General features: G+C 44.5%; 4 protein-coding genes across 8 annotated transcripts in view; 3 read left to right on the top strand and 1 right to left on the bottom strand.

Annotated features, from left to right (window-relative positions):
* Positions 1–22,127: 22,127 nt before the first annotated feature.
* On the top strand, positions 22,128–36,379 carry GNG13 (G protein subunit gamma 13). The gene is made up of 3 exons (XM_021006839.2): positions 22,128–22,591; positions 33,352–33,482; positions 36,081–36,379. The coding sequence occupies exons 2-3, from the start codon at positions 33,385–33,387 to the stop codon at positions 36,184–36,186; spliced, it is 204 nt and encodes a 67-aa protein (XP_020862498.1). The 5' UTR covers positions 22,128–22,591; positions 33,352–33,384; the 3' UTR covers positions 36,187–36,379.
* Positions 36,380–36,686: 307 nt separating this feature from the next.
* Positions 36,687–92,192, bottom strand: CHTF18 (chromosome transmission fidelity factor 18). Its single transcript, XM_021006837.2, has 22 exons — positions 91,942–92,192; positions 89,572–89,826; positions 87,137–87,281; positions 85,617–85,818; positions 81,200–81,292; positions 80,331–80,383; positions 78,992–79,163; positions 77,656–77,874; positions 76,379–76,476; positions 75,410–75,533; positions 73,791–73,936; positions 71,866–71,959; positions 70,430–70,528; positions 67,764–67,894; positions 64,721–64,877; positions 60,880–61,104; positions 59,939–60,088; positions 54,985–55,115; positions 46,753–46,897; positions 41,749–41,886; positions 38,229–38,286; positions 36,687–37,183 (listed from the first exon to the last, which is right to left on the bottom strand). The coding sequence occupies exons 1-22, from the start codon at positions 92,030–92,032 to the stop codon at positions 37,047–37,049; spliced, it is 3,063 nt and encodes a 1,020-aa protein (XP_020862496.1). The 5' UTR covers positions 92,033–92,192; the 3' UTR covers positions 36,687–37,046.
* A 123-nt stretch (positions 92,193–92,315) lies between these two features.
* On the top strand, positions 92,316–117,917 carry RPUSD1 (RNA pseudouridine synthase domain containing 1). Of its 4 annotated transcripts, none has more exons than XM_021006899.2 (7): positions 92,316–92,436; positions 96,477–96,643; positions 98,850–99,045; positions 99,830–99,953; positions 102,138–102,240; positions 103,018–103,119; positions 106,088–117,917. In XM_021006899.2, exons 3-7 carry the CDS (start codon positions 98,864–98,866, stop codon positions 106,486–106,488), a joined length of 912 nt encoding a protein of 303 aa, XP_020862558.1. In that variant the 5' UTR covers positions 92,316–92,436; positions 96,477–96,643; positions 98,850–98,863; the 3' UTR covers positions 106,489–117,917. The 4 variants fall into 4 exon arrangements, with proteins under 4 accessions (XP_020862558.1, XP_020862557.1, XP_020862560.1 ...); XM_021006898.2 differs by having other exon boundaries at positions 92,316–92,424; XM_021006901.2 differs by having other exon boundaries at positions 92,316–92,424; positions 98,906–99,045.
* An 11,739-nt stretch (positions 117,918–129,656) lies between these two features.
* Positions 129,657–143,154, top strand: part of LOC110222060 (uncharacterized) — a 14,805-nt gene continuing 1,307 nt past the window's right edge. Inside the window, exons 1-7 of one of the 2 annotated variants that reach the window (XM_021006894.2) lie at positions 129,657–129,793; positions 137,143–138,236; positions 139,338–139,359; positions 139,467–139,494; positions 141,193–141,244; positions 142,394–142,537; positions 142,834–143,154. The exon at positions 142,834–143,154 is cut by the window's right edge and continues 1,307 nt beyond it. In XM_021006894.2, coding sequence (XP_020862553.1) covers positions 137,175–138,236; positions 139,338–139,359; positions 139,467–139,494; positions 141,193–141,244; positions 142,394–142,537; positions 142,834–143,037 — 1,512 coding nt within the window. In that variant the 5' untranslated portion in view covers positions 129,657–129,793; positions 137,143–137,174 and the 3' untranslated portion in view covers positions 143,038–143,154. The remainder of the gene's footprint in view (positions 129,794–137,142; positions 138,237–139,337; positions 139,360–139,466; positions 139,495–141,192; positions 141,245–142,393; positions 142,538–142,833) is intronic. The other variant, XM_021006893.2, reaches the window with a different exon arrangement.

A 143,154-nucleotide genomic window follows, 5' to 3' on the forward strand; every position in this document is an offset into this window, starting at 1 on the left:
TTGTGTAAAGAGGTATAGAAATTATTATAACCCTGGAAGTTCTTCCTGGGGTCTAACCATTATCCCTTCTCTTACAGTTGAGACAGCTGCTATATAAAATCAGAAAAGGGGGAAGAGGTGGTATGGACAAGGATACTCCTGGCACCCCTACCTTTGTAGGACCCTCCTCTGGCCCTGCTGTGTTATCTTCTAGTCAGCTAACCTCTCAACAAGATCCATGAAAATATCTCTAATAAGTCTGTCCCCTCCTCACTACATAAGATCAGGGTTGGAAGGGACCATTTAGTTCTACAGATGTCTGAACAGGAATCCCCCATGGAATCCTGTTGGCTGCTTGCAGCCTGCAATACTCCTGAGTGTGACCTAAATCAGATTAAGTGTAATTGGAAATATTTAATAAAAATAAATAAAATGGATATTACATTTTATCTCATTTTGTGGTTGGTTGTTTTTTTTTTTGCCTTGGCAGTGGGGTTAAGTGACTTGCCCAGGGTCACACAGCTAGTAAGTGTTAGGTGTCTGAGGCTGAATTTGAACTCAGGTCCTCTGGAATCCAGGGCTGGTGCTCTATCCACTGCACCACCTAGCTGCCCCCAATATTACATTTTAAAACCAAGTCAATGTGTGGCCTGCAGGGATCCTTATGTATGGCTTAGTGGCCCCTATTTCTATTTGAGTTTGATACCACTGGTGCAGTTGATACAGTCCTGGACCTGGAGTCAGGGTAGACCTGGGTTCAAATCCTGCCTCTAGCATTTACTAGCCATTTGTTTATGGGCATGTCACCTTTTGCTTTTTCTCTCCTTCCAAGCTTTCTCTTCTATAAAATGGAGAAAATATCTGTTGCGCCAACCACATGGCGTCATCGTTGTTGTTTTTGTTGCAGTCCACTTCTGGCTGACTCTTCACGATCATATTTAGGGTTTATCTGGTAGAGATGCTAAAGTGGCTTGCCATTTCCTTCTCCAGCTCATTTTGCAGCTGAGGAAAATGAGGCAAATGGAAATAAAATGGCTTGCCCAAGGTCACACAGCTAGTTAAGTGTCTGAGGCTAAATTTGAACTCAAGTCTTCCTGACTCCATCTACTATATCACCCAGCTGCCTCATAGGGTCAATGTGAAGATTAAATGAGATGATGTCTGTAAAGCCCTTTGAAGACTTTTAAAGTGCTGTATGGATGTCAGCTGTTATTAACAGGACAGGGGAGAAGGACTCACCTTGTGATTTCATGTGTCTGGGTAGTGCCTTGTAACAATGGTGGTGGGCACCTTCTCTGCAAACATGTACCCTGGGAGAGTTGCCTAGAGTTTAGAGACATTAAGTGATTTCCCCAGGTTCACACAGCTGGTATGGGGCAGGTGCGGGACTTGAACTCAGGTTTTCCTAGCTTGAAGACCAGCTCTCTATTCATCTCCTATGTATAGCATGCTGCCTTTTTAACTTCTCAGCATCCTCCACAAAAGATCGTCCAGACTAAGTTACAAGTGCTATTGGGAAAGAATATACCAGGGATTCTCAAAATGTGGTCCAAGGTCCCCGAGTCCATTTGAGGGAGCCTACAAAGTCAAAACGATTTTCATAACAATAATACTAAAAACGTTTTAATGTGTAATATGGTAAATATTGGTAGACAACTCACTTAAATAAAAGCTTCTTTGGAAGGTCATCAATACTTTTTAAGTTTGAGAACCACTGAAACAGACTGTAGAGATCAGAGGGATGTCATTACCTCTCAAGACAGTCTATTCTGCTGTTAGAACGTTCTGGGGACAGGGACCCCATATGGGGTAGGCTATTGTTGAGGCACAGGGAGGAGTGGGGACAGCTGCTCAGATTTTACTTCATGATGGGATTTTTTTTTTGGTCTGTTTTTGATGCACAATCCAATAACCCTGATTCAGTGTGACTTTGCTGCCAACCCTCCTCTCGCCCCACCCCCTCCAATCCCTGCTGGTTGTTGTTAGGGAGAGATTATATTTGATGTCATCGGCTCTATAATCTTGCCTTTCTGAAGCCAGACTCTCTGACCTCCTCTGTGGATACGTGCTGCTATTTAGAAAGCATCACCAGCCTGGGTTTTGCCCACCTCTGGGGCGTGAACCCCTCACCTGCATTAGAGAAAGGAAGACCCAGCCTGTGATCCAGGCTAGTTCTCTACAGAGTGCAATTTCAGTGGCCAGGAAAAGCCAATCTTACAACAGAGAGGTGATGTAAGAGGGCATGAAGGGCACTGGGCTGACAAGCAGAAGACCTAGGTTCGAGGTACAATTCACCACTGTATGTTCACTTGTGTATGGTCGTGTCCAATTCTTCATGACCCCATTTGAGATTTTCTTGGCAGAGATACTGGAGCAGTTTGCCATTTTCTTCTCCAGGTCATTTTACAGATGAGGAAACTGAGGCAAACAGGGTTAAATGACTTGCCCAGGGTCATATGGTTAATAGGAAGAGGAGTCTTCCTGACTCCAGGCCCAGTGCTCTAACAACTGTGCAACCTAGCTGGCCACTCTCTGGGTTTGGGAGTAGGGAGTGAAGGAAGAACTCAAGTGTGATGCTTTTGCGTCCCCTCCCTTTCCTTTTCTATTTTAGACTCTGCTTCGTTTCACCAGAAAGGTGACAAGCGAATTCAGATAAAGCCTGGATTGTGTATTATGAAAGCAATCTGAGACTCTACCAGGGATGGGGAACCTGCAGCCTCGAGGCCACATGTGGCCCTCTAGATCCTCAAGTGCGGTCCTTGGACTGAATCCAAGCTTCATAGAACAAATCCCCTTAATACAAGGATTTGTTTTGTAAAACTTGGACTTGGTCAGAAGGCCTCACGTGGCCTACAGGCTGCGGGCTTCCCCTCCCCACCACCCCCCGGTTTATTCGCTGACTTTCTCCATCCCCTTAGCCTGATTTGAACACCAGGCAGATCACCTACAAAATAGAGAGCCGACTTGGGATCCAGGAAGACCTGGGTTCATATTCTCCCTCTGACATTCTGGGCAAATCACTTAACCTCTCACCCGGTAGGCAACTCTCCAAGAGTAGAAGTCTCAGAGAAGGTGGCTATCCTGCATTGGTAGAGAGGATTTCCTCATCTGAGAGTTCCCTATACAAATGAAGTCACAGGTCCAGTCCCCATCCCTTAAGATTTACAAATAAATTTTCTCACTGAAGAAAGAGGGCAACATGGTATAGCATAGAAGGTATAATAAACAGAGAGCCTACCTCAACGTAAAGAAGACCTGGATTATAGAGCATCGATGTCAGGAGGACCTGAGTTCAAATCCGACTTCAGACACTTACTAGGTGTGTGACCCTGGGCAAGTCGCTTAATCCCTATTGCCTCGAGAAAAAAAAAAAAAAGACCCTGTTTCTGACACATACTGCCTATGGGTCCTTCACATAATCTCTTAACATTTCAATGCTCTCTCTAGTTCAGTGGTGCTGAGATCAAATAGAAATAGGTCAATCACTATACCTACTTAAGGATCTCCAAGGGCCACATATTGACTTAGTTTTAAAATATAATATTATCTATGTTTTATGGTATTTTTATTTATTTTGTTAGATGGTTCCTAATTACATTTTAATCTGGTTGAGGCCATACTCTGGGGAATTGTGGGCTACAGGTGGCCTGGAGCTGGCTGTTTGATACCTCTGCTCTAGGGAACTCTCTAAGACTGTAAATTACAGAAAAGATGCCTACTGCATTGGTGGAGGGAGTATCCTCACCTGGGAGGTCTGATATCCTAAAACGCTGGAAAATTCTCCCTTTAATACGATGGAGAGGCTGGCATTTGGCTGTGAAAATGAATGCTGTTATTATTTCCATACCACTGAGACAGGTGATTTCATTGCTGTGGGTACACTGTCTGCCAAAGCAGATTACCAGTGCTGTGCAGGTCAGTAGCTACTTTACCAAGTTGCTGTGGCCAAAAAATTTCATGGCCTGGTGGCCAACCCTCTCTGGTGAGGAGCATTTCTGAGCTTAGCTGGACTGGTCCACAGAAGATATAAACATACTAATTCTCCATACACTAATTAAATTAGTCTAATCCCACTCCTCCCCTCACAACAAATCCAATGAGGCAGCACTCTCATCCCCATTTTTAGAGGTGGAAACTTAGAAGGAGTGGCATGGCTTGCCCAGAGTCACTCAGTATGATATAAGTGTTAGAGGCAGGAGACACACTCTGAGCTTTCTGATACCAGGCCCCAGGCTCCTTCCACTACCCTCTGCAGCCTTCCAGTTGTACCTGTACCCTTTCCCCCCTCACAGAAGGCTTACTTGAATCACACCTCTCTGTGCTGCTAAAATAATTCTCCCTGGGGCAGCTAGGTAGCGCAGTGGATACAGCACCGGCCCTGAAGTCGGGAGTACTTGAGTTCAAATTTGACCTCAAACCAAACACTTGACACTTACTAGCTGTGTGACCCTGGGCAAGTCACTTAACCCCAACTGCCCAATTAAAAAATAAAATAATTCTCCCTGATGGCCACAGCCTAAGGTTAGTCTTATGTCCACAGGCAATAGTTATCCTCTTACATGACTTTGAATAAGTTATTTTGACTATTAGAAATACACAAATTAATTATAAAGGACACATGAAGAAAAATGTTATATGCATCCAGAGAAAGAACTGATAAATGGAAGTAGGATAGAATAATTTTATACACACACACACACACACACACACACACCCCTATTTGTGTCTAATGGTGGCCATCTGGAGGGGGAGGAGGAGAGAAAAAAAGGAAAAAAAAATTTACATGATGTGATAACTTTATTATATAGTTAAAAGGAATAGCAAGGTGTACATAATAGATTTGCAGTTTCATGTGCAACCATCTTTTTTATGTTATGGAAATGCTTGTTTTATTTCATAAATTAAAAATAAAACAGAAAAAATGAAACAACCAAAGGCATCCTCTTAAGCCCCTAACTACTTGCTGTTCACTGATGTTAAAACAGTGGTCCAATCATTAGTAAAGCTGTTCACCTGGTGCAGTGTGTCAGCTGACTGCCCTTAGTTACATCACAAGTATTTGTTCATCATTGCACATGCATTGCCTGCGCTATTCTCTAAGCTGGGGCTTTTGCTGGCCTCGTGTTCCTGTGCTGCTCCAAGGCACAGGGACAGAACCCAGGACCTACTGCTGGAGGTGTCTGAGCAGAAGTTAGAAAACCAGCTCCAGAGGATGCTGGAGGCATTCTTGCAATAGGTGGAGGGTTAGATGGCATTGAGGGCTCTTAACTGAGGTCTGTAAACTTTGGGGGATTTTTCCCCCTTTATTGTTGTTGTTGTTGAGCTGTTTCAGTCATGTCTGACTCACCATGACCCCATCTGGGGTTTTCTTGGCAAAGATGCTGGTCCTTCTCCAGCTCATTTTACAAATGAGGAAACTGAGGCAAACAGGGTTAAATGACTTGCCCAGGGTCACACAGCTAGTAAGTGTCTGAGGCTGAATTTGAATTCAGGTCTTCCTGACTCCAAGCTCAGTGCTCTATCCACTGTCTCATCTACCTGCCCCTTTCCCCCACCCCCTCAAATTCCCTTTATTCCAACATAATTGGTTTCTTTGAAACCTTATGTATTTTATTTTACTCATTTCAAAACATTATTCTGAGAGGGGATCCATGGGTTTCACACGGCTGCCAAAGGGATCCTTGACTAGAAAAAGGGACTAGATCAGCTTTGAGGTACTTTACAAGACAAAGTCTATGAGACAGCTTTCTTTCTAAATGCAACAGCATCCTCCTTACCCAGTTCTCCAATTACTGCTGTTGTTATTCAGTCATTTTCAGTCATGTCTGACTCTTCATAACCCCATTTGGGTTATACTAGAGTGGTTTGCCATTTCCCTCTCCAGCTCATTTAACAGATAAGGAAACTGAGGCAAACTGGGTTTAAGTGACTTGCCCTGGGATACCCAGCTAGTGTCCGAGGCTGGATTTGAACTCACAAAGATGAGTCCCCCAATTATGTTTCATAACTTAATAATGCCCTCATTGTGGTGTGAAGAAGACCTTGGGTTCTCAAAGGCCTTGCCAGTGGTACACAGGCCCTAGAAGGTTCTTCTATCGAGCTGAATAAAGTGACTTCAAATATCAGCATATAGAGTATAGTTGATGCACTTTGTGTCTACTTTTTTTTTTTTGCAAGGCAATTGGGGTTAAGTGACCTGCCCAGGGTCACACAGCTAGTAAGTGTTAAATATCTGGTCTGAGACCACATTTGGACTGGGTCCTCCTGACTCCAGGGCCAGTACTCTATCCATTGCGCCACCTAGCTGCCCCTGTATTTATCTTCTGAGGACCAGTCCAGCTGAGTTCAGAAATGCTCGTCATCAGGGAGTTGGCCAACAGGCCATGGAATTTTTGGCCACAACAATTTGCTCAGCCAGCTACTGATCTACAGAGGACTGGTAATCTGGCCGATTACCTTGGCAGAAGGAGTACCCACGCCAGTGAATTCACCTGTCCGAGAAGTATGGAAATAACAACATCAGGAACAGCAGCAGTTATTTTCCCAGCCAAATGTTAGCTGTCTACCTTATTAAAGGGAGAATTTCCCAGCATTTTAAGGATTATCCAACCCACCAGGCCCATCCTCCTTCCATCTTGGCTGTCACTTGTCTTCTTTCTCCTTTTCATGCCCGGGGGTATAGGGGCCCTGCCTAGGCTTCTGGGAGTCCATGTGTGCCACTAACAAGTCCATGGGGCTCTGAGACTCAAAGCAATTTGCCCCATTGAGAAGCGGGAGGATTCATGTATATATACATACATAAATATCCAGGGAGACCAAGATCTTGGCCTCAGAACGGAATAGGAAGAGAGCGAAAAGAATACAATAATGTCCCCAGCTCCACCTGATCTTAAATTTAGACTTGAAAGGGACCTTAGAGGTCAAGTAGTCCAACACAAAAGAGGAAACTGAGACCTGAAGAGATGAAGTAAGTGACTTGCCCAAGGTCATTTGCACAAGTAGTAAGTGGCAAAGTCAGCATTTGAACCCATATCCAGCGCTCCTTACACCCTGCACCATGTTGTTACAATTCAGTGGTTCTCACCACGCCTTACTTCCATTTGCTCAGCAAGGACAATAATCCCTCACAATTGAACAACACTTTACAAAAATTTACATACAAAGTACTTTCCCATCCAGTGTCTCATCTGAGCCCCACAGAAGGCCTGAGAGAAAACAGGTCGGGGTGGTTATCCCCATTTTACAGATGAGGATGCTGAGGCCCAGAGCAAGTAACTTGCCCAAGGTTCATGTTGAATTTAAATGCTAGACCACCTGTCTCCTGAACCAGGGGTTCTCTTTCTACCATGTTGCACTGCCTTCCTGGGATAAGGCTCCCCCAGGGACAGGTTGGGCTGAGCTGCAGAGACAGGTAGAGCCAACATCAGTAACTAGGTAAGAACTATTCTTCTAGTGAGGAGGGAATTGCCATACTGGGAGTGGTAGAGAATAAACCACATGTGGCTTAGGTCACATGGCTTCTAGAATTGGGATTCCAAAGTAGGCAAAGGTGTGCTAGTAAATGTTTAACAACCATTTCTCCAAAAACAAAAAAATTATGCATAGCACACTTTTAAGTTTAATCTGCATTATTAAGATTTTTTTCCATCATTTTCTTTTTTCAGTCCTGTCCAATTTTTTTTTCTTTTTTTTTTTTTTAGGAAATCAGAGTTAAGTGACTTGCCCAGGATCACACAGCGAGGCCACATTTGAACTCAGGTCATCCTGATTCCAGGGTTGGTGCTCTAGCTACTGTGCCACTTAGCTACCCAATATCCAAATCTTCATGACGCCATTTAGGTTTCATTTTTTGATACAGACAGTGGAGTGGTTTGCCATTTCCTTCTCCAGCTCATTTTACAGATGAGGAAACTGAGGCAAACAGGGTTAAGTGACTCACCCAGGGTCACACAGCTAGTAAATGTCTGAGGCCAGCAGCGCTCTGTTTACCGAGCCCCCTAGTTGGTTTTTTCTCTTAAAGGCTAGCCTTAACCCCAAATCACTCTGGTCCCAGACCAAGCCCCGTTTGGTCATCGTTTGGGCCCTGATTGGCTCAGAATGAATGTAAGTAACAATTGTTTCTGTTTTGGCCAGAAAAGTGGAGGGTCCTCCCCTCCCAGATACATGTGTGTGTTAGAGAGGCCATTCCTTGCCTTGTATTTTTATGGAGCCTTAATCACTGAATGGGTGCTGCTTCAGTCATACTGAGACCTGTTAAAGACCTTAACTTGAAAAGGCCAAGGTCCCCCACTGCCTCCTGGCCATCTCTTGTTGTTCTGATCCAGATCTGGCTGCTGGACCCAGATGGCTCTGGAGAAGAAAGTGAGGCTGGTGACTTTGCATAGCTCTCCCTCACTTCAATCCAATTTACTTGTTTGTCATGGCATCACCTCCCTGATGTCATGGTCCTCTTTGAGAATGAAGGATAGACAGCTAGCAGCAGCTGCCAATCACTTTCTTAAGTCTAGACAATTAACAAAATAATAAATGAAGCCCTGATTTGTAGTGTTTGCCTATTTTGAGGGTGCAAATGCTGACTCTGAAAATTTAACAATTGCCTCTCTTGAGAACCAGAGCCGATATAACCTGGCTCCAGCACACCCCTGAATCCAGGTCTGCTGACACCAAGTTTGATAGTCTTCCCCATCTGTGGTTGGGTCCCTTGGGCGCAGATAGATTTCAGAAAGTGTTGCCAGGCCACTAGGTGGTGCAGTGGCTACAGCACCGGCCCTGGATTCAGAAGGACCTGAGTTCAAATCTGACCTCAGACACATAACACTTCCTAGCTGTGTGACCCTGGGCAAGTCACTTAACCCCATTGCCTAACCAAAAAAAAAAGAAAGAAAGAAAGAAAAAGAAAGAAAGAAAGTGTTGCCCCTTGTTGTGGTAGCAAAAACAAAGCAAAACAAACCTGGAAGCAAAGTTAAGTGTCCTTCAACCAGGGAATGGCTGAACATTTTCCCTTTTTTTTTTTTAAATTGAGGCCTTCTGTTTTTTACATCATTCATTTCTGAATACACCCTTCTCCCCCTCTCTTGTCCAGCAAGTCTTCTCAGGTTAAAAAACAGAAAAAAAGCAGTTCCACGAAACCTAATGATACCTCTACCCTTCTGGCAACATATACCTGAGTAATGTTCGTGGTGGAATACTATTGCATTACAAGAAGTCACAGGAGGAATTCAGAAAAACTTAGGAAGACTTGTAGGAACTGATACAGAGCAAAGTCAGGAGAATCAAGAGACAAGAAGATTTTCCACAGTGAACAGAGTGTAAAGGAAAACAACCTTGAAAGCCACTGGAATGCTGACAATCAACCTCGACTCCAGGGCTCTGACAATGACGCTTACTTCCCTTGCCTCTGAAGAGAGGCTTCAGACCACAGCTTCTGCCCCAGCCGTAACCGAATCTGCTTAGAACAGATCCTTGGAGGCATTCTAATATACACTGCACTGTGTAGCACGGGCCCGCCTGTCCTATTCCCAGGGTGCCCCCACGGGTGACTGTAACAGGAGGGAAAGGGAAGTGGGTGCCCAGAGACAGCCAGTGGGAGCTGCTCCGTGTGTTCAAATAGAGCTGCGGAGGTTTCTATTTAAACATGCAGCTGAGTGTCTAAACTCAGCCGCCACATGGTGTGTGTATGCAAAACGGGCCTTGTTACGAAACACCGTGTGGTATCGAACAGAAAAAAGCAACAGCAGGCCCAGGGCTTTTAAACACGAACACACCAAAGGCAAAAACCAAATGGACCGAAAAGGCAAGAAAATCACAGCTAAGGCTTGAGTGGTAACAAAGTGTTTTCTCACAACTACCCTGTGGGGAGATAGCGTTTTAGTGCTTCTGAGACCCATGATATGGCTGTGGGGACTCCCCATGCTGATCCAGACAACATTGTGCCCACGCCTCAGCAGAGGGCATTTAATTTTCTTTTCTTATTTAATATGGATGTAACAAGCATCAACAAACATGAACCTTTCAGTATATAAAGAGCAAAAAAGAGGATTACCTATGAAATCATGAACTTCTCTTACACATAATTTTAAGTGTATATTAAATTTTATATTTAAAATTTTCTATATACAAAATTGCCCTGTTTGCTTCTTTTTTGCTCTCCTGAAGTTTTTTTTTCCCCTTTCTCCTCTAAGTGGCCCCCTGGTCTGACAATTAGTGAGAGTTGTCACAGAGGAGACTTTCACCCAGAGGTTGCTGCTACAGTGACTTAAGAACTTGGCACTGAGAAGCCTGGGAGAAGGGGGACACCATAGAAAAAGAGAAGAGCCATTTTGCTGAGCTGGGCAGAATCACAGTGCTGAGTTGGGGTGTTGGAGGAGCAGCGTTGGCATGCCTTCCACCCCACCCCCACCAAGGGACCCTGTGCACCAGGACTCTTACAGGTTGGTGCTTTGATGTGAAAAACAATCCCACCCCGTTCCTGCTGCGAACCAATGGGAAAGCTGCCAATGAGAGCCGATGGGAGCTTTTGCTCCTCCTCCACACCCCCACCCTTTGCTTATTAAAGGGGACTTAGTTAAAGTTTCTATCCCCGATGGCCAATCTCTTCCCAAGCCCCTTTTCTGCCCAGCATGGGAAGGAAGAGTTAGGGGAGAGAAGCCTATTCTGTCTTTGCTGGATGCCAGCTCAAAGTGGCCAGGGCCCACACTCTATTATTTTGACTATCACCCTTTCAATTCTGATGCTCTGTTTGTTTGATCAAAAATAAGAAAAGTGGGTTTACTGGCATGATTTAATGACAACAGTCCGGAGTGAGATTTGAGAAGAGATTTACCCCCTTTAAAGATCTCCGAGACATTATGTCGGCACACATTGAGCTGAGCAGAGACCACGGGCTGAGGAAAGAGATCACTGTATTCCTAAGAAAGGGAGAGAGAAAAAGAGAGACAGAGGCAGAGATGGAGAGACAGAGGGAGAGAGGTAGACAGCATAAGCCATGGGGAGACAGAGGAACACAGAGAACATGCAAACCATGATCATCTTCTAGGCTGGCAGGAGCCTGATGTAGTCTAGTAAGAGAATAGTAAGCCTAGTAACTATTAGAGCCTAATATTACTATTGTAATCCTAAGATGGCACTGTGATAGCCAGGGGGCTTACTTCTTAAGGTGGAAAACCCTCTCAGACTCAACTGGTATTTAAGAGACAACACAGCGATTATGTCCCTGATAGCCCTAGAGAAGTGGAGCCTCAGTGGTCTGGGAGCTGCTGGTACTAGCACATGTACACACCGCTGTTCGTAAAACTCACGCTACTTTGGAAGAGAGAGGCAGAACATCTATCTTCTACAGGCATCGTTGACCAGGGGCTCCGGGGAGGATTAGGGAGGGCATCAATTAAAAGACCTCCTGGCCAAGGGCAAAAGTGTCTTAACTTATGGGATTTTGTCCTTCCTGCTGCTAGGGGAGCTGAAGCCCCAATAAGATGGTTACATATTGAATGTATAGATATCAGTCTTGATACAGTGGAAAGAGTATTGACTCTGCACGGTATACCAAGATAAGGTCAAAATGGGTACAAGATTTAGACCTAAAGGGTGATACTATAAGCAAATTAGGAGAGTAAGGAATCGTTTACCTGTCAGATCTATGCAAAAGGGATGAATTTATGGCTAAACAAGAGATAGAGAACATTATGAAATGCAAAATGGATAATTTTGATTACATTAAATTTTAAAAGTTTTTGTACAAACAAAGGCAATGTAACCAAGATTAGAAGGAAAGCAGAAAACTGGGAAACAATTTTTATAGCCGTTGTCTCTCATAAAGGCCTCATTTCTAAAGTACATAGAGAACTGAATCAAATTTATAAGAATACAAGTCATTCCCCAACTGATCAATGGTCAAAGGGTACAAACAGGCAGTTTTCTGACGAAAAAATTAAAGCTATCTATAGTCATACGAAAAAATCTTATAAAAATGAACGTTGAAAACTATAAATTAATTCATTCATTTTAAAAAATATTGACTCTGGAGGTAGAGGATCTTGGTATCAATGCCACCTCTGACGTTTATTACCTGTGTGACCTTGGGCAAGTTACTTAACCTCCCTGGGCCTCAGTTTCATTACCTATAAAATAAAAAGGTTGGGCTAGATTTTTATCTTTTTTGCGTCATGGATCCCCTGATTTGACATTCTTGGCTACCAAAAACAGGAAGAAGAGATTTTTGTTTTGTTTTGAGAATAACGAATGGTGAAGCTGATAAATCCTTTTTCAGAATAATGCTTTTAAATATATAAAATAAAATACGTAGGATTATAAAAGAAAATAATTATATTGAAATACAGTTTTATATATACATGTATATGTATATATAAAACCTATATTCATGGAGCTCTGGTTAAGAATACTCAAATAAGTGCTAAGATCTTTTCCAGCTCCTATCCATACTAACACCAACACCAATCTGCTTTGGCTTATTGCTACCCTTTTAATTAAGGCTTAGAGGTGACCTTGAATGAATTTCTGGAAGTTGGGGAATGAAGCAGAGTTTTCCTAAATAGAATGGGGGCCCAAAACATGAGATTTGATTGGATAGTTTAGACCCAATCCACAGACTAGGGGAGAATATTGATACTTCTTACAAATGGGCAAACCAAGGCTTGAATGGCAGGCAGCTGTTTTGGGAGCCTGAGAGAGGTACAAAGAGCTTGGAGGATGCCAGTATTCTCTGGTCCTGGATGGTGCTTATCATGGGTGGGCCTGGTTGGTTGATCTGAATTGCCAGACAGAACCAGACCTGGGTCACACTTCCCTCTAGCCCAATACATTCAAAATACTAAGAGAACTAGGAGATGGCCCCTAACATGTTGGTCTGACCCCTGTGGAAGATTTATGGGCATGGACATGGACATGCGCTGCCAGGATGGGCAGGCATGAATAGGTTGACATATGCCTCAGTGGTAGTACCTGCACTGATGAAATTAAAATTAATTGGAAAATATGAAGAAGCAAATGTAGAAACTGGAGCTCACAGTTGTTCATGACTTTCCCAAGATCACAAGCTAATAAGCGTCAGAGTGACTCAGATCTCCATACTCTGTGTCTGGTGATTTGCCGCTTTTTTATTTGTTTTTGTTTATTTTTTTACCCTGTAATACTCTTCTTCTCAAAGACAAGACTCTATAAGAATGATATGACTGAATCGTGAGGAGGTATAGATGAAGAAAGACTTATAAAGAATTGCTCTTTCCAAGTTGTTTTCCCCTATCAGAATATGTTTCCTGAGGGCAGACACTGTCCTGCTTTCTTGTATTTATATCCCCAGCACCTAGCACAGTGCCTGGAACATAGTATATACTTAATAGATGCCTTTTCACTTATTTATTCATACCCCCTAGAAATGCCAGAATGAGAACTCAGACAGACCTTAGCTTAAAAAGGCCAAGGTCTCCCACTGCCTCCAGGGCCATCTCCGGTCTTCCCAATCTGTATCTTGCCACTGGACCCAGATGGCTCCAGAGGAGAAAGTGAGGCTGGTGACTTTGCACAGCCCCTTCCCTCACTTAAATCGGATTCAAGTGAATCACCTTCCTGATGATTCAAGGTCCTCTTTGAGAACGAAGGACAAACAATAACATCATACCCCTAGAAGTAGTGGGGAGGGAGCTGTTACCCCAGGACCTGGCAAAGAATAGTGCAGGTCAGAGGATTATAAACTTTTAAAATCCTACTGTTGAAATTGAAGGTGACAGGGGAAGCTAGGTGGCACAGTGCATAGAGCTCCGGTCTTAGAGTCAGGAGGACCTGAGTTCAAATCCGACCTCAGACGCTTGACACTTACTAGCTGTGTGACCCTGGGCAGGTCACTTAACCCCAACTTCCTCACCAAAAAAAAAAAGAAAGAAAAAAAAGAAATTGAAGGTGACCAAATGAGTGAATACATGAAAGAAAAACCATTGATTAATCACTTACTATGTGCCAAGGATTGTGCAATACAAAAGCAAAACAGTCCCTGACTTCACAAAGCCTAGGAAGAGACAATAAATGTAAGGGAATAGTCACCAGTGTAGGTGTGTTTTGGTTTATAAAGTTGAAACCCAGAATAAGTGGGGATATATTACTAGGAGTAGCAAAGAGCACTTAGCAGTTGTTAGTGAATTCAGGTGACCAGGCCCAGGTGAACTATATCCCAGGGTATGTGCGACTGTGGAACCAAGGTCAGTAATCCAAGAAAGACTATGGAGAATGGGAAAGGTGCTATAAGCCTGGACAAAGGCAGATGTCCCAATTAAAAAAAAAAAAGGGAAGAGAGTGGAGTATGTGTGTTAGAAGGAAGTAAACGACTGCCACTCCTAGTAAAATTCTAGAATGTATTATCAGCATCTAGTGAAGGAAGTGTTACAAGATGATATATGTAAAATACTTTATAAATCTTAAAGTACTGCACTAGTAGCAATTTTAATTATTGTTTCATCAAGGGCAGATCATAAGACTAACCCAGTTTCCTTTTTTTGATGGGGTTACTAGGTTGCCACAGGGAGCTGCCATAGATATATTTACCTTGATTTCTTGGCAAAGGTTCTCACACTATTCTAGTACACAAGAGGAAGAGATGTGGGTTCTAGAAAAGTACAACCGAAGGGAGGCAGAACTGGCTGAATGGCCAGACCCAAGAAAGGTCACTAATGGTTCAATGGCAACTAGAAAGTAGGTTTCTAGTATTTATTTGTGAGTTGGATAAAAGCAAAGATGACATATTTATTAAATTTACAGGCTACCTAAAGTTAAAGCTAGGAAATATTGCTAAAATATTGTATAACAAAATCAGAATTCAAAAAGATCTTAAGAGACTAATAAGTTGAAATTTAACACATTTAGGTTAAAAAAAATTAACTTCACAAATACTAGATGGGAAAGATGAGCCCAGACAATTTGTTTGAAAAGAAGCTAGGAAGCAGCTAGGCAGTACAGTGAATAGAGCAATGGCCCTGGAGTCGGGAGGACCTGAGTTCAAATCTGGCCTCAGATACTTACTAGCTATGTGACCCTGGGCAAGTCACTTGACTCCAATTGCCTCCAAAAACAAAAGATGAGATTTTAATGTTCTACAAACACATTATAAATTAATAATTTGATATGGTAGTCAAAAAATTTAATATGATCTTAAGTTATATTGAAAGAAACATCATCCAGGACTAGGGAGGTTAGAGTTTTTCCATATTCTACTCAATTTGGACTGTTTCCAGGACATTACAATCAATTCTGGGTACTACATTTTAGGAACAGCAATAAAAAACTTCAGAGGGTCCAGAGGAAGGCTTTCAGGGTGGTAAAGATGTAGGTTATGCTATGAGGATTGATCAAAGGAACTGGAAACATTTATCCTGAAGGAGAGAAGACTTAGGGGGGGCCATGATAGCTTTCTTCGAGTCTTTGCATGCCTGCCATGTGAAAGATAGATTAGACTCATTCTGCTTGGCAACAGTGGGCAAAGCTGGTATATCAGGTGGAAGGATTGGGATAAAGATCTCAGCTCAATGTAAGGAAAAACTTCCCTAACCATTAGAGTTATCTAGAACTACAACAGGCCACCTCAGAAGGTAGATAGTAGGTTTCTTCTCTCTTGAAGTCTTTTAAGTAAAGAGTAGATTATCCTTTGTCAGGGATGCTGTTGAAGGGATTCTTGTTCAAATCAGGGTTGGACTAGACAACCATTGAGACCCCTTCTAACTTTCTGACTCTGCTTTTGAGCTTCTGTGATTCTGTAAGATCACCTAGTCTAACATTCTCATCTGACAGAGGAAGAAACCAAGGCCTAGAAACATGCCCAAATACACAGAAACAAAACTACAAACCAGATCACCTGACACCTAAGCTAATGGGCTTTTTATTACCACAATCAAATAGCCAGCTAGCCCTTTGTCCTGTCCTTTCGGGCCTGGGAAACCTGATCAGAGCCACTTGTTCTGTATGGCCCCAGAAGACAGAACAAGGATGAGGAAGGGAGGGAGGGAAAGAGAGAGGAAGAAAAGAAGGAAGGAGGAAGAAAGGAGTGAAGGAAGGAAGGAAGAAAGAAAGAGAAAAAAAGGAAGGAAGAAAGAAAGAAAAAGAAAGAAGGAAAGAAGAAAGGAAAAAATAGTATTTATTAAGCACTTACAGTGCCAGGCACTGATCAATGGGAAAAAAATTATAGGTAGACATACTTCCGCTTAATACAACTTAACAACTTCCTTTCAGAGCTGTCCAGCAATCCTGACCTCCCCTAGCTGGAAGTGAATTCTTTCAGAGAGAAGCAGAGACTGAATGATTCCCTGTTAGGAATACTATAGAAGAGATTCCTGAAGCAAGTGGAAAGGTAAATTAGATGACCCCCCAAGGTCTCTTCCAGCTCTGAGATTTTAGGATTCCATAACAATAACCTCTAGGGGGAAATTGCAGTGTTAGCTCACAGCGCTATTTGTATTTGAAGAGAGGACACTTGGAAACTGCAAAACCTTCAAGATCCAAAGGAATGAAGTTATAATGATAGAATGCCAGTCAGCAGGGTTGACATTTGGGGATCAGAGGGCCTTCCCTTAATTGACTGGGCTGACTACTATTTAACCTATAGGCAATGCCAGCCTTGGAACTAAAGCCTCCCTACTCACTTGGCCACTGCCCTGTTTCAGGCCTTCATCATCTCTCCCTGGACTATGATCCCCTACCCACACACAGCCGCCAAAGAAGCATTCCTGGAGCACAGGTTTGACCGTGTCACTCTCCTATGCAATAAACTACAGTGAGTCCTTTTTGCCTCTAGTTTCAAATAAGAACTCTTCTATTTGACATTTTAATCCCTTTACCACCTGGCTCTGACCTAATTTTCCAGTTTTATTACATGGGTAGTCTCTATATGTATGTCCAATTCTCCTTCTTCCTTTTCCTCACACATGGCACTCCATTTCCTATCATTGTGTTTTTGCAAAGATTACTCTCCATACCTGGAATGCACTCCCTCTACCTCTTAGAACCCCAGCTTCCTTCAAGGCTCAGATCAAGGGCCATCTATTGCAGGAGGCCTTTCCTGATCCCATTTAGCTGTTGATGTCTGCTCCCTCAATCCCAAATTATTTTGTATCTATTTTGTACATAACCACATGTGTATACAGTCTCTCCTCCATTAGAAAACAAGCTCCTTGAGGTCGGGGATTATTTCAGTTTTGTCTTCATATCCCATGTACCTCTTAATGAGCCTAGAACATAGTATGCACTTAATAAATGCTTGTGGATGAATTGATTGATTGGTTGATTAAGAGGGTTCAATGAACTGACCAGTGGAATCAACCAGGTAAATTCTGCCCACTATTCAGAGGGGCCATGTCTACATCCATGGGAGGCTCAATCCTCAGGGAAGGGGAAGACTTAGCTTGTCTATCAAGGCACCCCCCAGAAATGACCTCATAATAATATGGCTCAAATGGTCCCAGGGGAAATGGAGGACCTATAGCTAGAAAATAAACTCTTACTAATGCACAGATTTTATCCTCCTCTGACATCAGGATCACTGTGGCTGGAAATGATTGAGATCTAGACACAGAGTCTCTTGTGTTAAGAATGTGCAAAGACCACTCAGTCTCTGTTCCACACACTTGCAGGCACACTCACAAGGTTGTACAAAAGTCACACATCTTGGAAACTCCCACAAACACTGTCACAGCCATAAATTCTCCCTGAGCACATAAATGGCATACAGTTCAATGTGCAAGGAATCAGAGTTAGAAGGGACCTCATCATCTGTTCTAGTCTAATCCAAGAAGTAATCCCAATCAAAACATACTTGCCTTTTTTTTTAAGGCTTTTGGGGTAAAGTGACTTGTCCAGGGTCACACAGCTAGTGTCTGAAGCTGGATTTGAACACAGGTCCTCCTAATTCTAGGGCCAGTGCTCTATCCACTGCACCACCTAGCTGCCCTCTAAACTGACTTCTTTACACCTTCCACCCATTGCTTCTGTCCTCTGGGGCCAAACAGAACAATTCTAATCCCTCTTCTATATGACAGCAGGCATTCTTTTATTCACTCAAAAACCATTTATAAAGAATAGTTCTTACTCTCCTGGTATTGACACACTCCTCTAGCAAAAAAGCATATGAGCTGGCCACAGAGTAAATCCTGATCAGATTGACTTCTTAAGCCTTCACCAAGATTTATCTCAGATTGAGGCACTAAACTGATTGATCCCTAACCCTGGACTCAAATCAAACCCTAATCCTCACCCTAGATTACCTTGAAATTCAGGTCCTGGACTAACTCCTTATCATGGCACCAAGTCAACTCCAAATCCTAGCTACAGAATGATGCCTAGCCTCAGAATGACCCCTAATCTAGGCCTCAGACAACCTCTAACTCTGCTCACCATCTGACCCTTACCTCAGCCCCTGTCTAGCTTCCTGGTCAACTCATAAATACATTTAAGACTAAGTAAGGGGATCAGGAAAGGCCTCTTGCAGAAGAAGATGGCACTTGATCTGAACCCTGAAGGAATCTAGGGGTTCCAAGAGGTGGAGGGAGTGCATTCCAGCCATGGAGAGTAGTCTTTGCCAAAGCACAATATTGGGAAATGGAGCCAGTATGGATGAGTCAGTGTAGCCTGTCCGTGTTTCTAGGGAACCCAGTTTTTAGGGCTTGCCTCATTGCCGATGATCGGCCGAGAGTATCACCTTCGTACTAAGAGCTGAGACTCTCAGAGTTGTCACCTTATGAATGGAGCTATTTTCTTGGTATGTTATAGGTGGTATTCTGAGAGTCAGTGTGTTGCCCACCTTTGGAAAAGTTCCAAGGAGTCAGAACAAATAGAGATTGATGCTGGCTCCAGTGGTTTTAAGCAAGTGCTATTCCTTATATGGGCCTCAACTTCTTCAGCTGTAGAATGGGGATAACTGGGGTCAGTCACCTCCCAGAATAACTCATTGACACAGTTGTAAAAACAAACACTTAAAGATCAGTCACAGGCTGTCTGCAGCACTGGAGATCATAGGATTATAGACAGAGCTGGAAGCCATCGCAGAGGTCATTAGGTCATGACCTTTACAAATTATCTAGTTTGTTCCCTTGCCTCCAAGCTGGATAGAAGTCAGAGTTCATCCAGTTTTCCCCAAACAACCCAAAACTTGTGCAAAAGTGGTGAGAAAGGTGCCCTGGTAAATTCCCTGGACAGTGAAGAATGTATGCTGAGGGTGGGGGGAGGTGTCAAGACAAGTGTCTTGTAGCTAGAGAATTCAACTTAATTAGTTGAAATCCTTCCATACTAGTATAAAGGGTGAAGCCTAAGAGAGTAATGTCTTTTTTGAAATAAGATCTTCTTGGGCAAAGATGAGATCCCATGGAAGAGATTAGCCAACCTATCAATGAAAGACTTTCCTAAATCACTTGGGGATACAGAGATGGGCTGTGGGGAAAGAACCTGTTCAGAGAGGGTGCCTCATATACTAACTCCTGCTCAGTCCAACTTAACAGCAAAATCACAAGGATGTGGTGTGTGTGTGTGTGTGTGTGTTACTTCAGTTTTACAAGTTCTCACATCTGTCCTCGAGCTTGGTAGAAGCCCATATTACAGATACCAAAAATAAGACCCAGAGAAGGGAAGTAGTTCACTAACCTAAGCCTCACAGATCGAGTTAGTGATGGAGCCAGGGCTACAACCCAAATCTCCTGAATCCCAGCCCTTGGCAGGGAATATATTCACACCAAGAAGCAAGCCTATTAAACCATGACAGAGTAGGTTGGGTGGGAAGATGAATCAGATCACCAGAATGGGGAGGTGATGAGAACACCCCATGACAGAATTACTGTTATTATCATCCATATTTTATAGGTGAAGAGAGGGAGGCTGAGAGAGGTTAAATAAATGACCCACGGTCATATAGTTAAGAAGCATCTTAATCAGAATTTCAACCCAAGTCTCTCTTGCTCCAGAAAGCCATGCTATATGAGGATTGGCTGAAGGAACTAAGGATATTCAGACTGGGGAAGAGAAGATTTAAGAGGAAAAGGATGGTTATCTCCAAGGATTTAAAAGGCAGGGTGCAGAGCTAACAGCTGTGGGAGGAAGTGGCAGAAAGACAGATTTTAGCTGGTTGGAAAAGGAAAGTACAATGAGAGCATTCTAAGAGCTGAACGGACAAAAATGTCCTTGTCCTTTGACCCTGAGATCCCACTGGTAGATCTATATCCCAAAGAAATCAAGGGCAGAGGGGTCTTTTACACACTACAGCATTCCTAGTAACACTTTTTGTGATAGCAAAGAACTGGAAACAAAAAAGATACCCATCAATTACGAAATGGTCCAACAAACCAAGGGAGGGGAATGGAATGGAGTATTACTAGACTGCAAGAAATGATGAATGTGAAGGATTGAGAGAAACCCGGAAGAGTGAAATAAATAGAACTAGAAAAACAACACAGACAATGACTTCAGCAATGGTCACTGAAAGAAAAAAGTCAACCAAAGCCCAAAACTGAATGAAATCTGTGGCATTCTAAGTTGGTTCCAAAGAGGAGGTGAGAAAACACATCTCTCCCTTCTCTGAAGAGGTGAAGGACTATGAGTGGGGAACCTTACATATCCTGCATATATAGACTCTGTTAATGTGTGGGTTAGTTTTTCTGGACTACTTCTCTGTCTCTATTTCTCTGTCCCTCTCTCTGTCTTTGTCTTTGTCCCTCTTTCTCTCTGTCATAGCTGTCCCAGGGCAGAACCTCCCCACATCCACACCAGGGTGCTCATGAAGGAACTTTAACCTCACCCTCCCCTTATGTGCCTTAGCCCTCAAACATGTGGACGCTGAAAACACTCCATTGATCATGTCAGCTAGTGTGGGCATTCAAGGATTACATCTGGTGAGTCAGGCAGGGTCCTACTGTCTCTCCTAGATCTTTTATGACAAGCAGGAGCGCGGTGAATGAGAGTAAGATACAGTCTTTGTCCCTGTCTTATGAGGTCACAGAATTGCCCCTGTTGTGAGGTGTTATTTATATTCCTCTTTCTTCCCAGGGGTTTCAATGCCCACTGTTGAGACCTCCTCCTCCTTCCAGGTTCTGGTCAGTCACACACTGACCTCAAGGAAAAGGGAAATAAAATGGGCAGCTAGAGTCTGAGCAAATATCCTTCAGGGTGCTTCTGAGTCACCTGAGAAATCATTGAGGGATCTTGAGAGTGTGTGCTTGCGTGTCTATATTGAATTTGTGCATATGTGTTCACATATGTTTTATGTACAGGCATGTCTCTATAGTGCTAATGGATATATTTATCACTTTAAGGTGCTTTACATAATTTCATTTTTTTCCTTACAATAACCCTGTGAAATAGGTGCTATTATTATCATCCCCATTTTCTAGATGAGAAAATTGTGACTCAGATAGGTGGTGATTTGTCCAGGGTGAGGAAGAGCCTTAAGGAGACTTTGGAACCAGGCCTCCGTGACTCCAGGTCCACACTCTAGCCATTCTGCCATGCTCATACACTGACTTAGAGAGGACCCCAGGCAGGACCCTTAACCCCTTAGGCTTCTGCTTTCTTCACCTCTAAAATGGGGATAATACTTAAGTCTAGAGCTGTTAGGTATTTTGTATCTGTGTTGCCTAAACACACCTCTACTGGGTTTGTGTGACATAGGAGTATTCTGTGTTCTGTGTGTGTCTGCCTCCTGTGGAACTGTGTGTATGCATTTTGTGTGCCTTTGCTTGTGCTGGAAGTGTCTGCATGGTATGACTGTGCTGTTAAATGTGTGTGCTTGCGTATCAAGTGTGTGTGTGGGTGTGTATTGTGACTGTGCATCTTTGTTAGGTGTACTTATGTGTTGTGTCTATGTGTGCTGAGTGTGTGTGTGTGTGTATGTGTGTGTGGGTGTGTATTGTGACTGTGCATCTTTGTTAGGTGTACTTATGTGTTGTGTCTATGTGTGCTGAGTGTGTGTGTGTGTGTGTGTGTGTGTGTGTGTGTGTGTGTGTGTGTGTGCGTGGTTGGGCTCTGTTCTGGGTCTCTACCCCTCAGGGATACAATTAAAGCCTTGCTCTCAGGGGAAGCCTGCCGTGGTACCCAAACATCCCCTGTCACCCAGCGTCAGCTACCAATGGAAATTACCCAGGAGCTAATGAGACAACAGTAGCTGCTGCCTAATCCGCTCCTGTTTCCGCAGAACCTGTTATTAAGCACAGAGGGCACTGGGAGGGATCGGAATAGGACGCAGGACGCAGGACGCAGGGCCAGGGGCTCGCTCCGTCTGGCTGCCTCATCTCGCCCCAGTTCTAGCTCTAGCTCAATCTGTCTGGGTCTTCCTCTCACACTCCTTCAGCCTACCCCACCTCCTCCCCCCGGGGCAGCCCAGGATCCAGCGGGTGAGCTGGGGGGGGTGTCCCCATTGTACGCGCGAGTGCGCCGGCTTTCCGCTCTTCTCTCCAGCTGGGACTGCGGAACCGTCCCCCAGCTCGCTCGAGATCGCCTTTAGGAGCAGAGCGGAGCAGAGCAGTGCAGAGCAGAGCAGAGCACAGCCGCATCTGCAAGCAGCGAAGAGAATCTGCCAGGCTCTGGGGAACGCCCGGCTGACAAGGGCCCGGGTCTGCGCTCGTAGGAGCTCCCTTTCCAGGTAAGGGATTCGGGGGTGCAGATTGGTTTGGACCTGGGATCTCCCTCTTTGCCTGATCCCCGGACTGCCTTCTCAACAAGGCTTGTTTCCCTTGGTGGTGGCTGGCTCCAGGCCACCTAAGCTAGAGGAAGGAGGACAGTCTGTGACTCCTCAGCCACAGGAGAAAAAAGCTTTGGGGAAGGCTGCTGGGCTGCTTGGGAGCTTGTCTGGAGCATGGTTAAGGCCAGAGGATGAGGGATCCAGGGCAAAGGATCTGAGTTAGACTGGGCAGTCAGGGAGAGCAGGCTGGCTTTTGGTCCCTCATAAGGATGTGATCTGGGTTTGGGGGTTCAGGACTGGATCAGCAGGGGTTTCTCCTGTCTGGTCTGCTTTCAAGTTGGTCACAGAGGTTCAAGGGCTCTCTGGGGTCAAGGTCTCAGGTGGCACTCAGAGGATGGTTCTAGCTCTCTGACAAGAGATGGGGGTATCTATAATAGGGCCAGGCTAGGCTAGATGGGGTTGGGATGAGGCAGAAAAGGGATAATGGAAGGAAGAGGTTGGTTGATCAATCAGTCTGCCTCCTTGGTGGTGGAGGTTGGGAAAGGTGCAGAAGCAGGGCCCAGGAATTTGGAGGTCAATAGCCTGCCACCTCCTCCCTCACCTCCCCTTTCAAGACCCTCCAGTCCTATTCTTGGAGGTCCTTGTGGGATCCTGGAAGAGGAGGGGGGAAATGGCTGGAGAGTTTGGGGAAGGAAGGAGGAGAGAGGAATGAGGTGGGAAGAAGGGAAGGATCAAGAAAGGGAGGTTAGCGTTGTAGCCATTGGCCTTCCAAGTCATTTTGAACATAAGATCAATTTTTGATGACTGCTCTCACCTCACCTAAGAATAGAGGGAAGATTTTGGCAAGAACTGATCAGGGCAAAGGTCAGACGGCTGCTTATATGTGAATGTGTCTATTTGTGTCTATATGAGTCTGAATATTTGTGTATTTGTAAAGCTGTGTCTACCTGAGTGTCTGAGTCTCTGAAAGCATTTGCATCTGTGAATATGTCTATCTGTGTTTATATGTGTATCATACACATATGTGCGATACACATGTACCTGTGTATATTATGTCTATGTTGGTGTACGTATATCCACGAGTGTATAGGGGAAGGTATAGGTGTATGTACCATCTAGCCTATACTAGCTTACAGATAGCCCCATCTGTGGACAGAGATGGAGTCACCCTCTGAATAATGCCCAAGACCTTGACCCCACAGAGCCCTTGTCCCTCTCTGACCAATCCAACAGCATATCAGATAGGAGAAACCTCTCCAATGAGGAGTGTGTATACTGTCCATACGTATATATGTCTATGTATGAGCTATGCTCATGAGTGTGTATCTTTATCAGTGTGTAAGTCAGTGTGAGATTGTGTCTATATATGTGTTGTATGTTTGTGTGTGTTTGTGTGCGGGCACGTACACACCCAATCAAACCCAAACAGCACCAGGAGGCAGTGCGCTTTGCAGACAGATGGAAAAATACCCATTTCAGTGAGGCTGAGAAAGGCATCCAGCCTTTCTCTCTTGAGGCAAAAAAGTAAGAAGGGATTGCACCACACACTCCTTTACTAGCCCCTTTCCCTCCCCTTCCACTGAGGACCTTGGAAGGATTTCCAGGCTTCATATGGTTAAAGCCGAAGCTACTGGCTCCCTTAGACTCACGCTGTGCCAGGCAAAGAGGGCACTGGGCCCAATTACTCTCCCTTCGCCCGCCTCACACACTTGCTTAAGCTAAAAATAAAAATTTCAACCAGGCCTAAAAGGGCAGACATACTTACCCCCTCCTCTTTACATCTGAGCCAGTATTATCTCAGGTACTGGAGATAGTAAAACCAAATTGCCTTACAGCCCCCCAAATCCCTTGTCATACTGCCTTCTAGGTACTCTCTACATGCCAATCCCCCATCAACCCTATCATACTCCCCTCTCAACCCTACTCTACCTGCAAAGTCCCAAAACCTTGTCTTCCAAATTTCCTCTTTCCCGAAAGCCCTGATACTATGTTTCCTAATGGCCGTTCCCCACTCTCTCAAAAATCCTAACATCCTTCCCCTAAAGCCCTATGTTTGAACATCTTTGTCCCTTGGTCCCCAAAATCCCAACCCTTTGCCTCCAACACTTGGCTTTCTTCCTTTGTCTCAGATCCCAGGCCCCTCAAAATTTTGCCCCACCTCAATTCTGTTTGTCATATTTGTCCTAACATCCTGCCCCTTAAATGCTGCCTGTGATATCTGTCCCCTCAAATCCTAACATCCTGCTCTGAAACCTCACCTCTCCATATTCTGCCTGCTCTGCCTTCCTCCCTCCAAATCCTATCTTTATCTTCTACGACACCTTGGCTACAGAAGGCCTCTGGGGACCTGGAGTCCAGGGCAAGGTGAGAAGTCTCCAGGTCCCAGGACTCTGTTGCTATGTAGTGATTTGAGTTACTGGGGTTGGGAGCCAAGAGCTAGGCTCAGAGGGGGTGAAATAAATTCTCCCTAGGCCCGGGAGCCTGGGGGCTTTCACCACAGATACTCCTCTCTCCCCTAGAAAAGATCCAAATTACCTCAACACCTTGCGCCTCGCTGAGGACATTCTTTTGTTTCCATTCTCTGTACCATTCCTTAATTCAGTAAATACTTCCTGGAGACCAGTTCTAGGCTAGTGCCTGCCATGGTTTCCCTTATCCCTGCCTACCTTTCGGTAGAGCATCCCAACAAATGGTTATGCACCCAGGCTCTATACCCCACCAGTAACCCCTGGCAAGCATGGTGTAGAAATAACTGGGAATTAGGTATCAGGAGACTTAGGTTCTATCCCTGAATCAGCCATCAAGTCAACATATACCTTTGAGCAAGCCCTTTCTGGGCCTCTGTGAAGGCATATCTAAGATAAAGCAGTTGGTCAAGAATTCAAGGGTTCTTAACCTTGTTAGTGTCATGGACCCCTTTGGGAGTTTGGTGAATGTGCTCAGGATGATTTTTAAATGCATAAAATAAAGTACAGGGCATCCCCAAAGCCTCAGTGCAGCAGTAAGCTTTAATAGTGTTAAGACTTTTGGAACACCTATCCATAGGATTACAAAGGAAACCAATTATGTTGAAATAAAGATGTAATTTTTTTTCCAATCCAATCCCTGACATCAGTCTAAGGACCCCTATGTTAAGAACCTTCAGTCTAGTTAATCCTTAATTAATAGTTAATCCAGCTATAATAGTCATATTTTAAAAGTTTTATTACTGCCTCACTTTCATATCTTACCTTAATTTCTGAATATCTCCTCCCCACATCCTTTGTCACAAAGGATTAAAAGAGAGACAGAGACAGACAGACAGACAGAGACAGAGAAACAGTTGAGCAAAACTAATTAATACAACACATTAGTCAATCAGCAGGCATTATCTAAGGCCACTATGCTCCAGGCACCTACATCTGACAGCATATTCAATGTTCCACCTTCATAACCTCTCACCTCTTTGAATAAGGCAGAGAGGTACATTTTATCAAGTCTTCTTTGGGGCTAGCCAGCTCTAATAACAGGCACAGCACCCACTTTTCTCTGGCCCCAACCTTTCCTTGGGGGAACATATTTCTGTAGCCAGCCCAGACAGAGATGATGATAAATACTCAATAATAATATTTCCCATCTCTATAGTGTGTTAAGGTTGACAAGGCACTTTCCTCACATGGGTAAAGCCTCACTTTGGTGGGGAGGAGGGTCCTGAATTTTTACTCTTCCATTATAGGTTCTAAGATTTAGGAAATCATTTAAATATTGCAAACTGTGGGATGCAAATTTTTTTAAGGGAAACTAGTCCTAATAACAGGCATTTGAATAAAGTAGTAGTTCTAGAATAAGAGAATTCTACATGGTGAGTTCTACTCTTACTGACCTTTTGAGATGGATGGCACAAGTAATAATAATAATATTATTATTATTGTAGCTATCATTTATATAGCACTTTGAGGTTTATAAAACACTTTACTTGATCCTTAGAACAACCCTGTTGTTGTTTTTCAGTCATTTCTTCAGTCGTGTCTAACTCTTCATGACCCCATTTGGGGTTTTTTTGGCAAAGATACTGTAGTGGTTTGCCATTTCCCTCTCCAGCTCATTTTATAGATGAGGAAACTGAGGCCATCAGAGGGTTAAATGACTTGCCCAGGGTCACACAGCTAGTAAATGTCTGAGGCCAGATTTTGAACTCAGTCTCTTTGATTCCAGGCCCAGCACCCTATCTACTTTGCCCCCCTAGTTTCCCTGGGAGGTAGGTATGGTTATTATCCCCATTTTACAAATGAGGAAACTGAGTTAGAGGTTAAGTGACTTGCTCATAGTCACATAGCTACAAAGGTCGAATTTGAACTCAGGTCTTCCTGACTCCAGGTCCAGCACTCTATCCACTGCACCGCCTAGCTATCCAATTTTCATTCCCATTTTCCTATAGGATGGTACTGAAGCTCATGAAGCGGAGGGGACTTGCTCACTCAAACCCAGGTCACGTGGCTCCCTGCCTAAGGCTCTCTGCCCTATAGCACCCTGCTTTTTAAATGTAAATAGCCCCTGTAGAGTCCAAGAAGGAAGGTTGGGGCTTGGCAGCCTTTTCTTCTTACTTCACTTCCAAGTTAATTTAGAAGGTTCCTATTCAGACCCTAGGAGGACCCCTAGACTCCTAGGTGGTCATTTCCAAGCCAAACCTGGAGATGGGGTGAGAGGTGGCATATCACTGATCTCCAAGAGCCTCTGTGACCTTTGTGATTGTGTCGAGCCAACTTGCTTAAAAGGCCCCAGCCCCTGAGTAGCCACATGTAACTTGCTGCTTTCTTCCTATCCCTGAAACAACCCCCAGTCCATTCCACTGATTTTATTTCTTCCTCTAATATGAACCATAAAACACAATCCTAACCCTAGTCCCACTCCTGACTTCTTCTTACTCTTTATCCAGAATTGAGAATTATAGAACCATAGACCCTAGAATGTCAGAGCTAAAGGGCACTTTAGAACACAAAATGTTTGGGTGGAAAGGGGCCTTAGACCATAGCAGATAAAACATCAAACCCTAAAGGGGCCTTAAGAACATAGAATATTCGGGACAGCTAGGTGGTGCAGTGGACAGAACACCGCCTCTGAAGTCAGGAGGACCTGACCAAACACTTGATACTTACTAGCTGTGTGACCCTGGGCAAGTCACTTAACCCCAATTGCCTAAAAAAGCCCCATAGAATATTAGAGTTGAGAGGGATGCTACAAACAATTCTAGTCAAATCCATTCATTTTACAGAGAAGGAAACTGAGGTCCAGAGAGAGGAGGTGACATCCTTGGGATCACAAAGCAAATTTGTGGCAGAGCCAAGATTAGAACCCAGTTTTCCTGGTTATAAATTATATCTGCTAGCAGCCAGGTGGCACAGTGGGTAGAGCACTGGATTTGGAGTCCAGAAGACCTGAGTTCAAATCCTTCCTTAGTAAGTATAAACTTGGACAAGTCACTTAACCACTGTCCACCTCAGTTTCCCCAACTGTAAAATGGAGATTGTGAGAATCAAATAAGATATCTGTAAAGCACTTTGCAAGCCTTAAAGTGTTATATAAATGCTATTGCTACAAGCCGCCTGCCTTCCTGCCAATGACCCTGGGTCCATCCCAGCCCAGGTACAGAGCCTGTTCCCAGAGTCCAGGGGCATGTGCCCCTTGTCTAGCCCTGATGCACTCTGAGCCCTTCAACTCAGTCTTCCTTTGCTTTTGGAACCTGACTCAGCCAGTGATTCAAATCACAGTCAAATCAGGCCTGATTTACCAGATGTAGGTTTTGTGTGTGAAATCCTTCTGATTCAGCCCATGCAAAGTGACTAGCCCTCTGGCCTCGGGGACACCAGTGAAAGGTGCAGCACTGACGGCCAACACTGACAGCGCACAGCTGGAATGAATGAGTAGACATTTATTCAGAGCGAAGGTAATGCCAAGATCATGACATGGTCACTTTTAATTAGCCAGGGGGCCAATGAGCTGGAGGAAGGGGAGGGGCAAAGTGGCACCACAGAATCACAGGATTTTTTTTAGCTGGAAGGCACTTTAGGGAGAAGTGGCATAGGAGTGGTTAAAGGAGGCTTGGACTTGGAATTCGGGAACCTCGGTTCAAATCCTGGATCCGATACCTCTTATCTCTTTGACTTTGGGTAAGTCACTTAATCTGCTTGGGCCTCCCCTTCCTCCTGCCGTGGCTCCTCTTTTGACTGTTGCCACGACCACGCTGAGGCCAGCTCTCATTCCTACTGCTCCCTACTTGGTCCAGGAACTCCTTATCCATCTGCCAAGGCCCCTAATTGGCCGTCCTGGGGCCAAATGGTTTCCTGGTGTTCGTGGTTCCCCGGAGGTGCCATGTGGCTAGGCAGCTTTTCTTGCAGAGAACCAAATTCAGACTTGTCCCTTGGGCTTCTCTCTGCCCAATTTCCCAGGTCTGGTTTTCCTTCTCCGGCTCTTTAAGCTTCCTTTCAAAGGCCTAGTCCAAAGGGATAATACCATGTCTGAATTTGAATGAATCAATCATCCTATAAGCAGTGTTCTCACTTCCCATGACAAGGCAAACTCTCACCTTGGAAAGGAGATATGATTGAGCCCTGGAACTTCTTTTGCCAGGGTCGGTGAGGACCCAGGACAGTGCCTGAGCACATATTAAAATGAGATTTAGCCAAGATTACCTTGAAGGCCCTTCTGTTGTTCAGTCATTTTCAGTTGTATCTAACTCTTCATGACCTCATTTGGGATTTTCTTGGCAAAGATACCAGAATGATTTGCCATTTCCTTCTCCAGCTCATTTTACAGATGAGGAAACTGAGGCAAACAGGGTGAAGTGACTTGCCTAGGGTCACACAGCCAGTAAGTGTCATGTTTTCCCCTGGGGCCACATGGCACCTCCAGGGAACCATTTTACATAGGGGAAACCAAGGGCAAGTGTGAGATTTCTTCCAGTCCTGGGAAATCCCATGTTTATGTGACAATGTGGAGTTCAGATCCCTTGGCTTGTTTGGGGAATTGAGGCCACAAACCTTCTCCCTCTTCCTATCTAAGATCGTTGCTGCCCTGGCAACCCTCAAATTTGTTAATCAAATGCTCCCGCCCTTCGCTGGTTTCAACACAACAGCAGAAGGCAAAGAGGAGTACTTTCAAAGCCTCTTACCAAAAGGCCTTTTGTCTCACCCAAGGAGTTCCAGAATACCGGTCAGGTTCTAGAGGTCTTCTGGGGGAAGGGAAGAGGATGTTCTAGACAGCACTTCTCAAACTGTGGGTCATGACCCCAGAAAGATTTAGCAACAGTGAAAGGTTTCTGAACGTGTGATGACTAAAAATTAATTAAAAATCAAATGTGTAAAGAATCCAAGGTGTTTCTGGAAGCACTTGTGTGTTGCATTGTACAGCTTCATTATAGCCTTGGTTCTGAACACAAAGCATGCATGCCCTTAGGCCACACACTGCCAATGAATACTGCCATAATTCAAGTAGAAAAAGTTTAAGAAGCCCTCTTCTACAATGCTGAAGTCCTGGTTGCAGGGGGTGGGCCTCTAGAATCCTGAGAGCCTATCCAAGGTAGGGCAGGAGAAGAAGATTGTTCAATAAACCTGAGATCATTTTATCAAGTTTCTGATCCCCAAAAGGACTCTGCCCTGTTCTAGACAATCAGTCCCACATTTGGCAAAGTTCCTTCCTACGTCTAACCTTAGTCCTTTCTGCTGTAATAGAAGTCTACTCAATCCATTAATCAATAGATCTTTATTGAACATATGTAAAATCAATCAATCAACAAACATTCATTAAGGACCTGCTGTGTGCTAAGTACTGTGCTAGGGCACTGGGGACATAAATATAATAAATGGATCAATCCCTACACCCAAGGAGCTTACATACCTGTGCTAGATATTTTGGAGAATGCAAAGATAGATCAGAAATAATTCCCACCCTCAAGGATCTTAAAATCTGCTCAGGGAGATAAAGCATGGTTAAAATTTTTTGTATGTGTATAAATCAGTGAGATACAGACAGGAGAAAGATATTGCTGTAAGCTGATGGTCAGAGAAAACTTGACAGTAGAGATGATACCTGAGCTCAGCTTGAAAGACAATAGGGAATCTGAAAGGCAGAGGTAGGGAAGAAGTGTATTCCAGGCATGGGAAACAGCACATACACACTTATGGAGGCAAGGCAAGGTAAGAGGGATTCATTGAGCATTTATTATGTGCTAGGCACTGTTCTCAGCTCTAGGGTTTCATATACAAGCAAAAAGAAAGAGAGTTCCTGCCCTCACAGCTTACAGTCCATTGAGGGAAGATAACACACAAAAGGGAACTGGAAAGGGTTAAGAGAGTACCTGGTGCTGGAGTACTGGTGTTGAAGTTCAGAAAGTCAGAAGCATAGCAACAAGAGGAAAGATTAGTTGGCACAGGCCCCTCTACAAAATGGAAGCCCACCAAAATGGGACTCACCAGTGGGAGAGGAGGATTGGCAAAACAGTAGGATGTTGCAGGGTGAGATGGCCTCATGGAAGTAGAATATGAAGTTCAGAGAACTGCGTGTTAGCTAGTTTTTCTGGAACATTGCATAAGAATGGGAGCAGTGTGGAATGAAGGAAAAGATAAGGGAAGGAAAGCTTGGATAGGCCTTAAATGCCAGGCTAATGAGTTTGTATTTTATAGAAGAGGTAATAGAGAGCTACAGAAGATTTCCAAGCAATGGAGTGAAATGATACCTTAGGAAGATTATCTTGGCATCTGGGTATAAGATGGATTGGAAGCAGGAAGCCTAGTTAAGAGGTATTACGGTGGTCCCGGCAAGAGGTGACAAAGACTTGGCTTCTCGATTGACTGAAGTTAACTGATGGTCAGAGAACTGACAAAAGAGGAGAGATGCAAGATATTGTGGAGGTAAAGTAAGCTGGGGAATCAATTGAATATGAGGAAGAGAGGGGGAAAGGAGATGCTGAAAGAGTCTCAGCTGACTCCAGGTTACAAACCTGGGGGGAAAGGGGGAGGGAGGAAGGTGGTCAGAAGTTTAGATGAGAGGAAAAGAAGATGAGTTGTTTTGAACGCGCTGAGTTTGATACATCAAAGTTTAAATGGTAATATCCAGCAGGCACCTGCTAGGTGGTCAGGAAGATTCATCTTCCTGAGTTCCAGTCTGGCCTCAGACACTAGCTGTGTGACCCTGGCCAAGTCACTTAACCTCACTGGCCTCTGTTTCCTCATCTGTAAAACGAGCTGGAGAAGGAAATGGCAAGCCGAGCCAGTATCTTTGCCAAGAAAACCCCAAAGGGGGTTATGAAGAGTCAGATATGACTGAAACAACTGGACAATCCAGCAGGAAGCTGGCAACACAGGACTTGAGCTCCGGCGAGACATTAGGGCTGTATGTGTGAATTTGGAAATTATCTGGGTAAAGCTGATCACTGAACCCAGAATGGGATCATCCAGGAAAGAAAGAGAAGAGGAGAGGAAAGAGTCCAAGTGGAGAGAAGAAGAATTTAGAAAGAGGATGAGAGAAAGCCCAGGATGGCAGCTGGATGCTTGTAGGGTGATTTGGGTAGTGGTGATGATGGTGAAATTGATGGGTTTTGTGTGTCTGTCATTTCATTGATATAGGGAGTTCCCTATGATGAACTTATTTCACCAATGCTGAGCAGCACCTTATCTGCAAATTATGCATTGTTAACATTTTCCCCTTTACTTTCTCAAGTCCAGAAATTGACAAAAGGATAAACTGAGGGGGCAGCTAGGTGGCCGCAGTGGATAGAGCACCGGTTCTGGAGTCAGGAGAACCTGAGTTCAAATGTGGCCTCAGACACATCAAAAAACTTACTAGCTGTGTGACTGTGGGCAAGTCACCTAACCCCAATTGCCTCACCACAAAAAAAAAGGATAAACTGAGGTGGCATTGGCCAAATGAGATGTAAATAAATGGTCATGCTGGTTTTAACAAGCAGCTCTCAACGCCAATTTGAGCTGGCTCTGGCACCCCGCTGCCCCAGGCCTTCCTGCCTCTGAAGCCGAACACTCTCTCCACTATACTATTCTGCTGCTGCTGTGGTGGGGTGTTTGTGATAGTTTTCATTGATGGTGATGATGATAAAGATTTGAGTGCTCAGTGTTGGTCACTGAGCTCTGAGCCTCAGTTTCCTCATTTGTAAGATAAGGATAATAATCTTTGTTCTGTTTGATTCAAAAGAGTATTGTGAGGATTCAATGCAATAATGGATGTTAAGGGGCTTTGAAAAGTGAAAAGGGATTATGATAAGGCATTACTAGCAGAGGCCCCGGGCCTCAGCTGTACCTTGCAAACTCTCAGCTGACAACTCATTTTCTCACTGTCTATCTGCATTCAGCTGGAGGAAAGGGAGGTTGGTCTCTCTCCCAGGAGAACACATTCACTGAGATTGATAGACGGATGTATTCATGACATTGGTCCCTTAGCAGGCTACAGGCTGGGGTCCCTGACGGTTTTGTCCCATTCTCAGTGGAGAAGTGTCTTTCCTAGAGGGCAGCTAGGTGGCGAAGAGGATAGAGCACTGGCTCTGAAGGTAGGAGGACCTGAGTTCAAATCGGGCCTCGAATCAAACACTTGACACTTACTAGCTGTGTGACCCTGGGCAAGTCACTTAACTCCAATTGCCTAACAAAAAGAAAAAGAAAAAAGAAATGTCTTTCCTGGTTGCTGGCATGGATGGTCCTCATTCCTAATTCCTTTTTCTCTCCCTTTGCTGCCAGCCTGTTCCTGGAACTGCCAGCCCTCCAGGCGTCATGGAAGAGTGGGACGTACCTCAGATGAAAAAAGAAGTAGAGAGTCTGAAATACCAACTGGCTTTCAAGAGGGAGATGTCTTCCAAAACAATACCCGAGTGAGTCTTCGCTTACACATGCCCTAAGATGTTCGTCCCTTCTTTTGCCCCCTCACTCCTTTGCAGGCCAGGGTTTGAGTCAAAAGTGGTGAAAGGGGCCATTGCTGGGAGAAGCAGGCATATTTTGATGGTGCCAGCTTTGGGCCAAATATGCAAATCACATTCAAATCGTATGCAAACGAACTGTTCCAAACAGCTGCCTCTGGCTTGGCCCTTGAGGGTCCCTAGAGTATTTAAACTAAGAAAGAGCTCTGGGAATGAGGCAGGGCCCTGGAGTTGCCTGTGAAGCAGGGGCAACGCTGGGAGCCAGAGTTCCTTTAAGGAAACACCTTCCCCTTCGGGTACCTCCATGCCCCAACTCTCCTTTTTCTGGCTCTTCAGTTCAATCCAAGGCCAAATGGTCTAGAAAATTCTTTTGGTGAGCATTTATTAATCACCTACTAAGTGCCAGGCTGTGTCCCAAGTGCTGAGGGTACAAACATGAAACATGCCCTGTCCTCGAGCAACCTGAGGTGGGAGGGGGGGCAGGACTTAGAAAATGAAACACAAAATATGCACTGAGGGAGGCTAAGGGAGAATTTTGTTAGACCGACTGCTACCCAAGCCAGAGAGAGCAGCAGAGACTGGAAATGCCCATGGGTCATTCGCCAGGGCTTCAGCTATCCCCTTTATGCTGGTAACTCAGTGAGAGGCAGGGTGGGGGCATGGAAAGAATGCTGGAAGCCCAGGTAGTTGACCTTCAAATAAACAGGGAAAGTGGACAGAGGAGACATCTGGCCTTGGTAAACCGAAGGTTTAACCTGGCCTCTCGAGCTTCTTGATGTGGACCTGTACTTTGGGAAGGGTTATATACGTGAGAGTGTGTGTGTGTGTGTGTGTGTGTGTGTGTGTGTGTGTGCGCGCGCACACATATTTGAAAGTTGTGATGACAAGGTTGATGTGACAAGGGTATGGCTCAGTGATCCAGGGGCAGAGTTCTTCAAGGGTGTTGAAGGAGTCAGATGGAATGGGATGGGAGGGGGCGTCTCTTATGATCGAGGAATTTGGGGTTCATCTCTGTACTCTTCAGAGGCAGAAGATGGGGTGGTGGGAGCTGCCCTGGACCCACTGACTTCCCCTGCTAAGGGGGTCTTCCTTTCCTTGGACTAGGACATCAACCCTCCTGCTTAGTGGCCCAACATAGTCCTATCAGAAGAATTTCTTCCTCCCACCCTTCAAGGAAGATCGTGGGTTCATTTGCATACACCAGCTTTTGCATACATGCTGTAACGCACCACCGTGTATTTGTATGTCATTTGTATATGCCAATGCAGTGTGCCATCTGTTCTCAACGAACGAGCCTCCAAGAGGGGCTCAGATGGTGGGATGGAGATGGAATTGACAGGCTCCGGGCTGAGTATAAATGTTGACAAGTGCCACTTGGTTGTCGAGTAACCCAACTGGTCTTGGGCACTGATCTAGGGGTCCCGGGTGACCACTTTTAGCTCCTGGCCATTCTGACTCTGCAGGGCCACATGCTAAGCTCAGCTCCCAGCACGTCTCAAATGGGAGCCCTTCTAAGAACTTTGCTTGCCTGGCAGACCTGAGCCCAGCCTCTGACCGTGGATGAAAGACCTAAAAGAATTCTGAGAAGTTTGGTTCAATGCAGTTATGATGTTACTAATATCATTAATACTTCCTATCATCTTTTTATCCTCAAAGGACTGAGGCCGGGTCCTGTTAGGCAGCTGGTGAGGGAAAAGTATATTGGGTTTGAAGTCAGAAGCACTGAATTGAAATCCTGTTCCTGCAAGCAGTGGACTTAGGAAAGTCCCAGTCTCTTTGGGCTCTAGTTTATTATCTGTAAAATGGGGGGATTTGGCTCAATATCCTCTCAGGGCCCTTCCAGCTCTAAATCTGTGACCCATTATCCTTATTTTATACATGGGGAAAGAGGTCCCAGAGAAGGAAACAACAAAGCTGTACATGTAAACCCAGACTTCAGTGCCTGAGGGTTCTTCCTACTGTACTTCTCCCCCCCCACCCCCGGCCAGGTAATTGGGGTGAAGTGACTTGCCCAGGGTCACACAGCTTGTACATGTCTGAAGCCAGATTCGAACTCAGGTCCTGCTAACTCCAGGGCCAGTGCTCTATCCAGTGAGCTACCTAGCTGCCCTTTCCACCATGCTTCTGAAGAGGCAGAGAGGCAAGTGGAGGGACTCCTGACAAAAAATCATTAAGTGCCTAAAGTATTTGTTAATTCTAATAACACATTTATAAAACAGAGAGGTAGCATGATATGAGTCAGGAAGACCTGGGCTCAAGTGCACTTTCCCTGTGACTCTGTATAACCCTAGATTGAGGGTAGGGACATTCATTTCTGTCTTTGTATCACCGATGCGTGGCACACAGAAGGCAGTGAATAAGTGTTCACTGAATGGAAATGAACCCTGCGAGTCAAGTATCATCACCCCCATTTTAAAGATGAGGAAATTGACTCAGAAGTTGAGTGACTTAATCACAGCCTCACAGCAGTCTGTCCACATGCCAGATCCAGGGCTCTGTTCAGCACACACTGGCTTCCCCAGGACATTCTAACTCCTTTCCCTCTTTCTGTAGACTGCTGAAGTGGATCGAAGATGGAATCCCCAACGACCCATTTCTGAATCCTGATCTGATGAAGAACAACCCTTGGGTGGAGAAGGGAAAATGTACCATCCTGTAGAGAGGGGCTCCAGCTCTCCCCCCAAGACCCGCCCTGGAGCAGCAGCTACCAACCAGGACAGTGAATTCTTCCCCAAACATTCTACTCCCTCCCACTGACTCAATCTCTTCTCTCTGGTTTTCAGTTAGGTTCATGCTGCACTGATGCAAACTTATTATGGCCTTGGCTTCTCATTTGTATGGGGGGGTTGGGGGGTTGGGGGGTGGGGGGGTGGAGGCAGGATTTCAAATCCTGAAGGACAGGGAGCAATTAGGGTTTGGGGAAAGGTTCACTCACCCAGGAAAGAGTCTGGGCAGTGGGGTCCCAATGACATATGGGGTCAGAACCACCATCTAAATTACCATGGCAGGGTAGGAAAGGAGGGAGAATTACTTCAGCTAGTCTTACGATTCTTGGTAATGGGGCTTTCATTTAGTGATGCTGACACTTGTGTAAAACCATTCAGACCTTTTTTTTTTGGGAGGGGGTAGAGGGGAACTTGTAAACGAACAACTTTTGTAAAAAAAAAAAGACTTTTCAATGGTTTTCAATACTTTTGTATATTGTAGAATATACAGTTTTGCAGTCAATAGGCTGACCATGCAGGAAACTAAGGTTTATACATAAATAAAAACAAAGCAATACTTCACAGTGTCTCAACATTGCAATTTATTCACTGGTTTATTACAAAGAGGTCTGGAGGCAAAACACTCAAATGCATAGCACTTAACATCTAACCTCTACACACACACACACACACACACACACACACACACACACACGCACACGCTCGAGTGAGAAAGTGGGGGGCAGTGTGTATCTCTCTTTCCTCTTAAGGTGGCACCCAAATTCTGAGCAGGGAGTGATCAGGGTTCAAGGGTTCAGAGTAAGTCTTTAATATACAGGTTTCGCCGGACAGCATTAGAAACACCCTCGTTAAATCGAAACCACATGTCGCTCTTTCCCACTGCTTTTCCCATCCGTCTCTCCAATGAATCTCTCTCAGGTCCTGGGGTTTCTATGGTGGGAAGACGAGGGGAGAATGGGAGTGACTAGGGGGGACTGAGATGGACCACAGGAGCCATGAATGGAGGCTCTGTTCCTCTCAGCTCTCTCATCTGCACAAGGATGGGGTTGGGTTTGATTTCTAAGAGAAAATGAGGAAATTATCCAAAGGTGGGACTTGGGTTAATCAGGGACTTGGAGGGTCCTGAATTTCAATGGCCAACCGAAAAAAAAAGGAAGAAGTCATGATGATAACCATCATCATCTATTAGAACACCCACTTTACAATTTACAAAGCGGTTTCACAGCTGTTCTCTTACAACTACCCAGTGAGTGAGACCAAGGATTATCAGCCCCATCTTACAGAGAAAAAAACCAGTAAGAAGTGACTGGCTCCCAGGTCATGATGCTAGAGTATGGGAGGATAGGGAAGCCAAGTCTTTTGAGGTCTTTCCCCTCCATACCACAATGACTCCCTAAAGAAAAAAAGGGCTCTGACGTGGACAGCTCTCACTTCCCAGGGGTGGGCATGATGTATCATGGAACCCTTGCTGTGTATCAGAGGAAGATAGTGGTCATTTTCTAAGTCTCAGGGGTATGAGAGGGGAGATTCCTGAGATCCCCAAATTTTAAGTGAAGAAGCTGGTGGCTTCTATCCCTATCTCAGGGGGAAGGGGACCAACACACAGTGAGATGGAAGGGGCTTTCATAAGCCAGCAACCCCTCCTAGATTGCTCACATGAATGGCATTAACAATCCTTTCTCCTATTCCTGAACGTCTAATCTGAACACACTAAATTCCCTCTCCTTAATGTGGTGACCTCTGCACATTAAAAAACCCCTCCCCACTCCCAATTTCCCCTTTTCCTTCTCCCCTCAACGGGAGACTTCTGCCCTTAGCAAATAATATTAATTAACATTACGTTCACATTCATGCCTGGCTCCCATCTGGCCTTCCCCCACCTCTCTTCCCGACACCTACAGCTTCCTTCTCTCCTCCTCTCCTCTCCTCCCACAGGGAGGTACCATTCTATCCCATTCCACCTCATTCCACCTACCTTGACTTGGAGTAACGACTTTCCTCACTACCTCACGTCCGAAGAAATCTCTTTCGGGCTAAGGATTAAAACAGAGTGGTTCAGTCATTTTCCAGTACAGTCAAGCATTCACTTGTCTGAAAAACCCACCCAGACCAGCCCAAGAGAACTGACATTAATATCATTATCCTCCCAGATGCCTAAATGAACAAATGGTCTGAAGGCACATTCATTTCTCTAGGGATTAGAGTCTCTCTCTCCCCATCCCTGAAAGTCACCCTTGAAATCCTTCTCCCCCCTTCCCCCCTTTTAATTTTCATACACATATACCCTGCTACTCTGATGCCCCAAATCAAGAATATCACCTTTTAGGTATGCCTAAAATTTTCAAATCTTATGTCTCGGGCCAGAATTCTGCTCGCCACCATTTTGGGGGATTATATTAATGAGTGTCTGTCTGTTCTCCCCTCCCCTGCCTCTAACCGATTACCTCCCTAGCCCAGATTAACTGTGTTCAAAGGCAACATCTGTTAGCCAGGTGCCCCCTCCCCTCTTTCTCTCTACCACCCCGTCTTTGAGGAAGGTAATAAACAGCGGGCTGATGTCACTGATGTGACCTCGGGGCAGCTCTCTTAACTTGAGCCTCAGTTTCCATCTCTGTAAAATGGGGAAGGATTGTGTCTGTTCTGCTCACCTCACAGGAGGATTAAATGAGACAACGGAAGTGAGAGCACTTGGTAATCACTGCCCACCCCCCAAATATGAGCTTATGATTATCATCATTATCTGGGCCTGGAGACACAGAGGGTATTGCAGGCAGGGCAGATGGGGCATGATGCAATGAGGCCTCCTGATCTCATGTCAGTCTTAATAGTGATCACCATCCTTCACATGTCTCCTGTACTTTAGGGTTCCCATCTATCTTTGTCATCAAGCCTCATACCCCTAAGGAAGCAGAGTAGGGATTAGTTTCACCGAAGAGAAAACAGGTTAAGTGACTGGCTCAAGGTCACACTGAGTGACTGGCTCAAGGTCACACGGAGTGACAAAGAGGCCTCAAACCCAGTCTATCAATGATATTAATATTTGTAAACTCTTAGCATAGTGCCTGGCACACAGTAGGTGCTTAATAAATGCTTATTCGCTCCCTTCTTCATCAAAGTATCTGCTATCTTTCTACTGTACTGCTTAAATCCACATAGGTCTGGGCTTAGTTAAGGGCCCTCACTTCCTACTTTCTTAGAGGGTAGAAATTCTTTCACCTGGATAGATGAGTCAGCAGGGAGCCCTGCTCTTTTCTAGTGACGAAGGATAGCAGAGGGCAGAGCCCCTGAACAATGTTCCAGCCCCAGGCCTAGCCTTCCTCTTGGGCTAGGGAATGGCCTCCACTCTGTGTCTCCACTGAGGCAGGATTAGGATCCAGGGTATTTGACATAAATAAAATCAGGCTTCCAACAACCCAAGGCCAAGAAGGGCAGGTCCAGGAAACAACCTAAGCTTAAGGCACTTTCACAGCCCTTGCCTCACATCAAGGAAACAGCTTTGACCATGTCTTTACCCAGCTCAAAAGTCTTCAATGGCTCCCCCCGTCTTAAGGATAAAGTCTAAATTCCTTAGCCTAGCATTCAGGGTTTGTATTTGTATACAAATACAAAAGTGATGCAATGCTTGCCTCCAATGACTTTACATTGTACCGGGGAGGATGTGACATGTTCAGAGAAAAATAAATCCAAGATAAAAAAAAAACAACACAGTGATGGAGGTGGAGGGGCAGCGGGAGATGGGGTGAGTATATTAACAAACCAATAAACGCTGCTTGAAGAAGGTGGCTTTGGAGCTGAGCCTGAGGGGAATTAAGAGTTTCCAAGAGTTGGTGGTAAGGGGACAGCATTCCAGGGATGGGGGGGGCAGCCTGTGCCATGGCAGGAGGCAGAAGATGGCATCTCACGTACATAGGAAGACTAAAGTGTCATCGGCCTTGTGAGGGGCTTGGAAGGTCAGGAGCCTGCCTCGCTCTCTCTCTTTTTTTTCATGATGTAAAGAAGAATTAGAACTAATGGGAGAAACCAGAGAATGAAGCAATAGAACAAAACAACAAAGGAAAAGGAGAGCAACTAGTATGCTTCCATCTGCATTCAGACTTTCTCTGGATGTGGACAGTATTTCCCATCTTGAGTCTTTTGGAGAGTTGTCTTAGATCCTTGCATTGCTGAGAAGAGCCAAGTCTATCACAGTTGATCATCGCACAATGTGGCTGTTCCTGTGTACAACATTCTCCTGGTTCTGCTCACTGCACTCAGCATCAGTCCACACAAGTCTTTCCAGGTTTTTCTGAAGTCTGCCTGCTCACCATTTCTTATAGCACAATAGTATTCCATTACATTCATATACCACAACTTGTTCAGCCACTCCCCAGTTGACGGCATCCCCTCAATTTCCAATTCTTGGCCACCACAGAAAGAACTGCTATTAATATTTTTGGACATGAGGGTCCTTTTCCTGTTTTTATGATCTCTTTGGGATACAGCCCCAGAAGTGCTATTGCTGGGTCAAAGGGTACGCACAGTTTTATAGCCCCCTTGGGCATAGTTCCAAATTGAGGAGCCTGCCTCTTAACCTAAAGACAACAGAGAACTGATGTTTCTAGAGCTGGGGAGTGACATGGCCCGGTCTACACTTTAGGATCAACTTGGCATCTAAGTGAAGGTTGGTTGGGAGAGGAGAGATGTTAAAGGCAAGGGGACCAACTGGGACACTATTACAACAGAGATGAGAGTTCATGATGGCCCTGACTATGGTGGTTGTTGGCAGAGAAAGAAGAGGAAGAGATTGGAGATTTGTTGGGGACATAAGATTGATGAGATCTGACAACCAACTGGAAAAGGGGTGGGGGAGGGGGATAAGAGAGAGTGGAGATGATCTGAAGATGACTCTTAGGTAAAGAATCTGTGTAACTGGAAGAATGGTGATGCTTCTGACAAAAATAGGAAAAATTTGGGGAGGGGTGGTAGGGATGGATGTGTTGAATTTGAGATGCCTATGGGGCATCCAAGACAATCCAGGTAGAGATATTCAGCAGGCAGCTGAGTAGCTAAGTGGACTCAGGAAAACCTGAGTTCAAATATAGTCTCAGATACTGATTAACTGTGTGACCCTGGGTAAGTCACTTAACCTCTGTCTAGTCCAGTTTGCTCCTCTATAAAATGAGGAAAAAAATACTACCTTCCAGGGTTGTTGAGACAATCTAGTGAGGCAATATTTGTAAAGTGCTTAGCAATACCTGGCACAGAGTAGACACTATTCAAATGCTAGATATTATTATTATTTTTAAAAATCTTATCCTTCTAACAGTCTTTTTGAAGTACATATCATGATCCCTGTCTTACAGAGGAAGAAACTGAGGCCCAGAGAAGGGTAAGAAGTAAGCCAAGGTCAGCCAGCAAGTTAGTGGCAGAACCCGGAAGAGCATTCAGATCTTCTGTCTCCCAAACCTCGGACTCTCTCCCTGTACTGGGCTCTCCTCAATCCCCCCTAAACTCACCTTCTCATCAAAGATAGCTTTTCTCTTCATGATGTGTTCCAGGCGCTGCTCATGGTTCCGGATGGGAGCAACAGGAGTCCCTTTTTCCTTGCTGCATGACTGTGGGTTCTCCATCGCCAAACGGTTTTCCTCGTTGGCCTGTTAAAGTGGGGAGAGACGTACAGCGAGGGATATTTTAGGAACACACTGAACCTTGGGCATTCACTCCACTCTGAAGTCTCCATCACCAAGCACTGACTGGGCCCCTTCTATAGACTCTGCTGCACTGGGGATCTCTGTGCAGATAAAGTTATGCACATGTGGGTTACCAGATGGCAACTCCTGGCTTGAGGCTTGGGTTTCTGGTTCAATTTCCTGATAACTAGCCAATCAGTATTCAGAAAACTTCTTTGCAGGGGCAGCTAGGTGGCACAGTGGATAGAGCACCGGCCCTGAAATCAGGAGTACCTGAGTTCAAATCTGGCCTCAGACCAAACACTTGACACTTACTAGCTGTGTGACCCTGGGCAAGTCACTTAACCCCAATTGCCTAAAAACAAACCAAAAAGAAAAAAAAAACTTCTTCATGCTAGGCTTTAGGGGATAGAAAAGTTGATTTATTATGCTCTGAGCTCCGACAGGACAGAAACAGACACACACATCTCTTCTAGCACCAAATGCTTCTCTGTATATAGCAGGTGCCAAAAAAAAAAAAATTTAGGAGGTGATGGTCTGGACGTATGATTTCTTAGGTGTGGGAATTTCTGATAAGGAAGGAAATTCCTTCCACTAATGTAGACTAACAACTTCTCTGTAATTTACAATAATCCCTGTAATTTGTAATAACTAAGTCTTAGAGACTTAGGGGTGGGGTGGGAAGACACTGAAAGCATAAGTGACTTGCCTATAGTCACGCTATGTGTGATCACAATCAGAGGCAGGGTTGGAACCCAGACCTTTCTGACTACAAGGCTAACCCTCTATCTCCTATAACTAAGTCACTAACAAGTAGTCAGTGAATTGAATTAAGGTGGGTTTCCTGCCATCTAGGACCCTGGTGTCTGGAAGGGGAGGTGAGAAGTCACATGGAATATTTTCCAATTCTCCAAGCTCTGCTTGAGAGAGAAAAATGTGGTGGAATCAGAAAGGCAGATACAAGGTCTACACAAGTCACTTCAAAGCAAAATAGAACCACGTAAGTGGGAAAGAGGTCACTGGAACACAGGATTTAGAGCTAGTAAGGGGGCCTGGAGATGTAGTCCAATCCCCTTTCTTTACAGCTGGAAAAAACCAAGGCCCAGAAAAAGCTGGGGCCTGTTCTAGGTTATGCAGGTTGTATGCGGCAGGGCTGAGAGTTGAACCCAGGTCATTCCATCAACTCTAGAGCCAATATTCCTTCCCACTCCAATATGCTGAAATGAGGGGAAGAAAATTTGACTGAGAAGACAACATGGTTCTCTGTTGAAGAGTCAGGCCTGAGGAAACAGGGATGGAGAACATGCCCTCTTCCCTGCAGGGTCGCACACCTCCTGGCAGCTGTGGTTTCCTCCTCACACATCCCACAGAAGCCTGCGGTTGTCCCTTTCAGTTCAGCTCCTCTCAGGCTGTCCTAATGGTTCCCTCCACACACCTCCCCCTCATGCCTAACTGCTGGTGACAGATGGCTGGACAGAGCTCAGTCTTGGAAGACTGCTGTTGTTTGTATCATTCTGCTGGTACTTAAGCACAGACAGCTCAGACTGGTCCCCCACCCCATGCTTCCTATCTCTGCTGAAATCCTTGACTCCATCCTTCAAGGCCTAGCTCAGGTATCACCTCCTCCAGGAAACCTATCCTGATTCTCATCTCCTCCCCCCTCCCCCCCCACCTCAATGAGGAATGATCTTTCTTTTCTCAGGCCTCAAATAACAATATGCTAACACAAAGTTCTACTCTGCATAACAGTTATTGGAGTCGATGTTTTATTTCCCTGTCTCCACATGGAGGGGACTGAATTGGACAGAGAATATGCTTCTAATCAAATGTCTCAGGGCATCAAATCCTGGAAAAGAGAGGCCTAGTATTGGACCCCTGATATGAGATACTCTGATGGGCACTCAGAGATATCAACAGGTTGGAGCTCCTTCCTGTTGGTTTTCCTTGCCCCTCTACCTTAAAAAGCATATACTTTTTAGAGCTTCCAGATAATTTTGTTTAATAGCCATAATTTAGGAATGTGAACTCTCAGGCCCAAGAACCAGAGATTTGTCAAGGTCACACTGATCTGACTTTCCAGCCCAGGGGTCTATATCTATGGTATACTTTTCTTTTTTTAAGCAATTGGGGTTAAGTGACTTGCCCAGGGTCACACAGCTAGTAAGTGTCAAGTGTTTGGGCTGAGGCCGGATTGGAACTCAGATCCTCCTGACTTCAGGGCCGGTCTTCTATCCACTGTGCCACCCAGCTGCCCCTTATGGTATATTTTTCTACAAAGCTCTTAATGCAGTTCCAGGTTCCAAAAAGAACACAGAAAGGACCCCAAATCATCAGCACACATACAAGTCTATTAAATCGAGGGAGAGGATAACTGGATTAGGTGGGCGCTGAGGTCTCTGTTGATTAAGGAAAAGGGCATATTCAGCCCAGAGAAGAAAAGACTTAGGAGTGATATGATAATTGGCCCTACTGACTAATATGCTGGTCAGCTGTGCCCATCTTGATCATGGCGTCCAGTTCTAGGCATTCTATGTTTCTGGTATGGCAAATGGTGTTACTTAATTCCCATCAAAGATCAGCAAATTAGTGCAATGCACCCACGGTGATTCTTAGTCTAATAGCCTGTTTATGTAGCTGTCCTCATTAGGGACTCTAAGCACATCAACCATATGTTAAAAAAAAAATTCACTTCATTACCCTTAGATACAAAACAATACATATAAACATTAAACTACCTTGCTAGGCTCCATATCTGCTAATAACTCCCCATGGAGGACAGTAGCTGCCAGTTAAATCGATGTACCATTAAACTGAGAACTGTCAGGAGTTTAGCTCACAGAAATATGGAATATCAGAGCTGGAAGGAGCCGTAGAGACCACCTTGGCCAACCTTGCAATTTTACAAAGAAGGAAATGGATGATAAGAGAAGTAGCTTTGTCTAAGGTCACAAAGCTAGCCAGAAAAAGAACTGGGATTAGGATCCAGGTTTTCTAACTCCCACACTGGATCTCTGTCTGCTGCTATACCCTGTTATTCTTACACCCCTGTGAGAGCTTAAAGTTGTTTCTTATTTTAACTGGGACGCAACGGGCATTCTTTTTAACCCTGCCCTCCCTAGGCTAATGTTTTGCTAATTCTTTTGGTCCAGCTAACCTCTTCCAATCTCAGATGATGCGGGATGAACAGCCTTAAATTCAACCACCCACACAGGCCAACCACTGGAAGCAGCAGTCCAAGGAGGCCCCTATGTCTCCCCAAAGACATGATGCAAACAAAAATTCCTCAGGGCTCTAGCCTGGCAGTCTTCATGCTGGTTTTTGCTGACAAGCATGCTCTCATGCTGCCTCAGAAGGACTAATTATCCTGGCCTTGGATGCACCAGGGAAGAAATTTCTGCTGTGAGTCATTAAAGAGCAAAGAAAAAAAAAATCCAGGGAGGAGTATAAATTAAGTAATTTCTAATCTACCTTAGGTGTTCACACCTAGGACTGCCTCCTAGGCTCCTGTATTTGGGAAATCCTGTCTTGTGGGCCAGACTGCTTATCTGGAATCCCTACTTACAGGGCTGAGATGGAAATTCTCTGATTGTAAAGGGGGCTGAGGGGTGGGGGTGGGGGAAGGGTATAGTATATATAGTCTATACTCCATATAGTATATGGAGTATACTCTCCATAGTATATGGAGAGACTAAGAACGTAGTAAGTAAGCCAAAGGCTCAATATGACTTGGTAGTTAAAAAAAAGAGGGGGGGATGGCAATCTGCCACTTGTAAGTATTATATTCAGTTTGGAGAAATCCCATCTCAGGAAGATCACTGAAAAATGAGTACAAGATTGACAAATAAGGGATCTAGGATGATGAGAGGACTGGAGATTATGTCATGAGGGCTTGCTGAAGGAACTAGGGAAGCTTTCAGGCTAGAAAAGATTTTAGGAGAAGATGGGAGCTGCCTTCCAATATCCGAAGGGCTGTCACGGGGGACAGGGCGTCCTCTGGTCAACAAGCATTTATTAAGTGCTTACTGTGTGCCAGGCACTGTATACAAGGAAATGCTTGGCCTCCCCCAGCAGGATTAGGCCAATGGCGGTGGGGGGAACGGAAGACGAAGGTATGGGGAGGCAGATTTTAGTTCAATAAAAAGGAATATACTGACAACAACAACCGGTGAGAGGTGATGAGATTCCCATTACCAAAGGTCTTTCAGGAGAGGCTGGATAACTTTGTTATCCAGCTGTTACAGAAGGGATTCCTGCTCCAGTGGGGAGTGGATTTGATAACTTCTGAAATCTTTTCTATTTCTGAATCATTTTAAGGCCTGGGCTCTCTTGGCTCCAGCTTCCCTGAAGGTCAGTCCTTGATTCCGGCATTGAAAATCTGTCCCAGTGGTCTGGGGGTAGGGGCAAGGGGCTTCACTTTCCAGAATTTCCCCAGTGCCACTTCCAGGAAACCAGAATTGGGTGTTCTGCGGGGACAGAAATGAAAATGCCCAAATTCTGGACATCATTTCAAATCAGCTGCACGCAAAACAATCTGGGATGTCAGGAGGTAGTCTTCTGAGCTCCCTTTCCAGGAGTCAGGGCCAAAGAAAGGGAAAGACAGTGAAGCACTCATCACCGTTCTCTCCTGGGTCAGTGGTCCTTAAGCAGACAAAAGAATCACTAAGTAGAGATGATTCTAGGCCTATGGGGCACGCAGAAGCTATGCTTCTCAGCCACTGGATGGACATCCCCACATCTCCACCCTCCCCGCCCCCCCCGGCCAATCCAAAGTTTGCCCTGTCCTTCCACGATGGGGAAAGCTTGGACTGCTGGTGCCCAGGTTCTGCTCACCTGGCCGCTGTATCGAGCCTGAATGGAAGCTTCTGCTCTCCTCATCTTCTCCAGCTCAATTTCTCGAGCAATGAGCTGCTTGGTCTGATAGGTCAGCTGCTTCCGGGCAGGGAGATCGGGGAAGCGGCAGACATCCTCTATGTTCCTGATGGTTTGTGGGGAAAGGTGGAAGGGAGGAGAGAGAAGACAGAGGAAAGCAGAGCTAAGACCCAACTCTGACAATGGGCAGCCCAGTCTTTTTTCTTCTCCTCTTTTTGGGGTTTTCATAAGCAGCTAAACTAGACTGTCCCCTGAATTCAACACTGCATCTCCTATCATTTGAAGAAGCCGACCTCTCCTCATCTCCACCTCTCCATATTTTTCTTCTTTTGGCTCGGCTCACATGCCGCTTCCTCTGTGAATTCATAAGCATTTGGTGAGTAACTAACTACTTTATGCCAGGCGCCATGCTAGATGCTAGAGATACAAGTACATAAAGAATGAAGCAAACTTCACTCTCAAGGGCTCATTCTCTCCTTCCTCAAATTATCTTGTATTTACTTATTTGCACACACATCATGCCCCCCAAGTAGAAGGTAAGCTTCTGAAGGGCAGGGCTCATTTACTTTTTCACTTTGTTCCTAGCCCAGAGTAGACAATTACTGAAGTTCCTTCTTCCCATCCCTCACTGTGGCATGGTGGTGATGAAAGGTTCCTGAAAGCTATACTAGCAGGGTGATCGCTCTGGTGGGTGCTACCTGGCTGGAAAGGCTCAGTGTACTATAGGCCCCGGCGTGGCACGGAGGCTTAATGTTTGAAGGCCAAGTTAGCTGAATTTAGAAACGCTCATTTCTAAGAAAGCTCAAATTTCCAGTAGATCGATGCCAAGGGGTCCTTCTGGCTTCAGACCCGCCATACTAAGATATGGGATATGCATCAGTGGAAGGAGGAGGGACCCACACTAATGAAGTGAGTATAAGTATGATTCTGAAAGCAAGTCTGTTTTCCAACTAAAGAAGAGTTTAAAAAAATTAACTTCACTTCGTTTTAAGTCCCAGAGTGAAACTTTTCTCTGTACTTTGGGGCAGAGTCCAATGGTTGCTTTGCAAATGAGCTGTTTTAAAAATATGCACATCAGCACACACAACCGCATACATGCAACCTAAATAATAAATTGTGGTGCCTCTACAATTGAAAAATAGATCCCTAGCAAACATTCCCAGAAACAGCGTTAGGGCTGCAGTGAATCAGATGTGAGAGAGACACAGCCAGACTCAGAATCAGTTAGGGTGCCAGCCCCCAGGATTCTCCTTAGAACTTCCTGGGCAGCCTTGATGAGAGACACCCGAGATAGGCTGGAAGCCACAGCCACAGCGGGTACCTTCTGTGTCCACCCACTTTGGAAACTGCTTGGCTTTGACAGCATTTATAGATGTCATACATGCCGTAAGAGGGAAGGTATGGACAAGTGTGTAGGGAGATGAAGGTCTAGAGGTGAAGGGCAGAGGAGGGAGGACGTAAAAGTGTCTTCTAAGCTGAACAGAAATGGGGTGGGGTGGCCAAGGGAAAGAAAGGAAAGAAGGGAATGGGAAGGGAAGCAGGAAAGGAGAGGAGGAAGAGAAAGAGGAAGGAAAGGAGAGAAGGAAAAAGGGAAGAAGGGAAAGAAAAAGGAAGGGAATAAAAAAGAGAAAGAAAGGAAGAAAAAAAGAAAGGAGGGAGAGAAGGAAAGGGAAAAAAAGGAAGGAGGGGGACAGAAAAATGGACAAAATAGGGGAAAAGGAAGAAGAGATGGAAGGGAAGGTAGAAAAGAAGGCCCTTACTTTGGCATCTGACTTACCAGCTGCTGCAAGTGATGGTGGGTAACCCACGAACAGCTTTGGAGGAAAACATCTGGAGATGGGCAGGGGGGGGTTTCTGAATTACTGAACCAAAAAGACATCATTTTGGATCCTCTCCCTCCACTTCAACATGAATAAGCGAGAGTCAACTCTATAGTCAAACCTTATCAGTATGGACTGACTGGGGCAGTCAGAGCAACTGCTCGGTTTTACTACACGTAATAATGCAAACTGCTGGCTCACAGAAAGCAGTCTGAGATCCTGCCAGACTTGTTTTGATAAATCAAGCTTATCTGTAACGAGCACAGCATTTGGACGCAAAGATATTTGAAAAGTTTGTTCCCCAAAGTATTTAAAACAGGCCTCTGCAATCCCGTTTGTTCTATTAGCTCTTCTTTCAGAGATATAATTGCAAAGATACAATTCAGTCCTGCTCTGCCTGAATGATCACCCATTCCCAATTAGTGTGGTCTGAAGTAACAAGGCCCGATTGTATAACCACTTCGAAAATTCATGCAGCATCCCAGCTAGTCCTGACAACCAGGCCCTACTTCCAAGGCGAAGCAGGAACTGAAACAGGGTTAGTCACTCACATGGCTGTGGTCTGGGGCACTTTCTACCCCAGGCTGCTGGAGCATCCTCCAGGTGGACTTCCGTGACTGGTATGGAGGTCCAGGCCACTCACCCTTCCTCCCCTACTGGCCTGTGCCTGGAGGGGACAGAGTGCCCTCTACTCCCTGGCAAATCCCAGGGCTCCAGCAGGGAGTTCCTCTGTGACATTCTGGGCTGTCTCCATAACTACATCCGAGTGATGCTGCAGGATGGCAGGAAGATAGATACAGAGGTAGATCAGCCCCAGAAGTATCAGGGCAATAGCCAGGGGCATACCCCAGTCAGTGATGAACAGGGTTTCGTGGCACCGGGCCTGGAACATTTGGGATAAAGTGCCAGCAGCTCCCCAGCCAGTGTCCAGAGAAATGGGGCAGTGGTGCCCCTGGTATCAACTCCCCGACTTCCGCACACGGCTCCTTGCTGCTGCCACCCCTAATACCCCTTCACTGGGAAGAGAAAACCATGACTCTATTTCCTAAAACTCTTCTCTCTCCACTTCAAAAGCAGATGTATGGCTAGCTCCACAGATACCTGCCTAGACTTGAGATGGGCAGTTGGAGCTCTGAGCTCCTCTGCCCCTGACCGAGCCTGAATGGGTGACTTTCAGGATGGCAGATTCCTAGGGCTCAATGACAACTGGAGCCACCCCTACTACCCACTCCAAACCGGAAAGCTCCAAGCCTCAAAAGCCAATCACCTTTCTGGTGGGAATTGTCACTAAGCCCTTTATTGGAATCCGGGGTGGGGGATGTGGAAGAAGAGTTCATTCCTAAAGCATAGCTTGACAAAGTCATTTTCGAGGTGACTATGTCCTGTCCATACCAACATTAGAATAGGATGCTTTTCCGACTAACGGCTCTCCTCTCTTTCCCCTGCCCGCCCAGATGAAATGCTTCACCTCCCCTAAGCTTATACCTGTCACTGCTTTCCCAAATCTTTAGAATTTTAAGAGTGTGATGTGGCTGAAAAAATGCCAGACTTGGAATCAGGAGAACCAGATTCAAATCCTGGTCCTGATATTTGTTATATGGCTTCAGTAAAGCTCAGTTTGTTCACTATAAAATAGGAGGGTTAGACAACATGCCCTCCAAAGGTCTCCTTTCAATGCTAAGATTCTCTAATCTAACTGTAGGATCTATTATTCAACATAAGACAGTGTTTCCCTCCAGGGAGTTCTAATCCAGCACTCCTGGGGACGACCGTGTTTCCCCTTCGCTATTTCTCTAGTACAACTCCCTGCCCCTATCTTCAGAACCAAAAGGTTCAAAGTCTGACTGCTTTTACGGATGCATGGTACAGGGGAAAGAATACTGTTCAGAGACTTAAGAGTCTTGGGTTCTAGTTCTGGTTCTGCCATCACCTCAAATATTTGCCAGCAGGCAAGACATTTCACTCTTCTAGGTCTCAGTTTCCCCCTTTATAAAATCAGAGGGTTGGACCACATGAGCTGTCATATTCTCTCCAGCTCTCAGATTATGGGTTCTTAGGGATGTTGAGAGGTAGGGAAGATTAGAATTCAGTAGCTGGGGAAAAAGGGGAGATAGAAGGAAAAGGGAACGGATATAAGAAAAAGAGGGGGCAAAGAAGTTGTAGCGGGGAAGAGAGAAGAAAATGAAGCGGAAAAGGGATCCATTTTCTGTAGGAAACAAAGAAGCAAGATAGATGGAGGGAGCTCTTGGAATTAAAGACCGAGGATAGGAATAAGGAGATTACTCAAGGGGAGAAGGCATGAAGCAATGAGATGTGTTTAAAACCCACGTGAATGAAGATAAGTGGGATGCTGGGGCTTAGCTGGCCATATGCTCCCCACCCATGGAGTGCCAGAAGTCCTTGGCCCTCCGACCTGACAAGAGGACATGGCAGAAAAGCTTATTATTATACAAGCCTTGCTCAGCAATGAGTGACAGAGGCCCGTGGGTACCAGCCATGGCCAAATCTCTCTTCCTGAGAGCATCCTGAGCCTTCTGGGCATGACAAGGAGAAACCCCCATTAACTCCAACTTCAGCACAAAGACCATTTTACGGACAGAGTGAAAAAGGAAGGAAATTAGGTAAATGCTTTTGAATCCTGAGCAAATGCCGGCCATAATGCCAACAAGATACTTGGGTTTCTGAAAACAATTTTTTAAAATAACATGCAAAAGATCTATGTTCTTGAGTGTTGGTTTCTGGGAAGTTCTCAATGTGATAATTTATAGGCACAATGAAAGTTTCTCACATGACTTCCCAGAGGGCCAGGAACCAAACCCAAAAAGACTCTTAAAAGTTAGAATAGAGAGGCAGTGTCGCCAAGTGGATAGAAAACTGGCTTCAGAATCAAAAAGATCTGGGTCTTCAAGTCCCATCCCTGACATAGACTGGCAGAGTCTGGCTGTGGGCAAGTCATTTAACCCCTTAGTACCCCATGTCCCTCTTGAGGACTTTACATTATAAAAAACGTACTGGTTTGAATTGGTAGAGAAAGTTCCTCACTGGGAGCTCCCCACAGTAATGAAATCATAGGTTTAGTCAAAAACAAACAACCCTTCTTTTTTCTTTTCTTTTTTTTTTTTTTTTTGCTTTTTGATGAGGCAATTGGGGTTAAGTGATTTGCCCAGGGTCACACAGCTAGTTATGTGTCAAGTGTCTGATGTCACATTGGAACTCAGGTCCTCCTGACTCTAAAGCTGGAACTCTATGCACTGCGCCACCTAGCTGCCCCAACAAACAACCTTCGTAACATAACTCCTGGCCCCCAACCCTCACCATTAGAATATTAATGAAAAAGACAATCTAAGAGTCCATCCATTCTTTTTTTTTTTTGAGGCAACTGGGGTTAAGTGACTTGTCCAGGATCATATAACTAGTAAGTATCTGAGGCCGGATTTGAACTCAGTTCCTCCTGGCTCCGGCCCAGCGCTCTATCCTCTATTCATTCTTCAAAGAACAAAATGGAGGCCAGATAGAGGATGCAACTTGTTCAAGGTCAGACAGAGAATGAAAGGCAGAGCTGGGGCATAAGCCCTGGTCTCCCAGTCCAGAGCTCTTTCTACTATGTAATACTCTTTCCTCTCTATTTCCAACTGCAGCCTCTTCAATGCTTAATTTTCCTCATTCCTTTAAATGCAGCCTGACCTTCCTCTTTATACCCTAAGTGGTTTCTGATCACATACTTCTTTCCTCTTCACCCAGATTCACCGCCCATTTTCTTTTGGCTATACCTAACTCCCAAGACAGGGACAGGTTAAGGGGCACAGTGAGTAGAGTGCCAGGCCTGAAGTCAGGAAGACTCACCTTCCTGAGCTCAAATCTGGCCACTTGCTAGCTGTGTGACCCTGGGCAAGTCACTTAACCCTGTTTGCCTTAGTTTCTTCATCTGTAAAATGAGCTGGAGAAGGAAATGGCAAACCACTCCAAGAAAAACCCCAAATAGGGTCATGAAGAGTCAAACATAACTAAAAATGACTCAAACACCCAAGATGGCCTGAACATTCCTGGGTCCACTCTAACACTGACCTGGAGTCAAAAGTTAGAGGAAATGTAGTGGAAAGAGCCCTAGGCTGGGAGCTAGCAGATCTGGGTTCTAGTCCTAGCTCTACCCATACTTGCTGTATGACCTTGGATAAGTTATTTCCCTTTCTTAGGGCCCTCTTCTATACACTGAGTGGGGTTGGACCAAATCATTTTTAAGGTGTCTCCTAACTATGACATTCTATTTTTTTTTTAAAGTTCACTTGCAGCATTTCATTTTTTCCTAACACAATTACCGTCTCAACACTTAGGATTACTTATAAATTTTGGTATTCTACTGTCACATGAGAACATTAAGGCAAGGCACAAAAATTCTGGGGCAACTAGGTGGTGCAGTGGAGAAAGGGCCAGGCCTAGAGTCAGGAAGACTCATCCTCCTGAGTTCCAATCTGGCCTCAGATACTTACTAGCTCTGTGACCCTAGGTAAGTCACTCGATCCTGTTTACCTCAGTTTCCTCATTTGTAAAGTAAACTGGAGAAGGAAAAAGCAAACCACTCCAGTATCTTTGCCAGGAAAATCCCAAATGGGGTCATGAAGAGTTGGACATGACTGAGTAACAATAAAATTACACAAATTAATTAGATTTTAAAAACTTATGTAAATTAATAAATTTATAGATTGTAAACGTAAACTTTCTTGCAACTCAAGGTTGAGTAACTTAGGTCCATGACATTGGGGGAAAACAGCAGGTTAAGAAAACAAAAACAAACAAACTGGTTCCTAAGGCTTGGATTCAATAAATATTCCTTCTAGAATGGTGGCAAGATGTAACAGTCATTTAATAAAATCTTCCTTGCTAGACTTAGGAGAGAAATTCTGGTGTTCAGCTCTTTTAGATGCTAGAAATGATAACCTGTATAGAGCTGATGCTTCATTGAACTAAACTGTACAGCTAACAAGACTGTCAACCATCCAGGTACTATACTACCGTATTATCAAGTTAATTCTCTATAAAAGTTAGCTCTTAGCCTTACCTGTCACATGAAGTGACCTGTATCAGGGTTTAGATCAAAGACATGCAGAAAGAATGATAAAACATAGACCAAGGGAACAATTATTAACTTGGAGAGGAGGTCAAAATCAGTAACAGCTCAACAACTGGAAAAGTGCTGATATTTGTCTAATATCACATACAAACTTCCTCAGGGACAAGTTTCTTTTCAAAGAAGATTTATTTCAGTTTCATGAGGCTAACATGAGGTGTACATTTGCCAGGGAAAATTTATACTTTGTGAATATTCTTGATGCAAATGCTACACATAAAAGTCTTTTTGCCCAAATCCCACCATGCCAACCTGATGTCTTAGGCATCCTACTATGGACGGAACCTAGCCTGAGGAACATTATCCTCAGTTAATCCAGTTTTGCACATACCAGGGCCATTGTTGATGACAAGAGTAGAAATTTTTTCTTCCATTTTTGTTTAAACTAAGGCTGCATATTGTCCTTGTCAAAACTGGGTGGGTGGGGTGAGTAAGAAAGGGAGGCAAAAAGGGGGAACGTTCAAAGTAGCCTACAAGTACTGCTGGCTACCACTGGGTGAGAGCCCAACTCTGACATTCTATAGTTTCTAAGGTTCTTTCAAGAGGGTTGGGTTTTAGTAAATCTGGAAGAGGGTGAGAAATATTGTCATTGTGCTCACAAGTCATCATGTTAGAAAGCCCTCAGAAATTAAGTCTATGTTCCCAAGACAGAAAAAAAATAGTGACCATCTTCATCTCTGGGAGAATGAAGAGGTTCATGGAGATCTCTGGACTTAACAGCCAAAAGGCTTGGTTTTTTGACCTGACTGACATTTATTCCAGTCAATCAGTCAATCAATAAGCATTTATTAAGCACCTATGTGCCAGGCGCCGTACTAAGTACTATTAAGCTAGTCTACATCTGAATGACAGTTTCCTTAGCTACAAACTGGATAATAATGCTTACTATCCTAACTTGGCAGGTTCCTGTTGGGGAAAAACTTTAAGTGCAAATCGAAAGGGACAGACAAAACAACCGTACTGGTGGAAGGAGATAACAAGTTTGACCTTGGAGTCAGGAAGATCTGGGTTCAAGTGCTGCCTTTGGCACATACTGAACCCTAGTCACTTATTCTCTTGGGGTTGCAGGTCATTCTCTAAGACTCTAAGGTACAGAGAAGTTGCTGATCTACCTTAGTGGAAAGTTTCCACAATGAGAGTTTACCTCCACTGATGGAATCACAGGTCTAGAACCCAGCCTTGTTACATGCACAAAATGCCAGACAGCTGTGAGCTATTAGCATCATCATTAACGTTACTGAGACTTACGGATCCAGCTTATATGTATACATCCCATCCGGTGTCCGCTCCTGGTGGTAGGTGAGATTATAAGCCAGCATGATATTAATGAGGTTGGCCAACTGCTGTTTCTCTTTGTGGCTGTATAACTGGGTGCTCACCTGGAAGGAAACATTTAAGAGGGAGAGGGGCTCAGTCACTGGGGAAAGCCTCCAGAGACCCAGGGAGATCACCATCTGAGAGGCCTCCATATTGACAAAAAAACCAACCACCAGATAACATAAATACTCCCCAAATTGTAAACCACTGCTACACAAACAGATAGCTGGCTTGGCCTGCACACCAGGGTCAAGCCTTTTGCTAGAGCTGAGGAGATTAAGAAGTGTTCCCTTGACTTACTGCTACATTCCCTTCTTGCCACGTTCCACACTGCCCCAAAAAACCAACGTTCCAAGATGGCGGTTCATGAAGGCTTCCATGAAAGGCGGCATGGTGCAGAAGAATAGATGGGGAGAAGACGTGGACTCAAGCTTCATGTTCTGCTAATTATTAGCTTTGAAACCTTGTGTCACTATCCCCCTCTCTGAGCCCCAATATGACCTGCCTCACAGGACTGGCATGAGGAATACACTACAGAAATGTGGTTTGTTACTGTTATACTGTAGCCGACCATATACAACTATCCTTTCCTCAAAACTTCAAAGGGTATCATAGGATCATAGATCTGGATAGATAAGGACACGGAGGTCCGGAGAGATGCAGTGATTTGTCCATGGCCACACAGCTAGTAAGAGTCAGTTGCTGCCCATCCAATCTACATATTTAACACTTCTATAAAGGCTGAAGAAATGTGAGAAAAGCTAGGGTCATAGAATCTCAACGCTGGAAAAGACCTCAAGTGACTGAGGTCTAATGATAGGGAGCTCACTACCTTCCAAGGCAGTCCATTCCATTTTGGGATAACTCTAATTGCTAGGAAGGTTCTCCTTATTTTGAACTGAATACTGCCTTTCTGCAATCTCTATTCATTAGTCTTAAATTCTGCCCTTCAGGGACAAGAAAGACAAAGCTAATTCAACTTCTACATGAAAACACTGGATATTTGGAGAGAGGCATTGTGTCCATCCTTCAAAGCCTTCTCTTCTCCATGGTAAAAATCTCCCACTACTTCAACTGACCCTCTGCCAGTGTGGTTTCCAGATCTATCATCAACAAAGTTGTGGCCAGTGGATGAGCTCCAGCTGGTCAATGTCTTTCCAAAAATGTGGTACTCAGAAACAAGCACAATACTACTCAATAGCAGAGCCATCACCTTCCTTGTTTTAGACTTAGTTCAAACAGATCTATGGTCTTACCACTTCCTCCACTGGAGCAGATGGTGATCCATCCATGCCTTCTCCTATGTGATCCTTGCCCATGATCTTACATCAATATTCCCCACTCAGTGTACTAGAGTTCTTCCTCTAGGGTCCTTTTCCAATTGAGGGGCATCAGAGGAGCCCTCTGGTTATCTATCTGTTAACCCCTTCCTTGCTCTTAGTATGTGACCAGCCCACCTCCTTTTCTGATGATATATTTTTTTTTCAACGTCTCTAATATATCACCATTTGAGTGTAGGTCACATTCAAAGTAGGCTGTCACCTGCTTAAGTTTCCTATGTATTCGCTCTCAATACCCTTTGGGCTATCTGCAACTCTGATTCCTTGATGAATGTATAAATAAAAGATTCATAACCACTGGTTATCACTGGCAGAATAATTATTTTGAAAAAAAGGGTCTTTGAAGAGGAGAACAGGTTGGTACTATTAAAAATATTCCAAAGTTTCTTAAATGCAATCTAGCTTTGTTTTCTTATTTAATTATGGACCCAACTTACTGAATCTTTAGTGCCTGCCTGAAATATATTTACTGATGTAATAACTCAACGGACCAGTCATTTAACTGAATGCTACATATAGTCTGGCCAACAGACACTTTCCTTTTAGTTTTCTGCATATGGATTATAGGGCCAATCTCTTTTGAATAACTGTGAATCTCATTGACAAGGTCCTATAACATCCTGGGGGCTTGACGCAATCAATACAGTATCTACCTCAAACAAAAGCACTTGGTAACATGCTCCTCACCATCTGGAGGGAATCTCTTCCACCTGCCTCTTACACAAAACAGCCTCCCAGATGGCGGTGAACACCTCTGGTGACCTCTTTGTTCTATACCTTTATTTTTTTTTTGCAGGTGGGGTTAAGTGACTCACTCAGGGTCACACAGCTAGTAAGTGTCAAGTGTCTGGACTGAGACGGGATTGGAACTCAGGCCAGTGCTCTATCCACTGTACCATCTAGCTGCCCCTTACACCTTTCTTGATGTTAGCAAAGAGTCATCAAACAAAGTGATCTCTCCAGTTGCATTTATCAAAGTATCTTTTACAACCTTAAGATAGGCAGGTTATAGAATAGCCTCCTTTAGGCTGTGGTCTTTTTTGCCCACTGATCCAAACACTTTTTTTTCCCCCTCCTTTGATAATCAACAAACATAATGGAATCTTGTCTTTGCACTTTTCAGTCAGCTGTGCAACTGTAAAGATGTGATCTGATGGAGAGAAAAGCCTGGACAAAAAGGACAGTTTCATTTTAATCTTTGCAGCCCCAGCACCAAGCAGTGCCTGGCACAATGATTCCCAAATGATTAGTAATTAACTGGAGAACTGTTTGCAAAAGTTTGCCTGTCTCCTCCTATTTCCCCTGAGGATAACTTTGCTAGTTACATAGATCTTGACTGAAGATGAGAAAGTAAGCACGCGGGGAAGCAGTTGTGGATGTTTTCTTAGCTGTCTTTTGAGGAATTAACACCAAGATTTTTCTTCTCCCCAATCTTTTATTATCTTCCCCTCTTCCTGAGCTATCCTGTAAAGCAATCTCTCAATGCCTTCAAGATTCTGTGTTCTCCAGGTCGGACTTCCTCAAGTTTGAATTTGATCTGGTCCAATCATCCTTCCCAGCTTCATCTTCTCAAATGCCATTTCTATTTCTTTGAACACCTCATCAGAGACTGAGGTGCTAGGGTCCAAATGGCGGTGGTTTCTCTCACTGATGATGAAAATAGATCGCCACAGAAACAGTGACAAATTTGTTCCACTTTCTATTTGTTTTCTTGTCGGTTTCCTCCATTAACACTCTTGGGAGGATATGGCTCATTTGGGTCTCATGCCAAGCTATCTGTAGACTTTGCTTCTTTGTTGTAAAAGCAGACACTGCTTAGAATATTCTACTATATTCCTTGTCCACAGTGTTTTACAAATGAGTTTGTATTTCTAACTGATGATGCCCTGGGCTGTTATTTTTCTGTACTTGCCAAGGAGATGAAATATTGGGTGGCTTAAGTGAGTTTCTAGGCTCTTTTGAACTTGACATTGTTGTAACTGTTTTACGTTAGTTAGAAGGAAATGGTGGTAATCTAGGTAGATAGATAACTTTGCCATTTCCCGATTTCCTGGGGCAGCTAGGCAGACAGAATGCCAGGCCTGGAGTCAAGAAGACTCATTTTCCTGAGTTCCAGTTTGGCCTCAAGACACCTCCTAGCTCTACTGTGACCCTGAGCAAGTCACTTAACCTTGTTTGCCTCAGTTTCTTCATCTGTAAAATGAACTGGAGAAGGAAATGGCAAACCACTCCAGTATCTTTGCCAAGAAAACCCCAAATGGAGTCACAAAGAGTCAGACGTGACTGTAACAAGTGAATAACAACAATTTTCTTCACTGGTGGCTCACTTGAATATGCCAAGTGGGAGCTGCTGCAACTGTTCCTAGCGACTTCCCTGTATCTTTAGCCTTTCTTCTAGTTTGACGTTGATTTCAACCTTTGCTCTTATTAGTCAATAAAACTATCCCTGCCTTCAAGGAGCTTAAGTTCTCCTGGGGCAACAGGTAAAGATCCTGGAAAAGTTTTTGGAAAATTGCATTATTTCTCTAACAGATCCCCACCATGCCTCCCCCCGCCCCATTCCTCTCTCTCTCTCTCTCACCATATTTTCCTTTATTACTTTTAAGCCTTCACATCAGTTTCTTCCTCAGTGAAGTGAGACCAATGATCATTGGTGTCAAACTCAAATGAAATGGATCCCTGCAGGCCACATATTTAGAAAGCCACACATTCATATTATCTATATTATATTGCATTTTTATTTATTTTGTTAAACATTTCCCAATTACATTTTAATCTGGTTTAGCCACCCTGAGTTCAGGCACATCCACCTGTGAGTTTGATACCTCTGCCCAGATGATTCTAACAGCCCCATCTACCTGTGAGATGCTATGGTTCTAAGATTTTATGACTAACATGGACACATGGGGATGGAAGCCGAATGTGGTGGAAGACCTTGGAATTTTCAGGTCTCAAGTTTCTGAGAGGTGTTTATGGTCTTAAAGGAGACAATCAACAGTGGAGTGTTCACGGTTCTCCTTACCTTCTTTGCTCCCCTCTTGCTCTATATAATGAGGGAAATGATGATATCCCAGTCTTAAGGGGGAAACGAGAGTCCCTGTTCTTAGAGGAGCCCTCTGACTGATGGAAGACACATGAACTCTATTATACTGGGCTGTTGTTTGTCCTTTGTTCTCGAAGAGGGCCATGACACCATGAAGGTGATGCCATGACTTGCAAGTGAAATGGATTTAAGTGAGGGAGGGCTGTGCAAAGTCATAGACCTCACTTTCTCCTCCAGTGCCATCTGGCTCCAGTGGCCAGATGTGGATCAGGATGACTGGAGATGGCCCCCACTATACTGGGACACTTTGATTTAATGAGGAAGATGGTCCCTATGCCCCAAGTCTGAAGAAATGAGCCCTGATTCTGTACCCTTCCCAGTCCTGGGGGGTTCAGAATGTATCCACCACTACCCTATGAGGTTATTTGAGGTGACTACACCTCTACCCCCCCAAGCTTTGATTGATACACCTCACAAACCCTAAATCCAGAAGGTGACTCACAGGACGAAGCTTAGGGGAGATGATGTCCAGCAGCAGACAGAGGGCTTCGAGGATGAGGGACTGTGGAGCAGCACGGCTTCGGGCAGCTGGAGTGACCCCTGATACCAAAGACATAATCAGGTTCTGTGTCTGGTTCATCTTATTCAGTGCCTGGAGATTGGTTTAAAAAAAAAGATACATTTTGAACTAGTGGTCTGATAATTAGTTCCTTCCTACCTCCCCACCAACAAACAGGAACATCTGGGCTCTAGAGCTAGGGAAAAGGACTGATAATAGTTCAACAGGTTGAGAAAACACTAGGGCCCATGGGGCAGGGATAGGGGTCCGGGGCCACGTCAAACGTGTACACTCTGGTAAGGATGGGGGCAATCGCTATGTTGTCAGCATAGTGTACTAGGGAGAGATTCCGAAGCTGGCTCTTAAAATTGGGTGGGGGAAGGGGAAAGGGGAAGCAGAATGTGGGTCAGGATTCACTCCAGGAAGGAAACCACTGGAAAGATCCTAAAAGGCTCCAGAAATCAGAGTTCCCAAGAGCTGTTTGGTGGTGTCAAGGGAAAACCATACAAGGAAAGGATACAGACACGTCTTCGCCATTTCTAAGACCCCCACCCCCTTCTTGATCCATTCTCAGCCAATGAACCTGTTACTAGGCTAAGAGGCAGATAAGCCATGGTTAATGTCTTTTAAATGTGGATAGAAGGCATAGGGTATTGGATTGAGGGAAGAAGAAAGGTTCCATCCAGCTTAACTGGTTAACCCCCCTTAACTAGGGGCTACAGCAGAATGAAATTAGAAAAATTTAGAGGAAAAAAGTCTTGGACTTGGAGTCAAATAGATATTAACTCTAATATTAGGAAAAAAAGAGAAAACGTTGCTTCAGATGAATTGGAGTTGTGAATAGTCCCTTCACCTCCCCTCCACCCCAAGGGGCCAGCACTTGCCTCATGCTGGCTGTTGGGGTAGGAGATCCTAGGGACGCTGTTGGCTGCAAAGAGGAGGTGGAAGGCGACAGGGAGGAAAGGTAAGTATCTCATGAGCTGGAAGTTCTGGCCATGTCGTACGGTCTGGTCGAGGATGTCTTCAAATATCAACCAATCCATGGCAGTGCACACAGAGTTTAAGGTAGGATCTTTGAGCTTCATGTTCAGGAAGTTGTCATAGAGACCCTGCAATGGATGAGATCAAAAGGAAAATTCTGGGCCAATGGACAAGGTGTGGGGGAAGGATAAGGAGGAGAGGCATATATTATATCAGTTTTCTTCTCTTCATCCCTTCCCATTCTAGGCCTTCACACATCATTTCCCCGGGATTACTGTAATAGAAGTCTTCCCATCCATCAAAGTTGGCAGATGACATTCCTTAAACACAGCTTAGACTCCATCACACTTTCCTATTGGAAGCCCTTCACTGTTTTCTACCACCCTGAGCAATGGCTTCCAAAGTAGGGGCCACAAGACAGCCAGTCAACCAATCACAGGGATTATCTCCAACACAACCACACCTACCTTCATCCCTCAACATTCTCCAACTCGACATCCTCTTCTTGCTGTACAAATTCCCAACCTCACTATTTCTGAGGCTGAGTTGGCTCCTTAGAGCTGGTATAACCTAACTGCTACCTGGGAACCCACGGCAGGAGCTGCATAGGTACAATGGGGAAAACTCCCCATGCTCCCTGTCCATCCTCAGATCACCCAGTGGCCATGGCATGCCCTCATGGGCAATGACTGGTGTCAGCCTGGCTCCAGTCTTTTCATTTTGGGAGTCCCACAGGATAAACAGGCATGGATGAACTGCAACTGCCCTGAGACTTTTTAACATTCTCTTTCCACCCAAACCCACTCCACTTCTGAACAATGAACCACCATCCTTCCAACTACCCAGGTTTACAACCTCAGCATCATCTTCAGCTCCTCATTCTCTTTCATCCCATTTATCCAATCAGCCTCCAAATCTTGTCACTTCTCCCTCGACAACACCGCTTGTATCTGTCTCCTCTGCTCTAGCTCAGGAACACATTATCGCTTCTCTCCTGCACTATCACAACAGCCTTCTATTTAAGGCTAATCAAACCCTGCCTCAGGTCTGTCCCAACTCCAATCCACCTTCCATGCAGCGGTGAACGTGACTTTCCACTCTATTAGCTCCCTATTGAGGATCAAATATTATTTCATGTTTATCTCATCCTTTCCAACATGTCTATTTTTGTGTTGTTTCCTAACACACACAATCATTTATATAAAACACGTGCACACTGGGGATCAAAAATTTTGCTCAAAAGACAAATGCTTGAAAATAAATTTTTTTGATGAAAATATGTGATTAAGAAAGATTGAAAACCACTGGCCTGGAGGATACAAGCAAAATTCCTTGGCCTAGCATTCAAGGCCTCCTACAAGCTGACTTCACTCTACCTGTTCAGCATTATTTACAAATGCACTGTCTCATAAATATTCTGTACATGGTCACATGGGAGGACCTGGTAAGTAAATATGGCAGGGCTTAGTGCAGGCCATCTTTGCAACTAAAAACAGCCGAGAATTTAGATTCTGTCACTGATGGAGTAAAGAAAGTCACTATAAAAGAAGAATGTATCATCTTAAGGCTAGATCTTTTGGAAAGCCCTTGTGCTCTTCTAAGCTGCACACGGCTAACGTTACAGGTAAGACAGAAGCAGGAGGCAGCTAGGTGACTCAGTGGGTAGAGCAGTGGGCCCAGAGTCAGGAAGATCTAAATTCAAATCTAGCCACAGATATTTACTACCTGCATGACCCTGGGCAAGCCACTTAACCCTGTTTGCCTTAGTTTCCTGATCTGTAAACTGAGTTGGAGAAGGAAATGGCCAACCACTCCAGTATCTCTGCCAAGAAAATCCCATGGACAGTATAGGCGTGATATGGTCTACAGGATCAGAGAAGACAACAACAAGGACAGAAACAACCTGAAAGGGATATTTAGTGGCAGACTCAGCTGTTTTTCCATGCCAACAAGTACTTTAATACTGTCACATGTCACAATGTCTTCCACCATTTTTCCTTTACTGCTGGATGGGCAGCAAGAATACCCTGCATATAACTGATACGGGCTTGGCCTAAGCTGTAATAAATTCGCTTTAAAATGTGATTTGCAGAATGTTTCCACCATGCTGCCAGCCTGAGATAATCAGCAGCTAGGTGGTACAGTTAATAGAATATTGGACTAGGAGTCAGGAAGATCTGTTTGAATTCAGCCTCAGATACTTACTATCTGGGTGATCCTGGGCAAGTCACTCAATTTGCCTTTTCCTCATCTGTAAAATGAGGATAATAATAGCACCTACCTCCCAGAGCTGGGAAGGGGTAGCTAGGTGGCACCACAGTGCACAGAGCCCTGGGCTTGGAATCAGGAAGACTCATCTTCATGAGTTCAAATCTGGCCTCAAACACTTATTAGCTGTGTGACCCTGGGTAAGTCGCTTGAACCCTGTTTGCCTCAGTTTCCTCACCTATAAAATGAAGGGGAGAAGGAAATAGCAAACCACTCCAGTATCTCTGCCAAGAAAACCCCAAATGGGGTCACGAAAAGTTGGACATGACTGAAATGACTGAACAATGACCAAACTGTACAGTACTTAGCACAGCGCTTCACAGAAGCACTATATAAATGTTAGCTATCGTCATTATTAAAACTGCATGGGATATTCACAATATTAACAATGAGGAATCAAAGAGCACTTGAAAATTTCTTTTAAAAATTTTATTTAAAAACTATAAAATTTTTTCTTTCTTTTTTTATCTCTATATTCCTTTCTATTTTATATATATTCCTCACAACAGCTCTGTGTGCACTATATTCCCCCCTTTGTAGCTGAAGAAACTGAGGTTCAGAGAAAGAAGAAATGCTACGGGTTGAAACTAGGATTTGTATTCAGGTTTTGTGAAGCCAAGGTCAAGGTCACTCTCCTACCTACCATACAATGCTAACTCTCTTAAGTAAGCCTCAGATAACTCACCCTCCCATGGCTGAACATGACCACTTTTCATTAACTAAAGTAGCTTAAAATCTACTGTCATTCTGTCCAAGGTGACAGTGGTGGGATGGGGTGAGTGTTCACTAAGGCTGCTGCAGATATCCCCCCCAGTGAGAGCATCTCACTCTACCCTAAGGGAAGAGGGCTTCACACCTGCTCATCTTTCCAGGAAGAAGAGTTTAACACAAATTTAAAAAACAAAAAGCAACAAAAAACCAAACAAACTGGGATGCCACGTGGTCCCTTTGCATCATTACCCAAATCCTTGCCTTAGCTCACCTGCATTATCAAGTCCCAGAATTAATCCTCCAAAACAAACCCAGGGCTCAATCCAGAGGTTTCCTGGAAGCCCGGAGAGACAGCTTCCTGTACAGACCCAAACACACTGGCTTGTTAATCTAAAGCCGCTTTAGGGGAGAGAATCCCTAGTTTACCAAGGACATGATTACTGATGAAACCGAGAGGGAATGGAGGCATCAAAGCAATTAACCCTTCACAGAGAAGCAATGTGGGGGGAATGAAAAGGGCACTGAACTTAGGAGTCAAGAGACCCGAGTTCAAACCCCAGCAATGCTACTTACTGCCAATGTGAGCCGGGGCAAGTCCGGTCACCTGGCCAGCCACAGTTTCTCTGTAGAATGAGAGTTAAAACACTTGCCTGGCTTTCTGCTCACTGTACTTGTTTCTGGAAAACAAGCAGTAGAGGATGGCTTCCTACGGCTAGGAAGACCTCAGGGGTAACAACATCATGGCAATGTGGAAGATGGCTTTACCTGTGCCACCTTCTCATGATCCCCTGTGGAGGTGGTGATGTGCAGGATATGGTGGAATCTCTGGGATGAGGTGTGGAGAGGACCCCTGCTCAAAGGGCCACTGTCACCATCGAGGAGCGTCTGGTCTGGCAGAAAGACATCCTGGCCAATGCGATGCCTGGGGACGTCAAGGAGAGAGATGGAAGACAGGCTCCCACCGGGCCCTCTGAGCTGGTCACCCCACCTTTCTTTGCCTGCTTCCAGATGCTACCCTCACAAAACCCTCCAGGCAAAATTACCCTCAATTCTACTTAAATTCTCCCCACCTCTGTTGTGATGCTGTCATAGCAAGAGGCCTGGATTGCAAGTCCAGAGACCAGGATCTCCTGTCTGGCATTAAATTATCTATGTTAACCATGGACAAGTCCCTTTTCTCCGGGGCTCTGCGGAACAAGGGAGCAGGACCCAATGGTCTCAGAGATTCTTCTAGGTCTGACAAGTTACATTCCATCACCTAAGGTGTCTTTCTCTTCTGACATTCTACATTCTCTTGTGGATGTGAGTCAAGAAGCCTCTTGGATGCTCTGACAGCAGCAGCAAGAAAGAACGCTAACAAAGGCAAAAGATAATAATGATAAAAGCACAGCTGTGGTATATAGTATACACACACACGGTTGGCGACTAGTAGAAAGAGCCCTTGACTTGGAGTCAGAGAATATGGTTTCACTCTCAGCTGTGCAGCCTTGGGGAACCCATCTCTCCCCTATGGGCCTCAGTTTCTCTACTTACAACACAACGAGGTGTTGCTAAACCTTTTTGTGTCAAGGAACATTGGGCAGTCTGGTGAAGCTGCTAGATCCCTTCTGAGAACGCTTTGTATTTTTTTTTTGTTTTTTATATGAGGCAATTGGGGTTAAGTGACTTGCCCAGAGTCACACAGCTAGTGAGTGTTATGTGTCTGAGGCCGCATTTGAACTCAGGTCCTCCTGACTCCAGGGCTGCTGCTCTATCTACTGCACCACCTAGCCGCCCCTCTGAGAACATTTTAAATGCATTAAATAAAATAGGACTACAGAGGAAGAAATCAATTATAGTGAAATACAACTGTTAAAATATTAAAACAACACACAAAAAACCAAGTTTATGGACCCCAGGTTAAAAAATTTATGATCTGAGTTCTCTTTCAGTTCTGACTTCCAATGTTCTATATTCTAAGGTCCCATCTCTGACATGCTGCAATTCTCTGTATACATGAGATGCAGAATACCAACAACAGCAAGAAATGACAATGATGAATGGTGGAGATAGAATTATAGAATTAAATGGAGACAGAAGAATAGTGATGGGAAACTCATCCTGAGCCAGTCTGTGGTTGCTTATCTTGAGGGAGAAACAACTCTAGCCTATGCCTCAGTAGTTCCTGAAGGTATCACTGGATTAGTTTTAGATTTAAAGAATTTTAGATAAAAGCTCCTCCACCTACCAAATGCTTTGCAACCCTTAAAGCACTATGTAAATGTTAACTATTATCATCACTGCTTCATGGGTGGATGTGACCTCAAAATGACAATCTGGTCCAGAGCCTCGTCTGAGGCTAAAATGCCTTATCCAAGGCCAAAGTGAAGGGAAGAGGAAAGGACTAGAACTCAGATTACCTGCCTCCTATATGACATCTATTTAAATGAATATGATGACCTGAGAAAAAATTTATATTTTGTTTAGTATGCTGTTTATGGGGAGAAGGAAGGAAAAAGAGGAAGGAAAGGGAAGACAGAAGGAAGTAAAAAGAGAGGAAGGGAAGAAGGAAAGGAAAGGAAAAGAAACAGGGAAGGAGGGATGAAGAAGGAAATGGGGAAGGAAAAGAAAGGAAAGCAACAGAAAGGAGGGAGGGAAGAAGGAAGGAAGGGGAAAGGAAGGAAGGAGGGAAGGAGGAGGAAAGGAGGAAGAGAGTGGAAAGTACAAAGGGATGGAGGAAAAAAGAGACAGGTAGGAAAGGGAAGAAAAGAAGGAAGGAAAAGAAGACAAAAGAAGGAAAAGGAGGCTGGTAACATATTTTAGAAAGACTTTCAATCAAAATGGTGAAAATCAAAAAACATTTGTGGAACCTCAAGGTGTAATATATAGTTAACCAGAAAATTCACTTATGTGGAACTTGGGTACAGCTGCCTAACCATGAATGAGGCCCTGCTATCTTACTTAGTATTAGACGAATGTTGCCATAAACAGCCAGGATGGTGACGGGCATGGGGATCGGTTGGTGGTTGCTGTAAAAGGCGACACCTGGTGGTTGCACGGTTAATGGTCCCTGCAGATACCAGGCATGTGAGGTCAAGAAGAGCACAGGAGGTAGAATCACTCCCAACAACTGGGTTGGGGCCCACAGGGTCCCCAGGTGTACCCAATACTCCCTCTCCATCTCCATCTGTTTCCTTGATCAGAAATAAAAGTCGTCTTCTGGTGGCCAGGAATGTCCGGTATTCCCTAGAGCAGTAGTTCTTAGCCCTTTTTTTTGGGGGGGGTGAGGGCATAGATCTCTTTTAGATTGGTCTAGTGAAAACTTCTCAAAATAATGACTTTAAATGCACAAAATTAAACATAAAATTAAAAAGGAAATGAATTATATTGAAATACTAAAAAAACAAAACAAAAAACAACCAAGTTTGTGGACTCCAGGTTAAGAATACACATTCTAGGGCTTTATTATAACAAAGAATATCAGCGAGGGACTGAGGATAGAGTCAGGAAGCTCTGGGTTCTAATCTCACCTCAGACACTAACTAGGTGACCTTAACCAATCACTTAACCTCTCTGGGGTTTGGTTTCCTCATCTGTTAAATGAAGGGGGTGGGTTCATTGACCAGAAGGTCCCCTTCTGGCTCCATCACCTTATGATTCAAGCCCAAGTTCTGTGTTTGACTCTAAGACACTAGTGTCCTGCTGAATTAGACTGTGAGCACCTGGCCAGGTAAGGCGACCAAAGGAACCTCCCCTTGGGAATTCCCAGTGCTGGGTTCCATCCCCACACACTCCAACACTCCCAGTCTAGAGATACAGCATTCATTACCTCTGAATCTTGGGCAACTGGAATATTTCTTGCCAAATGGAAAACAGACCCTTCTTCTGGTCCTTCAAGCCGATGCTCATGGTCTGTACCATCCTTGAACTCAGTTCCTTTTGGCCCTGACCATACAGGAACTAGGTATTCACCGGCCAGAGGAAAGGGGGAGCAAACACACACAGAACATGAGGAATGATTCAGTTGGGGGCAGAATGAAAACTTGAAATTTGATATTTCTGGGCATCAATTTCAGTAACCTGGTTTCTCAAAATCTGGGTGCTATTCCATTATGCTTAAAAGCCCACAGAATATCAAGGTGGAAGGAGGCTTAGGCTCTACCTCATTTTACAGAGGAGAAAATAATTAAGTAAATGAGTCAGGATTTGAAACCAGATCTTCTGACTCCAAACCTAAGGTTCTATTCCCCTACTACACAAACACGTACCAAGTTTAGAGATGGGAGTAAGACATTGGTTCTGGTAGAGAACTTGTTACTTGTTATAGCACAATAGTATTCCATCACAATCATAAGGCACAAATTGTTCATCGCCTAGGCAGGTCTGTTAAACAAGTAACTTCCCGTCTCTGGAGCTCATTTTCTCCATGTGTAAAATAAGGAGGTTGAGGCTACATAATCTCCAAGGTCCACTGGACCTTATTCTACCTTATCCTTATTCTACAGAACTCTACCAAATGCCTCAAGCCAAGGTAGAAAAATGATACAACGAAGGGTAGAGACCCTTGTGAGCAGTGCGTTCAATGGCTGCCCTACGAGGCAAACTAAAACCATAAGGACTCTTCAGCTTTGAATGGGGAAGGTCAAGAGCTACCAATCTGGAACCAGAAGATCTGGGTTAAAATATAAGCTCTGTTTGCTACTCAAGTGACTTTAAGCAAGCTGCTTAACCTCTGTGGGTCTCGGTTTCCATGTGTGTAAAAATTAAGGGGTTGCCATTCTGGAGAACAATTTGAAACCATACCCACTGGGCAATAAAACTGCACATACCCTTTGACCCAGCAATACAACTGCTAGGTAGGTCTGTATCCCAAAGAATTCAAAGAAAGAGGAAAAGGATTCATATGTACAAAAATATTTATAGCAGCTTTTTGCGGTGGCAAAGAGTTGGCAAACTGGGCGGATGCCCATTGATTGGGGAATGGCTGAACAAGTCGTGGTGTATGATGGTGATGGAATACTATTGTGCTGTAAGAAATGATTTGGGGGATGGTTTCAGAAAAACCTAGGAAGACCTATACGAATTGATGCAGAGTGAAGTGAGCAGAGCCAGGAGATCATTGCACACGGTCACAGTATATTGTAACAATGATCAACTGTGAAAGACTTAGCTACTCTGATCAATGTCCAAGATGATTCCAAAGGACTCATGATGAAAAATGCTGTCCACCTCCAGAGGGAGAACTGATGAACTCAGAGTGCAAACTGATGTATAATTTTGCTACTTTCTTTGTGTTTCTTGCTTTTTATTTATTTTTTTTGCAACATGGCTAATATGGAAATGTTTTGAATGACTTCACATGTATAATTCATGTCATATTGTTTGCCTTCTCAACAAGTGGGAAAGAATTTAGAAATCAACATTTTAAAAATAAATTGAAAATTTTTAAAAATTAGGGGTTTGCATCAGATGACATTTGAGGTTCTTCTTAACTCAAAACCATCCTATGATAAGTTTATAACATACAGGTATATCAATATATATATAAATATATACATATATACATATACACACACAAAATCCCTGAAGTTTTAGTTGCTTTAATAAGCTTTAATACCTTAAAATTATACTAGGACTTACGGGACACCCTGTGAATATATATACAAATTATGTTTAATATGCTTTTTCTTTCTTCTATCAGTTGTTTTGACTATATGCTTCCTCTCTCCCTCCCCTGCACCCCTTTAATGAATTAAAAACGACTAAGCAAAATCAACCAATGCAGTGACCATATCTGCCACGGTATCCCCCATTCAGCACCTGTAATCTCCCATTTTTCTATCAAGAAAGGAAGCATATTTCACTCTCTGGAACCCAGACTAGTAGTTAAAGTCACTCAGGCTTCAGCTTTCTTTTGATGTACTTTTGTCCCACCTTTAAAATTATATGAGATGACCTGGAAATCCAAGTATTTTGTAGCTAGAAGTGACCTTAGAGAAGAGACCCAGACCCCTTTGTTTTATGGATGAAGAAAAGAGCCCACGGTGTGTTAATGCCTTGACTAATACATGAACTCAGGCTTCTCACCCCAAGTCAAGGGCCCTTTTCATTCTGCCTCGGGTCTATCCTAGCTTTCTAGAAGAGTTCGGAGAAAACCCCTAGGTAGACTTATGATGGGTCATTAAAGGACAGAGGGAATGCTTAAGACATGCCCCTAACTGTAGGGTGGATCTCCTCTGGATCCCCCCATCAGAAACATAATCTGTAGAGGCCAATTACAGGGAAGGAAGAAAGCTGCCATATTCTGGTGGATGGTGGCAAACCTGAAGAAGGCTCCATGTTTTAAAGATGCCAACTAGAAGCTGGCCAAGGACAAGTGCTATCCAATGCTGCCATCACCTATAGACACAGGGGGCTATTTCAGTTCAGTGAACCCTCCCCACCCACCCCCGACCCTGGAAGTCATTGCCAAAGCTCTCTATTTTGGGCTTATACCTGCAGGGTGTTTATGCAGGAACGGATGTCATTCTCTGTCTTCTCACACAGCATCATGAGGGTACCAGTGTCTGCTTTCATTCCCTGCCGCAAAGAGATCTAAGGCAAGATGACATTAGGTGTTAAACTTCCCCACTGTATTTATGCTCTCCCAGGACTAAGTCTGGGGCAGCTAGGTGGTGCAGAGGGTGGAGTACCAGACCTGGAATTGGAAAGACTCATATTCCTGAATTCTAGCCTCAGACACTTACTAGCTATGTGACCCTGCATGAGTCACTTAACCCTGTTTACCTCAGTTTCCTCATCTGTAAAACGAGCTGAAAAAGGAAATGGCAAATCATTCCAGCATCTTTGCCAAGAAAACCCGAAATGGGGTCATGAAGAGTTGGACACAACTGAAAAACAATGGATCACGTTTAAGTCCATAAGTCAGAAATAGGAGAGAGTTGAGGGGAAACTGACCTCCTCCTCTTTAGAAATCTTTCCTAAAACCATCCCACTTCCTTTTTAAATTTTTTTTTTATTTTTAGGCACTTGGGGTTAAGTGACCTGCCCAGGGTCACAGAGCTAGTAAGTGTCAAGTGTTTGGTCTGAGGCCGGATTTGAACTCAGGTCCTCCTAACTTCAGGGCCGGCGCTCTATCCACTGTGCCACCTAGCTGCCCCTACCCACTTCCTTTTTCTGACTTGCCTACACCACCTTGGTCTATTCATTGACCACCCTCTTGCCTCATTTCTTCCCCTGAAACAATCCATAGATTATTCTCCATTGCCTTATTCTCTTTCTTCAAGCCCTCCACTCATAGCAGCTAACATGTCTAAAAACATAAAGTTAGTTGTCGAGTTAACACCTTCACCAAAAAAACCAAGACATGAAAAGACATTTAACGGGGGCGGCACATACAGATACAGCACTTATTAAGTGATTATTTTGTGCCAGACATTGTGTCAAGCCCAAGAATACAAATATAAGCCAAAAAAAAAAAAGACAGCCCCTACCCCCAAAAAGTTTACATTCTACCGGGGGAGGACAACACATAGAGGAGGAGTTGGTAAGTGGAGGCTGGGGAGAGAGAGGAGGGTACCTGCTCACTCAGGGTAAGATGGCAGACATCAATGACAACGTCTTAGACTTTAAGCACAGATAACCCAAATCTGTGCCGCCTTGGAAAATGCTCTAGTTTGGGCCTGTTGCAGATGGGGCTTCCCAATTATGATACCCTTTATTCTAATGCAGATAATCCACTGAGAAGGTAATCATGAGGTCAGTGTAATGGAGGCAGCTCTGACAGCTGGCCAACAACCCCAGAAAGCCAGGACTCGCTCTAAGCTCCAGGGGCGAAGGTAGGTGGAGGCTTTGTGTCTAATTTCCAGGATTAGTGGCAGCATCAACCTCAGGCCTGGCCCCTCTGCCTTTACCTTAATCAAGATACCAACCTCATTCAATCTCTGGACCAGACGGGAAGGTAGAGTCTGTGGGAAGTGTAGGAGGAACGCCTGCTGCTTCAGTTGTCTCAGAGAAGGTGTGTATCTATCCAGGATCAAAAGAGACATTGGTAAAGCTCTTAGCATAGTGCTGAGCACACAGTAGGTGTTTAATACATACATGTTTGCTCCCTTCTATCCAGGATCAAATGAAATATTTGTAAAGCTCTTAGCACAGTGCCCGGCACATAGTAGGTATTTAATACATGCTTGTTCCCTTCCCTTCAAGAAAGAAGGGCCAAAACCACAGAAAAAGCCATCAGTACAGAGGTAGAGAATAAAGGACTGTCTGCTCTCGGGTTTAGATAACCCAAGGAATGGGATGTCAACTAGGGAGCCCAGATTTGGTCTTTGAAATAAAAGTGCTCCCTCCAAATGAGAAGTGGGACATGGATTTAATGAGAATGTTAACAACAATAACAACAACAACAAAAAACCAATCTGATGATGTGCCCAGATATTAAGGGGAGTGGGGAGCTGGAAAAGAAAAAGCTGATCCAAAACAGAGGCTCTATTTAGGAATGCTCTGATGATACACAGTAAATCATAGGATGATAGCATCATAGATGGAAGTGACCTTAGAGGTCATCTAGTTTAACTCTCTCATTTTACAGAAGAGGAAACTGAGGCCTACAAAAGCCAAATGACTTGCCCAAGGTCACACAGCGGTGGAGTTGGGATCTGAAACCAGGTCCTCTGGCTCTACACTCTCTCCATCGTACCACATGCCTGAATGAAGAGGGCAGCTAATTCTCAACAAGATTTGTGATAATTGAGATCTTGGATAGAGCACTCTCATCAAATAAAACATTCCAATGGGCTAGCTTTGTATTTATCTTGCACTATTAAGTAGTCACGAGATGCTTTTCAATGATCCCAATCTGCTCGCTAAAGCTAGATCCTCTCTCAAATGGCATTGTATCACCATAAATCGTGGAAAGCCTTGGTCTCAGATGGACCAGATCTGAAGGTGACACAAAAAATTTAATGGAAAGACCCACAGGCAGGTGTAAGAAAGATGCGGCATTATCTCTAACAATGACTTAAGTATCAGAAGTAGAGTGAAGGACATTAATTATGAAGGATATTTATGACTGGGAAAAGAGGTGGGTCAGTTGTATCAGAAAAGTGAGGGTACTGGCATCCATGATGTACTGAAAGTAGCTGAAGAAGGCCCTCAGCACCTCAGGTAGATCTTCTAGTTAAAAAAAAATTTTTTTTGGGGGGGCTGGGCAATGGGGTTAAGTGACTTGCCCAGGGTCACACAGCTAGCGTCAAGTGTCTAAAGCTGGATTTGAACTCAGGTCCTCCTGATCCCAGAGCCGGTGCTCTATCCACTGCACCACCTAGCTGCCCCAGGTAAATCTACTATGGCGGACTCATGCAAAGATGGAGACAAGAATCCCACAGGATGAAAAGGGGTGGATGGATTAAGGTCTATATTTAGGAGGGAGGGCCTACACTGATGACATCACAGTTTCATCGGCATTTTTAGATCATGTAGGAAGTGTCCCCTATTTGTGAACTAATGTTTTAAATCACTAGCCGATTCTGTGTAGAGGAAAGAGCCTCGGACTAGAGAATTTCTGATCTCTCTTCCACTTATGATTCTCTATGTTCTATATCTTCCTCCCCAACTCTTGGCATCGAACCCTCTCTTGTAACAAAGAAACACAGTCAAGCTAAAACAACCAAGGAACATCTGACTGTGTATGCAACACTTTGGACCCACACTTCTTCACTAAGAAGACCTAGAACAGTTCCAGTGCCACCATTTTGAATGGAACATTGGAGCTGGAAGAGGCCTTGGAAATTAAATCCAACCTCCCTCTTTTACAGAGAAAGATACAGAAAAGAGAGGTAGCACAGATACTCACTGGTCATTGCAGATGCAGATAATGGGTCGCAGCAAGAGGCCCCCTTCTTTCTTTCGTTTCTTGCCACCCCCGGCTGCCCCTCCTGTTTTCTCTGTCTCTCCCACATCCTTACGATTAACGATGCTAAGAAGTACATTGATGGAGGGCTGGAGGGAGGCAGGGAAGTACATGGGTGAATGGCTGGACTCCAGCACACAGGGACATGATAGAAAACAGAATGCTTTTCTCTGGAATAATGGCTATACTCTGGGGTGAACTGGTAAACGTTTAACAACCAGCTCTCTGGAGAAAAAAAATGTATGCAGGACACACTTTTAAATTTAATCTGCATTGTCAATATTTTCTCCAATCAACAAAACAATAAGTCAAGCTCTGATCTGTAGGATTTGCCAATTTCTGAGATATAAATGCTCACATTAAAAATTTAACAATCAGCTCTTAAGAGCTGGTGTGAAGTGGCTCCAGCACAGCCTTGCTTGTATGCCGCCCCTTATCCCACTCAACAGGACAATGCCAATGGGTGGGAAAGGGGAAAGAAGAAATATAGCAAAAAAAAACTTGTAGAGGATGGAGATCTGGGACTCTTTAGGCCTCAATCTGAGCCATGTCCATTTCCCCCTTGTGAACTCTGCAGGTAATCTGAGTGTTAATTTGTCTGCTTCTTAAAATGATGGGAAAACGGTGACTTTTACTTGATGGCGTTTGTCTCACGTCAGAGAGAGGAAAGGGAATTAGCAGAATGAAAACACAGTGATATGAGTGAGTCCCAGCCAATTTAACATTCAACCGAGTTCTCTTGACTGGGAATGAGCCTGGGACTACAGAATGGTCCAGTATGCCCAGGTGGGCAAGTCCCATGCTTGGCTTGGGTGTGTTCTGGAAGGAGGGATGGAATCTTAACCTAGGGGCCTTTGGAGATAAGAGCAGGCAGAGGCTTCTGGCCTAAGCAGGTCAGAGGCAGGCCTAGGGAATGACAAATGTTGTCTCCTTTAAAAAAAAGCCAAACTGTCCCACGTTATGTGGGAGGAGCACCTGGCACTTTTTTATTGTTGTTCAGTTGTTCTTCTATCCCGTCTGACTCTTTGAGACCCCATTTGGATTTTTTTGGCAAAGATACTACAGTGGTTGGCCATTTGCTTCTCCAACTCATTTTACAGATGAGGAAACTGAGGCAAACAGGGTTAAGTGACTTGCCCAGGATCACACAGCTAAGAAGTGTGCAAGGCCAGACTGGAATCCAGGAAGATAATTTCCTGATTCTGCCACTCTATCCACTGCACCACCTAGCTATCTTGGCATTTAAGGGAAAATACATTGCAAATTATCTCTTGGGCTACTAAGGCATTCACACATTCCCTTTCTCAGGCATCCCCTGTCTGTGAGACAGCTGATGGGGACAATGGGTCAAGCTGCTGCCAGGGAAATAAGCTGTTGTCTCTGACTGAAGTTCACTGGCCTACACAGGGATGGAAGCCATGACCTCGGCCCCACGAGCATAGTCGTATAACTGCTAGGTAACGGACCCAGAGAGTCTGTAGCCACACCTTGCTGGGGGCCCTCTGGAGAGTCAAGAATTTGGTCCTACAGTAGCCTAAAGGCACTTCCAAACCCAGGCATACCGTGGGTGCACCATCTATTTCATCGATGATCAAACAGTTGGGCTTCCCCTTGGCTCCCAGCACCGATTCCATCTGCGTGGCTGCTTCGATGCGAGTCTTGAAGACCTCAGGACTGCGGTCGTCACTGAAATGGAATCAGCCCAGAGCCATCAGAGCCGCAAAGAATTAAGGGCTGGGAGGAGACCTCGGAAGGTCATAAGGAGCAGTCCCCTGCCTTGAGACCAAGGGATGACTACACCACACAGAGTGGACATTTAAGAAGTCCTTCTGGTCTCCAATAAATATCTCCTGTTGATGACCCAGGTAATGAAAAAAAAAACCCACTGGACTTGGGAGTTGAAAGGTCTAGGCTTAGATCAAGATTCTGTTACTTAGCAATAGCAAGGCATTGTGAGACTTGGTTTCCTCAGCTCTGAAGTACATATAATAATACCTGCATAACTCATCTCACAGGCTTGTTGTGAATAATAGCAATAACAGCTAGAATTCCTATAACACTTTAAGGTTTGCAAAGTGCCTCATATCTGTTATTTCATCTGATCCTCACAACAACCCTGGGGGGTAGATGCTACTAGTATCCCCACTTCACAAATGAGTAAGATAAGGCTGAGGTTCAGTGATCTGTCCCATTTCACACAGCTATACTAGGGAGGATTTGAACTCAGGGTTCCTGACTCAGAATCCAATACTCTGTGTGCTATCAATCACGTAAGCTATCCTTTGCCTTTCTTCTTTTTTTATCTTTTTTTTTTTGGCTAGGCAATGGGGTTAAGTGACCTGCCCAGGGTCACACAGCTAATAAGTGTTATATGTGTATGAGGCCAGATTTGAGCTCAGATCTTCCTGACTCCAGGGCCAGCGCTCTATCCACTGCGCCACCTAGCTGCCCCCTCTCCTTTGTCTTCTTAAAGAACATTTTCCTGGTTTCAGAAGTCCTCCCCTGAAATCTCTTGCCCCTCCTTCACTCACCTGGCATTCATCTCCACCACACTGTACCCAGCATGCTTCGCAATCACGTGTGCCAGGGTGGTTTTCCCCAGCCCAGGTGGGCCACACAGAAGGGCTACCTGTAGTCAAGAGGGGACAGAAAAATGCACTGAAACCCTATGAGGGCTCCAAGGCCCAGTATCACCCTCCCACCTCCTACTCCATCAAGTCTTTTTTTTTTGGACTCCTAATGGACTTGGAAATGGAAAGAGCAGAGGATGGAGTACTGGGAAACCTGGGCTCTAGCACTGGCTCTGTCATTTAAGCTCTGTGACCTGGGGCAGCTCAATTTATTTCTCTGGGTATCAATTTGCTCATCTCTAAAGCAGGAATAATGAGACCCATACAACCTTTCTAGCAGGATTGTGGTGAGCAAAGTTCTTCACAGGCTACAAGCACGAGGAAACTGAGAGTTATCCACATTACTATATTGCTTGTTTAAAGTCTTCCCCCCCTTTTCATATGCAAAAGATCACTCCCCCACCCCCCTACCCAATTAAATAAATAATACATGTAAAAGATCGATTTCCCCTTAGCTTCTGTCCAAACAATCACAGATTTGGACGAGGAATTCACGGGATGAGAATCAGAGAGGCTAAATCTCAGGCCTGCTGCTTACCGCCTGTGTGACCTGAGAAAAATCACTTCATCTTTCTCTGCCTCAGTGTGATCATCTGTAAAATGAGGGGGTTGGACTGTTATTATTATTCAGTCCTGTCTGACTCTTTGTGACCCCATTGGGGTTTTCTTGGCAGAGATACTGGAGTGGTTTGCCATTTCCTTCTCCAGCTCATTTCACAGATGAGGAAACTAAGGCAGGCAGGGTTAAGTGACTTGCCCAGGGTCACACGGCTACTAGGTATCTGAGGGTTGGCCTAGGTAGCTTCTGAGATGCCCTTCTGGCTCTAAGTCTACAATCTAATAAGGAATTCCTGGGGACACTGGAATGAAATAACTCATTTGCAAACTGCTCTAAGGTTTGCAAAGTGCTGACAATCTTGGGAGTTTAGACAATGCAAATTCCATCATCCCCCACGTCACAGAAGAAGAAAGGTGACAGTCACACAGCAAGATTTGAAGCCAGTCTCCTGCCTCAAGGAAATAGGTTCTTTCCATTTCACTAGGTCAGACCCCTAGCAGTGAGGGTCTTGGGGAGAGTGGAGAACGCCACTTTGGGGATCAGCTGTCTTCCCAGGCTACGTCTGTCTTCAGAGGGACCGCACTGGCCTCCCCGCCGTCCCCGGTGTCCGAACCCTCACCTTATATTTGGGCCTGTTGTTCTGATCCAGCTCGGCTTCCAGGATCTCCTCCATTATCTGTTCTTTGGTTTTCCATTTCTGGGGCTCCCTGCCAAACTTGGGGGGAGCCCAGGCCGGTGGCTGCTCGGCACTCAGTTTGGGTTTCTTGGCAAGCTTCTCTCTGCCAAACACCACCACGTCCCATAGCTTGAGCCACTTCAGAAGACAGCGGTTGGTGTACTGTGGGGAAGAGAGTGGACACCTTCATGAGAGGCAAAGAGGGACTAGTAGGAAAAGTTGTCATTTCACGGGCAAACTGTAGATCATTTTGTTATTCGTCGTGTCTGACTCTTCGTGACCCCATTTGGGTTTTTCTTGGCCATGCTACTAGAACGGTTTGCCATTTCCTTCTCCAGATCATTTTACAGATGAGGAAACTGAGGCAAGCAGGGTTAAGTGACTTGCCCAGGGTCACACAGCTAGTAAGTGTCTGAGGCCAGATTTGAACTCGGGAAGATGAGTCTTCCTGACTCTAGGCCCAGTGCTCTAACTAGTGCACCACCCAGCAGCTGTCAGAAGTCATCTCCTCCAACCCTTGATTTTTACAGATGGGAAAACTGAGACCTGGAGAGGTCACACAGCCAGTTAGTGGCAAAGGTGAAATCAGACTCTCCCTCCAGGGCTGTGTCCAAGCCAAATATCTTGAGTACTGCCACTCTCTGCTTCCAGAGGGGTCACCGTTTGATTCTCCTGCTCCTGGCTACCAGGAGAAGGATTAAACTTCACAAACAGCCCCAAATGCTGGCTCCTCCAATCAGGGCGGCTGACCACCAATGCCCTACCACTGGTCAATCTCCAGCCTCCGAGGAAATATCTGCCACCACCACCAGAAAACTGGGTTGCTTTAAACTTCTGACTGCCACTGACTCGCTGTGTAACCGCAGACAAGTTCCTGAACCTCTCTGGGCCTGAGTTTCATCTAAAAAATGAAGGGCTTGAACAAAGTCCTCTCCGGTTCTAGATCTATGAAAGTACAATCAAGCCCCTTTTGGTCATCTGGATTTTTCTGTAGCTTTTCCTTTAACTTGTAAAACGCCCAACCCTCAATTCCCTCTAAGCCCAGTGGCCACCATTCTACTAGACCAGGGGTAGGGAACCTGCTCAAGGCCACTTGTGGCACAGTCAAAGGCCTTTGACTGAAAGGGCCGCACTTGAGGACCTAGAGGGCCACGTGTGGTCTTGAGGCTGCAGGTTCCCTGCCCACTAGACAAGCCTTCCAGAACTGGTAGGGCATCAGTCAACCTCCCAACATGCACACACAGTTTTTGTGATGCTGCTTCCTGGAACGCAGACTCACATCATCACTGAGCAACTCCCTGTAGTGCCTGGGGGCGAACATGTCTACCCAGAGGCTGTGCTGGGAAGAGTCTTGATTTTCTTTGCCCTCTTCTTCCTCCATGCCTTGGGCTCTACTGACACTGTCCTCTGTCTCTGGGGTCTCTCCTTCAGGTTCAACGGCCTCCAGATGCCTGAAAACCAACGTAACACCAACAGGTGAGAGTCAAACCACCAAGTGTCCATATTCCCAGTGCCACACCCACCCTGCCTCCTACCTTGGGGGCAGGGGTGCAGGTTTTCTCTCTTTGTTAACTTCTGGTGTGTCATTTTCATCAGGACCCAACCATGAACAATGAACATCACTCCGATGATTTAAGCTTTCCTATTTTGCTGTATAGTGTTTTCTAAATTGTATTCATGTAAGTCCTAGATGTCTCTGAGATAGGTCAATTCCCAGTTATTTATTGGGAATGAAATTTTTAAAAAAATCACTTCCTGGCCAGGTCTTGTTAGCAATGGAGAGAAAGTTTGAGGATTTTTGTGCTTTATTTTTTATTTTTCTATTTCACTGAAGCTGTTGTTTTCATTAATTTGCTCACTGACTCTAAAATAAATCATCACACTGTCTGTAAATAGAGAATTCTGGTACAGTTCAGAGGAAAAGTGCTGGATTTTGAGGCAAAAGACCGGGATTCAAATCTCACTCCTGATATTTACTGTTTTGTATGACTTAAGGCAAATCAATTACCCTCTCTGGGTCTCAGTCTTCTTATCCGTAAAATGAGGAAATCGGATTAGAAGGTTTTCTCTAAAATCTTTCTTTTTTTTTTTGGTGAAGCAACTGGAGTTAAGTGACTCGCCCAAAGTCACACAGCTAGTGAGTGTTATGTGTCTGAGGCCACATTTGAACTCAGGTCCCCCTGACTCCTGGGCCGGTGTTCTATTTAACACACCACCTAGCTGCCCCCCTCTAAAATCCATCATGACTTAACTGACCCACAGTAGGATAAGGGCCAGAAGCTGTGTTTCTAGTGATGGGAATGTTCTATATTGAGTTATCCATACTCTCTCACACACTGACCAGAGCATGAACTTTGGCTAGCTGGGTAGGGTTAGCTAAATACAGAGGCTCAGACTTGGGCTAGGACCCTCACATGAACAGGAGGGTACTTCCTTTTTTTTTTTTTTAAGTGAGGCAATCAGGGTTAAGTGACTTGCCCAGGGTCACACAGCTAGTGTCTGAGTCCAGATTTGAACCCAGGAAGATGAGTCTTTCTGACTCCTGGCCCACTGCTCTGTGCACTATGGCACCCCCTAGCTTCCCTAGATAGACAGGGCAGAAAAGCAAATAAACTCACCTGTTCAACATCTCAGTCAGTTTCTGTGATGCTTCCAGAACCCGCCGTCTACGCTGCAAGCAAAGACATGAGAGAAATCACAGGATCAGAGCTGGAAGAGATCTTGTGCATCACCTAATGGAATCTTCGCATTTTATAGACAGAGTGAGGTCCACAGAGATGAAATTATTTGCCCAAAGTCATATAGACAATTAAGCGGTGGAGTAACAATGCAAACCCAGTGCCTTTGATGATGTATCTAGCAGTCTTTCCTCTGCACCAAATTAGGATCACATTAAGCTTCAGGACCCACAAGAACAAACACATCTTGCAGGTTTAACAAAAAATTCAAATCTGACATTTCAAGTTAGATTTTCCAAACTTGCCTTGAATACAGACTATTTTATGGAGAATGGATCTGGCTGGGAATTAGGAAACCTGAACTCTAATCTTTTCTCTGACTCCACATCTGTAAAAAACCTCTCCTTCATACACTTTTCAAGCCTATGGAGGCAGAGCAAGAGAGGAGTATCTACACCAAAATAACCACTAAATTTCCTTTTCTGTAGCCTTTATCAGTATTTACAAGATGCTCTCTTCATTCCAGTTCAGCGACATAAGAAAAGTCATTTTAAGCATTAATAACTTAATGGGGGAAAGTAGTATTGTCCCCATTGTACAAATGAGAAAACTGAGGCTCGGATAGACTGACTTGCCTGTGTTAGAAATGGAACGCAAACTCGGGTCTTTGGACTACATGTCTAGTGGTTTTTGGTTTTTGTTTTGTTAAATATGGCTGTGCTGACCTCTCCATCCGGCTTCATCAACCCTTCTCCCTCCTCCCACCAGGAGTCCCCAAGAAGGAAGAACCATCGGATACGGAGCCTTACCTCATCAGCAACTTGCTCCTTCAGGTAAGAAAAGGGCATGCCCAGCAAATGGAGCTGCCCATGTCCACGCCAGGCAGCATCACAGTGGGAGAGCTGGGGAGACAAGGTAGGTAGACACAGCACTTTTTTTTTAAACTCAGGCAATTGGGGTTAAGTGACTTGCCCAGAGTCACACAGCTAGTAAGTGTTAAGTGTCTGAGGCTGGATTTGAACTCAGGTCGTCCTGACTCCAAGACCAGAGCTCTATTCACTGTGCCACCTAGCTGCCCGACATAGCACTTTTATAAAACCCCCTCCCAGAGTCAAACTCCAGGCTTCTCCATGTTCTTCACTCTGTGCCTTTTCCGTCCACGGATGTCGTGTGTCCCCACCCCTTCCACTGTCATGCCCTGGTCTTGGAAAGAGGGAATGAAGGACAAATCCATACACATATGGATGGGAATGAGAACAACACTTTAGAAAAAAGTGCTTCTGACCCTTTGTATTCTAACGGGGCCAGAGGAAGGAGGCTCTTAACAGTGGAATATCGGGGGCCACCGTCTTGGGTAAGAACTGGAACACAGGCAGTCTCTAGGACCGACAAGAACATAGGCCAAAGCCTATCCGAACAGCTTCCAGGGGAGAGCTCAAATTCTTTTCTTATCCTGGAATTAATTAGGCCACGCAGTTGGGCAAAAATCCAAACTTACTAAGAAGATAAATTGGTGTGAAGAAAGCACTTAATTCAAAAAATTTTAAAAAAAAAGTACTTAACTTTATACAGGAATCCTTCCATCCATAAAACAAGAATGTTCCTTTAAGTCATGAGCTATCCTGGTTAATTTAAATTAGGTTTTAATTTATATACAACTTTTCGGAAAAACCCGACCTGTTATATAAAGGGAGGCATCCTGGATTGGAGCAGCCAGCACAGTGCTGGGCACAGAGAAAGTCTTAAGTACCAAATGAAATGAATTACTGAATAGTAACAGTTCACATTCCTCTAGTGTTTTATGGTTTACAAAAGCTTTTTTTCACAATTAACTTTGTGAAGCAGGTAAATGCAAATCATCCCCATTTCGCAGCTGAGGAAACTGTGGCCCAGAAAGGTAAAAAATAATTTGCCCAAGGTCACAAAAGTGAGTTAGCAGCGGACTGCTGTTGTTATTCAGTTGACTTCAGTTGTATCTGACTCTTCGTGACCCCATTTGGGGTTTTCTGGGCAGAGATGCTGCAGTGGTTGGCCATTTCCTTCTCCAGCTCATTTGAAAGATGAGGAAACTGAGGCAAACAATATTAAGTGACTTGCCCAGGGTCACACAGCTAGTAAGTATCAGAGGCTGGATTTGAACTCAGGAAGATGTGTCTTCCTGATTCCAGGCCTATTGCTCTATATGCTGTTCCACCTAGCAGCAGGGTCAGCACTTCACAGGTCTTCTGATTACAAGTTAGCACATTCCTCTTACTCTATACTGCCACTGGATTAGCAGAGAGAGCGAGCACTGGGTTTGGGGTCAGAAGACCTAGGGTTCAAATCCCAGCTCAGATGTTGGCTGGTTGTTAAACAAGGTACTCGTCATTTCTTAGTTTTGTTTTTCTCTTCTGAATAATGAGGGGGTTTGGATGAGATCACAGATTCAGAGCTCTCCACACACAGACACAGACACAGACACAGACACACACACACACACACACACACACACACACAGAGACACACACACTCACTCATTCCCCCTTTTATAGAAGAGGACATCGACATGGAAAGCTTCGATGATCTGCTCCAGACCACACAGGTAAAGGCTGTAGTACTAGTAACCTACACTAATGTAGCATTTTCTTTTTCAAGGCATTTTCTGCACAGCACCGTGTACAGTGTAATTGGCCCCATTTTACAAACGAGCAAAGAGAGGCTCTGAGAGGTTGTGACTCACCCATGACAAAAAAGCTAGTAAGTGTCAAAAGTTAAATTAGAATTTTAAAATTAAATTAAGATAATAACAGAGTTAATATTTGAATCTAGATCCTCCGATTTTAAATCCAGGACTCCATAAATTTCTAAGGTTTTTTCAGCTTTAAAGTTTCAGGATAATTCCATGACTTACCAACTGCGGCGTAATTGGCCAGGGTTTCTACCCACTCTCACCTTACTATGCAGGTTGAAGCTAATTCTTTTTCTCAAATCCAAGGAAGCTGTCTCCTAGACTTGACTGGACCAGAAAGCTAAGCCTCAAGAGGCCTAGTGTTGATGGAGCTTCCTGGTCCCCCAAGGGCATAAAAAAAGACTGCCAAGACGGAGTGGGAGCCCTTCATGCCTGACTGATATTCCAATGTCCTGATGAGACCCTTTCAATATGGAGGTGAGAGTGTGTTAGGGGTACCGTGTCTACCCAAGCTAAGAGCTATATCCTTGATGAATGTCCTTCTTATGCTATGACTAACTAAATCTCCTTTTTTTGACTGCTGGATGATTGACATGTACCTTATTTCGTTCCAATATTGGACCTAAATAGGCCCGCATCAGGCTTAGCCCACCACATGGGACCAATAGTCTAATGACTGAAAATATCTTGGCTCCTATATCTCTACCTCTAGACCCAATCTCTTTCTTGGGCTCTATCAAGCTGTGTTCCACTCTTGAACAAAGAAAAGAGCACTGGGCTAAGAATTGGGTAATTCATCTCTAATTGTTTCTTCTTTTTAAGGTCCCAACAACACCTCAAACTTATCATGTACAAAACTGAATTCATCATCTTACCCCTCAAAACTTGCCTCTCTTCCTAATTTCTCTTTCTGTTGAGAACATGGGTATCTTCCCAGACACCAACGCTTGAAAGTTTAGCATCCTTGTTGATTTTCCCTTTCCTCTCAGTCTCTACATCATGCATCATTTCTAACCAGAAGCTAAATTCTATTGCTTCTAACTCACAGTCATCTCCTTTCTACTACCAAAACTCTAGTTGAGGACCTTATTTCTTTTACCTCAATTGTTCTAAGAGTCTCCCTCTTGGTTCTGCCGCCTATCACTCCTTTTCCTTTTTTTTAAAATTTAATTTTCATTTTTTTCTCAATTACATGTAAACAAAAATTTTTAACATTCATTTCTTCTTGAGTTCCATATTCTCTCCTTCTAACCCTTTACTCCTCCACCTTTGAGAAGGCAAGCACAATGTACCTGTGCAGTCATGCAAAACATTTCCATCTTAGCCATGTTGCAAAAAACAAACAAAAAAAACCGCAGACCAAAAAACCCAAGAATAAAGTTAAAAAAGCGTGTTTCGATCTGCATTCAGACTCCATCAGTTCTTTCTCTGGAGGTGGATAGTATTTTTCATCAGGAGTCCTTTGTAATTGCCATGGATCCCTGTATTGCCGAGAACAGCTAAGTCATTCCCAGTTGATTACTGTACAATATTGATGTTACTGTTGACAACATTCTCCTGGTTTTGCTCACTTCACTTTGCATTATCGCTCCCTTTCTGACCTATCAGCGGAACTACTTTGTACCGGGCATTATCACAGCACTCCTCTGCCAGAAAACCTTCAATGGCTCTCACTGTCCATTAACAAATTAGATGGTCCCAATCCTAGAACTGAAGGCTTTATGTGATCCATCTCATAGAGCTGTTGTGAGGATAATGCTTTATAAACTTTAAAGTACTGCACAGATGTGGGTTCTTCTTCTTCTTCATCATCATCATCATCTTCCAACTTACCTTTCTAGCCTTAGCTCATACCACTGAATTTCATGTATTCTACATTGCAGGCAAAATGGACTACTTTCCATCTCCTGTTTTCATTCTCCAATCACCCACCTCCAAGCCTTTGCTCATGCCATGTCCTAGAGTAGCCTGCTCTTCCTTTCCTCCCATCTGTTTTTTTCCAGTCCTTCCCTTCAACTCAGGTACCCCTGACATTCACCTCCATGGGGCCTGGCACACAGTAATCCAGTAATAATTGCTTGTTCCCTTGCCCTGCCTCTGGCCATTGCAGATGGAAGAGAAATAACATGATACAGAAGGAAGAACACTGAACTTGGAGTCAGAAAGACCTGGATTCAAATCCCACCTCTGATACTCACTAGCTGTATGAGCACAGACAAGTCACTTTGCCTTTATAAGACTCAGTTTCCTTATCTGAAAAATAGGGCTGATGCCTGTAATGCCCCCCTAGCAGGACTGTTGCGAAGACTGGAGGAGATACTATATGTAAAGTGGTTTGCTAATCTTAAATCATTATATAAATTTAGCTATAATTAGCATCATCTCACTCTTGAAATTTCACCATTTTTTTACACTCTGCTTGGATTTGGCCTTTGCACACTCATCCTATTCCCCCTTGAATCACAGTTATTTATGTACTTGTCTTTCACAGGGCCTATATCACATGGGGTATGAGCATAGAACACTGAAGGTTCAGTCAATCCTCCAGTTCCTCCTACCTTCACTCCTACTCCCAACGGGTCGTCTTTTACCACCATGAAGACCCGGGTGCCATCAGTGGATGTCACATTGACATATTCTTCCAGGACTGGGGGGCGTTTCAGAACTAGTTTCTTGTCCCTGCTAGTGGGTGGCGTCATCTGTAGGAGACCCACATCACTGATGTCCAGGGGCCCTTGGTCCAGAAGTTTGTCTAAGTCTCTATAGCATCCACGGGGAATAAACACAAATATTGATGAGCAGGTCTGAGGGTCCAGAGACAAAATTTCTCATTCTTGTATCAGTCACCAACTTCCCAGTTCTGTACAGTGAAAAGAGCACTGGGCTAGGAATTGTCTAGGATTCCAGCCTAAGTTCTATTACAAATTTGCTGCGTGACCAGTCAAGTCACTTTTCCACTCTGAGCTCTACTTTGCTTGTCCAAAAACATGAGAATGACATATTTATTAATAGTGTATTTAACATTATCAATAATTCACTTATATAACACTTTAAGATTTACTAATCGTTTCTGTCCCAAGAATCCCACGAGTTGGGTAGGGCAAGCATTATTATTCCCATTTTTAAAATGAGGGAATAGGTTCAAGAGAGGTAATGGGGATATGCCCAGGGTTACACAGCTACTAAATGCTGGAGCAGTGATTTGAACGCAGGTCTTTCGACTCTAAGATTTGCGTTGTTACCACTGTATAATGATGCGTCTTACCTTTCACACTCATCATCTCACCTGACAGTTCTATGAATAGGACAAATATTGTTATCTCCACCTTACAGAAGAGGAAATTCAGGCACAGAAAGACTGCATTAGGCCAAGACCAGAATTCAGAGCTGCTGACCGTAGCCTTGTGCTTTTTCCATCATACCAACCCCTCCTAATTCCAGTACCTTCCCTCCATTATTTATTTCCTACTTTATTTTATATATATATATATATAAAATTATATATTGTTATATATAAAATATATATAAATATACATAAAATTATATATAGATATATGTCCTATATATATAATTTTTGTCCTATATATATATTATCATATATAGGATATATATGTATGTGTGTATAGCTATAGATACATATAGATACATATTTGTCTGCCTGTTGTCTTGCGCATTAGATTGTAAGCTTCGTAAGGACAGGGACTGTCTTGTGTGTCTTTTTGTATCCCCAGAGCTGTGCTCTATGAGCAAAGCAGAACTTCAGTAGTTCAAAAGAAATGTGAGACGCACATATTTAGAGCCCTCTCCACTCCAGATGGACTACTTGTGCCTGATCTGCGGTAGAACCTTCCAAGCTTGTATGGGTCTGATGAACCAGTCGGAAACACTGTACCTCGACTCCAATACGGTGAGGTCATCCCGGTTCTCTTTGAGAACCAAGAAGAACAGCCAGGCACTGCCCAGCCGACCAGCCAGCATCCCCAGAGCTTGGCACGGTGCCCAGCACGCAGTAGGTGCTTAATAAATAAATACACACCTCACTGCTTTTGCATGGTAGCCTTGCTACACTCTCGCCTACCTGTTGCTCCACGCCTCTTGGAGGTCCTCGGGAGAAAGGGGTGGGGTGATATCTCTGGGAGGGGAGTCAGGATAGACGGGTTCTTCCTCTAATCCAAAGGTCAGCTTCTTGACTACCTCCAGCTTCCGCTTCTTAGACTTGGGAGCTGTCAGGACACCGAGCGGAAGTAATGAGGAGCCACTTATGGTACAGAGCTACCAAGTCCCTTAACTTCTCTAGGGCTGCTCCCCAATTTCCAGTCTCCTGCAATGCTTTGGAGAAAGGGGAGGAACCAGGATCCAAGAGCTTCCTAAACTCATTCATCAAAAATGTCATCCTTGGGGGCAGCGTGGTGGCGCAGTGGATAGAGCACCGGCCCTGGATTCAGGAGGACCTGAGTTCAAATCTGGCCTCAGACACATAACACTTAATTAGCTGTGTGACCCTGGGCAAGTCACTTAACACCACTGCCTAACAAACAAACAAAAAACAAAACAAAACATCATCCTCCAAAGCTTACATCACACCCAAACACCCTCAGCTACCCTAAATAAGCTACTTCAATCTCTGTCACCTGGGAGGAGACTAAATCCTCATGGAACCTCTTTCCAAAGCTGAAATCACCTCTCAAGGCACCAAGTTCCTGAAGCTTAATCTTCCCAAGTGCAACTGGAATTAGATTAAACGTAACTGGGAAATATTTAACGAAATAAATAAAAACACAACAAAACATAGATAATGATACTGTGTGGTTTTCTAGGTTAATATGTTTCGGGGGGGGGTTGTTTTTTTTTTTTTAGGCAGTTGGGGTTAAGTGACTTGCCCAGCATCACACAGCTAGTTTTCTAGGTCAGTATGTAGCCAACCTACTTTTTTTCTTTTTGAGTTTGACACCACTGTTCAGGGGCAAATCAGAGGCAGTTTGTGATTGTTCTAAAATGAGAAAGCCAAAAAAAGCAAATGAGATCTTAGAAGGTCCAGTTCATCTTAGATATTTCGAGTCCAAAAGGCCAGGGTGATAGTGTCAGGCAATATCTGGTACTTGAGGTAACGTTCAGTTTTATAGTCATGATTGTATCAGCCTCCTTGCTGCATTTTAGGAAGGATGTGGACAAGCGTCTTCAGAAGAGAATGATGAGGCTGGTTTCTATGGATCAGCTGAAGGAACTGGGGATGTGTAGACTTGGCAGGGATAAAACATCATTTTGTCTTTGTATTCCCATGAAGGTATTTATAATAAAAGCTTGCCAGAGCTTCTCCCCAAAGAAGAAAGACAAGAAGGCCAAGGCGGGGGACAGTGGGTGTAGAACATGGCATATCATGTCAGACTTTTTTCTGATCTGTTGGTTAGTTTGACTGAACTGTTTATTCCTGGACTTAAAAAAACTGAGTTCAAACCTGCATGCAAATCATTTAACTGCTCTGTGCCTCAGTTTCTTCATCTATAAAATGGGAATAATAATAATAGCACTACCCCTCCCGGTTGTTTTAAGGATAATATGAAGTATGTGTAAAGCACTCTGTAAACCTTAAAACATTATATAAACGCTATTGTTATTACAGATGATTCTCTGGGAGTAGGAAAACAAGAGATATAATGGGAAATGTAGGTGATATTAAAAATAAAAGATATCAATTAAGACCAAAAAATGCTTATTAGATTGAGAGGATTTGTTTGTTTGGTTTTTTGTGGCCCTACAGGGCAGAACTAGAAGCAACAGGCAGAAGTTATGAGGAAGATTTTGACGTAGCAGAAGAAAAATTTTTTTAATGACTGTCATTGCTGTTTAGTCCGGTCTTGGGGTTTTCCTAGCAAAGATACTGGAGCGGTTTGCCAACTCTTTTTACAGATGAGGAAACTGAGGCAAACAGGGTTAAGTGACTTGCCCAGGGTCACACAGCTAGTAAGTGTCTGAGATTGGATTTGAACTTAAGTCTTCCTAACTTTAGGCCCAACACTCTATCCATTGGGCCACCTAGCTGCCTATGATTACAGCTGTCTATATAAGGGGTCAGCAACCAAGTGGAATGGCCTGCCATGGTTTTTATATATTTTTATATTTTTCCTTGGTAAAATTTTTATAATTTTTATTTTTTTAAAAATAAAAGTTCTATTCTATTTTAAAACGTAAAAACCATTCTTAGCTTGTGGACTGTATAAAAATATCTGGCATATTTGGACCTCCAGTTTGCCCATTCTTCCTCCACATGAAAGAGGAATGGGCTGCCTTAGAGAGTTTACAGAGCCTACAGAGGTCTGCATGGGGGCCGATGGCTACTTATCAGGGATATTATGCTTCATGTGCTGAGTTAATCTAGGTGACTTCTGAGATCTCTTCTATGACTTGTTATGGGTTTCAAGGTAAGTCTGTTATGTCCTTAGCTGTGATGAGCCTGCTCATGTGATTTAACAGGCTGATCCCTTCTCTAGCAGCAGGGCAATTCAGCCAACTTACTGACTGTGAGGTCCTCTGAGAAGAGAAACCCAGAATCTTTCTCCTCCTCTTCTCTCCTAAGGTCAACACTCAGGCCCCGTTTCTTGGAGCCGCTGCCGCCAACCTCCCTGTGGTTTTTGTGGGGGGAGACACCATTCTGTTGGTGCTGGATGCTGATGGAGGAGGGGATGACATCTCCAGAAGTGATGGCTTCTTCAAATGTCAGCTTGTTCTTCTGGGGTTGTGAGGCTCTGGATGGTGGGAGAGGGTGATCTCCTGGAGGAAAAACCAACATTGTCATGGGCTAGAAGTGAAGGAGGCATTTCTAGGCACAAGGAACAACAAAACTCATAGCAGTAGTCCTCCTACATATGCCTTTGGAATCAAAGGACCTGGATTCAAATCCTGCCTCTCTCATTTACCACCTGTGTGACCACTTAACCTATATGGGCCTCATTCTCCTCCTCAGCAGAGGCAGCTAAGTGGAGCATCAGTTAGAACCCTGGGCCTGCAGGGGCAGCTAGGTAGCACAGTGGATACAGCACTGGCCCTGGAGTCAGGACAACTCACGTTCAAAATCCGGTCTCAGACACTTGTTAGCTGTGCAACCCTAGACAAGTCACTTAATCTGTTTGCCTTGATCCACTGCAGAAGGAAATGGCAAACCACTCCAGTATCCTTGCCAAGAAAACACCACGGGACAGTATGGTCCACAGGATCACAAAGAGTCAGATACAGCTAAATAACAATGTATCAGGCATTGTGCTAACAGCTGGGGATACCAAAAAGAAAAAGAAAGACAACCCTTACCCTCAAGGAAACTACAATCCAGTGATGAAATAAATTGTGAGGATCAAATGAAATAATATTTTTAAAATAAATGTTAGTAATTATTATTATTATTACTTGTAAAACACAGCTTGACAAGTTCTTCTCCCTTCAGTAAAATGAAGAGATTGGACGAGACAGCATCTAAATATGGTTTCTTTCAGTTCTAAATCTGTAATTCTATGACGCGGGCTTCTACATTAACCATTATGACAGTCATGACGACAATAACAGCTTCTGTTTCTAAATTGTTTGTATGGCTTAGTTCACGGTGCTTCTGTGTGACCCTAGGCAATCACTTCATCTTCGTGTCAGAGTTTCCTCATCTGTAAAACGATGAGATTGAACTCAAGGACCTCTAAAGTCCCTTATACTACACATCTAAAATTCTCTATATAAAGTGTACCATAGATCTGTGAGACAGAAAGTACAAGGATTAGCATCGATTATTTTTCAGATGAGGAAAATGGGCCAAGAGAAAGGAACTGCTTTGCTGGGGTTCAAGGAGCAAAGCTGGAAATGGAATCCAGGAATAATCCCAGCACACTTTTCTTTAGTGTTGTTCGGTATGCAAAGTGCTTTCCTCACATAATAGCCTGAGGGGGAGGTAGTGCAAACTCTTATTATCCCTATTTGACAGATAAGGAAACTGAGGCTCAGTTACACAGCCTCTACACAGGGCAGTGGGGACTCCTTCAGCTCCTAGGCCAGAGTTACTTGTACTGTACTACCCTGGAAAAGTGACTATGTCACAAGGTGAAGAAGGACTCTATAAGGTGAGAGCAATGGAGAGTCCCTAGAGCCTAAGTCCTGCTCCTTGTCTAAGTCTGTGCTTTCTACACATCCTAACACAGTACAACAAACTGCTGGGTCCAGGGTCCCCACACAGAACAGTAACAGTTCATGTTTATATGGTACTTCAAGGCTTACACCATTTTCTTTACACTCACAACAGCCTTGTGAAGTAGGTACTATTATTGTCATCCCCATTTTACAGAGGAGGAAACTGAGGTTCGAAGAGGTAATTTGTCCCGCATCACACCAGTAGTACCTGAAAGGATCTGAAGTCTTCTTGCCTCCACGGCCAGTACTCTATTATGTCACGTTGCCTTGACAATAATAATACTAACTAATAATAGTAGTTTTGAGGTTTGTAAAGAGCCTCAGAACAACTTTGTGAAGAAAATATTATTATCCTCGTTATTATCCTGAGGCTGAGACAGGTTAGGTGACTTGCCCAGGGACACACTGCTAGGAAGTGCGCAGGACAGAATTCGAACTCAGGCCATACTGATTCCAAGTCCACCAGGATAACCGCTACATCTGCAAGGGATGCTTACTGCTCATAGGGTCCAGAAGCTGGTCCCAAGAAAGTGGCCCCAAGTGGCGCCACAACTGTAGACCCCTAAAAGCCTCTGCTGTCCTCACTCAGCACGGCACCCGGCCCCGCATTTTCTGCAGGTCCCCGATGGGGGAGGAGGGAATGGGCGCTGACTGGCTAGTCTCCCCATCCCGACCCTGGCCCCCTGGCCTCAGCCCCGGGAGGTTCTCAATCTCACTCACCGTCCAGCTCCGCTAAGATTTCCAACTCGGATGCAAACTGGTCTTCGAAATCATCTTCGACTCCGTATAGCTCCTGCTCGTAGTCCTCCATCGTGACTCCAAGCGTGCAGTGGACTCAGCTTTGGAAAGTGCAAGGACCACAGGAGTCCCTGGAGCGCGGGACTCCGGCCCAAACACCCCAGGCTGCCCAGAAGCCAAGCAGCCGGTCCGAAAGACCCGCGCTTACCCAGCGCGATGCAGTGCGCGCGCACCCCAGCACTCGGCGAATTCCGGGAACGTTCCATGTGGCTCCAGCCAACCAGCGTTCCGGGCTCGGCTGGAGGCGTCACATCCTCTCCCATTGGCCGGCCTGGCTCTCTATCTGGCCTGGGAGGCGGGGTGGAAAAGCTAATGCAACTACTGGAGGATACATTATTTCAAGCTGCTGTGGCCCTGGGAGGTGAGGCGTGCACGCCTTCTCGACTGCGGAAAGGCTGAGCAGGGGTGAGTCCCGAGGTAACTCTCATAGAGAGTGAAAGGGCCAGAGCGGGAGGCTGGGTCGAGGGGGCTTCTTCGGGTAGATTCCAGCGGGTGGGATCCTTTCATTGCTCTGGGGGAAGCTGCCTGTTCCTGTGTGACTTTGGGAAGTTGGCGTGCAGCCTGGGAAGTGCTGATCTAGCTGTGTGGGAGGAAGTAATCCCTCTGTGCCGTCAGTTCTCTAGCCCCCTCCCCTCTCCCCACCCCGGTTTGCATGACAGCTTGACTACCCGGATGGGAGGGCTGCATTTCAAATGCATCTTTATTTGGGAGTGGGAGATAGGATCTGGGCCTTGGTGCTGCTGGTGGCTTCCCTTTGCTCTGGCTGATAGACTGGCTCGAGGGTGGGCGCTCTGCCCTCCAAGGGTTGCTGCACCCAGGCCTTTCAGGTCTTCAGCCTTGGTGGTGCAGACGGAATCCGTATGATTTTGTGTGGCCCTCGATGGTCAGAGGGTTTTATAGACCTGCCGACCCCGGGGAACTGGGGATGTGTGCGAAATACGTCTTCTCATTGTCCCAACTCCGGGATTAACTAGTTCCAGTGACCTTGGGTAAGTCTCTTCCACTCTTTAGTCCACTCATTGTTAATTATATTCATTAATTTATAAAGTGAGGAGATTGGGCTCCATGGCCTCCTGGTTCCTTCCACCCAGATATTCTATGAATCTATGTCTTTAGTTCATTCAACAAGGTGTTAAGGAGGCCGGAAAGTTAAGAACCTTGTTTTTAGCCTAGTAGCTTCCTGGGGGAAAGAATTTTGATTTTCCTAATTCTACTGGCCGGAGATTGAGCCCTAATCTCACCTTCTCTCACAAAATTTGTGGACCACTAGAGGGATCCTTGGAGAGAATGTGGATGACTCTTGGTGGCCCGTCCCCAGTGCTGGGTCCAAAATTGGGCGGGGATGTTGACCGATGTATCATCTTTGTACGTGGAGTTTGTATATTGTCTTATTCTTCAACAGGGTCTTGTGCAATCTATTTGGTTGCTGATGCCTTGGGAGGCTAATTCTGAGTTTTATTTTACTCTTTCCTGGAATATCCCATCTGGATTCTTCTGGGCTTTTTTTGTTTGTTTGTGTTTTAAATTTCTGGCAAGTCTGATCCTAGGAGTACTGTATTTCTACTTATCTGCTTTATTTTGCATGTTCCAAACTTCTTTGGACAATTCAGTAATTTTTCCAAGTGTATTTCCAGTTAATTTGCATTGTCTGTATATATGTTTACCACTATATATTTGCTGTTATTAATTATATTCATTGTTTCCATTATTAGCTTGTTAACCGTTTGCTTCTTTTCCCCTCGATTTTTAGAAGCATCTTTTAATTTTAGCTTGAGTTCCTCCCAAGATTTTTTTTACTTCCTTTAAGTTGTCCATTTATATGGTCTTTATGCCTTTTTTGTTTTAGCTTTTTCAGTTCCATATTTTTAAAAATCATATTAGCACTCCACTTTATTTTTTTAATTATTATTATTTTAGGTAACTTGTTTTCTTGTGTGTTATGAATTTCTTTTCCTTTGGTGATTTCTGTTATTTGTGAGGCAGTCATACCCTTTGAACCCCTTATTCTGCTATCTTGACTGGAGAACCCTCTTCTTTGTATATTAAAGTCAGCGTATATATTATATACATACATACGTATACATATGTGTGTCCAGGCACAAGATCTGATGGGAGGAGGGTCCCCGAACCCTCCTCAGTGAATCTCCTATGTTCAAAAGAGTCTGGGTCCTACCGTAGACCTCTTTAAGCTCCATAAGGAAATAAATAGTCAATTGATGTCAAATAATCTTAACATTTCCTTATGTTATTAGAGACAGATCTGTTTCTGGTACTAGGTGTGGGTGGGCCAGTTACAATATCATGGATTTTTGAGTTAGCATTAATCTCAAAAGCCATCTAATCTAGTCCTTTCATTGTACAAATAAGGATATAAAGGCCTAAAAAACTTAAGTAATTTACACAAAGTGACATAGGTGCTAAGCTTCCGAGGTGGGGCCTCTTGATTCTCAGGCAAATGCTTTTTCCGCTCTACTTTTTAAAAAAGTTAGAGAGGTACATTACTCATCTCCTGAGCATGTAGGGTTCAAACCCCACCTCTCCCAGGGTGCTTTCCAGATCTACATCGTCCTTTCCTCTCCATAAAACACATTTGGACTAGATTTCTACATCCTCCATGAAACATTTGCTCATCCCTTTGGTTGGTGCCAGCTTTTCCCCTCATATGATATCTTCCAAATGTACTTATCATGGTATGTTGCTTCTTAGAGTTATCTCTATGTGTGCCTCTGTGAGGATATAACTTTCTGTCCCTCCCATTTTAGCCTGGTGCTGAGCTCTTTCGCCAGCTAAGTGCCTCATTCTAGAAACTTGCGTTGGATTGCTTAGAGACTTGGCTAGGTTCCTGAAAGTCCCAAGAGGTTTTGGCCCTGGAGCCCTGACTCCTCCCAGTTTCCATTAGGGTCCTCATTTCCCCTCAGCCTCAATTAAGATCTTGATTTATTCCATTAAGTAGATTGTAGGAAGCCTTTTGGCTTTTCCTGCAGGCAACTCTACAAATCTAGCTTGCATTCTCACCCTTTGTTTTTCATTTTTCAAATGTCTTTTTCTTTGATTTCTGGGAACAGAGTTTAAGGGAAATGAGGATATGAGATATGGAAGTGGGGAGGTGGAGAAGTAGGTAGGGTTATAACTATAAATTTGTATCCTTAATGATTCATGAAGACAACTATTGTGGGGAACTGAGACCTGGGTTTGAATCCTGGTTCTACCACTTACTAGCTGTGCGCCTCAGTTTCTTTAACTGTAAAATGAAGGGGGCTGGACTAAGTGACCACTAACTACTTGTCCTGCTCTAAATCTGATCCTGTCAAAGGGATGTAAAAGACTGTCAACTCTTCATTTTACCAAGGTTAAGTGACGTGCCCGAAGTCACACAGAAATATAATGGCCTGGTTGGGGAAGTCTGGTCTACTGAAACCAAAAGCAAGCCTAGCCTCCCATCCCATCCTTGCTTTCTCTCCGTACTCCTCTCTGTCCTTAGTAACCCCCAACTCACTCTCTTGCAGTATTTAGCAGTACTGAGTATAATTCCTATTTCACAGACTGGGAAAAGTCAAGAAGTCAACAAGCATTTATTAAGCACTTGCTGTGTGCCAGGCACTGTGCTATGCTTTGGAAATACAAATACAAGCAGAAAAAAAAGACAGTCCTTCCCCTCAAGGAACTTACATTCTAATGGGAGAGAAAACATTTAGGGAAGTGGTGTCCAGTAAAGGGAGTTTTGAATCATATATAAATCCAACCTGACCCCCCTCCAACCTTTCCAGTCTTCCTACGTTCTGTACTCCTCTGCATGCTCTGAGATCCAGACATCCTGGCCTTTTTGCTTTTCTTGAGCACCTTTCTTTCATCCCTATACACTCTACCTCCTACCTCTCTGCCTTTACAATAGCTGTTCCTCATGCCTGGAATGCTCCCCCTTCCTAGCCTCTGACTTTTAGAATCTCTAGCGTCCTTTGAGACTCAGCTAAGTGCCACCTCCTTCCAGAAGCCTGTCCTGGTTATTCCCTCCCTGCTTCCCTTCCTACTCCCCAAAGCTAGTGCCATCCCTTCTAAGGTTACCTTCTAGCTACTCTGGATTTATCTTGCATGTTCTAATTGATATGTATTGTCTCTTGCATTATATATATTATATATTCATAAGCTCCTTGAGGGCAGGGACTATCTTTGCTTCTTCTTTGCATCTACAGAGCTGAACCCTGTGCTCTGCACACTGTTAAGGCTTAACAGAAACTTGTTGATTGATGGGGGAATGTCACAGCGATGGGGAGTGGCACCATAGAGCAGATTGCCACATCCTTTCTAGAAAGCAGTGGTACTTCTGTTCCTGTCTGTGATCACTAAGGTCCCTTATTAACTCAACATTCAGTGACCTATTATCTAAGATAATAGCTCCCAGCTAGTATACTGGGTTTCTCCCCCAGAGGGTTGTGATGTACTGTCTTCTGTTTCCACAGGCAGAGATGCTGCCTGGAATCTCTTCCAGCCTGCCTGTCTCCTCCAGTGGCCCTGAAGTGAGAGGAGCCACAGAAAGAGCATGATTTACTGAACAACCCATGGATCTCCAAAGCCCATCACTCGGATTCTGTTTCCATCTCTGCTGCTGACTCCCAGAGGATTTGGGGTAAGTTCCATGACCTTTGGGGGCCTTAGTTTCTCTGTCTACAAAATGGCATCACTGTCCTACATGACTGAGCTGTTCTGAGGCTAAGATCATTCTTAGGACATGAAAGGCACTTAAGGATGTTAAATAGGCCTGTGAAGGCCACTCTTAATTCACTGTGCCAGTGCTGCAGACAATTCCCAAGTCATTTCAATTTAGCTTTATGGTGTATCACAGAAATAGCCATGTGATGTAGCACAGGGAGTCCTTGACTTGTTTTCAGAAGGCCTGGATTCGAGTCCTGTTTCTTCCTCTTATTAGCCATCTAATCCTGGGCAAATTTTTTGACCTACCCAGACCTGTTTTCCTTCTGTGTACAATGGAGGGGTCATACTTGCTTCATAGGGTTGATGTAGGAAAAGCACCTTCTAAACTATAAATCACTATGGAAAATTGTTCAGTTGTGTCCGACTTTTCGAAACGCCGTTTGGGGTTTTCTTGGCAAAGATACTAGAGTGGTTTGCCATTTCCTTCTCCAGCTCATTTTATAGGTGAGGAACTGCAGTAAACAGGGTTAAGTGACTTGCCCCCACAACTAGTACATGTCTGCGGCCAGATTTGAACTCATAAAAATGAGTGTTTCTGATTCCAAGCCCAGCACTCTGCCCAGTGGAAAAAATGAGGTGTTATTATCGTTACCTTTTTTTTAACAGAGAAGAAAATGGCACAGTAGATAGAATATGAATGTGGAGTCATAAAGACCTGGGTTCAAATCCTACCTCTAGTACCTTCTAGCTGTGTAGTCATTGAGAAGTCACCTAGATACTTCTAGCTTATAAAAATGTTGTGATCCAAGTTGGTGGAGGGAGTTTCATACTAATGAAATCAGATGTATTTGTTTTGTAAGATAGATACATTTCCCAGAAAGTGGGTGTGAGGTGAATTTATCCAATTCGGGTTGTATTTTCAGTATACTCCTGGGTGAGCAGGCCATTTTAAGTAATCCTGCTGGGAACCCTATAAAGAATTCTTAGGGGCAGCTAGGTGGTGCAGTCGATAGAGCACCAGCCCTGGATTCAGGAGGACCTGAGTTCAAATGCAGCCTTAGACACATAAAACTTACTAGCTATGTGACCCTGGGCAAGTCACTTAACCCCATTACCTAGCTAAAAAAAAAAAAAAGAAAATAAAAGAAATAAGAAAATAACTTAAAAAGAGAGAATTCTTTTGATTGTAAGGGATTGATGCCTCCTTTTTTTTTTATAAGTTTAAAAATTTGTTTAAATCAAATTTACTTAAAGTAGGGTAGGTCCCTCCCTTTCCTGGTAGCTTCATGCACATTTAGCTTTCACTCAGTCATTCATTTCTGCAGCTTAAGCAGTATTATTAAGCACCTGCTGTATGTAGGGCCCTGTGGTGACAGCTAGAGGGACACAACTGGGGGAATTGAACATCTGCCCTCAGGGAGGTTACCGTCTATAATCATCGCTCATTTCTATAGCACTTGAAGGCTTACAAATTGCTTTTCTCAAAACAACCCTTTGAGATACGTACGTAAGTGTTATTGCCCTCTGAGAGGGGGAAGTGGACTTGCTTAGGTCATACCGCTAGTAAATGGCAGAGACAGGCTTTGAGTGCCTTCATTTTCTGACTCTGAATCCAAGGTTCTTTTTGTGGTCTGATGGTTGTTGAGCCAGGGGTGAGGTGGGGTCTTAAGACTTGTGACTGTTAAGGGTATTTCAAGTTAAAGAGAAGCAGCCCTTTCCCGACGCTCTCCTGAAACGAGGGGAAAGCTTCTGGGGACACACTTGCTACCCTTAGGGAGGGGCAGTGACTAAAGATGCCTGAAAGGGTGGAGCTGGCCTGCTGTGCAACGCTCCTTCACATCCACCACTGTGTAACTGAAAGTTGAGAATTATTCTAATTTCACAAGTTTGAACTCCTTCAGGATCAGTGAGTTTTTGTGCGAGAAAATACCTCTTTGTGGGTCATTGGTTGTACCCCTAAATCCCATCTAAGACATTTTATAAATTCACGTTAGTTAGCCTGGGACTTCACCTGCTGTCTCTGCTTCTGGAAACTTAGCATCATAGGGTCTGGCTTATACTAGGTGCTTAATAAATGCTTGATGATTGACAGAGGATCAGCTCAGGATTACCCCTCTTGGTAGAAGGAAGATAGCCAATGGGCTTGGGAGGAGCTCGGTCCTTATCTTATTGTTTGACAGGCTTGAAGCCCACCATGGAGCCAGGGCGCATAGAGAACCTCTCCATTCTCTACCAGAGCTCGGACTTCATCGTGGTCAACAAGCATTGGGACCTCCGCATCGACAGCAAGATGTGGTACGAGACCCTGACCCTGCAGAGTCAGCTGAAGCACCGGTTCCCAGAGCTGGCTGACCCTGACACTTACTACGGCTTCAGGTACAGGACCTGGGACTCCTTGAGCATCGGGAATGCAGGTGCTGACAAAGGCAGGGGCCTTGCATTGGGAGGCAGGAAACCCAGGTTCTCTAGTCCTCATGCTGTCGCTAATTTGCTACATGGCCAATATGTGGCCTAGTAGCCCTGGGCAAGTCACTTAACCTCTTTTCCTGGGCCTATTTCCTTCTGTGAAGAGGAAGTTCTTCTACAGGGTTCCTTCCAACTTAATATTTGTAGGTTTCTATCTTGGTAAAAATCATAGCAACTCACACTTTAATGCATCATTTTATGGTTTGTATATCCCTTTTGCACACGTCATTTTAGCTGAGATTCCCAACAAATAGCCCTATGAGGGAGGTAGCTCAGATATTTACAGGTGAGGAAACTGAGGCTCAGAGAACCCTGATGCAGTGGAAAAAGTTCTGGATTTTGGAGTCAGAGGATTTGAGTTTCAATCCCTGTTCCACCACTTAGTACCTGTATGACTTTGGATCAGGCCTTGGTTTCCTCATCTTTAAAATAAAGAGTTTGACCTCGATGACCTCTGAGTTCTCTTCCAGCTCCAAATCGGCGGTTCAGGAAAAAAAGGTGTGATTTGTTCAGGGTCTCCCGGTAAGTGAAGTCACCAGCAGAGCTGGGATGCAGGGCCCTTGCAGTGTGGTCATTCCTGTTGCACCACACTGCCCCCTGCTGTCCACGGCCTGCAGGAGCAGGGGCCCCTGCCCAGCCTTGCTCTCTCCTCACCCAGACAAAAGTGATATCCTTGTTCTTGTGTCTGCCCCAGGTTCTGTCACCAACTGGATTTCTCCACCAGTGGAGCGCTCTGTGTGGCTTTGAACAAGGCAGCGGCAGGCAGGGCCTACAAGTGCTTCAAGGAGCGGCGGGTCACCAAAGCCTACCTTGCCCTGGTGTGTAACCCCAGCTGGGGGTTATGGGAGCGTGCTTATATCTTGTTAGGTTTGAGGGGTTTTGGGAGGGAGAGTGAGAGATGCATGGGAGGTGGGGTTGCCTTGGCTTGTGGTGCCTTTGATGACCGTTCATTACCAGTGATGCCATTAAAAAAAGCTTTAGCCAACCCTTAGGCTAACAGGTTGTCATGGAAGAAAACTTGGGGTGTTTGGGGGGACATCCCTAAACTAGTCACATTACTCTTTTGCTCCAAAGCTTTTAAATGGCTCTCCACCCTTGCCTTCACGTGGCCCCCCACCCATGCTTTCACGTGGCTCCCTGTCCATGATACCTTAGCCTGGCATTCAAGGCCCTTCACAAACTGGTGCCTTTCTTCCTTTCTTGCATTACCACCTTCACAGACCACATTCCAGTCAAAATGAATGATGTGTTAACCTCTCCTTTTCTGCCTCTGTGACACCCCACGGCTGGTATGCCCCTCCCTCCATTCCCTCTATTTGTTGACTGCCTACCTGTCCTTTAAGTGAGGGAGGGCTGTGGGCCCTCCTTGCTCAGAGTGATGTAAATAGTAACTGTTTCTCTTTTGGCCAGCAACCCTGAGGGTCTTCCCATCCCAGTTTGATTTTTTTCTTTTAATTAAAGGGGCCATCCCTTGACTCTCTCCTTAAAGAGGCTTATTTACCAAATGGGCTTTACCTCACTTAAAGTGAGAACTTAAAAAGACCTTAGTTTAAAAGGGCCAAGGTCTCCCACTGCATCCTGGGCCATCTCCAGTCGTCCTGATTGATATCTGGCCACTGGACTCAGATGGCTCTGGAGGAGAAAGTGAGGCTGGTGACCTTGCATAGCCCTCCCTCACTCAAATCAAAGTCAACTGCAAGTCATGTCATCATCTCCCTGGAGGACAAACACAAAAACCTGTCCTTTAAGACCCTGCATAAAATGCTGCTTTTTCCATAAAATGATGATTTCCCCTCTAGCAGGAAGTGATTCCCCCTCCATCTGATTTGATAACAGATGGTACCTCTCTTAGATACTCATCCTATATTACTTATATTTATCTGCATGCATGCAGGTAAATCCTCATTATTGTCATTATTATGACCCAGCTTAAGCTTCACCTCCTCTAAGGGGCCTTCCCTGACCACTCTAGCCCACACCAGTCACTCCAAACTCCTACAGCAATTAATTATTGCCACACAATTCAACACCTGACCACAAACTCTCTCTTGGGGTGTGCTCTATTTCAAATCAGATAATTTGCAAATGTCCTCCCTTTGAACTTCTTTGGGGGAGGGACCAGTTCTTTGTCCTTGTTCCTCCCCCCCTTCTTCTCCCTAACCCCTTTCTTCCACCAGCACCTAGCACAATGCCTTGCACATAGGAGGTACTCAGACATGAGGGAAGGAAGAGGTGACGACCCTTGAGAGAGACAGAGTCCTACTCTGGAGATTACCCAGGCAGGGACATATTCCCTGTTTGTTTTAGAGGGGTCAGTTATTCATTCACCAAGCCTACGCTGCCTACCGTGTGACTGGTATTAACCAGGTGCTGTGGGACAAGGCAAAAATAGAGGTGAAATAGAGGATGCTACAAGGTAGAGGGAGTGCAGGAAGGGAATATATAGCATTTATATAGCACCTGCTATGTGCTAGGCACTGTGCTAAGCGCTTTGCAAATATTATCAGATTTGAAATAAAGCATACCACAAGAGATAGTTTGTGATCAGGTGTTGATTTGTGTGGCAATAATTAATTGCTGTAGGAGTTTGGAAAGACTAGTATAGGCTAGAGTGGTCATGGAAGGCCCCTTATAGGAGGGGAGGTTTAATAATGATGACGATGAGATGATGATGATGATGATGATACACATTTCTATGGTACTTTCGGGTTTAAAAAAGTTTCTTCCCACCAGCCCTATAGGGCTTATAAGTTGGGTAGTATAAATATTATCCCCACTTTACAAATGAGCAAATTCATGTTTAGAGAAGTCAGGTGACTTCCTCAAGCTCACACAATAAGTATCTAGTCCAAAATTAGAACCCAGGTCTCCTGACTCCAAGTGGGTAGGTTCTGTTTTGTTTTTTTGATTTTATGAGGCTCCTTATATATAGTACGGTAAATTGGTGTTTGTTGAATTGTTCTGAAATATTCTGAGTGGCATGATTTCTTTATATTTGAAAGGTTCGAGGCCATGTGCAAGAGAGCAGGATGACCATCAACCATGCCATTGGGAAGAATACGACAGAAGGCCTGACCCACATGATGTGTATTGAAGGGACAGAAGGTAGGGAGCCTGGACCTGCTCAGTCTCCTGTCCCCCAACTGCCCTAGTGTGGTCTTAACTCTCTGGTTAAGAGAAACTCTGAGGGTCTTCCACTTCCTGATTGATTCTTTTGTGAAGGCAAACTAGGCTATCTTTTACCTCATTTCTTTCCTAGCCTTGACTACTGAATGGGTGTTGCCTCAGACAAACTGAGACCTGGGAAAGACCTGGGGAAAAGGTCAAGGTCTCCCACTGCATCCTGGGCCATCACCAGTTGTCCTGACCTATGTCTTGCCACTGGACTCTGATGACTCTGGAGGAGAGAGTGAGGCTGATAACTTTGCATGTCCCTACCTCATTTAAATCCAGTTCACTTGCAAGTCAAGACATTGCCCTCCTGATGTCATTGGTCCTTTTCTAGAACGAAGCACGAACAACAACAACGCTTTTGTTGCACAGCCTTGGAATGTAAACTTGCAGAGGGCAGGACCAGGATCTGAGTAGGGCAGGCTTTCATTTTATGTGAATGAATTTCATTTTAAGGTCATACTTCATGACTAGGCCAATATTGAACATCCAGGAATGGCTTAGTGTTTCTTAGGCAAAAATAAAGATAGATGTGTTGTCTAAGGAAATGTTGCTGCTGAAAGGAAAGGGATTTACCTGGGCCTGTGGAGAGAAGGACTTGGGGGCAAATCCAGAAAGACCTTTCTGAAGATAGCAGTTCTTCAAGCCAGGATTTGCCCCAGAGGGAGGGCAGCATCCCACAATCTCTCTTCTCCTATTCCCACCCCCCAGGCTGTGAGAATGCCAAACCGTGCCTGACGGAACTGACAGTTCTGGAGCGTGGGCTGTATGATGGTGATCCCGTCTCCAAAGTCCTCCTCCAGCCCCTCACAGGTAAGGTGGCCTCCACCTCACAGCTCACCTGGTCTGAATGTTTTGTGGGGAGCAGGTGAGGGCAAGTGGCTGCTTCTGGAGGAATCGGCTTTGTATGTTGGGTCACCCCAAGCCTGGATGTGAACCAGGCATCCTCCCCATTCAGGAAGTTTAATATCTGCACAGCCCTGAATAGTTTTTAAAGTACTCTCACAAATATCCTCTCATTCAGGCTTCATGCCCTAACAGGAATTATATTATACCTGTTTTTCAGATAGGGAAATTGAGGCTCAGTGAGACTTGGTGGCTTCAGAGCTTGGTATTCATAGCTTAAAGGTTACTTAGAGATCATCTAGTCTAACCTCATTTTAATTTAGGGAAAAAAGAAAAAGGAGCAAAACAAAGAAAATAAAAGCCCATGTAAGAAATAGGCATAGTCAAGCAAAACAAATTCCCTAATTGGCTATATCCAAAAAATATATTTTGTTCTCCACCTGAACCCCTCACCTCTCTGCCAGGATGTGAGTAGTAGCATTCTTTATCATCTTACTGAGTCTTGAATTGGATGTATTGTAGACTAGATTAGTATTGTAAGTGAGGTACCCAGGGTGGGTAAGTGACTTGCCCAGTATGTGGCAGAGCTAGGATTCAAACCCAGATTTTTGACTCTTATTATATTATTGTTATTAATTGACGTTTATATAAGGGGTCCCAAAAGTCTTAATGCCATTTTAAGCTGGTGAAGCTTACCCTTGTAGCACTTTTTGAGGTTTATGAAATGTTTTTCATCCGTTATTTTCATTTGGTCCCTGCAACAATCCTGTGAGGGTTTTTTTACTATTTAATTATTTATTATTTAAACCCATTTCACAGATGAGGAGTCTGAGGCTCAGAGTGACTTGTCCATGCTAACAAAAGCTCATCATGTTAAAAGAAGGATCTGAACTAAGGAGTCCCTTGACTTTAGGTCTTTCAACAGCCCCAACCACTTAACCCCAAAGGGTGGGGGTCCAGGGAGTTGAGTTCTTTTGGCCCATAGCATTTGACCCTAGCAAGTTGCAGCCACATTTTAGTCCTGGGCTTTCTCTAGAATAGTGGTCTCCAAAGTGGAAACAGTAGCACCCCAGTGGGGTATGACATTAATCAATCAGAGAGTAGGAAAATGGGTCACATCTCACCATCATTCAGTAGCCACAGTGCTTGATTTCAACATAACTGTAGCTAAGTTTTATCTGTCTTGTTCAATACCTCAGTCCCACCTTTCCCACTGTGGTCTCCTGTGGCTACATTGGGTATCTGGGGATGGAGAGATGGGGTTGGCTTATGACCTGATCATGAACCAGGCACCTAGAGCAGCTGTCCAGCCCCAACATTGCCACACCCTGGCCCCCTTCTCACTCCAGCTGACATTGTGGTACATACCCCAAGCTCTGAGTACAGAGAGCCTTGCCCGCCTTATATTAGCTTTCACCAGAATCTCACCCCTCTTCCAGACTTCCCTCTTTCAGTCAGGGGTACCACAATCCTTGCAGTCATTTAGGTTCAGAACCTTGGGGTCATCCTAGAAAGCCAGTCACTTGACAGGTTTTGCCCTTTCTGTCTCAACTATGTCTCTTGGCATCTATCCCCTTTGCTGCACTACCAGGGCTAACAGCCTAATTCAGGCCTTCATTACCTCTCCCTGGACTATTTCCATAGCTTCCTAATTGTTCTCCCTGACTCAACTCCCTCCTCTCTCTAATCCCTTCTGCATTCAGCTGCCAAATTGAAAAATGATATTCCCAAAAGCATCGTCTGACCATATTACTCCCCTAATCAGTAAATTCCAATGGCTTCTTATTCATTCTAGGATCAAATATTTCTTCTTTATCACATCCTTTTAAAATGTCCACTTTATAATGTATGTTATTAGTATGGTAGTACATGTATATCATTTATGAATAAACAGACATATTGGGGATATGTGCTCAAATTTTTTTTGCTGCTAGGGGTGTATGATCAGAAAGTTTGGAGCCTGCTGTTCTGCAGAGGGATGGGGGATGAGAGGCAGCCTGGAAGATACGGGCAGAGGGAGTGAGAGGAGAGAAAGGAGAATGAAGACTTCTTTTGGTCTGTGAATGATTGCCACCCATGCTGTTTAGCCAGAGGTTGGGGAAGTGGAGTCTTAAATGCCTATCACTGACCCCAAACCCCAGGAAACTTGAGCTGGGAGATGCCTTGGGAAAAGCCCTGGACTTACCCTAGCTCTGGCTTCACCACCTACCAGGTGTGTGCCTCACTTCTCTAAGACCCAGCTTCCTCACCTGTAAATGTAAACAATGATGCTTTGACTCCTTACCTCCCAAGGTTGTTGTCAGAAGAGTTCTTTAACTGTTAAGTGTTATAGAAACGTGATCTTTCATTTAGAGGCAGGTAAGTGGAGTCAGGAGGACGTGGGTTCAAATCCTGATTTGGGCATTTACTAGCTGCACTCAGTTTCTTTGGGCCTTGGTTTGTTTCCTCATCTGTAAGATGAAGGGGTCTGAACTCAGTGGGCCCCTAAGGTCTTCTCCAGCTTGAAATCTATGATTCTATGATTCAGACTACAGGGCTTCTCCAATCTGGGAAGACAGGCTGACATCTCAGTAAAGGGATGAGGAGAGATGGTGGCCCTCGTCTGCCAAAGCCTACAGATTAGGACGAGGAGCCTCAGTGAAATCTGAAGGAGATTTCAGGACAAATTGTAGGTCTTTGTGACTTTGGGCAAGTCATTTCCTCTGACTGGGCCTCAGTTTGCTTTTCTGTAAAGTAAGGGGATGGGACTAGATCCTCTCTAAGGCCCCCTTCCAGGTCAAAATCCTACGGCCCTAAGACAGCAAGAGGTGTCTTTTGGAAGCTGATTTCAGAAAGGGCGGCTGAGGCTTTCCCTAAATGCTTCTGTGCCAGATGTCCCGGATGGGAGGGCTGAGCCTGGGTTCACACGTGTTCTTGACATTGTGTTCTCCCTAAGGCCGGACCCACCAGCTGCGAGTACACTGCAGCAGCAGTGGGCATCCCATTGTGGGCGACTTCACCTATAGCTTCAAGAAGGATAGCCGCCCCTTCCGCATGATGCTGCACGCCTTCTATCTCCGCATCCCCACGTGCGGGGAGCTCATCGAGGTGAGCACGCCTGACCCCTTCGTGCCCACGCTGGATGCTAACTGGCAGCCCCAACAATCGGTCCACCCCCTGGAGCAAGTCATCCAGGCCCTGAAGGCCACAGCGGACCCAGCCCTTGGGGAAACTTCACCTCTGCCCAAGGTGGGCCAGGATGTGATCACTCAGGTGGCTGGGGCCAAGGAATCAGAGGAGCAGCGGGCCAGGTGCCAGCAGTGGTTGGCTGAATGGGCAGTGGAGCCAGAGAACTGAACTGTGCACTGATACCCAGCTGCCCATCCTTGGAAGGGCCTCAGTGACCTGTCATTAGGAAACCCTACCCATTCCCAGATACGGATCATCTCTCTTCCCCAGACCTTGAGTAAGATGGAATTGGGGCTTAGTGGAAGGCCACGCTCAGCCAGAGAGGGGTTTCTTCCCCCTCCCTCCCTCCCTTCCCCTACCAGGTTCCCTACCTCCTATACCCAGTATCTCCAAGCCATTATCCCCCGGGGGGTGGTGGTATGGGCTGGAACTTGGGCAGTTAGTTTCAAGCCGGTGCCATAAGGAAAACAGCTAGCCCCTGATTCCCCACCCCTGGGCACCTACAGTACAGGGATGGATGGATATTCACTATCCTGAACGGTAGAGTGAACAGAGATCGGATGTTTCCTTGTTACTGTCTACAGGCAGCTAGTGGTGCGGTGAACAGAGCACTGGGTCTGGAGTCAGGAAGACCTCAGTTCAAATCCAGTCTCAGATACTTGCTAGCTGTGTGACCTTGGGTAAGTCACTTAACCTCTCTCTGCCTCAGTTTCCTCATCTGTAAAATAGGGATGATAATAATAGCACCTGCCTCCCACAGTTGTCATGATCCAATGAGATAATATTTGTAAAGTACTTAGCCCAGTGCCTGGCACATAATAAAAGCTATAGAACTGCTATTATTATTACTGTGTCAGGAGGTTGTCCAAAATGAGGGAGGGGAAAAATACCTCCACTGGAATTTTTAGCTTTTCTGGCCTAGGGGACAAAATCTCTTTTGCTGAAAATAAGCCAGGCCAACATTGCTCGGCTACTTGCTGACAATCATTCCCATTTCATAAATGAGAAAACTGAGGCCCAGAGAGGTTATTTTTAAGGTCACCTTTCCCAGTGCCTCTGTTGTGCCTGTATTTGGGGAAAAGTTTGTTGTTTTTTTTTAAATCAAGATGCGATGGGAGGTAGGGGGGCAGGGTGCAAGGGTGATCTTTCGCCGTAATGGATCATGGATGCCACGTGCCAGGTTTGCTTGGACCATCTATCACCATGGGGATGGAGGAGGGTGGAGGAGTTGATGAGGTTTATGGAGGATGCTGCTTCACTCAGTCTCAGGTACTTGCTGGCGCTGAGCCCCTTCCCACCCACCCTTGCCCACCCAGACCAGACAGATCCTGAAGGGTTGGGGGTGGTCTGGGGAGGGAAACCCTATGAGTTATTCCATGTGATAGAGTGCAGACTTCTTTTCCACCAGGAGAGGGCGCCAGGCATCCACAGGTAGCTGGCACTCCCAGCTCAGGCTTTGGAGGTGGGCTTGCAGGTATTTATCGACATCTGGTACCTGCCTACCTGGCCCTTAGTTCTGTCTAATTGGAGAAGGCTTGGTCACACGTAGAACAATGTTCAGATTAGCTCTTCCTCAGCCCCTAACATCTAGTCACTTACCAGTCCTTTAAATTTTTGCCCAGCAGCCTGATCCATCCTTTCTGGTCCATTCTTAACACCACCACTCGTTACCTGTTGCCTAGGCTATTCAGACAGCCTCTGCGCTGGTCTCCCTGCCTCCTTCCTTTCTCTTCCAGTGCTTCCAGTCACATTCTTTATGCACACCTCTGGTCATGTTGGCTCCTTCTTGCCTCTGAGATGGAGTCCAAACGATCCTGGTATTCACAGCCTTTCATGATCTGGCTGCAAGCTTTTGAGCCTTACCTCACACTCTTCTCTTTCACACCTCTTCTGCTTCAGCCGGTGTTATCTTTTAACCACCTCAGGATCATTCCTGCCTCTTGCTTGGGCTTTGTACTCTGTTTGGAAATGCCCTTACCTCTCTCTCCCTCTTGAAATCCCTCCCATCCTTCAAGTCTTAACGAAATGCTCTGAATCAGCTATTTAGAACAGGAAGGGAACATAGACCTCATCTAGTCTAACCACATCATTTTATAGGTGAGGAAACTGAGGCCCAGACAGGTTCAAGTGACTTGTCCCACCTCACCACTCACACAGCCAGCCTCCCAGGTCACACCCTCTTCACCTCTTGTCAGGACTATGAAACAGCCTCCTAGCTGGTCTTCTTGACTCAGGTTTCTTCCCTTCTTGAATCTATCCTCCTCATGATTCCTAAAGTGATTTTTCCCGAAGTGCAGGTATGACCGTATCATTTCCCTACTCAAAAACAGCAGTGGTCCCTACTGTCTCTTGGGTCAAATATAAATTGTAGCATTCAAAGGTGGCCCCAGCCTTATCAGATGTCGGTCCTCTTCCTGTACACTGGCCCTTCTGCTGTTTCACAAACAAGGTGCTTTGCCTGGGCTGTTCCCCACACCCAGAATTGACTCCCTCCCCACCTCTGCCTCCTCGCATGAATTCCTTGTTCTTTTCAAGATTCAGCGTCAGCATCTTCTAAGTGAAGCCTTTCCAGATTCTCGCTCCACCACCCAGCATTAGCCCCTCCTCTCCAAATTACCTTGTAAGCGGTGTGTATGTAGTCTGCGTGTACTTAATTTAATTTAATTTAATTTATGTACCTGTTTGCTCTTCCTGATAGAGTGTAAACTCCTTAAGGGCAGGGAGTGTTTAATTTCTGAGTGTGACTAGTACAGTGCCTGGCACACAGTGGGCACTTTATAAATAGTTACTGATTGATTGCCCGGGGTCACTCAGGTCATGCGTAGCAGAGTTGGGATTGGAATCCAGGTTCTCCAACTTCAGATTCAGCACTTTTCCTGTTATTTTGGGAAATCTTTTTCAGGAAGCTTTTCCTGACCCCTGCAGCTCATAGTGAAATGTCCAGGATTTGTCTCCCTGACTTGCATTCTATGGGGGTACTGTCTGGCCTCTCTTTCTGACTAGATTGTGACTTCTCTGAGGGCAGAGATGGCATCTTCTTCTGTCTCCTTCATCAAATAACCTCACATGAGACTGAGAATGTGGTGAGTGTTCAATAAATGACTTGAAAATTTTGGAGAAGTGCATGAGCTGATCCTACAGTGATGTGTGACAAAGCCAGTCACAGACTTCAATAGATATTGAAGAAAGTCCCTCAGCCTAGCCCTCAGGGCCAGCTCCCACCCCCTGGGGGGGCCTCTTTCCAGCACGGGCGCCTTCCTTTCCCCACGTGACTTAGAGAGGAGACCATTGAGTAGACTTTGTGGACGGTGGCTTCTCTACGTAGCTTATGGCCACAGATCTGCACCGGGATGTCTGCATCCAAATTTGGAGGCATCTGGAAGATCAGGGCCATTTCCGGTTGTGGGGTACTCTTTTGGAGGTAGTGACCACACTGATGAGACCATGGGTTCACTAACGTAACTCTCATCTGCATAATACTTTTAAAGTTTATAAAATACTTTACAATGATTTGTGAGGCAGGTGGTACAAACATCATTGTCCCCAGTTTACAGCTAAAGAACCTGTGACTTGCTTCAAGGTCAGCATCAGAGCCAGGACTCAACACCCAGGTCTTCTGACTTCCAAATTCTTCATGCTGCCTTGTGCTACCTAATTAAACTGAATCCATTGCTAGAAATGGTGGGAGAGGGTGTGCAATAAGGGGACCAGGGGTAAGTAACAGAGTGGACTTTCCCTGGTGGGTTGTGGCCCAGATGGATGGGGTTTGGGGATTTTCTGATTTGGAACAAGAATCCTTAAGCAGTGATTGTGAATGGCATCAGTAACTTGAGAGCATGGTTTTTAAATTCCTTTTTCAGTTTGTGTTGGAAAGAGATTCACTTCTGTTATGGGTGTAAAGCAGTAACTTATCTTGGGGAAGACATTCTTGTGTCTCAACAGAACATGCATGTGAATAAATAGGTGGTGCCAGGGTTTCAGGTTCTAGACCTGAAAGATGCGTCAGACTGCACAGTTTCCCCTGGCATCCCCCCTCCTTCTAGGAACCGTCCTTGGCCGGCACTTTGCCCTTGATCCTAGGGCTAAGACCTTTCATTATTTTTAACTTCTCAGTCACTGTGAGCCCCAGCCCGAGGCACGCAGCCTCCTAAACACTTCTAGCTGGTAAGTCTGCGTGGTTCTTTGGGCCAGAGATCTGCCCTGCCTGGTTCTTGGTGTTCCCCTCTCCCCTTTTCCCACTCATGTGGGGGCCCTGACCCGTCATTGGTTCATCGCACCGTCCTTGCTATCAGCCGTTCAGGGAACTCTAGCATCACATGGCGATGTCTTGCCTACATTCCTCCATGGTCACTATCCAATTCCCCCCTTCCTCAGCCAAAGGAAAAACCAAGGAAATAAAAATGGAGTGCAGTCATTTCCATGTTGCGATTTTCCCTATTTATCGTGGTTTCAATATGTCGTGGTTTGGCATAAGAAGCTTGGGATTTTTTTGGAGTTTTGTGGAAGTGAAGGCCAACAAATGGCAGAAAAAGTTTAGAAACTCAGAACTGCGTGAAATATATGTATAGTATTGTATAATATAGCCTATAACCAAATACTTAACCCAAATTTTCCAAGGTAAACACTCCATACATTTTTTAAGGTAAATACTCCATAAAAGAAAAAGAAAAATTCAGACTTATTCTCTGGTGTGAAGGGAGGGCCAAAAAAATACACGGATTTGCCAGATTGCAGGAGGGTGCCACACCCTTAAGCCCCACAATGTGAGAGAGATTGCATGTTGTAATGAAAAGATGGCTAGATTTAGTGACTGAGGACCTGGATTCAACACTCACTACTTATTTCAGTCACTTGGAGCAAGTCAGATGATTTCTCTGGGCCACAGCCTCTTTACCTGCCATAGGAAGTTGAGCTAAAATGATAATCCAAGGTCCTTTCTGGCTCCAAGCCTGTGCTTCTAAAGACGTCATTCTCATCACCTTAAAAATCAGATCATCAGTCCAGTGCAGAAGTCAGTCTGAGGTTCACAAAATCCTTTCCTCTACAGCCTCACAAAAGAGAAGCGAAATCACAGGTCTGTCCTTGAAACTCAGGCATTTATCAAACCAAGCCTCAAGTGTTCCCAATTCCCAATCCATTAAGAAATGGTGTAGCTCAGGGGTGAGGACCCTGCAGCCTTGAGGCCACGCGGGGGTAGCTGATCAAGCCATGGAAAACAGTGAAGCCCAAGCTTTAAAAACAATCAGAACAGACCAGAAGAAGGGCCAAGAATAATAGTAGGGACATTTAATCTGAACCTCAAGCATGCAGCATTTCTCCTCTTCTGCCATGACCTCTTCCACCTTTTATTTCCTTGTTCTTAATGGACACGGGTTCAGTGTTAGAAACATCACAGAATAAAAGCCCAGACCATCTTCAGTCCCTTGATAAGTGTACACTAGTGAACTTATATCTTAGACTGATTCACTGACTTCATGCATGAATAGAGGGCTGCCGGTGTAATCTGGATTGTTATGAAGAGGTTCAGAAATAGTGGCATATCGCTGTTTATTTAAATTAGTTTCCCCCGTCATGGTTTAAGGACAGAGGTAGAGTGTTCTGTTATTTCAGTTGTGTCTGACTTCTTGACAGTATTTGAGGTTTTGTTGCCAAAGATACTTGGAGTGGTTTGCCATTTCCTTTTCCAGCTCATTTTACAGATGAGGAAACTGAGGCAAACAGGGTTAAATGACTTGCCTAGGGTCACACAGCTAATAAGTGTCTGAGGCTGGATTTGAACTCAGGTCTTTCTGACTCCAGGCCTGGTGCTCTATCTGTTATGCCACCTAGCTACCCAGAAGTAGGGTACTACAGTGGAAAGAGATTGGCTGGAGTGGGGTAGGGGGAGGAGATGGTTTGATGCTTACTACCTGTTTGACCTTGGGCCTCAGATTCCTCATCTCTTAAAATGAGGGGGTTTTATGTGCTGTGTACATGGAAATTTTTTTGGTCTTTTTTATTTAAGTTCAAAATTAATAAAAATTTTAAAATAAAACGAGGGGGTCAGGCTGGTTGGTTTCTGAGGTTAAAATCTTTTTGGGGGGGTGGGGGAGGAGATTGGTTTTCCTGTCTCACCCAGGCCAGAAATGCAGTGGCTACTCATGGACCCAATCCCAATACTAGTTGGTGTGGAAGGTTTAACCTGCTTCATTTTTCTGACTTCTCCTCATGCAATCTTGGTGGCCTCCTGGGAGCATAGGAGCCTGATGGTCCTTCCAGGGGGGCCACAGACTGGTGCCAGACTTTGTGTGGATCCCCATTAGCTTTAGTCCTACCGTAGCTTAGGACTCAGAAGCTCTGAAACCTATCTTTTGACTTCTGTGGGGTCAAGAATCTCTGCTCTGAAGACTTATGGAAGTATATAGACGAGGATTACACATGATGAAAAGTCCTATAAAGGATGTCAATCTGCATTGGTAGAGGTGGTATCCACAGCTACATCAGAGAAGTACATTGTCACCAGTGATGAGAACCAAGATTCCACTGAGGTTCCAAGGGGAGGTTGTAAGCAGTAGAGTGTATGAAGGCCGGTGATACGGGAGGTAGAGATAAGGCTGGTGACAGATTGCAGGAGGCCTTGAATGCTTGGCAAAGGGGTTTGAACGTCAGCCAGTAGAAAATGTGGAGCCACATAGAATTTTGAGCACAGGAGTGATTATGACTAGCTGTGTGCCTAAGAAAAATCAGTTTAGGGGCAGCTAGGTGGTGCAGTGGATAAAGCACCGGCCCTAAAGTCAGGAGGACCTGAGTTCAAATCCAGCCTCGGACCAAACACTTGGCACTTACTAGCTGTGTGACCCTGGGCAAGTCACTTAACCCCAGTTGCCTAAAAGTTAAAAAAAAAATCAGTTTGTCAGTGGTGTGAAGGATGGTTTGGAAGGGAAAGAGAGTGAAGGTAGTAAGACCCCTTAGAGCTAGGGTCCTTAACCTTTTCTGTGTCCTGGCGCCCTTTGGTGGTCTAGTGAGACCTATAGACCCCTTCTCATAAAATGAAATATATACAATTACAAGGGAAAGCAACTATATGGAAAGAGTTGTCCTTTTCTCCCATGCTAGTTCATGGACCCCCTGAAATCCATCAATGGATAGGTTCATGGACACCAGGTTAAGAATCTTAAAGTTTACTATAGTTGTCCTGGGGAATAATGAGGCCCTTTATGGGAAAGGTAGGGGTGAGGGTTAGGAAGAAGGAAGAATCAAAGATAACACCGGATTTGGGAGATCTAGCTAATGATGGTCCCGTTGACAGAAGTAGTTAAACCAGAAGGAGAAGGAGGGTTAGGTGAGGCAAGATAATAAGCTCAGTTTTGGATATGTTGAGGCTGAGGCGATGATGGAAGGCTGGGATTAGAAGATCATTACCAAGAGAGGACCTGAGTTCAGCTGCTATCTCTGATGCTTTTTTTGTGTGAACTTGGACGAGTTACTTAATCCAAGCTTAATTTTCTTAATCTATTTTTTTTTAATGAGGGAGTTGGGCTATATGGCATTTAAGATCCCTTCTAGCTCTGGATCTATGGTTTTATGAATAATGGATGGCAAGAGTATGAATGAGGGTGAGGGAGAGAGTGAAATACTTCTGTGGCCATCCCCACAAACAGGTTTCTCCAGCATCAGGGACCAGCCACTAGCTACCTTGTGGGAGATCAAGTTCAAACCTAAACACAGGCACCTGTCTGGGGCCTCGGGCATGGGGAAGAGGGCAGGGCTGAGCAAGGAAAAAAGCCAAATATTTTAGTAGTGCAATGCTTGAAAAATAGCAGGCATACTTGCCAAGAGTAGGAGGGTGCAGATGTCAGGGAGAGGTGGTGTTCTGTCAGATTTCTTCACTTCACGAGCAAAGAAATAACCGAAGGCCCAGAGAAGAGCACTCAGGGTCACCCTGTGGGTCAGTGGCTATTGCAGGGACTAGAAGCAAGCCGGGGTCACTGTGCCTTGCTGTATTCATTGTTATCATTATATTGTCATGAAAAGAGCAGAAGGAAACTCAAAGGGAAATATGGGTAAACAGGACAGTTTTGGAACTACTGTAATGGATATGTTATGTACTTTAAAAAAAAAAAGAACCAAGCTATTTATAATAGAGATCTAGGGGTTTCGTGTACAATTATGCTTCCTGATGTTTGTCAGGTCCATGATAATGAAAAAGATTTTTAAAAGAATGAAAAAATTACCTTATGGCCCCTGTACCTTTCACCTTGCTTTTATTGAGACGAGAGATATTTCCTCACGTTCCATCTCTCTGTAACCTACGGTTGTGAAGGGACTGGATATCTGTTAGCAGTGCCTAGAAGTTCGTTTTCATATGGGATAATGACTGGCTACTTCTATAGCTCCCCAGAGAAACACTCTCTCACATCCTTTTTTTGAATTTAAAAAAGACAGGACTTTTTAATTTTCTAAAGCTAGAACGGGGCAGCGTGAAGTAGTGGAAAGAGTGTAAGATTTAAAGTCAAAAGACTTGAGTTCAAATCTTGACTTTGCCACTTGTGTGATTGTGGGTAAATCACTCTTCACTGAACCTCTCTGGGCCTCAGTCTCCTCATTTGTATAATTATGGGGATCGGATTAAATGACCTCTGAATTCTCATCTGTCTCTAATCTTTTCCCCCCAATAAAGCAATCAGTAGGTTGGCAGAGCTGACAATTGAACCCAGATCTCCTAACTAAAAATTCATCTGTCTTTTCTTTGCTCCACTGTTTTCTATTTGACATTATGCTTCTCTGTGTAGATGCCATTATTCTTCTATTCCCAATTGGATATAAGCTCCTTAAAGGCACTTTTCTCACATTCAACCCTTCCCTCTGCCCTGGGCCACCCAGACCCCATGGGCAGGAAGAATACCATGATCATTCATGCTGCTTAGATGAGCTGAGAGTCATACACTCTAATCCTTCTGATGACATATAACTTACCTTGCCATGGTCCTCGGAGGCTTAATATTTGCCCTGCCTCTAGTCTATAGCTTCCTGAGCATTGTTTTTATTTTGGTTTTGAAATCAATGTGTTGAATATAATATAATATAATACTTCTTAAAAAACCCAATCTGGATATAATAAAAGTTCATGGTTTCATAAATAATCCTCTTTTTCTGTTCTTTGTATTTTGTATTTGTATTATGAAAATGTTCATGTTTGTTGGTGTTTGTCAAGGTCAGAATCACAAAAATAAAAATGATTAATGTACACAATGTACACGGAAAAGAAAAAGTCAGACATCGTTACTGTAAAAAAAGGGCAGCTGTTGGGGCGGCTAGGTGGCGCAGTGGATAGAGCATCAGCCCTGGAGTCAGGAGGACCTGAGTTCAAATCCGGCCTCAGACACATAACACTGACTAGCTGTGTGACCCTGGGCAAGTCACTTCACCCCATTGCCTAAAATAACAACAACAACAGAAAAGGGCAACTGAGAAAAAAAATCAACAACTATGTATCAACATGCCTACTTTTCCATCTGAAATTTTGATGACGATATGGATCGAGCCCAACTGTCAATTGTCAAATATCATTTTACAACATCAAGGGTGTCATTAAATGGAACAGTCTTTCATAAGTGATATTGCACAGTAGACTACATTTTTACCATCAAACAGCTGACTAAAAGGTACAGAGCACACAAGATCTCATTTTGCTTATTGTTTATTGACTATTAAAAAAAAAAAGATTTGATAGACCAAAACGTGCTGTTCTACTAATATGCAAGATAAAAGACTCCTCCGACGAGGGGATCAGAGTGAAGAAACAGCAGTATTTTGATTTCTTGTTGTTCAGTCATTTCAGTCATGTCTGACTCTCTGTGACCCCATTTGGGGTTTTCTTGGCAAGGATTCTAGAGTGGTTTGCCATTTCCCTCTCCAGCTCATTTTACAGATGAAGAAACTGAGGCAAACAGGGTTAAGTGACTTATCCAGGATCATACAGCTAGGAAGTGTCTGAAGCGAGATTTGAACTCATGAAAATGAGTCATCTGACTTCGGGCCCACTGACTATGGTACCACCTAGCAGCCTCTTTGATTCTTACTGTCTTAAATTGAAAATGCTTACATTTCAGGCCTCTCCTATTTCTGTCACACTTCTTTCACCCTCCTCTTGCACTTGCTCTAGGGGCCAAATGATCTGGGATCAAGTGCTGCCTCTGATACTGTGCAACGTGGGGCAAGTCATTTAACTTTTCTGGGCTTCAGTTTCTCTGTGCTTATATAACAAGACCTTCGAATTCCTTATTCCAGCTCACATTCACATGGGAAAGTCAGGTCTCCACAAGGTAGCTATGTCTCCCTCTTAGGATTCTAGAGGTACTGCCCATGGGTCAGTGGGATTCTTCCAATACTGTCAGCCCAAACTCCTATTGCAGTGTATTCTCTCCAGTATCAATCACTGGATACAATTTGTATTTCTATTACACAATTGATTTATCCGATGGCTGGAGGCCATTACCATTTGCTTTCTCATTGATATCAGTGATAATTAATAACCATTACCTTCTGCAAAAGGGTATTTAATGAGATAACATAGTAAGAACAGAAGTGCAAACCCAACCCCCTCAAACTAGATGCACATTCTCCCCTCTACCACCTTAGCCCCTGGGGACAGTGAGCTCAAACATAAAATGGTTGCCACAAGCCAGAAGCTCTCCCAAGTTCACTTCCAAAGTAGAATGGCTGATTGATGGTATCACGCTCTTTCTTATAGGACATGGGGTCTTGCTGCCATGTCAATCTACTGGGCTGGGTCGTGAAGGTTGTTCCTAAAAGCTGGTTCCTTCACAGGCTTAGTTGTTGAACATATGGTGGCTCTTCTAGTCTTTTGGGATCTCACAAGGTCCATGACTGCCAGCAAAAGCTTCTCATGGAGTTTTAAGGAACATCAGCCCGCAGATCCACAGCAACCTCTTGCCAGAGGGGGAAAAAAGGATTAAGTTAATGAGGTAATAACCGTGAAGAGCATACTTACAGAATCTCCTTTCGTGGTGGCCAAGAATTGGAAATGGAGGGGATGCCCATCAATTGGGGAATGGCTGAGCAAGTTGTGGTAGATGAATGTGATAGAATACTATTGTGCTATAAGAAATGATGAGCAGGATGCTTTCAGGAAAACCTGAAAAGACTTACATGAACCGATGCAAAGTGAAGTGAGCAGAGCCAGGAGAACATTGTACACGGTAATAATATTGTACAATGATCAACTGTGAGTGACTTACCTATTCTCAGCAATACAATAATGTAAGACAATTCTGAAGGACTCATGGTGAAAAATACTATCTGCCTTCAGAGAAAAAACTGATGGAGTCTGAGTGCAGATTGAAACATGCATTTTAAAACTTTATTTTTATTGGTGTTTTTATGGGGTGTGTGTGTTTTCTTTCACAACATGACTAATATGGAAATATGTTTTGTATGACCAAACACGTATAACCTATTTAAAATTGCTTGCCTTCTAAATAAAGGGGAAGGGGAAGGAGGGTAGGAGAGAATTTGGAACTCAAAATTTAAAAAATATATTAAAAATAGTTTTTATATGTAATTGGAAAAAAAAATAAAAGATCAATAAATAAATACTTTTTCATTCATTCCTATTTTATCTTAGTGGCTTCACTGCGTTGTGAATTATAGGTATTTAGTAAATGTTTGTTGACTGACTGAACAAATGAATAAATGTTGTTTTCACCATAACATACTATCTTTCTGCATAGGGCAATTGTCTCTTGTTAAAATGATTGAGTCTCATAAAATAATAGATTTTCATCTTGTAGGGATCTTAGAGGTCATCTACTCTAACTCCTTGATTTCACAGAGAAGGAAATTGAGGTCCAGAGAAATTAAGTGATTTGCCTTTGGTCACATAGGTAGCAAGCAAGTAGTACAGGCAAGATTTGAACTTGACTTGTTTGACTTAAAATCAAGTTTTTCACAATACCAAATTTTACTCCTTGATAAGGAGAAATTTTTTTTTTATGAATTCAGTTCAAAAAGGATTTCTGTGTCAGGGTGGGGTGGGGGTGAGGTTCTGGATCTATGCACATTCCTGAACATGAATTATCAGCAGGCTTTCTGTTTACCTATTGTTGTATAAGAAATCATCATTTCCTAGCAAGAAGAAATTCGCTAGCTAGTCACATTCATCACCAAGGAATACCCTGGATTTTTGCTACTGTGGTGTTTGGTGTTGAGTTTTATTTTGTTGTTGTCATTGTTCACTTGTTCGGTTGTGTCTGACTCTTCAAGACCCCATTATGGGGTTTACTTGGAAAAGATACTGGAGTGGTTTGCCATTTCTTCCTCCAGTGGATTAAAGAAAACAGAGGTTAAGTGACTTGCCCAGGGTCACACAGCTAGTAAGTATCTGAGGCCAGATTTGAACTCAGGTCTTCCTGATTCCAGACCCAGCACTTTATCCAGTGAACCACCTAGCTGTCTCATCTTGTTTTAATTAGGGAGCAGAAAAATTGATCTGCCATTTCTGACCAAGCATAGTTTCTGCCTTGGGCATGGACTTCCCTTACTGCTATTTTCAGGATTAATTTCTACAACTGTAGTAGCAGCAGCACTTACTTGTTCTGTTTCTATAATGCCAAAACAGCAGGTCAATTTAACCCAATATCTGTTTTTTTTTAATATTTGGCTTTTCTTCCTCCTCTTGGTTCCTCTGTTTATACTTCAAAGTTTTTATGTAGCTCTGGTATTTTCTTTTTGTTTGTTTGTTTTGTTTTTTGGTGAGGCAATTGGGGTTAAGTGACTTGCCCAGGGTCACACAGCTAGTAAGTGTCAAGTGTCTGAAGCCAGATTTGAATTCAGGTCCTCCTGAGTCCAAGGCTGGAGCTCTAGCCATCTAGCTGTCCCAGCTCTGGTATTTTCATCAGGACTGCTTAGAAATCCTCATTAAAGGCCCGTTTTGCCCTTATAGGATTGGACTCAGTTTTTCTGAGTTAGTTATTTTTTGGTTATAAGCCTATATCCTTTGTCTTTTGAAATATCATGTTCCAGGCCATCTGTTCCTTTAAAGTGGTAGCTGCTAAATCTTGTAAGATCCTGAATATGATTCCTCCGTACTTGAATTCTTTCTGGCAGTATTATTTCTTTCACCTGGAAGCACTAGATTTTGGCTATAATGTTTCTGGAAATTTTCATGTTGGACTTTCTTTCAAAAGGTGACTGGTGAATTCTTTGTATTTACACTTTCTATTTTTCACATGTTTCTGGTTCCAAGAGATCTAGGCAATTTTGTGATTTCTTGAAAGAGGATGTCTAGTTCCTATTAAAAACACTAGAAAGCATAGGTATAAATGGAGTCTTCCTTAAAATAATAAATAGCATATATCTAAAACCTTCAATAAACATTATATGTAATGGGGACAGGCTAGAAGCATTTCCAGTAAGATCGGGGGTGAAACAAGGATGTACATTATCACTGCTGTTATTCAATATTGTACTAGAAACGTTAGCTTTAGCAATAAGAGAAGAAAAAGAAATTGAAGGCATTAGAATAGGCAAAGGAGAAACAAAGCTATCACTCTTTGCAGATGACATGATGATATACTTAGAGAATCCTAGAGAATCAAGTAAAAAACTACTTGAAATAATAAACAATTTAGCAAAGTTGCAGGCTATAAAATAAACCCACATAAATCATCAGCATTTCTATATATTACCAACAAAGCCCAACAGCAAGAGATAGAAAGAGAAATCCCATTTAAACTTACTGTAGACATTATAAAATATTTAGGAGTTTACCTCCCGAAACAAACCCAAGAACTCTATGATCACAATTACAAAACACTTTTCACACAAATAAAATCAGATCTAAATAATTGGAAAAATATCCGTTGCTCATGGGTAGGCCGAGCTAATATAAAAAAATGACAATCCTACCTAAGCTAATTTACTTATTCAGTGCCATACCAATCAAACTACCAAAAATTATTTTATAGAGTTAGAAAAAATAATAACAAGATTCATTTGGAAAAACAAAAGGTCCAGAATATCAAAGGAACTAATGAAAAGAAATGCAGGGGAAGGTGGCCTAGCAATTCCAGATCTTAAATTGTATTATAAAGCAGCAATCATCAAAACTGCTTGGTACTGGCTAAGAAATAGGGAGGTGGATCAGTGGAATAGGTTAAATATGCAAGACACAGTAGTCAATGACTATAGTAATCTATTATTTGATAAACCCAAAGACCCCAGCTTCTGGGATAAGAACCCACTCTTTGAAAAAAACTGCTGGGAAAACTGGTAAAGAGTATGGCAGAAACTAGGCATAGACCCAAATCTCACACCATATACCAAAATGAAGTCAAAATGGGTTCATGACTTTGATATAAATGCTGATACCATAAGTAAACTTGGAGAACAAGGAATAGTTTACCTATCAGATCTATGGAGAACAGAAGAATTCATGACCAAACAGGAGATAGAGAACATTATGAAAAGCAAAATGGATAATTTTGATTACATTAAATTGAAAAGTTTTTGCACAAACAAAGCCAATGCAACTAAGATTAGAAGGAAGGTAGAAAATTGGGAAAGAATTTTTACAACCAGTCTCTCTGATAAAGGCCTCATTTCTAAAATATATAGAGAATTAAGACAAATTTATAAGAACACAAGCCATTCCCCAATTGATAAATGGTCAAAGGATATGAACAGACAGTTCTCAGATGAAGAAATTAAAGCCATCTATAGTCATATGAAAAAATGCTCTAAATCATTATTGATTAGAGAAATGCAAATCAAAACAACTCTGAGGTACCACATCACACCTATCAGATTGGCCAACATGACAAAACAGGAAAATGATAAATGTTGGAGAAGATGTGGGAAAATTGGAACACTAATACATTGTTGGTGGAGTTGTGAAATGATCCAACCATTTTGGAGAACAATTTGGAACTATGCCCAAAGGGCTACAAAAATGTGCATACCCTTTGATCCAGCAATAGCACTTCTAGGGCTATATCCCAAAGAGATCAAGCAAATGGGAAAAGGACCCACATGTACAAAAATATTTATAGCAGCTCTTCTTGTGGTGGCAAAGAATTAGAAATTGAGAGGATGCCCATCAATTGGGGAATGGCTGAGCAAGTTGTGGTATATGAATGTAATGGAATACTGTTGTGCTATAAGAAATGATGAACAGGCTGACTTCAGAAAAACATGGACAGACTTATATGGTCTGATACTGAGTGAAGTGAGCAGAACCAAGAGGACTTTGTACACAATAACAGCCATGTTATGTGATGACTAAGATTGTTAAACTGAACCCTTCTCAGCATTACGAGGATGTAAGACATCTCCAGAGGCCTCGGGATGGAAAATGCTGTCCACATCCAAAGAAAGAACTGTGGAAGTCAAATCGCTATCACTTATTTTTACCTTCCGTTGAGTTTTGTGTCATCCTTCTGATGGTTCCTCCTATTGGTTTTAATCTTTACTTACAACTTCACTAATGTGAAAATATGTTTAATAGGAATGTAAATGTAAAGCCTATATCAGATTGTGCACTGTCTTGGGGAGGGTGGGGGGCAGGAAGGGGGAGAAAAATTTTCAACTCAAAAGCATATGGAAGTGATTGTTGATAAATCAAAATAAATTATTAAAATTTAAAAAAAATTAAAAAATTAAGAAAAAGAAAGAGGATGTCTAGGATCTTTTTTTTTTTTAATCATAGTTTTCTTCTTTCCTTGGATCTATTTTCACATCTGTTTCCAAATGTTGTTTTTGCCATGAGGCACCTCACATTTTCTCCTATTTTTTCAGTCTTTTGACTTTGTTTTAATATTTTTTATTGTTTCATGGAGTCATTATCATCTATTTAAACCATTCTGATTTTCAAGCAGTTTATTGCTTAGACAAGGTTTTGTATCTCTTGGACTAAGCTGTTAATTCCCTTTCCTCTTCTTTCTTTCGTAGTATTATCTCTTTCCAAGTTTTTCCTCTAGGGTTCTTATTTCATTTATAAAAAAAAAAAAATTAACTCTCCCTTCATCTCTCCCAGGAATTTGTGCCTAAGCTTTGTTTCCTCTTGATACTTTGCATGTAGATGTTTTGACATCATTCTCTTTTGGATTTGTGTCTTGAGCATCTCTGTCATCATAATATCTTTATGGTGGGATTCTTTTTGTTTACTTTACTCTTCCATCCTACTTCTGAACTTCAGGCTTCAGGCTCGGTATATAGCCTAGGTCCCACTACCCTTCCTTATCCTAGGAAGCTGCCTTTAGGCACGGGTCCCTTCCTCAGTGTGCCCTGGATCTATGACCTGGAACTGGGTAGGGAGTGACAGAGCTGACAATTGAGACCTGTTCCTGCACAAGTTTTAGGCTCTGGATCTGTGACCTCTTCTTGTCCTGGTATACAGCTCTTCCTTCAGGGCATGCTTCTGCACAGACTTGGTTCCTAATATCCTTCCCCAGTGTCTGCAGACCTCTTTGTCTGTCTCTCTATGCTAATTTGCACTGGAAAAATGACTTACAATGTTGTTTCCCCACCCCACCCCTTGGATTTCCCCATTAGTATTCAGTCTTATGTATTTTCTAGGTCTGGCTAGTGTAGTTTTGATTGGGTGGGGAGTAGCATGCTGTATTTCTTCATGCTGCTCTGCCATGTTGGCTCTGCCCCCTCCGTCCAGCTCTAATCTTGTTATAAATCCATGTAAAGGTCTTCCCATTCACTTCCTAGGGCAGCTAGGTAGCACAGTGGATACAGCATTAGGCCTGGAGTCAGGAAGACCTGAGTTCAAATCTAGTCTTAGACCCTTACTAGCTGTGTGACCCTGAGCAAGTCACTTAACTCTGTTAGCCTCAGTTTCCTTATCTGTAAAATGGACTGGACAAAGAAATGGCAATCCAAACTTCACAGAACAAAGAAGTTTGGACTCAGTCAAAGGGCCACACTTGAGGACCTAGAGGGCCACATGTGGCCTCGAGGCTGCTGGTTCCCCACCCCTGGACTAACTAAACTCCTCCTAAAACTTTCCCATATTCATTGCATCAATAAACATTCTCACCACCATGAAGTCTCAGATGATGCACAAGTAAAAGGCTTTTCCAAACTGATCACAGGCATAATATTTTTTCTCCCCTATGAATACTCTGATGGTCAGATCTGCTCTTGAAAGACTTCCTACATTCATCACATTCAAAGGACTTCTGTTGTGTATGAATTCTCTGATGTTCAATAAGGCCTGAAGTTTAACTGAAGACTTTCCCACATACCCAACATCTGTAGGGTTTTTCTCCAGTATAAATCATCTGGTGAACAATGAGATCTGATTTCCTGGTGAAGGCTTACTCACATTCTTTATGTGCTTTGGGTTTCTCCCCACAATGAATTCCCAGATGAGGAATAAGGACTATATTTTGACTGCAGTCAAAATGAAGGTTTTCCCACATTTGCCACATTCCTAGGGTTTTACTCCAGCATGAATTTTCTGACTCTGAATAAGGCATTATGAAGTTTCTTATGAAGACTTTCCCATATTCATAAGGTTTCTCTCTACTATGAATTCTCTGATGTTTAATGAGGTCTAAGTTATTCCTAAAGGCTTTCTAACATTCTTTACATTCACAGGAATTCACTGCACTATGAATTTCCTGAATGTTTAATTAGGTCTGAGTTGTACCTAACAACCTTTCCACTTATCCTACATTCAGAGTGTTTTACCCCACATGAATTATCTGATGTTGACTGTGATAGGACAAAACTGATCCCTGGGGACCTGACTGACCTCAGCTTCCCTGAGGCAGCTTCCTTCCCTACCCCCTCTGCCAATATGGGGTAGGCCTGGACAAAGCTGCTCCTGGGACCTGATTGGTTCCAGCTTCCCTGACATAGCTTCATGGTCATTTAGGGGCATCAAAAAGTCCTAGCCACAAGGAATCTAGGCCTCTCAGACTTAGTGGGTGCCGAATACCATGGATTTGCCATACTCTAATGACTTACAGAGCAGATACATTTCCAGATAGAGAGGAGGGAGGACCACATCAAGAGAAGCTAAGTATCACTGAATCCTCATAATTTCTTGCCTTGTTAGTGCAAAGTAAATTTGTTATAAATTAATAGGATATTGTTGTTAGAGCCACATCTCTAATCTTGACTGAGACCTGAACCTCTGCCTGAAGAGTTGGCAAACAAGGTAAGAATAATTTTTATATTTTAAAATACAGTAAAACTTTATTTAGAAAAACATTCTTAGCTAATGGGCCCTACAAATACAAGTGGCAATTTAGGTTGCCAACTCTTGATATATGCAATTTCTTTTTACTATGAATTCTCTGATATTGACCAGGGCTGCTTAGAAAGCTTTGCTAGATTTACCATATTCATAGGGTTTCTCTTTACTATGAGCTCTCTGATGATGAAAAAGGTCTTAGCTCTTCACAAAAGCCTTCTTGCATTCATTACACTCATAGGGTCACTCATCCATGTGAACTGACTCATATTGAATGAGGAAGGTGGGAGCCCCACTTGAAAGCACCCTACACTCATCATAGAGTTCGTGGTCAAAGGCTTCTCCAAAATTAGGTCCTGGGCAGAGAGCTTTTGGGAATTTGGATGGTAACTTTTCTAATTTAGCATCTCTCAAAGTCTCTAGATTTGGAGCAGACACCAAGTGATTTTAGTCAGTCTCCTATGATCTAGGAAGATGTTATTCCTGGACCTCTCCAGCATCATATCCCTATAGAGGGCTCAATGAGTGACATCAGATTGCCCTGTGTGAAATACATGGGCAGATCCCTACATGTTACTAACTTCTTGTTAAAGGGACAACTGCCATCATCTGGTCTCTTGGGTTTTCCTTGGGAGAAAGGATGGGAACCTTAGGAGTAGACGAGTAGGGTTATGATTGATGGAAGTCTCAGAGCACCATTATCTCAATATGTTATTTCTTAAGTGTTGAGCAGTTGAGAGTGGGGCAAGGCAGGAGGGGATTGCTACTTGGAAGGCTGCCACTTCCTCCTTGTAACATGAACCTACAAATAGATAAACTCGTTGTTGTTCAGTCATTTCAGTCATGTCCAACTCTTTGTGACCCCATTTGGGGTTTTCTTGGCAAAGATCCTGGAGTGGTTTTGCTGTTTCCTTTTCCAGCTCATTTTACAGATGAGGAAACTGAGGCAAATGGGGTTAAGTGACTTGCCCAAGGTCATACAGCTAATAAGTGTCTGAGACCAGATTTGAACTCAGATCTTCCTGACTCCAGGCCCCATGCTTTATCCACCGGGCCACCTAGCTGCCTGTGAATAAACTGGAAGATAATCCTTTTTATTTAAAAAAGGACCCACTTTGGGGTTCCTTAAGTATGGAGTACAACTGCCCAGCTTGGCTTGGGGAGGAACATGGTGTTGCCTGAAGCCAACTCTTTTGTTTTTAAAATGCTTTTCCTTACAATATTTTCTGAGGTTAAGAGTGTATGTATTCTAATCCCCATTTCACAATTGGGGAAACTGAGACATGGAGAGATAAAATGGCTTACTTGTCCAAGGCCATGGGGCTAATGAGTGGTGGAACTGGCACTGGAATCCAGATTGCCTGACTCAGAGACCAAGTCTTTCTGAATTAATAATAGCACCTTACATTTCTATAGCATTTTATACAGATTGTTCCATTTGTAGGATCAGAGATCTAGAGGTGGAGGGGACCTCAGAGGACCCCTTATTTTACAGATGAGGAAACTGAAACTTGGGGGACTAAGTGATTTGCTCAGATCCCACAGGTAGTAATCATCAGAGGCATGATTTGAATCCATGATCTGGGACTCTAGAGCCCCCAGTGCTCTTCCCACTGCACCCAACCATCCCATTTGATCCTTCCATCAACCCTGTGATATGCATAGTGGAGATTATTACTGCTTCTGTTTCTCAGATAAGAAGAGAGGTTGACTTGTATGCCTATTGTGCTGGGTGAATTGGTCATCTAATGAATAAGGCCAGAACTGGCCCTGGAAGCCAAGTCTTCTGATTCCCGGGTATTTCTCACTGTACCACATTGCCCTGTTCCCTTCTCCCTGCCCAGGTGACCGGGTATGATCCTCCCACAGTGAGTTAGAGCACCCTCTGTTCCAGAGTGAGCCAGATGCTTAACCACTGACACATTCCCATTCATCCATTCACCTTTGTCCATGGTCCCTGTCAGCTGCCCAAAATTTCTGTCCATTGGAACACTTCCTCATGAGAAAGACTTGTCACAGTGTCTAATCTTGGAATGGAACTCAAATACGGCTCCCCTCTTGTGTTCGTGAGCCTCCTCTTGTGGCAGAGTGGGAAAAGCACTGAGCTTGGAGTCCCTCTGACCCCCTGGGAGTGACCTTGTGGACAACTTATAAGCCCTTGTTTCCTCATCTGCAAAATGAAGGTATTGGACTAGATGTCTCTAAGGTTTGCTTCTGGCTATACATCTTGTGTTTAAACGGAGACCTTCCTTTAAATGGAAGAATTTGGATCCAGTACTCACATTTAGGAAGCCCCCTGGTCTTTTCAACAACATACATACAGGCTTCTCTTGTGGGAAAGTGGAGAGGGCTGGGAGTGGGTGGGACACTTGGGGACAAAAGAGACTTCTGAACTGATATAGAGTGAAGTATGCAAAATCAGGAAAAGAATATACATTATGAAAACAAATGTGAGCAGAAAGAACAAAAAATCAAAATAGGAAGCTGTGTAATTTCAAAAACTGAGTTTGGCAATAGAGAAAAAATGAGAAAACACTCTTCCCTCCTTCATTGTTGGGGTGGGAAACTATGGGTGGGGAATGTTGTATATATTCCCAGAGTCAGTTTGCTTTGACTGAACTGTTTTTTTCTCCCTTCTCCCTCTTTTAAAATCTTTGTCAAGAGGAAAGGCTCAATGAACGTGGGCAAGAAGGACATATTTAGAAATGAATGTGACATAAAAGACATCAATTTTTTTTAAAATGAAAGGCTTTCTGAGGTAGCAGATTCTGTATTAATGTTTTAGAGAATTAACTTTCCTGACCTTGTCCTCAGAATTCTGGAGGTGATCTTAAGAGAGATAAATAGTCATTGATTTGATTAAGAAATTTGCCCTAAATTTGTGGGGGAGCAAGAACCCAGGTCTCTTGGCCATCAGGCCAGGCAGGACTCTTCTCTCCCATGATAAATTAGGCTTAAAATGACAGTTGTGTAGTGGATAGAGCACCGGCATTGAAGTCAAGAGGACCTGAGTTTAAATCTGGCCTCAGTCACTTGCCACTCACTAGCTGTGTGACCCTGGGCAAGTCATTTAACCTGGATTGCCTCAAAAAAAAAACCCCAACAGTAACAAGAAGTCACTAAATCCTACACTATACAATTGTCTGTTAGATCTCAGAAATTACAACTGGAATAGGTTTGATAATCTATCTAGTCCAGTTCCTTCTTGTACAAATGAGGGAAACTGAGTCCTAAAAAGGAGTGAGTGGCTACCCCAAAGTCACATAATCCAAAGAGCTTGGAGTCAAATTGAGGTTCTCTGACATCCCAGCTCCTCACCTGTGCTCTTCCAATGACACGGTGGTGCCCCTGGCATCTTATCTGCCCTTTTCTCCCCTGCCCTGGTTGGGGACCTAGCTCCTCACCTTGTTCCTGTGCCTGGTTCAGGGCTCTTTCCCCATGGAATCAAGGGCTGAGGATTGGCAGCAAGCAAAGCTATTAGAGATGCAATGCCCCCTCCCCTAGCCTGGGCACTCGGGTCTCCTGTTAGCCCTTTTCTGTCTTGGCAGTGGCTGCATTGACACTCTCATATACTTGAGACTATTTGTCCTTGGGCTTTGCAAGGCTATGAATCTATTCCCTCTTTCTTTCTTTCTTTCTTTCTTTCTTTCTTTCTTTCTTTCTTTCTTTCTTTCTTTCTTTCTTTCTTTCTTTCTTTCTTCTTTCTTTCTTTCTTCTTTCTTCCTTTCTTCGTTCTTCAAGTGCATTAGCTAATCCCTGTCCAGATCTCCACATAGACACTGTAAATATGAAGACTTCTGGACAGAGGATCAAGCCTACTTCTCTGAGGGGTAGTTTGGAGAGTAGGTGTGGGGCTGTGGAAAACCTGGCCGTGAGAGCAGCTGTGGCTCACATAATGGGGTTAGGGCTGGAAAGATGGCAGCAACAGAATCTACACAGAAGAATGTGTTGGAGTGTCCACTGGCGTGGGGGGTCAAGAGACTAGGGTTCCAATCCCAAATCTGTCACAAACTAGCTATGGGAGCCCAGGCCAGTCACTTCACTGTTCTGTGCCTCAGTTTTCTCGTTTGTCAAAGGTAGATAATGATCCCACCTACTCCCTCATTTATGAAAGAGCTACACAATGCTATGTAAATGTCTATTATTATTATTAATTATTAATATACGTATGTTTTCCTTTGGTAGTCAAGTAGAGCCGAAATGAGAGAGAGAGAGAGAGAGAGAGAGAGAGAGAGAGAGAGAGAGAGAGAGAGGAAGGAGGGAGAGGGGGAGAGAGAGAGAGAGGGAGGGAGAGAGAGAGAGAGAGAGAGAGAGAGAGAGAGAGAGAGAGAGAGAGAGAGAGAGAGAGAGAGAGAGAGGGAGGGAGAGGGGGAGGGAGAGAGAGGGAGAAGGGAAGAGAGAGAGAAGGGGGGAGGGAGGAGGAGGGAGGGAGAGAGAGAGAGAGAGAGAGAGAGAGAGAGAGAGAGAGAGAGAGAGTGTTGGGGTGGCACATCCCTACTACTAGAATATAGGGAATAAAGCAATTTAGTGGAAAAGGGAAGGAAGGCTTCCTGAAGGAGAGAGGGCTTGCCCATCCCTGAAGGATGAAGAAGATTTGCAATAGGTAGGGGTGGGTTAAGAAGAACGTTACAGATGAGAACAATCAGGTCAACAATCTCCCAGCAGGGGCATGTGTAGGAAGAAACAGTGAGCTGGAGCACTAGCTTTCTGTGGAGGAGCAGTTGCCACTGGACTAGAAAGGATGTCAAGGGACCCTTTAATCCACACATGGAATAATTGCCAATTTGCCACATCTCACATTTAGTCATGGAGGGTCTAGAGATCTTGTGGAAAGATAGGGAACCTGTGATCTAGACTGTTTTTAAGACCACCTCCATTTCTGTGACTCTACAAGCTGAGAATGGGTCTGTTAAACCGTGGAAGTTGGAGGAGGGTGATGCCTGAGAGACAGGAGACCTGGATTCTAGTCACGGCTCTGTTAGTAACTTGTGATGTGATCTCGGGCAAATCTCTCCCTTGCCATAGACCTTCAGTTTCTTCCTCTTTGTAGTGGAGGGGCTGGACCAGATGGTCTCTAAGCTCCCTTCCAGCCTTGACATTCTATGCTTCTATAGTTCCATGATTCTGATTCTAAGGAAGGTTCTGGGTTGGTCTCCTTCCTGATGGGCTCTGGCCCGTGTCCTTGCGTGTTTCCCCTCGGCAATCAGGGGTGTGGAATTCAGCCTTTCTAAAGGACCAGATAAGAGAGTGGGGTGGGAAGGGGTGGTGAGTAAGACAAAGGTAGGGGTGGGGGGGAAGCCTGGCTGGTTCTTTCTCACCAAAACCACAGCGGGACGAGGAAGTGGTGTGAGCTTTGGGATGGAACAGCTTTGTTTCCCTTTGAGCAGGCTCTATGTGGCCTCAGATGGGGAAGAGCTGCCAAGTGGGAGCTCATCCAAGGGAGGCGAGTCACTCATACTGGCCCCAGCTTATTCCTATGGTTGGTGTGGTAGCTGGGTTGGCCCTAAAAATTGACAGAATCACTGGCTACCTGTGAAACTGTGAAGTGAGGGAGACTGGAAAGCACCCCTCCAGTCCCAAAAGCCACCTCACATTGCCTTCCTGACAATCCACACAGTCAGAGAATCACCTCTTTGGGCTAAGCATCTCTATAAGGGATAGGAATCAGATTTGTGATTTGGTTGGCAGGTTGGTACTTTCTCTGCAATTTATGGTCTCAGAATGTTGCCCAGAGCCCTGAGAAATTAAGTGACTCGCCCCAGGGTCTTGCAGCAAGTTATGTGTCAGAAGGCAGGACTTACACCCAGGACTTCCTGGCTCTGAGGCTGGAGCTAGTACCAAGAAGCACATGTGATACAGTGGGGAGAAATCACTGCCTCTGGAGTGAGAGAACCTAGGTTCAAAGCCCACCAATGATGTTCAGAATCCTTGTGTTCTGGGGCAATGGACTCAACCCCTGTAGGCTTCAGTATTCTCATTTCTAAAGTGAGGTGGTTGGACTGAGGTCTCTTCGGGCCTGAAAGGAAATGGGAAGAGATGGTGGTGGAGATAGTGAACCTAAAAAGGCAGTGGAGGCTTCTGACAATTTTGCTATCTGTGGGCTGACCCTGAAAGGGAGGCAGGGAGAAGAGAGATGTGGGAGAAGTCTCTAGGGAGAAGGAAAGGAAAGGAGTAGGAGGATTCTCCCCCCATTGAGAAAGAGGAGAGGAGAGAGAGAGAGAAAGAGAGAGACACAGAGAGAGAGAGAGAGAGAGAGAGAGAGAGAGAGAGAGAGAGAGAGAGAGATACAGAGAGAGACACAGAGAGAGGAAGATGCATTGGTAAGAACCTTGAGTTCCTAGGGTAGGGGTGGGAATGTAGGGAGAGATCCAGGAGAGTTAGGTTCTGGTTCCCTACTCTGCCACTGACTCACTGCACAAATGACTTTGAGAAAATTGCTCCCCCAGTCTGGGCTTCAGTTTCCCTCTCTGTAAAATGGGGATGATAATCCTTGCCTCCTTTACAAAGGTGTTGTGAGGATCCAATAAGATAATCAATGAGAAAGGGCTTTGAAAGTTCTATCACATTCTACCTAGCACAGTTATTTATGTGGTGAATATTTGATCACTTCTACCAGCCTGGACACTACACAAGGGCAGGGAAGCCTGTCTTTTATCTCTGTATCTCCTTCAGTGTCTACCACATAGGACAGGTGGGTGGAAGAAGGGAATAGAGAGAGTAGAAAAAGGATTGCGAGGAAAAAGTTGTAAAGAGGTTGAAAGGACCAAAGATGAGGAAGACCAGGAGGTTAGGAAAGAGGGATTCTGTGGAAACAGGTGAGACTGGTAGTAGATGACAAATTCAAACCAGGTTTATTTGCTTTTTCCAAAAGGTTTCAAATCCTAGCCAGGGGTGGGGAACCTGCAGCCTCGAGGCTACATGTGGCCCTCTAGGTCCTCAATTGATGGAATCCAAACTTCACAGAACAAATCCCCTTTATACAAGGATTTGTTCTGTGAAGTTTGGATTCAGTCAAAAGGCCATACCTGACAACCTAGAAGGCCACGTGTGACCTCAAGGCTGCAGGTTTCCCTCCCCAATGATGGAATTACTTCTGCTGTATCTCTAATACTTATCCATGCAACTTTTGTTTGAACACTTCCAGAGATGAGTTCACTATCCTAGAGACAGCCCCTTCTATGGTGGACCTATTACCTATCAGATAGCTCTGATTGATACTGAGTTTAAATCTCCTTCCATGTAACATTTCCCCTAGTTGTTTCCAGATGCGCTCTGGAGATAAGACTCTCTGCTTCCTCTTCCCCATCACAACTCTTGAGATATTTGAAGAATGCAATTATGTATCTCCTGCCACCCCTGAAACCTTTCCCTTCTCTACGATTACTATCCCTGGTTCCTTTAACCAAGAGCTTTATCATGGTGCTTTAGGTACTGATTCACCATCCTCACTCTTCTCTAGACTTGCTCTGGCTTCCCCCCAAAAAAATTGGCACCCAAATAAGAAAGAACACTCTAATTGTGGTCTAGTTGGGGTAGAGGATACCCTTTCTGAGCAGGGGGCATAGGAAGGAAGGATTCTCCCCTAAAATTGGCATCCAGAAAGAGGATGCTCCAGTTGTGGCCTGGCCAGGGCAGAGGATGCCCATTCTGAGCAGCGTAACCAGAATGGTGAGGAGACTTGAAGCTCTGTCACTTGAGGATGAATTGAAAGAGCTGGGGATAGTTACCTTGGAGAAGAGATTTGGGAGAAAGCATGACCATGGTCTTTAAATATCCGAAGGACCATTAAGAGAAAGAAGGATTCAATTTGTTCTTTTTGGCTGCTCTAGGGCTAGTGAAGGGGAGTTAGAGGGAGGCAGATTCTGATGGATTAGAGGAAGAATGACCTTTAAACTAGAGCTGCCCCACAGTGCAATAGGTTTCTGGGTAGTTAAGGAGCTTCCTGTTGCTAGATATATTTAAGAAGAGGCTGGATGACTTGGTGATGTTAAGGGGATTGCATTGCTTTGGATTAGATAAAATCTTTGAGGTTCCTTCTAACTCTGAACTTCTATGATTCTATGACTATCACCTCTCTTGTTCTAGACATAAAACTTTTAATTTGATGGTGAGGTTAAGGGTAGAAATGTCTAAAATGATAGTTTTTTTAAAAAAAAATATGTATTTGTAGTTCTTATCAGGGAAGTGCTGAGCCTATCCAAAGGTGTCCACTTTCTCCAATGAAACTTTTGCTCAATAATTCTCTCAAGGCCCTAGGGCTCTGTTCTACTCAACTGGAAGTCACTGGTCAAGAATGGCGAGAATGTTGGCTTGGGAATAATAGGCCCCAAGTTCAAATTCTGCCATTCTCACTTGATTGCATGACCATCAGCAAGTTACTTTACTTTTTTAGGTCCCAGTTTCCTCATCTGTAAAATGACAGAGTATGACTAAAATCAATTTTAATTGTGTATCTATGAGCGTATGAACTTTCTCCCCTTTCCCCAGAGGGTAGATTAGGTATTTTTCTGGAACTGGCCATATCTAGATTCTAATCTAAAACAGATGACTCTTCAAAGTCATGTAGTGGAGGGACAGGTCTGTAAAGGATACCTGCACAAACAAACCACAAACTGATGCTAAAGTCAGACAAATAGGGCAGGTATTTATGGGGTAGAGATGGAGGAAAGGCAGCAAAGAGGAGGAAGAGAGGGGAATTCCATGTTGAGCCAGGGGAAGGGAGGGGTCAGGGTAAGTTCTTGATATTGGTAGGACCTTGTGAATATTTTTAGTGTTGATAGAGAGTTTCATGACTGGTAAAGTATGGAAAGAGGGATGGGAATTTCAGAATAACAGGTAAGGATTTAGAGATGAGCATAGGCTGGAAAGAAGACCAGACAATTCCAAAATGGCAACTCAAGACATCTATTAATAGAACCATAGTCTTTGACTGTTAAACTGAATACTATCTCCATAGCTCATTCCTCTTACATGCTTTTGTTTTTGCTAATCTTCTCAAATGAAGACTTCTCCATTTCCCACCCCTCCTTCATCTCTGCACTAGCCTTTAGAGCCTAGATCCAGTCCCTACCTCCTCCAGGAAGTCTTTCCTGACCTGGAATATCAGATCATTAGAATCCCCCTTTTCCTGGTAGACCATAGGATTTGTTATCTCTACCATGCTCTTTGACCTTCAATTCTATTTGATTCAATTTTACATCATGCATAGCCTAGGTTTTTTGGAACAGCCCAGTGAAAAGAACCTTGGACTGGGAGCCAGGAGGTCTGAGTTCTAGTTCCGACTATGCCATTTATTTGCAATATATAGACATGTCACTTCAAGGGGATGAAGGAAAGGGGAAGGAAGGAAGCATTTATGTAGTACTTACTATGTGTCAGGCACTGTACCAAATGCTTTACAAATATTATCTAGTTTGATCCTCACAACCACCCTGAGAGGTAGGTACTATTATTATCCTCCATTTAATAATTAAGGAAACTGAGGCAGACAGAGGTTAACTGACTTGCCCAGGATCACACAACTAGTAAGTGTCTGAGACTGGATTTGAACTCAAGTCTTCCTGACTCCAGGGAAGTTAGATGGTACAGTAAACAGAGTACTGGGCCTGGAGTCAGGAAGACTCATCTCCCTGAATTCAAATCTGGCCTCAGATATTTACTAACTGTGTAATCCTGGGCAAGTCACTTACCTATGTTTGCTTCAGTTTCCTCATCTGTAAAATGAGTTAGAGAAGGAAATGGCAAACCATTCCAGTATCTTTGCCAAGAAAACCCCAAATGGGGTCACCGAGAATGAGATGTGACTGAAACAACTGAACAATAACAACTTCCCAACTCCGGGACAGGTACTCCATCCGCTGTGCCACTCAGTTTCCTCAGCTGTAAAATGGGCATGATAATAGCACCCATCTCTTAGGGTTGTTGTAAGGATCAGATGAGATAATTTTATAAACTGTTTAGCATGGTGCCTGGCACAGGTGTTGTTATTATTATTATCTTATTATTTAGTAAAGATAAATGTAAAGTCCTTAAAAGAAAAATCAGTTCCACAAAAACAATATGGAGATGTGGCTAGACAACATTGTGTGTCAAAAAGATCTGTGGATTAGAGTGTATTTCAAATTCAATATGAGCTAACAGTATGACAGGTGGCTAACAAAGACTGCATCAAGAGAGGGAGTGTTCAGAATGAAGGAGGTGACATTTCTGCTGCCCTCTGCCCCATCAGACCATATCTGAAGTGGTATGTTCAATTTGGGGGGCCGTGTTTTAAGAAGGACATTGACAAGCTTGGGAGCCTACAGAGTAGGGCCATCAGGATGCTAAGGGAACTGGAAACCACACCATGAGAGGACTGGGTGAAGGATTCCAGGTTGTTTAACTTGGAGAAGACCCAGTGGGACCATAATTGTTGTCTTTAAATACTGGAAAGGCTGTCAGGTGGAACAAGGGATTAAACTAATTCAATCTGGACCCAGAGGACAGAAATTGAGGCAACTGGGCAGCAGATTTAGACTCAATGTATAGGAGAACTTCTTAACAAAATGGCTCTCCCAGAGTGTTAAGGGGTTATCTTGGAAGGTGTTGAGTTCCCCTTCCCTGGAGGCCTTCAGGCAGTGTGGATGGATGACTATTTGTTGTTGATATCACAGAAGGGAATTCCTACTCAGGTATGGGTTGGACACTAGGTGATCTTCGAGGTTTTTTCCAAATCTTCTTGGATTCTGTGATTCTTCTTTGTTCTTTCCTCCACTATTCTGTTTCTTCCTCTACCGTGTTTCCCTTTGTATTGTGTTTTTGTCTTTGTTCTAGAGAAAGGGATAGGAAGACAGAGAAGGAAAAAGAGGGGGAATGAACATGGGCAAGAGAGAGAAGGAGGTAGAAACCACAAGAAAGAGAAGGGGCAAGGGCAGATGGAGAGGGGTAGTCTTTGGCCCCTTGGTAGCTTTAGGGCTGCATGCAGGTCACCCTGAGCATAAGCAAGACACACCCCCTCAGAAAGAAGTTTCTGATGAAATTGCTGTGTCTATTTGCTGTTCATTTCCCACTGAGAGCCTGTGGGCTTAGCTTCTACCACACCCCTCTCCTCAGAACCTCCCCTCCCATAAAATCTTGTCCAGGACACCCAGGGCAGACACATTACTGCTTGGGGGCATGCAGAGCTGGTTCCCATACTTTGGGTGAGCATACACTCCCCTTCCCAGGTAAGACCAGCCAGGGGGCACCTCCATTCCAAAGTAGGTGCATGAGTGAAGGAGAACTTGGGGCCTCCTGGACCTAAGATTCTATTATTATAAGGGTTTTGTCTCCTGCTTTGGGGGGTTAGAGGGTGGGTATCATAGTGGACCTACTGAACAGAAGTAGGAGTCCCGTTCTCAGCCCAATGAACCAAATAGCCATCATTAATAAGTATTATTATGCAGTAAATGAATTCATGCTATTCCCAGGGCAGTATCCACTATTTCTGAGGGGTGCCCTGGACCTGGCTTAAGGCTGTAACCACCAGAGTTGGTTTGCAGGGAAAAGGAGGAGGAGAAAGTGGGAAATAAAGCTAATTTCCCCCCAGCATAGTGCGCTGAATTTCATTCACTGGCTCTAGCTCCAAGACCAACAGAAGCCTGTGTCTCATTTTCTTGGGGAAGATGAAGAGGTCAGTGCCCGCCTCCAGCAGTCTCTGCTCCCTTCTTCCTTCAGGTCCCTTTATTCCTACTATAGCACATCCAAGGACTGAAATAGGGCTGAGGGACTGAGGTAAGTAGACTAGGGGTTGTGGATGAGATAGAAAGGGGTGGCCGAAAGGATGAAGTTGGAGGAGTCTGGAAAGGTGAGGGGGGTGATTTCCTGAGACTTTCTCCTATTCACACCCACCCCCTTTTGCCCCAGTTAGGAGAGCTGTTTTAGTCTGAGTCAGCCCAGGGCTAAGAAGGAACCATCTGAGACTGTGTGTGAGGGTCTTATCCCATATTCCTCTGAGGCTCACAAGCTGCTACTTGGGAGGAAGAGGACCTAGGAGCCATGGGCCTCCTCACCCAGTTTCTGGCTCTGCTGCCGGTACTATGCCTAGGTGAGCTGAGTGGGTGGGCAGCCTTCCCCAGAGAGGCTTCTCTTAACCCCCTGCCTTCTCTGTCTCTGTCTTTTCTTTTTTCTCTCCTCTAGCCTTTTCTTTCTCTGCATGAAACATAGAATGTCATAGATGGAAAAGACCTTAAAGATTACCTACTCATACCCTCCACTCCCATCCCCACCCCTTTTATAGATAGGGAAAATTGATTCCAGGGAGAAAAGACTTGCCCAAAGTCACACAGAAAGTTAGTGGCAGAGCTGGGAATGGAATCCAGTGATCTTGAACCTCCCCAGCCCAAGGCCATCTCTACCTCCCTTCTACCCACTCAGTTTCTATTGGCTTCCCTTGGGTGAAGGAGGACCTCTGGGGGAAAGGGCGTTAGGGTAGGGCAGACTTTGCCACTAGTGCTGATCTCAAGAGACTCCCAGAAAATACCTTTCTATTTGAGGGCATCTCTCTTTAGCCCCAGTGTCCACCCTTCTTCCATTCCCCCCACCCACCCGAGGCCAACCTGTGTAGCCCCTTCCTTGTCTTCACCCACGCTGTACAGGGCTGTCCTGGGCTGCAGGGAACAGCCCTACCATGGGGAAGAGCACTATCCTGGGGCTCACCACAACACCGCAACACCACAACGCTACTACAGAGACCCCCGTGGGGAGCAATGCCGCCGCAGAGAACAATGGCCCCCCGGGCAACAGCTCCACTCTAGGGAACAGTACTACCGTGGAGAACACTGGCCCCCTGGGCCGCAACACCTTGGGCCACAGCACCGCCTCCGGGACCCAGCGTATCTTGAGGAACAGCGCAATCACAGGGAGCAATGCCGCTACAGAGACCCAAACCTCGCAGATCAACAGTATCTTGGGGAACAGTATCGTCGCAGGGATCCATACTATCCTGGGGAACAAAACCCAGGGGAGCAACAGTATCGTGGGGAGTACTACCGCTGCAGGGACCGATGTCCTGGGGAGCAAAACCTCAGAGATCTACGTTTCCTTGGGGAGCCGTCTCACCATCGGGACTCAGGCCTCGCCGAGCAACAGTATCTTGGGGAGTATCACCACCGACAGCCAAACCCTGGGAAACAGCGCTATCTGGGGGAACAGTTCCACCACCGAGAACCAAGCCATGGAGAACAACGTTACCTCGCGGAGCATTTCCAGCCCCGGCAAGCAAGCCCCACAGAACCTCGATACCTTGGGGAACAACGCCATCACCCCGGAGGACGTTTCAATGGGGAACGCCTTCTCGGAGAGCGGCTCCCTGGGGAACAGCGGTTCACTGGGGACCAATCCCTGCTTGGGGACCAACGTCACCGCAGAGACCAAAACCCCGGAGGATATCATCCCGGAGAACAATACTACCGCGGGGAACAGTTCCGCCACAGGGAACAGCAGTGCCACCCTGGGGAACAGTCTTACCGCAGAGAACCACGACATGTCGGGGAACAAAATTTCCGAGAACGTCACCCTGGGGACCGTCTCCACAGAGAACAATGTATCCCTGGTGATCAGCGAAGACACTTTGGGGAGCGGTACTACCACAGGGACTCAAGTCTGGAGGACCAGTGTTACCATGGGGAACGCCAACATAGAGAGCAAAGCTTTGGGGAACAATACGGTCCCTTTGGAGGAGGACGCTTTGGTGAGTTAGCGCTATGGGATTGGGAAGGGTCAGCACCTGTTGCGGGGGGGGGGGGGGGGTTGGAGGGAGGGGATGCTAAGACCTAAGGTCCTTTCTGAGTCACATTCCTCCTATGTGCTATCCGAGGTTCCAAGTCTCTTCAGGAGAATTCACTGTCTAGCAGCTGTCCCTATGGCCTAGACTCAAAGAGCATGCAAGACCACAGAGCACACCCTGGTTCTGGCTTGTTGTGAGGATTAAATGAGACAGTGTCCTCCAAGGGCTTGGCAAACCTACATTATGGGAGGGATCAAGATGGGCCTGGTGCCATGATTTCATTAGTTTAAGGATCTTCCAATGAGGAAACTCCCTCTACCGAAGCAGATCCCATATACTCTACAGCCTTTGGTCCGAGGGTTGCCTGGGCATAGTGAGAAATTAAGAGATTTGCTCGGGTCACAAGGCTAGTATGAGTTAAAAACAGAACTTAAACCCAGGGTCTTCCTGATGCCAAGGATAGCCATGTGAATACAGAATGCTGCCTCTGAGAAATGTTATTCTTTATCATCATTATTATCATCATTATTATTATTTGGAGCTGGGGGCCAGGGGGCCTTGTGATCTGGGGAGGAGCAGACACACTAAGGACTAATGTGAACTGAGCCAGGCTGGTTTGGGCTTCAGGGTTTGCTTTTAACACGTTGAAGAATTCAACTCGAAGGAAAGAGCCCTGAACTGGTAGGAGTCAAGAGTCCTGTGCCAGCTTTACTACTAATTTGCTGTTTGGGGCTGGAGTTCACCTCCTTTCTCTGGGCTTTAGCTCGAATGAAAGTAATAATGCCTGCCCTGCTTTCCTCCAAGGGCTGCTACAAGAATTAAATGAGATGATAGCTGGGAATGTGGTCTTTAAACTATAAAGCTCTGTGTATATGTGAGGAGTTAGTATAAGCTCAAATGGATCTTCTTTTCTAAAGGCATGGCCCATGTCTCCTCCTTCTCCTGGATCCCCCAACTGCTTATCCCAGAATTGGCAAGGAAGTAGCTCAGGAAAGATGGGGGGATGGTAGGGAGGAAGGCCATGATTGAAGTCATCAGATATCTCTTATTTCTTTTCTTTCTTAGTGCTTGGATGCTGGGATAAACGGTGAGTGTCCAGTCTCTCAGAAGCATATAGCCTTCCCTTTTTTCCTTCCCTTTCTTGGGACATTCTGAGTCAGGAATCCTCACTATACTTCCCTTCTTTCTCTCCAGAAACTGCGCTATGTGGTGGTGAGCCTAGGTAAGGAAGAGATTATTTCACTTTGTTTCTGGTCAGGCCAAACCAGGCCCTTGGGTGACTGGGAGGGAGAGAGTTGGGAGCTAGAATTTTGGGGATCCAGGAGTTGGAGGCCAAATGTCTGGGGAACAGAGGGTGGGAATGAGGGGCTTCAAGGAGTTGGAGTCCTGAAAGTTGGAAGTCAGGGGCCAGAGCTCCAGGGGGCTAAGGATTTAGGGAGAAAGGGATGAGTTCTGTGGAGCTGGGGGCCCATCAGGGGAACTTGGGGTCAAAGGGGAATCTAGGGACCTGAATTGTTGGGGTCTCAGAGGTCATCATCACATTTTTCCTAGAAAGCAACCATTCATTCAATCAACAAGCATTAATTCATTATTCAAGTCTGGACTCCTCACCTAGTATGCTATTTTACAGTCACTTCCTCCTTCCCCCCCAACCCTCCCCCCACACACTTAGGGGCTCTAACCTTGGGACTTAGCTCCTTCATCCCTCCTATTTGTTCTTTTGCTTGGTGTATGAGCAGAGCTGGCAGCCCCTACTCAGCTTCTCCCCAACTCTGCCCCCAGCACAGCCTCCACCCTGAGTTGTATCCCAGGGGAGAGGAGAGACAAAATTAGGCTTGGACATATCTCCTCTATAGACCTCTCAGGCCTAGAGGCCCCTGCCTCTTTCCCTGGCCTCTGAAAAGTCTTACTTCTCTGTCCCCTTCCCATTACAAATCCTCTTTGGTCCAAACCCACCCTACACTTTCTTGGCCTGGAAGGAGAAAGTCTTTCCTAAGTGCTGCAGTCCAGCAAGCTGTCCCTGTGTCTGTTTCTGGTAGCCCAGTTCTCTTAAACTTTTCCTTTTCTCCTTCTTCCCCCTACCCCAAACTTATATTGGTCCTCACTCTTCCATCTACTCAGCGTCTTCAGACAACCTACCCACACCAGTATGAGGTCTGCAAAGCTGTTCTTGATTTAGCTACACTGGGCAAAGGGCTTCTCACCCAGCTAGCAAACTTTTTAGCAAAGCCTTTGAATGAATGAATGAGTGAGTGAAAAGCATTTATTAAATCCTTACTGTGTCCAAAACATCATGCTGAGTCCTGGGGATACAAATAGAAAAGTAAGACAAATCCTGTTCTCCAATGGGGAGATGTTACCTATAGGAGGGTTTGGCCGTGAGTTAATCAGAAAGGTCCTCTGGTCCTTAGGATGCTGTGGGAGAACTTTGCCATTTTTCAGGTAAATAGAAGCAATACCAAATCTTACAGTCTTTTGCTGTTAGGTGTCACACATCCGAGGTCCAGGAGTAGCTGTGGAGGATAGAGGACATGGAGGGGAGAGGAAGTTGCTAGTTTCCTAATGAGAGATTTTCCTGAGTTCTAGCCACATCCTGTGGCTTCTCAACAGAAGTAGGGGGCAGGTAGGAGAGTATGGATAGTTCTAAGCTATATACTACACTTATCTACCCTCTAACAGGGAGCTCCAAGGAGGTGCTGAGGGAAAATAGGGGCAGCAGGGTCCTTCATTCCATGAAGCTCTGACTCTCCTGTTAAGTCCCAGGAGCCTTGGGTCCCAGTGAGAGATCTCTGCTTATGTCCCAGATGTTTAACAATAGACAGTGTTCAGCTTGTGCAGAGGGACCAGTGGCCAAGTAGAGGCTAGATGTGATGACCAGAAGGTAATTATGCCTATGGTTTTTTTTTTGCCTGTTTCTCAGCTCTGGAGAAAGTACAGAAAACATCAGCTTAAGGGAGTTTATCTGCAACAAGGTGAGTAGGAGGCCCTATTGCCACCATCTCCCAGCCTTTCGATCCTACCATGCCCTCCCTTCTGGCTCCTTGGAGGCTAGAAATCCCATCTTCAAAGTCCTACTCCTGTTCTACAAAAGCCCTAGTTCCTTACACCTCTGACCTCGGAAATTCCACACAATAGCCTGGCTTCTTGGGAACATTTTTGGATGGAGTCCATTTCTTCTTCCATTTGTCCCAGTGATTCTGGGAATTCTCTCCTATTTCCTTGCCTCAGTTTCTCCATGAAAGCCCTGGGATGAGGTAGCCTTGAGCAAATCATAATCTTTCTGGGCCTCAGTTTCCTCATCTCTAAGATTTGTGGGTTGGAGTAATAATTAAGTGGCAAAGTGGATAGAGCACTGGGCCTGGAGTCAGGAAGACCTGAGTTCCAGTCCAGCCTGAGATACTTAATAGCTGTGTGACCTTGAACAAGTCACTTAACATCTATTTGCTGCAGTTTCCTCAACCATAAAATGGGAATAATAGTAACACCAACTGCCCAGGATTGTTGTGAGGATCTAATGAGATAACATTTGCAAAGCATTTAGCGCAGTGCCTGGCACACAGTAGGTGCTACATAAATGCTGGCTATCATTATCATCATCATCATTATTATTATTCTATAAAGCAGCTTTGTGGAGAGGAAAAATGTAGACCTCATAGTCACAGGCTTTGAGTTAAAATATTGGCTATGCTATTTCCTAGCTGAGTGACCTTGGGCAAGTTATTTAACTTCTCTGGGCCTCAGTTTCTTCATCTGTAAAATAAAGGGGTTAGACTAGATGGTCTCTAAGTCTAGATCTTTAATCTTATGGTCTCTAAGGTACTTTACTTTTCTAGATATCTTTTGGATTGGGAAGTTCTGAGAGGTGGGGTGCTATGGGGCAGGGGTCTGAACACAGGGGTAGGGGGCCTGTGGAGGAGGAGAAGAGCCTTGAAGGGCATGCAGAAGGTGGCAAGGCCTGGAAGCAAGCTCTGACAACTTAGTGGTTTTGTGAAACAGCAAACCAGGATGTGTGTCTAGGGTTGTGGTTGGAGGTAGGTGGGGGCCCAGTCTGTGATCTCTGATACCATGTAGTCCCTGTTCTCTTCCATTCTTGATGTTGCCTTCTGGATTCTGATCCCCAGACAGCCCAAGGGTCACTGCTGACCAGAGAAGAACTAGTGATGGTGCTGGGCAGGGCCCAGTGTAAGGATCCAGGGATGGCACAGACTCTGACCCTAATCTTTAGCTACTCCAACCTCACAGAACTCCTGGGCGCGTTTGGCCAGGTAACTGGGGGGAGACCTGCTGATAATGGGGTGGGTGGGCTCAAGGCAGCGGACAGGGCAATGCCTGGTGCTTCACAAATCCTAGTGGCCCAGTATTTTTAACATGCTGAGTGGCTCAATGAGGGGAGGGAGCTATGCCCGGTAAATGGCTTGGCATTTAGACTGTCTTGGACCTTTCCTTTGGCCTCTTGCCTCTGTTTCCCTATGGAGGCCTTGGCCTGGGTGTCTGGGCCTTTGGTGGGGCTGCCTACAGACAAGTGGATAACATATCTGGGGAAAATGCTTGTGTTTTTCAGCTAAATGACTCTGCCTGCCATTTAGCTACTCTGAAGGCTTTGTGGACCATTATGCTCCAGCACCAACTGGATTTTAAGGATACCCTGTCCCTGCGCTGGTGGTTCCAGGTTCTCCTCTGGCCCTTTCTGGTATCATTGTCCAGAGAAGATCTACGATGCTTTTCACTTGGTGCCCTGGACTGTGACCAATACCAGGCCATGTAGGTTTACCAGGCACTGGACCCCTTTTCCATCTTCCCAGAACCTAGAAGGGGAGGCCAATCAGAATCAACAACTTTATTTCCCCTGATATGGAAGGTGTTTGGGCTTTATTTTCTCAAA

The sequence above is a fragment of the Phascolarctos cinereus genome, unplaced genomic scaffold (genome assembly GCF_003287225.1).
Source record: "Phascolarctos cinereus isolate Bilbo 61053 unplaced genomic scaffold, phaCin_HiC Scaffold_4;HRSCAF=312, whole genome shotgun sequence".
NCBI lineage: Eukaryota > Metazoa > Chordata > Mammalia > Diprotodontia > Phascolarctidae > Phascolarctos > Phascolarctos cinereus.

Coding starts and splice junctions, on each gene's coding strand:
- GNG13 (XM_021006839.2), top strand. CDS start 33,385: ATGGAAGAGTGGGACGTACCTCAGATGAAAAAAGAAGTAGAGAGTCTG. Junction 33,483..36,080: donor TCTTCCAAAACAATACCCGA/GTGAGTCTTCGC, acceptor CTCTTTCTGTAG/ACTGCTGAAGTGGATCGAAG.
- RPUSD1 (XM_021006899.2), top strand. CDS start 98,864: ATGGAGCCAGGGCGCATAGAGAACCTCTCCATTCTCTACCAGAGCTCG. Junction 102,241..103,017: donor GTGTATTGAAGGGACAGAAG/GTAGGGAGCCTG, acceptor CCCACCCCCCAG/GCTGTGAGAATGCCAAACCG. Junction 103,120..106,087: donor CCTCCTCCAGCCCCTCACAG/GTAAGGTGGCCT, acceptor GTTCTCCCTAAG/GCCGGACCCACCAGCTGCGA.
- CHTF18 (XM_021006837.2), bottom strand. CDS start 92,032: ATGGAGGACTACGAGCAGGAGCTATACGGAGTCGAAGATGATTTCGAA. Junction 89,827..91,941: donor AATCTTAGCGGAGCTGGACG/GTGAGTGAGATT, acceptor TTTTTCCTCCAG/GAGATCACCCTCTCCCACCA. Junction 60,089..60,879: donor ACCCCAACAGCCAGCATGAG/GCAAGTGCTGGC, acceptor ACCAATCTCCAG/GCACTGAATAAGATGAACCA.